This window comes from Prionailurus bengalensis, chromosome D4 (genome assembly GCF_016509475.1).
Source record: "Prionailurus bengalensis isolate Pbe53 chromosome D4, Fcat_Pben_1.1_paternal_pri, whole genome shotgun sequence".
NCBI lineage: Eukaryota > Metazoa > Chordata > Mammalia > Carnivora > Felidae > Prionailurus > Prionailurus bengalensis.
In genome coordinates this window covers 14414592-14558770 of record NC_057359.1, presented here as the reverse complement: position 1 = coordinate 14558770, position 144179 = coordinate 14414592, and the positions used below count along the sequence as shown (strand labels likewise).

General features: G+C 41.9%; 1 protein-coding gene across 4 annotated transcripts; it reads right to left on the bottom strand.

The window, feature by feature from the left end:
* Window positions 1–50760: 50760 nt before the first annotated feature.
* On the bottom strand, window positions 50761–131455 carry GDA (guanine deaminase). 4 transcript variants are annotated; one of them, XM_043565826.1, is made up of 14 exons: window positions 131147–131449; window positions 95483–95571; window positions 88652–88823; window positions 80776–80863; window positions 79183–79288; window positions 77713–77740; window positions 76451–76558; window positions 73819–73926; window positions 70934–71031; window positions 70020–70087; window positions 60228–60374; window positions 57285–57415; window positions 55689–55716; window positions 50761–54796 (listed from the first exon to the last, which is right to left on the bottom strand). In XM_043565826.1, exons 1-14 carry the CDS (start codon window positions 131267–131269, stop codon window positions 54726–54728), a joined length of 1365 nt encoding a protein of 454 aa, XP_043421761.1. In that variant the 5' UTR covers window positions 131270–131449; the 3' UTR covers window positions 50761–54725. The 4 variants fall into 4 exon arrangements, with proteins under 4 accessions (XP_043421761.1, XP_043421762.1, XP_043421763.1 ...); XM_043565827.1 differs by having other exon boundaries at window positions 95483–95567; window positions 131147–131251; XM_043565828.1 differs by lacking the exon at window positions 60228–60374 and having other exon boundaries at window positions 131147–131451.
* Between the last annotated feature and the right edge of the window lie 12724 nt (window positions 131456–144179).

The window sequence follows — 144179 nt, the reverse complement described above, 5'->3', positions numbered from 1 at the left end:
TCCCCGGAAGGAACCAGCCGTGCCAACAACTTGATTGTAGATCCATAGGACTTATTTTGTACTTCTAACTTCCAGAATTGTAAGAGAAGACGTTTGGATAGTTTTAAGGCACTAATTTTCTTGTAATTCGTCACAGCGGCAAGAGGGAACCCATACAGTCCTCCAGGGGACGTGTGGCAACGTCTGGACATGTGACTTTTGTATCTGTCGAAACTCAGCTGCGTGGTAGCTAGTGAGGAGAGGCCAAAGATGCTGCTGAGTGTCCTACAATGCACCAGGCAGCCCCAACAAAGAACTATCCAGCCCAAATGTCCCTAGTGCTGAGGTGGAGAATTTCTGCTCTATAGCACTGGAACTGGCAGACCTGAAGGAGTGCCAAACGCTCCAGATCTTCGGTGTTCCTTCCATCTAGCATAACCCAGGTTGGTGGTTGGCACTTTGTGGATGCGGAAACTGAGCTTGCCGGGTTGGTTGTTAACCCACTCGAATCAGTCGTGGTATCATAGGATATTTGTTACCTATAAGGTGTAATTCAGGCTCCTCCCTCTGGTTGTGAAGGTTCACCACAGCTGACCCCCACCTCCTTTTTCAATATCACTTCTTATCAGTCTCTTTCATCAACCAAACAACCTTGAAAAGGGGGCAACTCCACGTAGCTCGGCGGCAGGAACAAACGAACTATCTCCTTGGTGAAGCAGCTCCAGGCTCTTCCCACCATGGCATTCCATTTCAGATTCAAATTCCACAGGAACAGTCTGCTTGTTCTAATGTGGTCAGGTGCTCTCCCCCAGGCTAATCACCCATGGCCAGGAGTCTTCTTTTCTCACTTGATTTGGAGAGAACTACCGGTGGCTTTGAAGAATTCTCTAAAGCACTCGCTCTAGTGACTTACACACAGCACATACGCAAATATTGGTTAAATGAATGACAGGATAAAACACCAAGTCAATGGGACTTATTCTGTCCTTTATCTCTGGCCCTTATTTTGTAACTATAGCATCTGATTGTGTCACCTCTGTGTCAGATTTAACCTAAGCATTATGTAGCAAAACGTTTTTAAAAAACTAAAGTTCAGGTTCAGAAACATGTTATTACTAAACTAACTTTTGAAGCCTCCTTCTTTATCATAAGAAATGAACAAAATGTGTTGAGGAAAAAAAAGCCAGAAATACATAAGTTACACTCAATACTACATAATTTATTTAATAAATCAAGAAGGAAATTTATACAATTCACAGCTGATCATTCTGGGCCCACTACATACTTTTGTTCAACCTAGTAAATATTTTCCATTTCCTTGAGAAATGGCCCACTGCTTGTTTGGTAAATAAAGTTTTATTGGAACACAACAGTGATTTTTTTTTTTTTTATGTTTTTCTGTGGCTGGTTTGGTGCCACATGACAGAATTGAATATTCAGCAATAATCCTGTGGCCTGCAAAGCTAAAATATTTCCTATCTAGTTTTTACTGAAGTGTTTTATGACTCCTGAGTTAAACTCTATAAACCTCTTACTGGTGATGTATTCTAATCCTAAAAAAAAAAAAAAAACAAAAAACAAAAAACACAGGATTGTACCCTTACCCTCTTTTCCCACTCCAAGAGATTTCTTAAAAAATTTTTTTTTCAACATTTATTTGTTTTTGGGACAGAGAGAGACAGAGCATGAACGGGGGAGGGGCAGAGAGAGAGGGAGACACAGAATCGGAAACAGGCTCCAGGCTCTGAGCCATCAGCCCAGAGCCCGACGCGGGGCTCGAACTCACGGACCGTGAGATCGTGACCTGGCTGAAGTCGGACGCTTAACCGACTGCGCCACCCAGGCGCCCCGAGATTTCTGATCTGGATCAAGGACAGACAAAGGGCACAAAGAAGTCGCAGTGACATTTTATTGGGAGGGGGACATTTTATTCCTGTTGATGATTTATTCTCCCCCTTCTCGTGCTGTCTTTGGAGATAGATTACAGAGGCAAAGTGGAACCACAGTGGGTACTAGGAAAGAGTCATGTCATTGTTTAGAGCAGATTTGGGTTTAGGTTCCCAAAGAGAAAAGTCAGGAAAGAGTCTATGCAGTTTGCATTCGGCTCAGCCCAGCTGATCAGGACAGGCACTGGGGCAGGGCTGGGAAGAAACAGGGAGCCTATAACCAGCATAACCATGGTGTTCATTCTTTAGCTCTATTCCATCATGGAAAATGTTAAGATATTACAAAGCTTCCTTCTCAGAGTGAACAGAAATTCTCTTCATGGGTATTGATTCATTCCTCTAGAGCTTTCTTTTCATGTGGTATGGGCTTAATTATGTCCTCCTGCCAAATTCATATGCTGATGTCCTAATATCCTGTACCTCAGAATGCAGTATCTTTCTTGAAGGTAGTGCCTTTAAAGAGGTAATTAAGTTAAAATGAAGTCATTAGGATGGGCCCTAATCCAAGCCATCTGATGTCCTTAAAAGAAGAGGAAATTAGGACACAGACATGCCCAGAAAAAAATGCCATATGAAGAAGACACAGGAAGAACAGCATCTACAAGTCAAGGAGAGAGCCCTCAGGAAGAACCAACCCTCTAGACACCTTGATCTTGGACATCTGGCCCCTAGAATTACGAGAAAAGAAATTTCTGTTGTTTCAGCTACCTAATCTGTGGTACTTTGCCAGGGCAGCCCCAGGGAACTAGTATCCAATGTATCAGCCTCCACACAGGAGGAGAAAACTACCATGTCGTCTGCTCACCGGGTTATACATCCATTTCCTCCTCCTACGTTTCATTTTAGCTTACTGACTGAGTACTATTTCCGTTATTTTTTAATACATATGTTTTCCAAATGTTTCTACCCATTGATTCAGCAATTCTACCTCCAGGAATTTTCCACACTAAGGAAATCATCCCACAGAAGCACAAAGCTCTATCCACAAATATTTATATCCCAGCGAGGCATAGCATTTCCTCCAACTTAAAAAAAAAAAAAGGTATGTTATATATACTTTATTTCACACACAAAAAATTAACCCCACATACATTTGGGGTGATATTTTCAAATAACATGAAGATTTATAAGTAAACAGTGAAAATCTCCCCTTACAGTTACCCACAAAGGCACTCCTCGGAGATAACTATGGGACTGTATCATCTGCACATATGCTGATGAATAGACACTCGTGTGTATTTTTAAACAGAAATGGGAAGATTATTATACATAGTATTAGAATGTTTTTCCACTTCTGATATCACGGATATCTTCCTACGTTAATTCAATTTCTCATCCTTCGCTCTCTTCACAGTTCGTGCTCAGTTTGGAAGATTCAGGCTGTCATCCTCTTGTCTCTGCCTAACGCTCTGTTGGGTGTCCTTTCTCTGGGTTTTTATAGCACACTGGGCACGCCTTGCCCAGCACGTATGACCATAGTTAAGAATACAGCTCTAGAGTCAAGCTGCCTGGGTTTGAACCCTAGTGTATTGGTTTCCTATGGCTGCTTTAACAAATTATCACAGACTTGGTGGCTTAAAACAACATAAACTTATTATCATACAGTTGCGGAAGATACAAGTCCTAAAATCAAGGTGATGGTATGGCTGTGTTCCTTCTGGAAGTTCCAGGGGGAGAATCTGTCTCATTGTCTTTTCCAGCTTCTGAAGGCCTCCTACCTTCCTTGGATCATGGCCCCTTCCCCCATCTTCAGGGTCCACTCTGTAGCATCTTCTAGTCCCTCCCTCCCGCTCTCTCTCTCTCTCTCCCCCATACATACAGACTCTCACACCTGTGGTTTCATTGTCACATCTCCTCTGACCCTGATATTGCTGTCTCCCTCTTATAAATCTCCCTGTGATGAGAACAGGCCTACCCAGAAAATCCAGGGCAATCTTCCCCTCTCAAAACCCTTAACTTAATCACACCTACAAAGTTCCTTTTCCAATTAAGGTAATGTTACGTTTTACTATTTTACCTTACAGGTAATTTCTATATAGAGTAATATTCACAAATTCTGGGGATAAGGTGGTGGACATCTTCAAGCACCTTCTACCTACTATATCTGGAAACGCTATCTTGCTATCAAGATACGCCTCAGTCTCGACACCTATCAAAAGAGCAGAGTGGCACCCTTGGGGCTCAGTTGGTTGAGGGTCGGACTCTTGATTTCGGCTCAGGTCATGATCTCATGGTTCATGAGATCGAGCCCCAGGTAGGGCTCTGAGCTGACAGTGTGGAGCCTGTTTGGGATTCTCTTTCTCCCCCTCTCTCTCTACCCCTCCCCTGCTCTCTTGCTCTCTCTCTCAAAATAAATAAATAAACATTAAAAATAAATAAAACCTCACTCTGTGCCTATGAGGTAGGTACTATTAAACCTCATAAAAAAGGGGGAAAAAAAAGAGCAGAGATCATCGCAGCTCATAAGGTTGCTGTGAGAATTCAGTGAGTTCATGTGAATGGTGTCTCAAACATGGTATATGTTCAGTAGTGTTCGCTATTATTGCAACTATATAGTTATCTATGTGCCTTATTTGGCCGACATTAGACTAGTTCCTTGAAGAAAAAAAAAACAAACCAGTATTCCTAGGGCCTAGCATAGGGTCTAGGACACATTACATCCTCAATAAGTGTTTGTTAAAGTGAATAGCTCCACCTAGGAGACTATTATTAAGCCAGTAAAAATGAGAGAGAATTTGCAGTGTTATTAAAAACATCAACATGTTGTCACATAAGTGACAAAAGCAAAATAAAATATGCATAGATAATCAGAGCTGTTTTCTTAAATGTGCACAGCTAGAAATTATGCATAAAAATAGAAAAGAAATGAAAAGAAATATGGCCAAATGCGAACAGTTGATAGTCTTGGAACGGTAGAATGATGGGCGATTTTTTTTCTTCTTATTTTTACCTTCAGACTTTATTTATGTTTAAGATGTAAAAATAACACACATCTGATTTACACACACACACACACACACACACACACACACCTTGCTCAAACATGACAGGCGACACTATGCATTGAGTAAGAGCTCAGGCTCTGAGTTACCATCTGGGCTATGGTCTGGTCCGCCACTTACGAGCACTGGGCAAGCGGTGGTTGCTGATGTTTTGGTTATAACTGTTGTGTTTCTGTTTCACTGTTTTCGGCTGAACTGAGGACAGAGACCGCCTGCTTAAAGGGCTGCCGAGGGACCAGTAAACGCCCAGCACATCGCCTGTCACACAATAGAAAAACGTTAGCTGTCCCTCTCACAGCCATTACTGGGAGGACGATGCTGATTCGAACACACATGGAAAGAGTTATAAGGAGGCATCGGTTCGGAGAAGGGAAGCAGAGAACATCAAGAATAAAACCAGCTTGCTGGGTCTCAGGATCTAGAAGACCTATTTCATTTCAGCCCGTCTTGGGTATGGATGTGCCAAATCTGATATTTCAGAAGTGTATTACAAACATTCTATTTTTAACAACAGAACTCCCTCCCCCCAAACCTCTTTCAGATCCCCCAGATATAAAGCGGATCAAAACAGCTGCTCCAGTAAGATGGGGGTCAGGCCATGCCTTCTGAGCTCTCCATCACTCTTACTGACCTGAGGCTTCTGGGCGAATACCTTGGAGAGCACTCTTGTGACACAAACCTAACGGGTTCACAAAGTGTAATTTTGCCCACTTCTGGGAAAGGGGGCACCGTGTCACTGGCGCCCTACTGTAGTTTTAGGGGGCAGCAGGGGCAAAGGGCGTATTAGGAACAGCTGTCCCCAGGCTTCCGGGCACAGGATTTATGCATGTCTCAGGCCTGTTCCTTAGGAGCTGTGCCCTTATTTGAGCCAGAACTACACAAGGGCATTGTCCTCAAACACTGGTCCTCCTCTTTCTTGACTGGCCCTTTGTTTACTCATTCATCAGCAGGTGGCGGCTGACACGTCCCTCTTTGATTTTGTGGTTCGGGAGCAGCAGGCTGAGACCTGAGCCGAATAAACATCGTATCATTTGGCAATGGCAGGATTCCTGGTAGCCTGGGTCAGGCGAGGTTTAAGGAGGATTAGGTTTAGATTAAAAAAGGGGTTGAGTGATTTTTTTACCCCTGTGGTCTCTTTTAAGTGCCTTTGGGTTTTGCAAGAGGAAAGTGGGCTGACAGCCTGGGCTCAGTTGCTCCAGAAATAAAAGTTGGTGAGCTTGGTGTTCTTTTCTGGAAGATCAGAACATATGCTCCTCCTGACTGTGGTTTCTCCCGTGAGGGTCGCGGGCTCTTAGGAATTTGCTGAAAGCTCTAAACCTTTTTCCTAGAAAATTCTGTGCATGTGCGCACACACACACACACACACACACACACAATTGTACTTATTTCCAGGTGTTCCAGGCTGGAGGGATTTTAAGAGCTTACACAATTCACTACTGGGAGGCGGCACTCTTCCCCTGCTGAGCCTCACATGGCTGTCCTTTCCAAAGCCGCTCCTCAGTGACCAGTGGTCGTGCTGAATGGACCTTGTTGTCACAACGCCAGGTTTCCTTGGCAGTCTGGCCCCGGAGAGGCTGGCTGGGGGCTCTGGCAGTCGCTCTTGTTTGTTACACAAAGTCTTGCCCCACTCCCTGGCGACAGCTTGCAAACCAAAACTGTTTCATTTCCCAGAGACAAACAGGTTCGAGGGGAGAAGGCAGGGGGCGGGGGGGGGGGTGGGAACCAAGCCACCGCTCACCCCTTTTGAAGGCATAACCTCTCTTTGGATTCCCTAGAAGATTGTCTTTGCACCCCAGTGTCCGATTTGGCTTCTTGGGCAATTGTAGTTGGTTCTGTCCAACAAAAGAAACGGCTGGCTGAATTTTTCCTCCTTATTCCTCCCTTCCTCTGCGGGTTTATTTCCTCCCCACCACCGTTTCTAAAAAGGGTGAGACTAACAGGGTTTCTTCTCAAATAAATGGATGTTCCCATTTATGGTTAGACGCTGAAGTGCCCCATCTCTTGTTTACTCACTGGATGACAGTGAGAAAGTTATTAACCTCTCTGAGCTTCAATCTTCTCCAGAGATTAAAGCAGTGCCTGCTGCATAGGGTGGTGGTGAGAAATGCATCAGGGGCAACTTGTTAGCAACTCTCTCTCTCCAAGTGAACATTTGGGAATGGTTTATCATACATATTATAAGCAGATTCTTATCTGCCAGTGGCACATGATTTCCCCTCTAGGACTCCTTCCAACACCTTAAATACAAACATAAGCTCTCTCTAATTTTGTACAAGGAAATTCTACATGCCATGTCCAGGGTGAGTAACTACTTAGGTGGCATCATTTTAGGGCCCGATTGAAGGTTCTACACAGATAATTCTCTTAGCATGAAGGTAAGGGAACCCGGTGCGTCCAGCATAGTCTACTGTGCGATAAATACATTTTAAAACATTCAGATGCTGTTCTTCATTTAACACCACTGTCATATAAGGGGAGTAGACCATATAGGTTTCCATAAAAGTTATCTACCATGTGCTGGTGGATATCCTACAAACAATTTACCTAGTTTAATCCTTCCAATAACCCTCCAAACAGGTTCTATTATTAACATAGCCATTTTGTAAATGAAAACAGAGGCTCAGAGAGGTTAGGCAAATGGCCCGGGGTCACAGAGCTTGTAAATATCAGAGTGGGTGTTAAATCTAGAGGCTCCTGTATTGTGCTGCTTTGATCACTCCAAATTTTTATGAGACTGTGTTGCCTCTCTTTACACTCCTGAAAACAATAATTTTCAGTTGAGAAGCTCATCCTTGCTGCCTTTGATGGGCCTGACAGCCTCTCCCTAGCAGAAATCTCAGATGGTTTAACACTGTCCAGAGCAAACTCAGCTTCAGATTTATTTAAAGCAGCCTTCGTGTTGTTTATAATGCTGCTAGACAATTTACTTTTTAACCTCCGTGCAGAAGAAAATTATGTAAGTGTACACATCGTTCATTGCTCATCGGTAAGGGGGCTGGGGTGGGAGTAATAGTTCCATCACCTACATCATCCAAGTGTTTGTTACTAAACATAAGGAATAGTTCTTAAAACTGTGCACAGACTCCCACGGTGATGCTTGTAAGAACTCACGCCATGGGCTCCAGCCTACTTTCTCATTTCTATGGGCCCTGAGCGTGTTTCATCTGAACTAAAACTTCCTTATGGGATGTTTTCTTCTGATTATAAAAGTGATATATGTCCATCGTAGGAAATTCAGAAAATATAGTAGAGTATAAAGAAGCCAATAAAATAGGGCCAAATTTCTCATTGTTTGATCTGGGCCCAGGTTCAAAGCTCGTTTGGGTTTGAATAATAACCTGTGCAGTTATTTTTGTGAAAAGCTACAAAGAAAACCCCTTTGATTCTAGGGCAATTTCAAGGTATTTTACCTTAAGTCATTTTCAAGCAGTCAAATGAGAATAAAGAAAAATTTTCCTACTTCTGGTTGTTACAGATGAATCTCTAGAGAATTGTTGAATGGGGGAACAGTAAGCTTCTGATATTCCCAAATGCTTCGTATTGTATGGCAAATTGGATTCTTGTCTTAATATTTAAAACTCCCAAAATGATCTGGAATACTGAGTTTCCAAAGCTTTTGTTTGAAAAGACTTAGTAACTAGAAATGTGATTTGCCACTCCCCATTTTTCTTCCTATTCATGAAAGATTAAAATATTACACCTAAAAAAAGAAAATACAAAAATTGAGTTTTCAATAATTACATGTGGGCATTTAAAATATCTAATGTTTACATCTCATCTGAATGTGATTCAAAGACTGAGTTACTCCCACATATATTTCTTTCTGACTGTTCTGGCCATCAGATATTTTAAATCTATTTAAAAGCTTTTTGCACGCACTAACTGTATATGACCACAAAAAAGAAAAAGATCATACACATTCCCTTGCCCGTATCCTCAAGTCAACTATATTCAACTAACACATAATGTCTCCAGCAGTATGAAAAAATCAAATAGATTAGAACCTCATTTTCTTCTTTCTGTTTCACTTGATCTGAAAGTCAAATCAGAGAGGGGTTGATTTCACTCTAAACAGCAACCCTTCCCATGTAGTGTGCAGGCCTCAGTCCTGCAAGGCAATTAGTGTTTTCAAATTTACAATCCACAATTTGAGAGGCATTAATTGCTTGTATAATTACTTATTTATGTAATATTTATTTACTTCTTTTCACTTCACCTCGTCTGAGAACCTCAATGTGATTCGTAAGTATTAACACATTGTAATTATGTTTCATCACAAGAAAAACATAATGTATGGTCATTAGTAGTTTTAAACCATTGTTAGCTTTGCAATTGACCAAGAAAGCTGACAGTGAGATTTGTGGTTGTGGCTTATCTCTGATTTAGAGTAAAATCATTCTTCTCTTCATGTCAAGGATATGCTCTTACACATTGAAAAAAGTCTGGATGATGTTTTAGCATTGCTGAGTGATACCAGAAGAATGTGATGTAAGTTTACCCTTCTTACTCTAAGATTTTCAGCATTTTGCCTCCAAGATATTAGGGATGTCTTTAATTAAGCACATGAGATTTTATTCTTAGGGTCCTCTAAGTGACTCTGCACTTCTAGAGTGACTTCCAAGAACCAACAAAAAGTCTAAGAACTAGAGATTTGGCATTTTCCAGAATGAAAAACAATGAGCAAGCCAACAAACATTGTTTTGATACCTAGTTAGTCTGTCTAATCCTGTGACCTGTGCCCTTTGCCCTTTCCTCTGGACCCTTGGAACATTTCTGGGCTTTTCCTTCTAAACTTCAGATTGCTGACCTGCGTTATTTGCGGTCATTGTCTTAGCTGTTGTTGTTACTTTTTAGCCCATTCTCTTAGGATGGTGGTGCTCCGTGTTGTGAATTATGATTTATAATCTCTTGTCTTCTATTTATGACCTTCTGCTTCTTTCCAACATGATTTATTGCTGACCTTGTTTTTGACATTTGGGCATGATGCTTTTGTATTTCAAAGCTGACCTCTGATCTTCGTGTGTTATATTCTGTTAATTTTGAGCAATGGATCTGGGGAATCACAGCTGAGCGGAGCTGAAAAAGGTCCCAGGAATGTAGGGGTAGCTGCTATGATTCACCAGCAGGGCCATGAGAGCTGATGTATAGCGCTGCTTAAATCCGGAACTTGTTTGGACCATAAATCTGAGTCACTCTCTGACCTAGTAATGCTCCAGCAGGGCCTCTGAGTCAAGGAAAAGGATCATCGTTGACTTTGTAGTGAAAAACAATGTCTATTTTTCTGAAAGGATGAACAAACTTGTAAGGCCCTCTTATTTCCTTTTCATCATACATGTTTCCTAGCAATATGCTAACTTCACAAACAAGTATCTGTGTATATCTCAGTGTCTCAGTAATGTTATTCATGTTCACGTTAGTGTGTTTAAATGTTGATAACTGTGTCGTTCTAGCCGTTTGGGTCTGCAAACAGATGTGTCCCCATGAGGACATATTCAGATGGTCTTCTCAAAGCTTTCAATTTGACTACATTTAAATTAATACTAAAGGAAGTAATTACATTATAAAATTATAGTTGTCCCACAGGCTTTTGAGTCAAATCCCTGTTGTCCTTGAATCTGGCCATCATTGATCTTGGGTACACCTTAGACATGATAATTTTCATTAAGGTTAATTCTATTAATTGCTGGGCAGCCCATTCCTACATCTAATAACCCATTTTCTGAGATACCTTCTTTAAAAGTAACAGAACTTTCTACCAAAGCAATGTAAGACCAGTATTTTAAAAATTATTATTATTTTTGAGCTGTCCTCAGTAGAAGCAGAAAAAGGGACCATTTGTCTTCCTTCCTCCCTCCCTTTCATCCTTCTCTTCTTACTTCCTCATTTGCACTCTTTTTCAGAAAAATATTTATTTATTTTTGAGAGAGAAAGAGAATGAGCAGGGGAGGGGCAGAGAGAGAGGGACATAGAATCTGAAGCAGGCTCCAGGCTCCAAGCTGTCAGCCCAGAGCCTGACGTGGGGCTCGAACCCACAAACTGAGATCATGACCTGAGCCAAAGTCAGACATTTAACCGACTGAGCCACCCAGCCGCCCCCTGATTTTACACTCTTATAAAAAGGAAATATATCCCAGACATAAGCCATGTGGCTAGCAAGTCAGTATTCTATTACCAAAGCTTATCTCTTATATTTACCCGGTTGTAGACCCACCAAACTCTACAAGACAAGGACCACTGAAGAATAGTTTTTGGAAGAAGTATTAGCTTTGTATTTTGATACGACTGCATCCAAATAGATCTTTTCCAACTAACCTGCTGTGTGACTTTGTACGCGCTAACCTCAGTCTCAACATTTGTAAAAGTGAGAAAACAACAGCGAACCTGTAGAAAGGTGACAAGGATCAAATTGGATAAGAAATGTAAGAACCTAAAACAATGCCTTCTAAATAGCAGGTACTCCAGATGTGGATCTAAGCTAATCTCTCAAATATTCTAACAACTCTGACTCCCTCTCTCATCACTCTCTCCAGTCGTTTCTGAAAAACAGCAAGCTTTTCCTTATGTGGGAGTAATCCCACCTTTCAGAAAGAAAACTCCACTTTCTCTGTACCATCAGCCATCATTTCTTACTCATCTCACTTATGTAACCGAAGAAGTTTACAGTAATTGAAATTTACTAAAAGAAATCAAGAAACTCTGTCCTTCCCCCCATTGGCCGCAGTTGATAATGAGATTTCAAAGAGGGATAATATTGTAAGCAGAGGGAATTAGAAGATGGAACTGCAGAAGATCCAGAAAGACGGGAAGAAGCTATATACAGATGCGGAAACAGAAAAAAGCAAGATGAAACTCAGGCAAGGTGTCCTGATGTATTGGCCGGATGGAAGGGGCTGCTGAATCAAATCCTGGTAGTCACTTAACCTTAGAAGTAATTACGAAGAAAAAGATCCCTTCAGGAGGGCGCCTAGGAAGATAAGTTCCAAACAGGCACTGAAAAATTAAAAAAAAAAAAAAAAAAGTGCTTAATGCCATTAAAGGAAATAGGAGTGGGGGCCAAAATAATAACGAGACTTCCCCGTTTTCCAAACGCTGCTTGTGTGTGTCATCTATTTCTCAGAGCAGCCCGGAAGGAGGGGGATCTCGCTTATTATCATTCTTTTATAGATGGAGAACCAAAGCTCAGTCACAGTTAAGTGACCTGCCCACAGTCACACAGCTAGTAAAGGACGGGGGCAGAACTCGAGCACAGATCTCCAATCCTAGGCTCATTATAACCCTTCTCGAAAGGAACAGCAAATGTGGTGGTTTTCCCAAAGACTAATGACTCTGATTAGCTTTATTTATGATAGAAGACAAGTTATCTTTCAGAATATGTCTACCTGAATCGTTTGGGGAAAGGTTTAGAAGCCTCGTCTTTCAGGTTATCCTCAGTCTCTAAATGTCTCTTATGTTGACATACGATCTGAGGGATATATTACGTCCCAGAAGAGACTTCAGGCAAATACACCCATATTAATACCAATTAAGACTTGACCCCCCAATTCATATTGGGTTTCCTACCGTCAGGGCCTCAGCCAGGCTACGTCTTCACCTCTGAGTAAATACACTTAGTAGAAAGGCAAATTGAAGATCACAGGTTTGGCTATCACACTAAGGAACACACAGACGTGTATTGGTCATCTTGCAGGATACTAAAAAGATAAAAATTAACTGAAGCGTAATAACACTTATACGAAAATACACACACCTGACGTGTACAGCTTGATGAATTTTTGCATATGTGTACAACCATATAACCACTGCCATCGAGATATGGAACATTCTTGGCCCCTGCAGACCACTTTGGAGTATCTACAAAAATGAACTTCCCCACTCTAAACTGTCAATGATAGAAAGATGGCCTTTGTCTACAGACGTAATTGGGCAGGCACATTTAGGCAATTGTGGGTTATTGTTTTTTAATGTTTATTTATTTATTTTGAGAGAGAGAGAGAGAGAGAGAGAGAGAGAGAGGATGAGTGGGGGAGGGGCAGAGAGCGAGACGGAGACAGAGCATTCCAAGCAGGCTCCGCGCTGGCGCCGTCAGGGCTCCATCTCCTTAACCGTGAGGTCAGGACCAGAGTCAAAATCAAGAGTCGGATGCTTAACCAACTGAGCCACACTGGCCTTCCTCAAGCAATCCTTTTAAGACTTTAGGGAGTCTCAGCCACCTGGGTGGCTCAGTAAATTAAGCGTTGGACTCCTGATTTCGGCTCAGGTCATGATCTCACGGTTAGGGAGACTGAGCCCCACACAGGACTCTGCGCTGACATCACAGAGCCTGCTTGGAATCCTCTGTCTCCCTCTCTCTCTTTGCCCCACCCCTGCTCACTTTCTGTCTCTCCTCAAAATAAAACAACAACAATAAAGACTTCAGGCGGTCCTTAAATACTCAGAGGGAGGTCCTAACGTTAAGTATGAGGCTCAGTTAAGCCTGTTCCAGATACTGCTGGTTTGGGCTACTGCTCTGTGACCCCTCACCCTTGTTCAGCATTCCTAACTAGTTTCCCTCTGAGGAGCTGCTCACACCTCCCCCCCCCCCCCCCCCCCCCGTTTTGAGTCAGACTAATCCCGCCCCCAGCACCTCCAGGGTTGGATGATGGGAATTGGGCCTAAGCCAATGAGCACGCTGCATTCCTTTGCCCACAACGATAGGCTGAGGGACAGGCATGTGACTCACTGGCAGCCAATGCAGTGCAGTCTGACTGTGGAGCCTGGGAGAGGCCAGCCCCCTCTTTCAGCTGGTGTGAAGCACTGGAAGAGGTGTGAAGGATCGTTTTACGACACTGAGCAAAAGGCATCTGAGAGGGAGCCAGTAGCAGAGAGCCAACAGACTGAGAGAAGGAAAGCTGATCTGCTGACACAGCAGAGTCCCTTAGCCACCCATGCCTGAAATAAAGACCTACCCTCCATTTTTAAGTTACAAGACCCATAGAATCTCTTGCATAAACCAGTCTGAGTTAGGTTTTCTTTTGCATGCAGTCAAGATGACTTGACTCATAAGCATCTGAAAGGGCTAAAGTATTTTCTTAAAGAGAATGAGGGGAATTTTTTCTTCTCTTAAAAAACAAAAATGGGCACCTAAGGGAGGAAGGAAGAAAGAGGGAGAGGCCATCAGATTGTTGCAGATAAGGAAGAAAGACTTGTTTTTTTGAGGACAAAGATGATAAATGTTGTAATCATGCTTTTTGCATTCTGTGTTACATAACTTTCACCTTCCCAAAACTCTAGTAAATTTGGCTACCTGTAAGAATGCCTTGTGGGGGACTAGTTAAGTGTCTGACTTCGGCTCAGGTCACAATCTCATGGTTTGTGAGTTCGAGCCCCACCTCGGGCTCTGTGTGGACAGCTGGGAGCCCGGAGCCTGCTTCAATTCTGTGTCTCCCTCTCTCTCTGCCCCTCCCCAACTCTCTCTCTCTCTCTCTCTCAAAAATAAACATTAAAAAAAAAAAAAAAAAAGAATGCCTTGTGTGAATGGTGTGTGTGTGTCCATGTGTCTGTGTACCAAGAGAGAAGGAGGGTGGGTGAAAGACTGGGTTCTACATTGTATTCACAGGGTACAGAATAAAGAAAGCAACAGTTTATGAAAAGACCATACCTAAACTCAACAACTTTAGCAGAATAGGAACTTGAGATCAAAGCTGACCAGGAGAATGTAAGCCCTCCAGAAATTCATAGAATCATTGAGGAATGCCTTAGACTTTCCACAAATCAGGGGCAGGAGGATTGAGGCTATTTCCTGTAGGTCTTAAGGGGGTACAGTGACCTCAACTATGACTCACATTATTTTTTTTTTTTTCAACGTTTATTTATTTTTGGGACAGAGAGAGACAGAGCATGAACGGGGGAGGGGCAGAGAGAGAGGGAGACACAGAATCGGAAACAGGCTCCAGGCTCCGAGCCATCAGCCCAGAGCCCGACGCGGGGCTCGAACTCGCGGACCGCGAGATCGTGACCTGGCTGAAGTCGGACGCTTAACCGACTGCGCCACCCAGGCGCCCCAAAATCTTGATTTATTTTTGAGAGAGAGACAGAGTGCGAGCAAGGGAGGAAAAGAGAGAGAAGGAGACACGGAATCCGAAGCAGCTCAGAGCCTGATGCAGGGCTCAAACTCCCAAACTGCAAGATCGTGACCTGAGCTGAATTTGGACACTCAACCAACTGAGCCACCCAGGCACCCCTCACATTATTTCCAAGTCTATTTGTTTAGGGGCGTATAGGTGACTCAGTCGGTTGAACATCTGACTCCCAATTTCAGTTCAGGTCATGATCGGGTGCATGAGATAGAGCCCAGCGCCCCTCCCCCACCCCCATCTCTCAAAATAAATAAATAAATAAGCCAAAATAATAATAATAATAATAATAATAATAATATAAATGCACTTGTTTGACATTACTTGCTAGTGAGTTTTCTCAACCAATTCAAAATTTGGATCTCTTAAAGAAACAAAAAGGTCAACAAATAAAAATCCACAAGCAGAATTAAAAAAAAAAAAAAAAAACCAGTAATGGCAAGACTTTTTCCAAAAATGTCTTCAAATAAGGAAGCTGACAATTAACCATCTATTTCACTTGACCGCTTTGCAAAAAGTCAGTTTCCCCATCCTCAGATATATCCAGAGGAAAACAAAATGCAGGCACTTTCCACTGTTCAACGTAGCTGCCTGTGCATAACGGTAGCCCAAGTGAACTTAACTCACTTGCTGTCTTCTGAAGTTACTAATTAGCCCCAGATAAAATATTTAGCATTTGTGAGTAATAATACGCACCACCCAGCCCCACCGTGCAGCTTTTTCTGTTCAGTATTTATTATATCCTAACTGTACTAGATGTTCTGTGGGTATAGACTAGAAAGCAGGCACAGTCTATACTATCAGAAATTTCATGTGGAAACAGAATGTATATTCACTATATTCTCCAAAGGCTAGTTCCATTTGCAAGAACGCAATAGTATTTATTTTGAAAGTTTATTTATTTTGAGAGAGAGACAGCGCAAGCGCAGGAGGGGCAGAGAGAGTGGGAGAGAGGATCCCAAGCAGGCTCCACACTCGCAGCGCAGAGCCTGACAGGGGGCTCAAACCCACCAAGTGCAAGACAGTGACCTGAGCTGAAACCAAGAGTCAGACGTTTAACAGGCTGAACCACCCGGGTGCCCCAGAACACAATAGTATTTAAAAGAGAAGAAAAAGGGGAAGCCAGAGATTGTACATTTGGGTTCTCCAGGAAACTGACCCTGAGACGGAACTCGGCATGCACATAGTTTATAGGGAGTGCCCTTGGGATCAAAACCTATGATGGGAAGGGAAGGAGAGCAAGAAAGCAGGATGGGGAGAGGGGAGAAGAAGGGGTGTAAACCAAGGCCTGAGGTGACCCCACGAGGAGCGCTAAAGCTGGGGTGGGCCTTTTGTGTTGCTCTCAGTTGTGAAAGGGAAGCCTGGACCAATAATTGGAAGCTGGCTGCCCCAGGAAGTGCTGTGACATTGAGTAGAATAGCTCTGTGGACTGTCAGCTGAAGTCCTGCCCAGAAACAGCTGGGCGAATAGCTCCTTCGGTCCCGAAAGAGGGACCTGTGCAGAATGGCAAACAGCAGCCACACCCCCGGAAATTATTTAAGGTTTTGGAATTTAATCTAGTGATGCTGTGGACATATTAAACCTCCCCATCCCCGGTCTTTGGGGAGTTCGGAGTGACTTTTCTGGACAGATTCTCCTTAAGCAGGGAACTTCGTTACACTTAGCCACCTTATGAGCCCATCTGACAAGACAGGTTTCCCGGACTGGGAAACGTGTTAGTCAGAAGATAACTACCATCACTTTACTTGGGATAGTAATGAAATTATTGATATTGGAACGAAGTGGTTCCAAATCGGTTCCGGAGTCAGACAGAATACTAGTTCTTTCACTGGAGTGGCCTAGGTGCTTTGTAAACAGATTCACTTAGACCTTCGTGTGTATGGAGAGCACAGATGGTTGACAGTGTCTGTCACGGGAAGGCAGCTGAGATGCTGTTCAATTCCTACTATTTGTAACTTAAACCTCTGCCATCAATAAAGAGAGCAAGTAGCCATGCTGGCGGAGATGCCTTGAGTTCAGAGCTATTAGCTACCCACTGTGACTTCACATTATTGTTAAGCACTTTTCTAGGGCTCGGGGAGGGACACAGGACAATCAAATGAGGTCCTTCTTTGCTCTCAACAAAAAAGAAATAATACAATTATCTTCCAAGAAATTGAGGATCCCGTCCTACCAAGAATGTTCCAAGAGAATCCCAAAGGTAAATTTCTTCTGTACTAAGCACTGTCCTATAATATGGAAGGAAAAGAAATCCAAAATCTTTCTTTCATTTTCCTGATAGGACTATGTGCACACACTCAAGCGACATGGGAATAACACTGCATCTACTTATCTCACAGACGTGGCTGGAACTTGCCCCACTTCAGGGTAACGGGAATGAGTTCAATGCATTATTGTTCGATTAATTAATTAACATAATGGTCCCGACCAGATTGTAAAGCCCAGCACCTTGCAGATGATTGGCTTTGTGTAACAGAAGCAGGTGAAAATAAGACTAGAGACAGTCTGGCCAGGCCCTGTGCTAATTTGATTCATAATCTCCTAAAAAGTAAGACACATAAGATGCTCTTAATTGGAAATTTTCTCTTCATTAGAGAAATATGTCTTGACATGTTTTCATCTGAGAACCACTATGGAGTTTGTACAGAGTTTGGGGATGGCTCCGTGCGAAGTTAATCATAGCCTGCTCAGTTGATTATAGGATGCATTCTGTTGGCTTGTCACGTGAGTAGAGGGAGTGTTAACTGCGTGACATAAAAGGACTGGACGTGCCAGAGAATTATGTATTGTGTTATTGGTTTAACTTTAGAAATGAGCCCAGCGCTTAAGGCTGAAGACCGCTAATCAACCCTGGATTGTTCAGACTCAAGAGTCCTGTTTACAACAATGGCAGATAGTAGGCTGGAGGTATCTTTCATTTGCAAGTAAAATGGGAATGTTGTCATTGAAAGCCCGTTAAAATTGCTACAGATAGAAGTTAGAAATTAATAACTTGATGAGGTTATTGAAAAAAAATGGAAAAATATTTGTTAAAATTATCCAGCTGTTAGAATGTTCCCTGTCCCCAAGGAAACACTGGGATACTGATGCAAAGTGACTCGCCTTAATTTATTATATTCTTCAAAGTAACTGCTACGTAGCACCTGAGAAAAGAAGGTATTATAGCTGCCACACTCCTAACTGTAATAAGCCAAGGTAGAGTGAGACAACACTCGCTTTTTCCCTGCAGTGCTTCATCCAAATGTGGACAGAGTGCTCAGGAATTTTTGCATTTTGTTGTGGTAACAGGAACTACAGTTAAGTGTCGGTTTGAGAATAGTGCTTGAAAATTTAAGGGCATCTCGCTTTGTTTTGTCTTGTTCATAACTGGGGTAGCCGCTTTTCTTAATGGGGAGGGGGGTCTTATTATTTACTTTTTCAGTAGATAATTTTTTTGTAGGCTTCATTTCTTAAAGCATTTTTAGGTTCACAGCAACATTGAGCAGAAAGTACAGAGATTTCCCATATAGCCTCAGCCCCCACACATACATAGCCTCCCCCATTACCACCATCTCCCACCAGATTAGTGCGTTTGTAACAGTTGATGAACCTCCACTGATGCATCATTATCACCTAAAGTTCGTCATCTACGTGAAGGTTCGCCCTTGGTGTTGTCCATTCTGCGGGTTCAGACAAATGTGTAATGTCACGTACCCACCCTCGTAGTATCACACAGAACAGTCTCGCTGCCCTAGAAATCCTCTGTGCTCTGCCTTTAGATAATTATTTTTAGCATAATTAAAAAAACAGACAAGCACGGAAGACAGTTCTTAAAAACCAGCAGCCAAAAAGAAGTCTATTTGGCTCACAAGATTTGGATTTCCGCCTGTATTTACCATTGTTGTTGTATTTCGTCTCCTGAGCTATTGGTGTCTCTGACCGTAGCTCACCATATGTAGACCAAGGGTATCCTCCTGAAACAAATACATTCCCGGCTCACCGGAGGCAGTGGACGGACTTGATTTCCATGATGACGGTAAAGGGTGACAGGATGATACATTTTCATTAATCCTTTTCAAATATTCAGGCAAGAACCCCTGCTTGCTCTGTTTTGGTCTGCGGCTCAATTCTTCAGTTCAGTCTTTACTTCCCCTGGAGTTCCATCTCATTTGTTTAAATGAAACAGAAAGTAAATTAGGCAAAACCCAAAATACTTTGACAAATTTAGGTCAATGAAAAGGCCTAAGGACTTTTTCTCTTCTCATTAGAAGATTGAATTCATTCATTTGCTCAGTTGGCCAATAACCAAGTATACGTCGCCAGCCCACAGATCCCAACCCGGTAAGCCCCCCAGGGGACGTAACAATGCTGAGGACATATCTTCTGACTTTGGGAACTGTAGAGAAGTCCGTGTCTCCTCTCCCCTCCTGTCCCCTCACCCTTTCTTCCCCTGCTTGTCCAATACACGTTTACTCAGGAATAGACCCATCTATCTATCTATTTACTGCCTAAGGCCCTGCTGTACATCATCTTAATAAGATCATTTTAAGGCCTCGAGTAGTGATGGCTTGGAAGTATTTTTTAAATGTTTTTACGAAATCGAATTTTCCTCTGCCGGCACCTATTTCTGGATTTTATGTTACCTCACAGGCGACTGTAGTCAATTCATAAATAAAGAACCCGCTTTCTTTGGATCCGCGTCGCAATATGATATGTGCCCGTCCTATTAATCACTTAGTGATGGTGCGGGAGAAAATGAGCGGTGAAACGTGGAATATGAACCGGGGCATCACAAAGACCTGCGCTTACGTCTGGGCTCCATTACTCAGTTGCTCTGTGATATTGGGCAAGCTATTTACCTTGCCTGACCGTGGTTTCCTACGCTGTAGAAGGAGTGCTACGACCTGCCTTGAACACGTCCGGTAAGAGTTAAAGGGGAGTCTACCCCAAGCTGCCCCAGGCCGCACCAGCCCAGAGACGGGAAATGGATCTTCTCTAGGAACAGTGTTCTGTTTTGCTAGGAATGCCGTAACAAAATACCGCAGGCTGGGTGGCTTAAACAATAAACATTTATTTTCTTACGGTTCTGAGGGCTGGGAGTCCAAGGTCAAGGTGCTGGCAGAGGCCTCTCTCCTCGCCTTGCAGATGGCTGCCCCGTGTGCGTGTGGGCGCCTGGTGTCTCTTCCTCTTCTGGTGAGGCCACCAGTCATGTGGGGTGCACTGTCTTACATTCATTTGCATGGTGCACAGCTCTGTAGGAATCCCAGAAGCTGTCTTGTGGGTGCCGGGGGCTTTCAGGTGCTTCTCCTCTCGCTCTGCCCAGGGAGCCGCCTCGGGGTCCTCCCGTGCCACCGCTCCTGCGTGGGCCCTCGGTGAGAACACGGACGTCTGCCCCCAGGATGCCCTGCCCACCGCTGAGGGTGCCGTGGCACTGCGGCCCTCTTCAGCCTGCACTGCAACACAGGCAGGCCCGGCCAGCGGAGAGAACACCGCTCGCCCCGCTCTGTGTCACAGCCTGTCACTGGGCCCCCGGCAGGCGGCCTAGACCTCTGTGTCTCAGCATCCCTCATGAAAACAGCCGCTTCGTCATCTGTCTGCAGCCCCTGGCCCCAGAGGCCTCAGACAGTATAGAGCCAAATGCCACGCTGTTTCCTACCCTCCCTTCTCTACATCAGGCACCAGGGCACGCCACCCCTCCCACCCAAGATTCAGCCAAACTCACTGACATTGACTTCCGGTGATCTTGCTACCAGGTCGTGCCCAGGCTCAGACACATCAGAATCCCCTTCCATTCGGGCCAAGACTCCTTTACACATAAACCCTTGCACCTACCCAGCATGCTTCTTCAACAGGTGCCTTGAAGAGGACAGTGCCATTAGCTTCGGATACAGCTCTCTTCGACACTTGACGTCTTGCAGTGGTTCAAAGGGTAGGCTGTGCAGCCGGCTTGCCTGAGCTCCAATCCTGTTCCGTGACCTCGGGCCCGATCTTTCTCTTCCTTAAGCTTCAGTTTACCTATCTGCAAAGTAGGTGTAAGAATAGTTCATACTTTGTGGAATTATAATAAGAAAATAAGAGTTAGTGGTAATACATATAAAGAACTTATCCCCTTGCCAAGGACATCGTGGTTTTTGTCATTACCACCCAACTCGCTCCAAACGGGACCTCTTCCGGGTGTTTGTTTCAGGGATTAGCTCCTTTAATTCTCGAAGAATCCCATGAGGGAGGTGCCATCCTGATCTTGATTTTACAGACGAGGAAACGGTTAAGTCAGCGGCCCGAGAGGGCACTGTTAACAGGCCATACTGTCAGGATTCAGTCCAGTTCAGCAGGACTCTGCACAGACTGTGCTCTAAGCACTGTGCCCAGCAAAGGATATTTATGATTATTATAGTCAAGATCAATTAGTCAAGAGATTTTATATAGATGTGAAGTGCACCTGAGTCAGTGGAGTGAGAAACACAGGGCCTTATAAGAAGCAGGGTTTTCTTTCAAGAATGTATAACCTCATTGGGATCTATAACCTCACTGACCTATGTGTGTAAAAACAGAACTGAAACAACAAGGTGCTGTGTGCACATAGAAGTGGGGATAAAATACACTATGAGTTCTAAAAAGGGACAGGGAGCCCACGGCCAACCAGTGTGGTCAGGCAGGGCTTCAGGGAGAAGGTGGGCATGATGCCTGGAACAAAGGAGCTTTGAACCTGTTTGATGATTGAATAAATTCAGCAGGCACTGGAGGATAAGCAGAACTGGAAGAAATTAGGAGGAGGAGGGAAAGGCATTTCAGAAGATTGAGGTGACCAAATACATTGCTACATTAGAAGAAATACCAATATTGTTTAGATTAGTAACTTAGGGTGGTCCTAAATGCATGTATCTCCAGATGCATTCAAAGCAAAATCACTTTTGCCAAGCTCCCCAACCTCTTTAACTCCAGGGCACATCGGCATAAAGGAATGAAGCTTCTAGAAAGTAGCAGCCAGTAGCCACAGAGCAGAGGCGACCCGGGCTCACCAGCTGCCCAAGGACTGAAAGAAATGAGAATCTTAGTTCCAAGAACTGTTCTAAACAGCTTTAAAAAAGCTTGGGGAGCATAGAAGCGTACCAGTGTTTCTCAGTGTGGCTTTATGTAATTATAACGCCAAAGTGTCTAAAAGTGATAAGCTACATGTTACCAAAGCAAACAGAAATCGTGCAATTAATTTTGCATAAACCCAGTGATGAAGCTAGTCTGAAGGCTCAAAAATGAGATGCATGATGAATGAAAACAGATTAAGACTTAGTGGTTCTTGAGTTTAAACATTTGACCAGCAAAAGTCAAGCAATAATGACAACGAAAAGCAGCGTCGTGAGGTGATGTCTGGCCACACAGACATGGGGACTGAGTTTTACTTATGAAATGCTTTATTAGCACAGTCTACCTGAAACAGCAGGACAGCACACGCATGGTCGCACATTTTGGGTGGCAGCACATCAGCTCCTGCCTCCCAGGCTATTTGAAAGAGAACATTCCATGCATTGTGCGTGATAAGAAAATTGGAGTGGGCATCAGGACACAGCAGTCTTACTTTTAGATCCAGGCAGGAGGGGTCCTGTCCCCGGATACATAATTTTGGGGGGTTCTGCTCTGGCCTTCCACAAACAACATCCCTCCTTATGGAGCAAGGAATACATGGGGTCAAAGGGATGCAGAACCCAGCAGTCCCTTCCCCACCTTGACCCAATGTCTCCATTTCTGAAGGCATCTGTAGACCTTGCCCTCAGGTCTGTCCTTTGAAGAGTAGACTGTACCACTGCCGTGATAACCTCCAGCCAGAAAGTGACCAAGGACCTGCTGCCCATGAGGTGTGGACAGAGTTCAACGGGGGCAGTCTGGGGTGTCCATACCCCTTGCATCAAAGCTCCTCATGATTGAGGACAGAGCTGGGGTGGGGAGGGTTGAGCAAATGGCGGCACCCAGCTCTCCCTATGCCACTGTGTTCCAACGTGGTACTTTGGAGATTCTAATTTCAAAAACCTCTAGGTCGTTATCATGGTGCATAAGTCGAGGCATACCACTTATCAGATTGTCCACTTGGTTTATAACCTTTAAATAGTTAGACATAAGGTAGGTGGATCCCCTTGACATTCTTGCCCTGGGTCCCACAAATGTTTGTGGTGGGACCAGAACACAAAGAGTCTGATAGAATGCAAAAAAGGACAAGGACATAGAAATCCCGAGTCTCCTCTTTTCTGAACGCTGGACGAGGGAGTCTGTGGCACAAACAGGGGTCTGTGAGTATTGTGTCCACCACCAACCCCATGTCTTTCTGTTCTCTTTCTTCTTTCTCTTCTTTTGCTTCCTTCCTCATGGCCTTATTTCTCCCTTGCAAATATTGGAAGGGCCAGCCAATGTCCATCTTGGGCATTGCTTAGGCAGTCACCCACAGGTACCTGAAGGTAAAACAAAGTTGTTCAGAATTACAAAAACATAAACTACCTACCCAACAGCACAGCCCCTCAAGGTCACAAGTGCCAAGCCCCACCTCACATTCTAAACCAACTCAGGTGTTCTCCTGGTTCGCTATTCCTAAAGCTGGCCATTTTTAGCCTTTTGGAGTAGAGTTGACTCAATTTCTTTACTTTAGTGGATGACCCGTGCTCTTCCTTGTATTCAGAACATATCTGCTACCTCAGTTAGTATTAACATCTCTGACTTTATTAGTCTTTTTACTTTGAGAGAGAGAGGGAGAGCACAAGCAGGGGAGGGACAGAGAGAGAGGGCGAGAGAGAATCCCAACAAGGCTCCGCACTGCCAGTGCACAGCCCAACACAGGGCTCGAACCCACGAACCATGAGATCATGACCTGAGCCGAATTCAAGAGTTGGATGCTCAACCAACTGAGCCACCCAGATGCTCCAATATTTCTTACTTTAAGTAGATATGAAGCCAGAATCAGTGTTAAAAGTTCTTACACCTAAACATAGCTTTCTTGGTAGAGTGTCTGGAAGCAATTCCCATTCCTACCCTTCTTACGCTGATGCGTTTTGTAGCTTAGGCTAGAAAGGAAGGTGACTCAGGAAGTAGACTTTGGGTGCAATTTGTACCAGTGAGGTCAGTTACTGGTTTCACCAACCGCTAAAAAGGATTCAGGAATTTACACAAACTTAAAGAAGAAAATATTCTACTTTCTAATATTCTAATTTCTATTTAGAAAATATTCTAAAGAAGAAAATAAGCCTACCTCTGCTTAATAACTATAATAAATTTCTTGACAGGCTGACTTTGGTCATGCTTTAGAAGGAACTAAAACACGAAAGGTAGGTGATATTTTTCTTTTCTCAAGCCAAGTGAAAGAGGTGGCCTTTAGGAAAGGTCTTGAGATCTGAATACAGAAAATGTGACTTTGAATCCCAGCAGGGCCTTTCACCAGCTGTGCAACTTTGCATAGGTTCCTTACAGTCTCTGAATCTTAGCTTCCTCAATAAAACAGAAATAACATCTATGGATTGGATTCCCGATGGTCTCAAAAGACATTATGTATTATAAAATGTTTTGTGAACTAAAAAGCGCTATAATTATGTTATTATTAAATGCTCATTACAAGGCCATCTGCTCTCAAGTGTCTGTAAGAAGAGGACAGAGAAGAATTTTCAGGAAAATGGCGAAAAATAAATGGGAAAAATGATAAAGATACACACTAACCCAGAAACCACATATTTAATATCACCCATTAGACTCTCTGTCCACAGTGGGTGCTGAATAAATATTATTGACAATGGGCAAAGCTGAATTCTTAATGAAACCTCCCCTAAGAGTCAGATGGAATTTTAAGTCAATATTTTTATTTCAGGACCCAGAGATTTGCTCATCATGTCTTGGTAAATATGTTAGCCTAGAAAATGCACACTTCCCTGAAGTATTTCTAGATCCTATTAAATGAGCAAACAAAAAAGCCTAGTAACTATCACCTCACACAAAAATGGAAGGTCCAACAGGACAGAGAATTTTGTCTATTTTATTCACCGAAATATCCCCTGTGTGTAAACCCAGTGTCTGGTTGACAGAGCATATGTATTTGTTGAGCAAAAGGAATTGATATGTCTATCCAGATTACCACTGTAATTTGGGGGGCTAGTTTCCACAATCATTTACATTTAGGAGAATCACAAATGAGGCCCAGCGTTTCTGTTCCAAGAAGTCCTTTGTTAGTGTAAGACTCTGTGCATTAATGGCAAAGGTTTCTTACATTTAAATTTTGAGTGAATCTGGCCTCCCTCCATGGAAGGTAAGGCTGTGTAACTCACAGAGACTTTGCCCGTTGAGCACATGGTCTCCTACCAGCTGGAGGAGAGGTGCAAGACCGAGTGTTTCCCATGCTAAAAATAACTTACGTGTATGCAACTTAATTATTTTATAAAGGTTCTTTTATATATGATATCTCACTTGATTAGCTCAACCACACGGGGAAGTAGGTAAGTGATATCGCCTCTCCATCTTGTTAGAAGTTGGGTCCTTGAGTCCTTGTCTGCTGACCTACTTACCACCCCATAATGTAGGCATGTGGTCATAATTAGGAGATTGCTAATTTTGGGGGCGCCTGGGTGGCTCAGTCGGTTAAGCGTCTGACTTTGGCTCAGGTCATGATCTCGCGGTCGGTGGGTTCAAGCCCCGGGCCGGGCTCTGTGCTGACAGCTCAGAGCCTGGAGACTATTTCAGATTCTGTGTCTCCCTCTCTCTCTGACCCTCCCCCATTCATGCTCTGTCTCTCTCAGTCTCAAAAATAAATAAACATTAAAAAAAAAGAGATTGCTAATTTTTTTTATCAATGGAAAGATGCTTAAAATGCAAAAAAAAAAAAAAGCCAATTTAAACAGCTGTTTGGAGTAAGTTAAATCACCTTCAATTGAACATAAATATCCCCAAGATGCTTTCAAACTGCGTTATTTTTGTCTCGGCTTTCGGGGTGGTTCCTCATCTTCACTTTACCTTGTAAGCTTGAACCCAGTTGGTTGTCTAACTTCCTTAAAGTACAGTGCTCTTTACCATTTACTTTCATTGTGTTGAGGAGAATGTTCTCTGACTTCTTGTTGTTTATGATCTAAAATTAAGTTTATTTTAAATCTTTCCTATTTCCTGCACCCTAAGCAAACTACGGAAGAGATAAATGTACAAAAAATAAAATCCATGGACCAAAAGCAAAAAGCATGTGGACTCTTAGCGGTGAAGGAACTTAATTTAAAAAGCATGACCCCCCCTGCTGGGGAAGTGGTGATATGACGTCTGGAAGTGAAAAAAATTAGAAAGGACGGTGCAATCATGTTGAAGGTCAAATCTGACACCCATAAGCCTTTATTATCATGTAAGGACCCCTAAAATTATAAGCCTTGCTGCCTGTTCAGATTAACTTCAATCACATACTCAGTCCAGAAAATTCAGAGTTCAAGGATAAGATAGCACACTATTGAGTTCTCTGAAGATATAAAATTCCATCTTAGACCAAGGGATTTTCTTTCACAAATTATTTATGAGGACACTTCAGAAGAAAATAGAAAATTTACTTCTTGAAAATTTTTAAATATAAATTTAGAAACAAAGCATACTACTTGAGATATTGAAAAATATCATCTTCCTATATCTTTCCCCACAAAGCAACTCCAGAGACATTAAACAAAAGCTATAAAAATATATAAACGTTCTTCTTAAAACTGAATTTCACACCGTATTTTAGAAAATTAAGTATTATTAGAACTAGAAAGTATCTGAGAGTTGATTAATTCAAATATATACCCTCCCCAAGATTTCCCTCCCACCTCCATTATATAGATGAAGAAACACAGTCTATCGAAATAGGATAACCACGCAAGTTCTCATGCCCAGGAATTAGCAAAATAAGGTTATTATCCATGTCTTTTGATTCCAATCAGTGTTCTTACTGCTTTAACATAACCACTTCCTTTCTAATGATCCCACAATAGCATGTCCTGCCAAACTCTTCAGGGGTACCTAATTTCACGTCCTTGAACCTCCTCAAATTATATGCAAAATGTGTATGTGTGTATTTTAATGTCTGCCTATATAAAAGAAGCCCTCACTCTGTAAACATTCATGCATGCATAATTCATGCATTCATTCAACAAATATTTATCAAAGACACTGTGGAATCCTCAACAAAACACAGGCAAACTGAAACCAGCAGCATGTAAAAAGGATTATACATCATGGCTAAGTGTGATTTTTCCTAGGAATGCAAGATTGATTTGATATCTGAAAGTCCATCTTGTAACATACCATATTGATAGAATAAAGGGCAGAAAATAACATGATCCTCTTCTTGTCGACATTGATAAACCGATCTCAAAATTCATATGGATATTCAGGGGAGCCAGTAGTCAAAACAATCTTGCAATAGAAGGACAAAGTTGAAGAACTCGGACTTTGTGGTTTCAAAACCTACCATGAAACTACAGTTACGAAGGCAGTATGGACCTCGCATAAGGGTTGACAAAAAGATAAATGGAGTAGGATTGAGAATCCAGACATAAATGATCACATTTACTGTCAACTGATTTTTGACAAGGGGGCCAAGACAATTCATTGGAGAGAGAATAATCTCTTCAACAAACAGTACTAGGACTATTGGATAACCACATGCAAAAGAATAAATTTGGACCGCTTACTTTACACTGTATACAAAAATTAACTCAAAATGGATCCAAGACTGACATGAAGATGGTAAAACTATAAAACTTAGGGAAGAAGATACAGAAGTAAATCTCTGTGACCTTGGATTAGGCAATGGTTTCTTAGGTACAACACCAAAATCACAAGTAATAAAAGAAAAATAAGTAAACTGGACTTGATATAAATAAAAATTTGTGTGTGTTTCAAAGGACACCATCAAAAACAATCCATAGAATAGGAGAGAATATTTGCAAATCATAAGGGACTTGTATCTAGAATGTATCATAAAGGATTTGGATTTAGACTATATAAATACTTACAATTAAACAATAAGAACATAAATAACCAGACTTAAATGGGCAAGAGGTTTGAATAGGGATTTCTCCCAAAAAGGTATGCAAATGACCAATAAGAACATAAAAAGATATTCAACATCATTAGTTATTAAGGAAATACATATCAAAACCACAATGAGATACCACCTCACACCCCTAGGGTGTCTATACTAATAATAAAAGACAATATCAAGGGTTGGTGAAGATATGAAGAAATAAAGACTCTTGTACATTGCTGGTGGAAATGTAAAATGGTGCAGTTAGTTTGAAAATTAGTGTGGAAGTCAGGCAGGGGTTGAAAGAACTTTTTTCATGGCTCCTCCAGTAAATGGTTTAAACTTACAACTAGTTTGAGGGCTGTGCTGATGGATTGTGAGCTCTTTGAGGTAGGGTCTATGCTTTGGCAGCCTCCAGACTCGGACACAATGCCTGGTACTTAGTGAGTACTCGTTCAGTATTTGGGGAGTTGAATGCTAAGATACTCATTGAATGTGACTTAGCTAGAGCAAAGCTGAATCTCAGAAAAGACAGAGCTACCCCATTCCCCCATCTCTCCCAGGATGTTATGTGTACCTTGGGTTGATAAAGCCTTCTTTAACTCTCAGGGAGTTTGGGGGCACTCCTTAAAATACAGTCCTGCTTTGGGGCACCTGGGTGGCTCAGTTGGTCGGGCGTCTGACTTCGGCTCAGGTCATGATCTCGCAGGTCGTGTGTTGGAGCCCCGCATCAGGCTCTGTGCTGACAGCTCAGAGCCTGAAGCCTGCTTCAGATTCTGTGTCTCCCTCTCTTTCTGCCCCTTCCCCGCTGGTGCTCTGTGTCTCTCTCTAAAAATAAATAAACATTAAAAAAAAATTTTTTTTAAATACAGCCCTACTTCAAGTAAGACCTGTCCTGTCCATTACTCTTCTACTCCTCCTTGCCCATCCAGCCCTCGAGGAGCCTACTTAAATATCCCTATTGGCTGAGGTCCAACTGTCCCATGGGAAGAAAGTGGATTTTCCCACAACTGAAGTTCAGACATGCATATGTAGCGGGAGGTTAAAGTTCAAATTCTGATAGACTTCAAGATGTAATAGCAGTGAACATCCAATGTGAGGTGCCAAATCACCAAGCACAGAATTTTAAATGAAATGAATGAGAACTTCTTCCATGATCCTTATAATTTCATGCCATTTTGAGAATACAAAGGGTATACAAAAGCCTCCAGGATAGTGGGGAAGGGATTAGGTGAAGAGGCTATCTTTGGAGGATGCTGGACCATGAGCCCCATCTCCTTACAAATCTAGATTGGCAATGGATTCTTTAGAGGGAAATCTCAGAAGGTCTGAGATGCTTCTCCCGGGTGTTGAGGGGAGCTCTGGAATTGGGTCTGACACCTGCCTGGGGCATTCAATGGGTGAGAGAAAAGTTGCTTAACTGCTTTGATGGCCATGCTGGGAGAAGTCTGAAGCACTGGTTGGGAATGGCAAAAATTTTCAGTTTCTTGGACCAGTGGATAAATGGGTGCCTCCTGCAGACCAGAGGTGGACCACCCAGCACTCAGAGCTGGCAACGGGTCATCTTGGGCTTCTCTGATTGGATGACCAGGGAAGGTAGAGGGTCCACAGCATCAGGAAGCTGGAGCAAATGCTGGGGGCAGAAGAAGTCATGAGTCATTTATGGAATAAAGCTGCATCTGCCCAGGCTCAGGGAACTCAGGAGAGGGACCCAGCAAAGACCTGGGAACAGCCTACAAACTACCCCCTCAAAGAAAAAGTTATCTGTAGCATTGCCAGGTCTAGAAAACAGTGAGCCAGGTATCTACAGTGCTAGAACTTTCCATTTCCTTTCCTTTTCTGATGTTCTTATCTTCCCAACCCTGAAAGCAACTGAAACTGGCTAGCAAGTTGGTGTGGTGGAACGGGAGAAGGGAGAGAAACTTGCTTTGCCATTTACCATTAGCATCACTCCTGCCCTTTTTCCCTCACTGAGACCCACAGATCTCCTTGCTAGGAGGCCCTGATTTGGGTTCTGCTGAGAGAGGCACAGGCATGGGGACTGGAAGGAGGGAGGGAGCTAATTTTTTCTTCTGCTGGAAGCTCCTTCTGGCAGTGAGTAACTGCAGCCTACAGCATTAAGTGTGAACTCGAGCACATTGGTGGTGACTTCAGCAGCTCCCAGGAGCACAGCTGCTCAGATTTCTACCTAACAGATCCAGTGAAATGCCAACAGCAAGAACACTTCACACGTCTCTAGTGGCTGAGCTGTGTGTTTGGCTCTGGGCTCCAACAGACACCTTCTTCACTCCTTTCCCTCTTCTGCTCCTCAAGCTCTTCCCCTTTGAGAACAAGCTAAATCCCTCTCTGCTTGACATGTCTTGAGCAGTGCCCAATTCTCTGACCAGATGCTAACTGATACACTCTCTTGTCTAAGTTCCAGCCTGAAGCAGGTCCAGACCACATCTGGGGAGAAAACTTGAAGCTAAATCAAGTTCAATGCTTGAATTTCTACTTTGGGCTGGATATTCTAATTTCTGAATTAAGAGTAGGTTTGGTTTCTAAAGGAACCGTAGGCCTTAAAGTGAGCTGTGAAGTCATGAGCCTGCCAAGGTCTGAGGAAGATCACTCCCATGGAATAATTTTACAGGGATGTAGGAGACTAAACTAATGTTGTGTTTTGATTGTGTCATGAGCCAGGCTTGTTCAGCATGTTTGCACATGTAGACCTGTATTGAAGAAGTCTGTCTTAATGACCAAAGGGAAACAGCAGAGTTTAAGGGTGTATGCTTACCAGCCTCCAAGATGGTCCCCAATGGTCCCACCTCTTTGTATTCATGCCCTTGTGTCGTCCCCTCCCACATCAAATAGGACTGACTTGGGTAACCAGTAAGATATTGTAGAAATGGCAGAGTATGATTTCTGAAACTAAGTCATGAAATATGTTGTGGCTTCTGCCTTGCCTCCTCTTGGATCCCTGGCTCTGAGGAAAACCAGCGACCATGTCATGAAGACACTCAAGCCGCCTTATGGAGATGTCCATGTGGTGAGGAACTGAGGTCTCCTGCCAACAGTCATGAGTGTGAGCATCTTGAAAGTGGATCCCCCAGCCCCAGTCAGGACAATGACAGCCCCGGCAGACATTCTGAAGATACCTTGAACTCAAATCACTCAGCTAGGCTGCTCTTGGATTTCCAATTCACAGAAAGTATGTGAGATAACAAATGTTTCTTATTGTTTTAGGTCACTAAATTTTGAGCTAATTTGTTATGCAGAAGTAGCTAACAAGGGTAAGAAAGGACAGCAGTTCTGGGTACAGGAGAGACACCAGACAGCAGAGGGACCAAGTTCTCTCCCTGCCACATGGTGGCTGTTGATCCAGCCCACATCCAGAATGACTTATAAAGCGACCTTACTTGGGGGTGCCCCCGGGCAACGAGCCGTAAGCAGTAATGTTGAGTGGGGACCCTGATGAGCTCAAAGCAAAATAGAGAAGTATGTCGAGTTTGTTTCCAAAACTATGTTGAGAGTCTTCCTACTGCTTTATAATTCCTGTAAGACCCGCCTCCTGACATCTCAGCCTACCCTCCTGCTGCACTGCTGCTTCCCCCTCTTTCTTTATCCAGATTTATAAACCACTTCAAATCAACATATACCGAGAGCTGGCTCTGTGCAAAGCCCTCAAAAATGAACAATCTGCCAGCCCTTTCCTAATAGATACTTCCCTGTATAGACTCTCTTGTGTTAGAAACATATTTGACTGCGTCTAACTTCAATGCCATATGTTAAATTGTGGTCTGATTCATCAGGTCTGAGATGGGGCCCCAGACTCTGCATTTCCGGGAAGCTCCCAGGTAATGTCATTGCTGCTGGTCCAGGAACCACACTCGGAGTCCAAGGCTCTAAAAGATTCTTCAGGTGTAGAGACGGAAGAAGGTGCAGAATGCCCAACAAATGCGTGAACTCTCAGGGGGGCACCCACCACCTGCAAATCAAACCACATGTGCAACTCTGGTACCTTATGAAATGTGCAAGTTGGTCTGGTTTTGTGAATTTCTCCTGTGGTGACAGGAGCCAAAGGATTCTATTTGTTCAGTTCGTCAGTCAAGACTTCTAGGATGGAAAGTCCTCTCCAATCACTCAGCCTGTTGTTGAATCCCCTCCGTGTCATCCCTACCAAATTATGGTCTGAGCTATGTTTAGATACTTCCAGTGGTAGCAAACTCACCACTCCCAAGGCAGTCTACTTCACCTTTAGGCAGCTCTAATTTTAGAAAATTCTTTAGAAGGAACCAAAATATTTTGTCTCCAAGTTTCCAACCAGTCGCTAATCTTACTTACAAAGTCATTTAAAACAAATCTGCGTACATTCAGAGACGTCTCCCTGACCTGTGTCAAATTTTCACTTCTCCACATTAAACACGTTCAGTTTTTTCACTTAGTGCTTTTGGGCCATGCTGCTTGGTTTTACCTGATTCTTGGATGTTCCCCTGAACACGCTCCAGTGTGTTTCCACTGGAAACAATGACAGAGTCCAGTTAAAATAATGAAAGAAGAGATTCTGGAAGAGGGAAGAAAAGCAAGAGTTGAAGACAATTTTCTAGCCATGATGAGTGATATGCTGTTGAACTCCGGATACTGAGTTGCAGAGGGCTGTGGTGACACTGTGTGAAAGCCGTTAGCAGAAACGCGATCACGCACAGAATAAAATGAGCACGGCAATCAGCTGGGGTCTGCACCCTAAACTCTCATGAAAGAAGTTTAGCCTGAGATCTTATTGCTTGGAATACTCAGGCCCAGGTTGCCTCTTCTGTCAGTGACAGAGCAGTGTCCTTATAACACCTGGATTAGAGCGACCTAAGTACCTCTTTAAATGCTGATTCATGAGCCTTATCAAAAATGAAATCAACACTTTTGTGGCAGGAAGCTGCATTTTATTTTATTTTATTTTATTTTATTTTATTTTATTTTATTTTAAGTTTATTTATTTAAGTAAACTCTAAACCCAACATGGGGCTCGAACTCACGATCAAGAGTCACATGCCCTACCAACTGAGCCGGCCAGGTGCCCTGGAAGCTGCATTTTAAACAAACTGTCCAGGTGATTCTGAGGAGCATGAAGGTTGAAAACCATTGTTCTAGGTCCTATCTTGATTGCTCTTTGTTGCACCCACTGACCAGAAGGAAAAAAGGGCAGCTCTACCAAGAGAAATGTCAAACACGGCAGGACTTCTAAGAGAGAGAGAGAGACTGGGAGAGTCTGTAACAGAAGTCAAAACTTTAATTCCTTTTCTTCTTAGAGCCCAAGATCTCCTCGCCCTCAACTTAATGCTTAAACTTGACCCAGTACCAGCGCACCTGTTGGTGTTGGCGTAAAAGGCCGTGGGCTCCCTCTAGAGGCCAACTATAATAAGGGAGAACAGAGGTCATTGAAGGTGAGGAGGAAAGAGGGTGAAATGCTGGAGGGCTTCATAACTAACCCAGTTGGCACTCACCTACTCTATAGCCCCCAGCACAGCAGTGGGGTCCAGGACCCCAAGTGGGTCTACAAAGTCAAAACTCTTTTCATAATAGTACAAAAATGTGCCTCTTTTGTTCTCATTCTTGCGTGAGTGTACAGAGGTTTTGAGAGGCCACATGATATGCTGGAATCACAACAGATTGCACGTAGATGCAGATATAAGAATCCTACTGTCTTTATTAAGTCAGACGTTAAAAGTATTGGTAAATATATGTAAAGCGACTCCACTTTTCTTTCTTTTAAAAAAAATTTTTTTTAATGGTTTATTTATTTTTGAGAGATAGAGAGAGTGCAAGTGGGGGAGGAGCAGAGAGAGAGGGAGACACAGAATCCGAAGCAGGCTCCAGGCTCCAGGCTCCGAGCTGTCAGCACAGAGCCCGATGCGGGGCTTGAACTCATGAACCTCGAGATCATGACCTGAGCCAAAGTCGGATGCTTAACGACTGAACCACCCAGGCACCTCCAATTCCACATTTCTAAGTTTTTTTTTTAAATATAGCTATTTTTCATAAAATTACTTATGTTAATATACAGTGAGCTTATTACCACTATTTTTAAGTGAATTAATAATTGTTTTGTTTTAATATCTAATATACTAAATATCTATAGATATAATCCATGTAAACAGAAACCCTTTGGGGTCCTCAACAATTTTCAAAGAATGATAAGATTCTAAGGTTAAAACACTTGAGAACCATTGCTCTCAACCTTGGCCGCCCACTGGAATCAACCTAGGAAGCTTGAAACAAATATTGATGCCCGGGTTCTGTGCCTGGAGATTTTTATGCAATTAGTCTGGTGTGTAGCCAAGATATTGGGATTTTAAAAGCTCTCAGGCAATTCTAATGAACAGCCAAGGTTAAGAACCGCTGCTCTAGGCTGAAGGCTTTTATTGAAAGTCAAAACAAGCACAGCCATGGCCGGGTAACAGGAAAGCAAATACAATCCTCAAATGCAAGTTGGGGGAGAAAAGCAGCAAACAGTAGAGCTACTGAGATTTTCCCCCAAAAGTGCAACAGGAGAAGGGAGATACTGTAAGCCTCTACCAGTCGAAGAGTTTTTCTTTGGCCGAGGATGTTGGGTTTATTCATACATCACCATGTCACTGGATGGGACAAAGAAGAATAGAGTAAAACATGACCCAGGTGAGGGTTAATATTTTTTTCATTAATATCTTTATTTTGAGAGAGACAGAGACAGCATGAGAGGGGGAGAGGCAGAGAGAGAGAGGGAGAGAGAGAGAATCCCAAGTAGGCTCCAGGCTCCCAGCACAGAGCCCAACCCAGGGCTCCAGCTCACAAAACTGCAAGATCATGACCTGAGCTGAAACCAAGAGTTGGACACTCAACCGATGCCCCAGGTGAGGACTAGAGCAGGTTTTAGGGACATAAGGTAATCAAATCTATCCACAGAGCTGTCCCCAGAAAAAGGAATCAAGCCAAATCAAAGCAAACCAAACCAAATCAACAGGATGCTATTCCAATTCCAAAAAAGCCAGGTTACACCTGGGGGTGTGGGCGTGGGGAAGGGGGTTTAGGCCCATAAGGAAATGCATTCCCCACTGTGATGGACACAGGCAAGTTTTCACAAGCTCCAGCAGGTGATCATTACTTAGCATGACCAGGGCGATGCCAGGAGAAGAAGGTATAGCTAAGCCTTCCGGGGCAAGGAGGGTTTAAACTACATGCAGAACTATGAATGCAGTGATAATCATACTTTACGGCTCTCAAGCTGACAGGGCTCTCAAGCTTTCAGCTAACCTGCTCCTTTTCAAAAACTTGAGCGTTTTGCAATCGGTTATTCAATTCAGACAGCAGCCACAAGCTCTTTTGCTTGAGCTCTGTATGGCCAGTAATAATTATAAATTCATGTACAGCTGCTATGAAGATGGCCTACCACTGAGTAGAAGGAAGAAAAAGGAAGAAAGAAATTCATAATAGTGGTAATAACTAGCATTTATTGAGCATTTACTATATTAGGCAAAATATTAAGAACTTCATATGCATTATCTGGTTTAATATTCTCAACGACCTTATGAGATAGTCCTATAATTATTCCCATTGATAAAGAAAATAAGACTAAGTGGAAGTCAGCCCCCACATGATCCCCAAAAACCCTCTCTTCCTGGAACTCACCTCCTCATGTAGACCTTCCCACTTTGAACCAGGACTGGTCTGTGTACCAACAGCATAAAAAGAAAGAAACTGTGTGGGACATTCAAGGCTACATTACGAAGCATAGTACACATTTAATGTTGGCCTTATGGATCACTTGCTTCGGGGAAGCCAGCTGCCATGCTGTGAGGACATTCAAGCTGCCCTGTGGAGGGGTACATGAAGGGAGCCGAGGCCTAATGCCAAGACCCAGCACTAACTTGCCACCTGGGACTAAGTCACCTTAGAGAAGGATCCTCCAGCCCTAGACAAGCCTTTGGATGACTACACTTGTACGTGACATCTGCTGGCAACCTTACGAAAGACCCCAAGCCAGAACTGCCAGGCCAAGCTCTTCCCAAATTCCTGAGCCACAGAAACTGTGTACTTTTCAGTATTCCCAGCAGGAATGAGCCCTTGGTCATAACCTTGATAGTACACCCTTATATTGGCTTTTCTTCTTTCCCTGTCTCCCACTCCCACTCCTGGTTCCCTCACTCCTGCCTCCAGGGATCACTTCCAATAAACTACCTGCACCCAAGTTCTTTTCTCAGGCTATATTTTTAGCGAGAACCCAAACTAACACAAACATCATGATGATTGGGCTTAGATTCAAATGATGTTCTATTAAAAACATACAAAGAAAGGAGTTTAAATTTAAAGAACAATTTCATCCCACACCCCAAAAGTTCTTTGCTTGTTTGTTTGCTTTTCTGGTTCCTTCCCCCAAAAAAATAGATTTAGGAATTTCACCCAAATTGATGTGCAGGACTCAAAAAGGGCTTTGAGTTTGGTTTCATTAGTGTTAGCAATTTTCAACCAAGAGTCTTTCCCACCTGCAGAGCTGCCCTTGAAATTTCATTGGTGACAAAACGTCCCCCAGGATTTCAAGGGCAGTTACCCATACAACCAGACTCTTGGCCAGTATGGTCTCACCGACCTGTGTGGAGTGCATTTGTACTTGTAACCAAAAATAATCAAATCTTTAATGAAAATTTTCTAAAGAAAGACTCTAGCCATGTCTTGGCTCTTTTCTTGGGCCAGTATAAAATATTTCTTTGACTCAGCCAAGACACGAATATTCTCTTGATATCCTTGGTATCCCAGGTTTAGTCTCTACAGAATACTCCTGAACATTAAGACTTCTGGTGGAAGCTGTCAGAAAATCATATTAGCATACCTATGTCGGCCCTACTTAGAAGCCGATCACATTGACTAGGTGAGTCAAATACTTTCCAGCATGCTGTCTCCAAAGATTGTATTCACTAAGCTGACTAGAAATCAATAGTTTGGAGTGAAGAATATATTTTCCCACAAAGACAGTCATTCCTAAGGTAACCAACTCACCGTGGTTAGTAGGGATTTTTCCAGTTTTAGAACTGATAGTCCAACATCCCAAGAACACCCTCCGGCCTGGTAAACCAACAGTTCTGGCAAACCGGGACACCAGGTCACTCCACTTATCTCAGACGGTTATGTTTCCAGATTAGTTCATAGAAACCTGTTTAACCCTTGGTCTGGCTGAAATGGAGTCCCGATCATGAATAGGTTCTGAATGATGGACAAGAGAAGGCAAGGTCCTGGGGTGTGTTGGAGAATCTCAGGGCTTATATAGGAGACGACAGGACCAGAAGATGGCAGTATTGTACAACATGCTCCCTGGGCAGTGCTGGGCCGGGGTTGCTTGAGAGGGGACATCCCTCCCTGCTGGCGATCTTCCAGATACAGAAGTGAGGACCCACCACCTACAAGGGAAGAGGGCCAGGGAACTCTGGGGGGCGGGGAGGGGACTTGAAGAGGGGACTGTGTGTCTAGGCAATGTTGCCCAGCAGCAAGGAGGGGAGTCTCTGATTCACAGCAGCACGTTGGGGTCTTTTATGACGTGGAGTCTATCTTATGCACGGCTAGCTGTTGCTGGGTGAACTTCCACAAGGTATGCAGAGCCGTCAGGCTCTGGATTGCTAGAAATAGGCTTATTGGGGCTACATTTAAAGCAATTGGATGTGTAAGGATTCAAGGTTGTTGTTGGCGGGCTTTGGGCTAACGGTCCGATATACAGAGCTCATCTTTGCATACAGACTTCTAACCACGGGGATCAGAACACATGTCACTCCTGGTGCAGCCTTGACCATGAGAACAAAAAGTTCCCCTGCAGATGGCCTTCTGCTTCCCCCTCTTCCCACTCTTACACTTCCTACTTCAAACACCAGTGATGAGTGGCTGTCGCGTCCTGGAGAGAAAGGTCCAACAGGAAAGGGAAGGAGAGGGTAGCGGCGGGGGGCAGGGGGGGCGCGAGGTAGAGTTACTGGTGGATTGGGGGTACTGAGCCAAAATAATAGGACAGGTGCGGACAGGATGTGAGGAACACAAATGTTGTTCTGGGACATGAGAGTAACTAATGGGACCTAGAAGTCACATCTGCCTATACTGTAGGGATGAATCTTATAAACCATTTTGATCTTTATCCAGATTGTCCCGCCACCCAGCCCTTTTTTTAATTTGCAGAAACCCCCCACTCTGTGCGTCCGTGGGAAGTGGTACCCCATCCTTCACTGAGGTCACTCGGGGCGAAGTCTCCCTACTTCATGTCCCTGACAAATATAGGGGCACAGGACGCAGGCTGGCCCATCAGGTGGCCAGGCACCAAGAGCGGAAGTGCAGCTAGAACCGTTCGCCACGGTGGTGTTCTCCCATAGCACCGGCAGTGTCCACCAAAGGTGGAGTCAGCAGGGCCTAGAGCACCCTTTTCCTGTAGCCTGATTTTCACGGTGGTTCCAGCCAGTCAGCCTCACGTTGGATCGTGCCTGACTTCTAAGGCTGATTCTCCAGCCTCCATGGTGACTTTGTAAACAGCTCTCCTTAGATTAACTGGGGCCATTTCCATTGTGTACCACAAAGAAACCTGATCAGTACAAATGCCACGGCCCCTTTTTGATCCAAAAGTTGTAAATTTCTATGTCCACCTCTGTCCTCAGAGTCTTAAAACAGATCAAGTATGCTTCCCAACCCCCCCCCCCCCCACTGAAAGACAAATTCTTCCCAAGATTATCAGTCCTCTAAACGTAATGAACAATTTCCATTACAGTAAGTAAATACTACCCGTATCAGACTCATCTCTGAACGGATAGAAAAAAAATCATGAATTAGCAAATGTGAAAACATTTTTATTGACCTGAAGATACAGTAATTTTAGAAAAGCAGAAGAGTCGACATTGTTTTCATTTATTGTCACAGCAAGATGCCTGTAAAATTCATGTAATTGGATTGAGTGGCACTGTTAACGACTCTGGATATGTACAAATCTAGTCATACACTTCAAAATTTGCGGAGGCGAATCAATTTAATATGCTTTATTCACTTTCTGGGGTGGGCATTGGGTCATATCCCATTTGAACAAAACATCAGATGAGCTCTAATTTGCATTTTTGCCCACAACATACTTTCCAATTCTGCCTCATTCACAATATTATTTAGTATTGTGATTGTGCCAGTCATTTGTTAGACGGGACATTAATCACATTCATTATCAGCTGAATGATTCGCTTCAAAGGGCAATAATAAATCACACTCAACTTAGTCGAATACCAAACTCTTCTGTGATCTACTTAGCTTGGCCAAAGGAAGGTTGGTCACAGCTACCCTAATGGCTCCTCCTTTCCAGGGAACACAATATCAGAAGTGCTGTGAAGTGTGGCTCCACACTCTGTCTACTGTTCAATTAGTACATATCCAGGATTATATATCTATCTGATTTGGTAATAGCATATGGATGCTTTGTTCTCCCGGTGAACAGTTTGTATATGATCATAAAAACAAAAATCTACAGAAATGTGTCCCAGTGGCAAAAGCAAAGAGAGGCCTTGAAATTTAGGGTCAATTTAAAGCCCAAATCATAGGGTATTCACTGCTACCCACCAGGAGTTCAAACAATACAGAAGCATATAAAGTATGATTCAGTGACCAACCCGTCTTCCCTGCAACCCTCCTTCCTCGAAGTAAGAAAAGGTTTATATGTATATAACCACCTGGGACTCCTAGCCACACTGGCATTGCCTGAGATGAGAACTGGAGAAAATGCACGGTACCCAAATGTGGAGAAAGCTGTGTCCCACAGGCCTCTAGCAATCATCCAAGCAGTGGAAAGAAGTTGTTTTCCCCAACCTAGTCAAGAGCCCCCAGGAACCCTTCTTATTGGAAGGTCTTTCTAGGGCCCTCTACTGATGAAGCTTAGCATTGTGCCACACAAAGGTAGAAGATTTGAAGGGTCTGGTTACATTTTCATAAGTAAGGTAACGAAGCATGAATTTGAAGTTAAGAGGCAATAAATTGATAACTGCCATAACACTGTGCATACTGCTCTGAGCATTTAAGTCTAACTCTTGGACTTGAAAAAAAAAAACTAAAATAGAGTAGCTTAAAATAACCACTGCATTATTTTCTCTCATTAGTCTGTGGTTAATGGGGCCAGCTGGGCAGTTCTCTTATTCTGTGTGATGACATTTGGGGCTGTGGTCATCGGGAGGCTCAACTGGGCTAGAATAGCTGAGGTTGTTTGCTTACATATATTGCATCATGCAGAAATGACTGGAAGGATGGGCTCAGCTGAGGTGCTGGAAAAGCTGAGTCTCTCTCTCCATGCAATCTTAGGACTTCTTCATCTTTATGTGCCTTCTCTACGTGGTCATTCCACATGGTCTCTTTAATAGGTCTTTTTAGCTAGACTTCTTAAATTGTGGTCCAAGAATGGAAAGAGCTTTGGGACACAGCCTTGACCTCCCTATCACTCCCAGGGCTTAAACAAGCTTAAATATTCCTTGCTGGAGATATTAAAGAAGAGATTCAAACATCAGCCAGCTGGCCAGACTAGATGATATTTAAAATGTTCTTCCAAATCTGAGATTCAAGATTTCTAAGATTTGATTTGTAAGATCCTTCATGGGACTATGACACACCATCTTCCAAATTCCCCTGCTCTTGATTTCATTTGGCTGTCTAATACTGGCAAGGGGATAATGACTGTTAATTGGTAATTGGTTTGGCATAAGCTAGAGCAAGGCTTATCATTTGGATCATGCATGTATGTGTAGTAATTGAAAATAATTGACCAACCTACAAGCAGTGTGGTTGAATTTCATATTTGGTGAATACGTAAAACAATTTGTCTTACATTCTTACTTTTTAAAAAAACTATTTATTTATTTTGAGAGAGAGAGAGAGAGCACTGAGAGGAGGGGAGGGTCAGAAAGAGGGGGAGAGAGAGAGAATCTCAAGCAGGCTCTGCACTGTCAGTGCAAAGCCTGATACAGGGCTCAAATCCATGAACCACGAGATCATGACCTGAGCTGAAATCAAGAGTTGCATTTAACCAACTGAGCCATGCGGCACCCCACATTCTTACTTCTTAAGACAAATTTAACATACCCATGGAAATTCATCATTTTGTGGTATGTCCACATGCAAGATTCCTTTCCAGTGGACACATCTTTGCCTTTTATCTTCAAGGAACTGAGACAACTTGAGCAAGCCATTCGAGATTTCACAATTTTGTTTCATTTTTTTTCCTTGTGAAATTGTCTTCACTAAGGACAGTGAGTAAATGCTATTTGTTTGCATTGAGAATATAGTTGTTTTGTTTTGTTTTTATGTTTTGTCTGTTATAGAGTCTGGGTTTAACCTAAGAAATTATTTGATAGTTTCTTTGCATAGGAAAAGAATATGTCCAGATTCCTGCTAGAAAAATACTTTTCCAAATTTTCTTGTATTGTTTTAGTCTTTTATGAAAATTGTAAGCTTCTGCTCTGCTGGGTGTCAATATAAAATTAATTTGGCTCTTTTCTCCCTCTGCAACTTGGCCGTTTTAGTTGTTCAACGTTGGTTGTTGCACAGAGCAGTCTGTTCAAGCTTTGGCCACTAGGTGGTGCACTCATGAAACATTATCTCCACCTCCCTGGATGCAAGCAATCTTGCTTTGTACTCCCAAAATGCCCATTTTAGATCTTGTACTAAAGAGCCAGTTTCATTTACTTTGAAATAATTATATTTATCTTAGGATTTAGCCCACTTTGAATTATATTTTCTTTCAATCTGATACATCATTTTCTTTTTTTATTTGTTTTGAAAGAGAGAGTGAGTGTGAGATGGGGAGGAGCAGAGAGAGGAAGGGGGAGAGAGAACCTCAAGCAGCCTCTGTGCTAACAGTGCATGGGACTCAATCTCATGAACCATGACATCATGACCTGAGTCAAAATCAACAGTGGGGTATTAACCAACTGCACCACCCAGATGCCCCAACATAATTTTCTTTTTTTTTAATTTTTTTTTTCAACGTTTATTTATTTTTGGGACAGAGAGAGACAGAGCATGAACGGGGGAGGGGCAGAGAGAGAGGGAGACACAGAATCGGAAACAGGCTCCAGGCTCTGAGCCATCAGCCCAGAGCCTGACGCGGGGCTCGAACTCACGGACCGCGAGATCGTGACCTGGCTGAAGTCGGACGCCCAACCGACTGCGCCACCCAGGCGCCCCAATTTTCTAATTCATCTATGTTGTCATAGAATAAAATGAGCTGGTTAAAATGAGTTTCTCGTCAGTGGAGGTATGTAAGCAGAGGCTGGATAGCCGTTTGGTGGAGAGAAGTTGGAAACAGGTTGATACTTTATCTCTAAATACTTTCAGGTGTGGCCACTGTCTGTGGTTGCTCTTGTGCTACAAAGACAGAGTTGAGTAGTCATGACAGAGACTTCTGAGGTATGCTCACTGCTGATCCACAGAGCCCCAAATATATACTCTTTACATAGACAGTTTGCAGACCCCTGATGGAATCTGCAAATGTTATTCAAATCTTGCCAATGATCACACCAGTGTCCTTTATTGGGCTTTGAATCTAACCCTGTTCCTTAATTTCCACATGCCTCAGTCTCCCTCTTTGTGAAATTAAGATGATGGTGGCCCCTTCCTCTTAGTTTCTGTGAAGACTGAGTGGATTCAGTAAATGTCTTGGAACAATGTTTGGCATAAAGTAACAACATACTAAGTATCAACTACTGTTTGTTATTACATCAATCTCAGTTTGGTTTTCATCTTTTATTTTTTTTAATCTTTTCTTAATGTTTTTATTTATTTTTGAGACAGAGAGAGAGAGAGAGACAGGGCATGAGCAGGGGAGGTGAAGAGAGAGAGGGAGACACAGAGTCCAAAGCAGGCTCCAGGCTCTGAGCTGTCAGCACAGAGCCTGACACAGGGCTTGAACTCATGGACTGTGAGATCATGACCTGAGCTGAAGTTGGATGTTTAACCAACTGAGCCACCCAGGCGCCCCCTAGTTTTCATCTTTTAAAGAAAAGTAAGAGAGGAAGTCAGGAAGTTCTGCTACTCTCCAGAATGGGGGGAGGGTACACCAGGTTGGGGTATCATCCCTCTAGGGAACAGGTGCCACCCTACTGAGGACTTCAGAGTCCTGCGTAACTCACGCATCTCCTCCTCTTATAAACTAAGCGCCGTTCAGCTTCTCTCCAGGTGCATCTGAGAAGCTCCCAAGCGGTGGCAGCTATTTTTTTTTAATGTTTATTTATTTTTGAGAGAGAGAGAGAGAGAGAGAGAGAGAGAGAGAGAGAAAGAATGCGAGCAGGGGAGGGTCAGAGAGAGAGAGGGAGACACAGAATCTGGAGGAGGCTCCAGGCTCTGAGCTGTCAGCTCAAGCTAACAGGGCTCCACCGGAGGACAGTAAGATCATGACCTGAGATGAATGCTTAACCGGCTGAGCCACCCAGATGCCCCTAAGTGGAAGCTATTTAACTGCAGAGGATTGTTTCATGGGCATTAAGTGGAAGCTGAAAGAATTTCAATAGGGTGTCAGACCAACTGACTGCGGAAACAGGGGCTTATTTCACCTCACCAACGATGAATCAAAACTCTAACCTGTGCTGTCAAAATGGCAGAAGATACCTCCCCTCCCCCCACTCACACACACACTCGTCCCTCCCCACCTCTGCCTCAAGAAATCAGCTGCTTGCTTGCCGGGGTAATAGCTGCCCCGGAAGGGATGACAGTGCTCCATTTCAATGGCAAGTAGGTAGGTCTTTATTTAACAGTTGTAGGATTACAACAACAACAACAACAACAAAAAGAGGCTATAGAAGATTTAATACAATAAATATTGCAGGACTTGCAACAAGGAAGAACACAGACCTTTTAGGAGTCTTGACTAAAGGAGGCAAAAACAAAAAACAAAGTTACCAAATGTTCCGAATAGCTTCTCGCCTTCCCTGGGACCACATGGTCTCTTCTCTGCTTCTCAGCACAGGCCAACCGTGAGATCAAGACCTGCGTGGAAGTCCGATGCTCAACTGACTAAGCCACCCAGGTGTCCATGTTGTATTCTTTTTGTCTAATCTCAAGTTGCCATCATGTAATGTTTTCTGGAAATCCCAGGCAACCTTACCATCTTTAGCGCAGTTTCAGAAATTTACCCCTTGTTTCATTCTCAAACATATGTTTCTGTTCGTTCAATTCCTGCACAGTCCCTTCTTGGAACTTTCCTAGTAGCTTCTGGCTTTCCTGGAAATGAGTGTTTCAGCCGGAGTGTCCATCATTTCCCTTGGAAGTTGTTCTACATTCTTCTGAGATGCTTGTAAGACGTTTTTGGCATCGGTCACCAGGAGTGATGGGATTTTGATGCATTTCCTAGTGGTTTTGTCTGCCCTTGAAGTCCAGAGATCAGCTTTCCATGAAATGAAAAGTTTAGGGGCTTGCTGTTCTGTCCTTTTGGGACAAGGTCTACCCTGTCCTCACGTGAAGATGTGAGCCTGTTTGGTTATTTACTAACTGCTGCTTAAAGAGTGTTGGCTCTTTTCTAGAACAATGATCAGGGCTGCTTATACCAGAATCTCTCAGAGAGACCCAGGGAGACTTAGGCCTGGCTCAAGCATTCCTAGGCCACCACCAGAGCACTGAGCAGTGCCCCAGGACTGGCTGGGGAGATGTCATACCAACTTTCAGACTCCAAAGCAACTGCTGCTTTGTCTCTGGCTGCCAGCATCTGTTTTTTTTTTTTTTTTTTTTTTTAAGGTTTATTTATTATTAGAGAGAGAGAGAGAAGGAGAGAGAAAATGAGTGGGGGAGGGGCAGAATGAGATGGAAACAGAGGATCTGAAGCAGGCTCTGTGCAGACAGCAGAGACCCCAACACGGGGCTTGAACTCACCAACCGTGAGATCACGACCCGAGCCAAAGTCGGACTCTTAACCAACTGAGACACCCAGGTGCCCCTGGCTGCCAGGATCCTGTGGGCCACAACTGATCATGAGGAACCCCCTGCTAACCCAAACAGGTGCCTGGCAAACAGGAGGGGCCGTCAGTGGGCTGGGGGTCAGGTTCCATTAAACAGCGTTCTCTAATTTGGGTCTGCTCATTGCACAAACAGGAAGTGATATTATTTGTCCAGTCCATTTGCACGAGTGGAAAATGCTGGCTGCAGCCAGAGGAGAGCAGCCATGAGCCCTGGCCGCTCTGGACCTGACCTGGCCCTGTACCCACACCCCTGGGAGAAGAACATTCTCCTGAGTTCAAGTTTCCTTTGGCAGCAGGGAAGCCTGATGCTGCCTGCAGAGGTCACAGGGGTCTCCCCACCTGGCTTTTGTTTTGGTCTATCCAGGTGGGCGGGGACAGAGCCCCGCAAGGCCTCAGCAAAGGGCATAACGAACAGTCCTGGATTTCAATATCAGAACGGCAGTGTTTTAGCCGGTCGTGAATTTGCAGTAGGGCCAGCTGGTCCCCTTTTAATCCATGTATTTCTGGATCAGGGAGACTCTGATGGTGACTTGGTGACCCAGGCTGATTGCATCATGTGACCATCTTCAGCTCACGGCTCCCAAGCTTGTCCTGCAATTTTGCAAGTTTTCTCCACTCCATGAAGTCTCAGAAGTGTGGCTGCCTCTGCAGAGGGAACAGGTGCTTCTTTTAGCTAAACTTGCCACCATTTACTTCCTTAAATAGCGTCGGACTCTCCTCGTATCCCACCTGGAATTCTGCCATGATGATGTGTCGCTAGTACCTTTATTGGATAGAAACTAGGGACCCGTGAGTGGAGGCTGGCCTGGGGTCGTGGAGGACGCCAGGTTCAGCTGCAGGTGCCCCTGTGGATGTGGAGAATAGAGCCTCTGGGCGTGCTTGGGGTGGGGGAGGCAGCCAGATACCTGTGGTTTCTTTATCGTTCATTCATTTATTTACGAAGAAAATGGCTGTTTCACAATTTATAACCTGTTACTGAAGAATTTAGCCCTAGTGGGGTAGGGGAGAGATTAGAGGGATTTTAGGTGGGGATCTTTGATTTGCCAGAAACAAAGCTGGCAGGGGCTTAAGTCACCAGAGGATATTGAGGTAGCTCACGAAGTGGCAGGGCAGTAGGGAGCCACAGCAGCCCTGGGTCTCCAGTTGGATCAGGGCCTCACCTGTGCCGGAGCCCCTGCGTCTCCAGTTCCAGACTCAGGAAAATTCGACCTCTGGGTGTTTACGAGCAGGATTCATCTCTCCGGTTTCTCGTGGTGGCCGGGGCATACGTGGCTGGCAGCTTGTCTTTCCCCAGTAGCCGTGCACACGGTGTGCTAACAACACATTTGCCCCATGAACAGGTAAAGGACCCTGGTTGCACACGAGGCTCACAGTCCTGCGCTCAGTGAATGACACACCTTCTCTCTTCACTATTCATGCCTCCTACCACACCGGTCCTTGTCTTCACCAGGATGGTCCTCTTCGAAACACATCGACCTGACCTCACCGAGGTCACAATACAGTTCATAAGCCCCAGTCCAGACCTGCTGAACCAGAGTCTCTAGGAAGAAGGGCCTGGAAACCCTCATTTTGAATCAACACCCCTGGTGACCATTATGGTCACTGGGTTAGTCCATCTCAATCTTAGCTTACTTTTTTCAGAGGTCATGTTCTTTATGAGGACTGCTGTTGCTCATGCTGAATGCTCCTTTTGGAAGATTCTTTTGAGAACCTTCACATGGAAAAGAAATTCCTATTCTTCTTTACAGCTCAAGAATTGTGACACTTCTGTGTCACCTTTTCTTCTGTGACACTATCACCACTAGCCCTTGCCTCTGTTTTCCCTGCCCACCATGTACCGAACGCACCCCAGCCTTCCCCTGTAAACACTCTATACATGTGTCATGAACTTCATATATTGACTTCTCTGCCTAGTTCTCTCACCAACCATCCTAGATCGAGTTCCTCAAAGAGATGAACATCGCTTTTATTTTTATTTTTTGTTACTTGAAAGAGAAAGAGTGCACAAGCAAAAGAGGGGAAGAGGGAAAGATAAAGGTGGGGGAGAGACACACACACACACACACACAGAGAGAGAGAGAGAGAGAGAGAGAGAGAGAGAGAGAATCCTACGCAGGTTCCATGCTCAGCATGGAGCTTGATGTGGGGCTCAATCCCATAGCCCTTGGATCATGACCTGAGCCAAAATCGAGAATCGGACGCTCAACCAACTGAGCCACCAGGCACCTTGAACGTTATTTTTAAACCCTTGAAACTGGGCCATGCCTGGTATCTCGTGTGCATTTAATAAAATATCACTTGAATGAATATGGTTTAAAACTTACCAACTTTCACAATGAGTAAATAAAACATTACTTACCAGGCTGTAACTTATGCTTCCTGCAGGGATGGGTTTCTATCTACCTTTTTTAAAAGAAGCAATTCATTAATCTTAAGTACTCACTGCTACCAATGAGAAGCATGAGAACAGCCATGTGCATTTCAGTGCAATTTGATCGATTAACTGCGATTTCCTTTGGAAGCAATTGCGCCATGTTAAATGGTCTAGTGTCACAAACCATGTGTAATGAAGACTTTGTATGCATTGATGTTGACTTCTTTCTTATTTTATCTGGGCAGTAATTTTATAAGGAACATGAGGAATTTGTACAAGTCTCTACAGACTGGGTTTTCTCTGCCCATGTGTTACAATAAATAGCCCACTTGCAAGAGATAGCACAGTTGTCCTGGACATCAAAAAAATCTGTCACCGAGCTTCACACGACAACAACCACAAACACCCTAAAGTCCACAATTTCTCTGTTACACCCGCACGACGGAGCCATTGCCATGGGGTTTTACTGGATGCATTGCCTGCCCCTGCATCGTGCCAGGACATGTTTATGATGCCGAAGGGGTCCGTGGCACTTGCATAAATTAATCCAGAAGATGTAATTGGCTAAGTCTGATTCATCTTTCATAGTTCTGCCAGGGGAAAAATGTTCATGGATTAAAAGAAGCGTACACACTGCTTTCTCCTGAGGCTCTTAACTTCTCCTTTGAAATAACAAAAGCCTCTCATTTCCTCATCGGTTTAGAGGCTTCAGTGGAGATTTTCAAAATGCTTGCCAAGCGCAAAGCCATCCTTGCACTGGTTGCCAAGTTCAGGTGACAGTGGACTCAACTTTTGCAGGAAGACAAAAACCAAACAAAAACAAACAAACAAACAAAAAACCCACCAAAGCTGCTTAAAATCTCTCCAGTGCTCCAGGAAGCAAATTTAGAAATTAAAAAACAAGAGTAAAACTCTTCCTAAGATTATTCAATTCAGATTTGTGGCTTTGTTTGAGAGAAGTAAAAACAAAAGTCTGATTTGGAGACCGTCCAAGATTGGGACAGAAATTAACTTCACAGTGGGGCACCTGAGCGGTTCAGTCGGTTAAGTGACTGACTCTCGATTTCAGCTCAAGTCATGATCTCACAGTTTGTGAGATCAAGCCCCACATAAGGCTTTTCACTGACAGCATGGAGCCTGCTTAGGATTCTCTCTCTCCCTTTCTCTCTGCCCCTCCACTGCTGGCTTGCACATGCACTCTCTCTCTCTCAAAATAAATCAACAAACATGTAAAAAAATTAATTTCCCAAGTCTCTTGAAGCTTCAAGTTTTCAAGCAAGTATGAGATCCTTTTGTTATCAGACTGAATGATAATATTTCTAGGGACTTTATTTCTTGTATGTTGGATTTTACAGCTATGACTTTGAGCTCTCTTTCTACAGATGCGGAATGAAGTTTGCTTAATTCTCTATAGGGGTGGGCACAGTCCAGGCGACTGAGGAGGGCTCAAGTGACCTGTGAAACTCCATTTCATCTGTTCATATTTTCTTTGATCACTTTTTATGTATAGGCAAAAGAATGTTTTATTTGGGGGGCACCCGGCCAACTCAGTAGAGCATGTGATTCTTGATCTCGGGGTTGTAAGTTCGAGCTCCACATTGGGTGTAGAGGTCACTTAAAAATAAAATCTTTTTTAAAAAACGTTTTATTTTTTCTGAGTTACCACTGAAAGATTTCCCACTAAAGTCTTTCCCATGGAGAATACTTTTTTTTAGCGATCTTTCTCTCTTCCCACCTCAAAATATAGACTCAACTCATACAGAAGCATGAAAAACCCAAGAAGTATAGCAAATTTAATGTCATTTTACAATGATGGTGTAGGCGGGCTTGATGGTGAATTCTTAAAAAAAAATAATTACACTTTAAAATAATGTTCTATCACTTTAAAGAAGAGACTAACTCCCTTTTTCCATTTCATTTTAATTTTTTCCTCTTATCCCATTCTAAAACAAGATTTAAAAACCCCAAAACTCAAAACCTGTTCCCGTTGGTTAATACTTACAGGTCCTGTTCCTTTAACTGAGTGACCTCCCCGTGGAGTTTTCAAACACCCTACCACAGGTTCGATTTTGCTACTAGCAAGTATTTTTATACCTAAACCTTATTTTATTGAAATCCCTAATTTAGTACCATGCAATAATCTGCACATGTCTGTTAATTAACTATTACAGAACTCTGTGCCCACGGTTGCAAATTAGGCACACGTTATCGCTAGCTTACGTGCCTGAGAATTCTTTTCTGGGTATTTTCACTAAGTTGTTCTTCAGGAGGAAGAAAAGATGCTTCGTGGCTTGCTCAGAAAATTGAGGGTGAATTTATTTATTTTTATTTATTTATTTATTTATTTATTTAAATTTTTGGGACAGAGAGAGACAGAGCATGAACGGGGGAGGGGCAGAGAGAGAGGGAGACACAGAATCGGAAACAGGCTCCAGGCTCCGAGCGATCAGCCCAGAGCCTGACGCGGGGCTCGAGATCGTGACCTGGCTGAAGTCGGACGCTTAACCGACTGCACCACCCAGGCGCCAAGGGTGAATTTAAAGACAAATCTTCTACCACTTTCTTATGCTTCGTGTTATAAAGAAAAAATGAACATCATAGCGCCAGGGGGGAGAAATCAGATTTAATCCTTACAGAATATTTTTATGCACAGAGAGATCCTTAACATCACTTGATTTAGATTCTAAAAAATAAACTGATAAAAATACAGTTCAAATTATTTTTATTTCTGTTCAGTCTGTATTCATTTTAAAAATAATAACTACCACATGGTGAGCCCTCACTTGGTCTCAGATGCTCTCCTGGGAGCTGGCCATGTATTATTCTATTTAATCCTCACTACTCTGAGGCAGGTACTTAGGTCAGGCCCCAATCACAGAATGGGGTCATGGAGACTTAAACAGCTCAAAAGACACTAGAAATTCCGCTTCCACACTGCAGCTGCCAGCCCACCAGGACCAAGAAATCAACCTGCCAAATCACTATCAGCATAAAAAAAACTTAGAAGAAAATATCATAGAACAGAACACAAAAGGATGGAACAGAGTAATAGTGCAGAAAATAGCCCGGGGCATCACAGTTACGGAGAGTATTATTTTGTGAGAGTTTTGTTTTAAATCCACATGCACATATGTTAGGTATGAACTAATTCTTGATGCTCAAGTGCATTTCTGACTCTGGGTTGTGACTTTGGAAAATAGGAAATTTAACTGTGCAGAAACCAAAAGCGATCGCAATCTGATTCTGAAGGGCTGACATTATAGCTTAATTTTTAAAGTTATGTACATTATCTGTCATAAAATGTCATGATACATGTTGGTCCACAGCTAAATATTCTGTTTTTAAAACTTCACGTTAAAAGGAGGAAAGCATTGTAAGATTAATCTCCCTTCTGTCAGAATGATAGAACTCACAACAACAAAAAAATGTAAACACAAAATCTCATTTATTTTTGTCTGAAGCACAAAGGAGTTCACTCAGCACATGAACAGTAAGCAAATCACACAAATATTGAGTAAAAATGTCCCCATGAATACACACATATATATTCTTAAAAGCAGCAATCAGGAGCTTAACAACCATGGAAGGTGGTTTTCGATAGAGAATGCTTTCTGACAGGCTCTTGAGTAGGAAGTGGACAGGTAAGTCAATGCCATGTAATATCTGTGACTCAAGTCACTTGAACCCCGTGGACTCTGAAAGCCATCTTGGAATTTATACTGACTTCCATCACTGGCCTGTTCAACTTTTGCATTTCAGTAAATTCGGATCAGATTTACAAACTAACTCCTCAGCTCTCAATCTCTCGCCTTTGGGGCTGTGGGAGGGAAAGGATGGGTGTGAAAACATGCATGGGGACCAATGCTAGGGCTTGCCAACAGTGTCCCTTCCTTCACCTTTCCACTTGTTTCCACACTTTTCCTTTAGAGACACTGAAAAGGGTTGGGGTCCAAAATCATACCTAAAGGGGCTAGGTAGACCTGAAGTTGCAAATATCTCTTCTAAAATTCATAACAATCCATGTAATCTGAAAATTATTTCAAGATGTTGCCATGACACAATTCTTCGTCTAACTTATAAAATTCCGAACACTCCTTTCAGACATGTGAATGTGTCCAGAAGCATCATCAACTTTAAAAAAATGGACAAAAATGAAAAGATGTCCCGGAGGCTACTTACTACACAAGCCTCCACTTCTGGAGATCTTTTAGGTATAGCACAAGGTAGAACTGATCCAACGTGCCTTCCAGCTTGCCTTGAAAGCCTTCCATATGTCTAGTTCTGAGGTGAAAAGATTAAAAATAGGAAGAGTCTGGAAGGGAGTGAAGATTCAAAATACATTGCTGGATCTCACATCCATTATGTTTCCTCTCTGACATCTCAGCTTTAGTTGCCAACAGGGATTTCAAGGGCACAGTTCAAAATCAGCTGAGCGTAACAGGAGTGTTTCCAACTACTTTCCTCCCTTCGCCATGCAGAATTCTCACGGAAGTGAAAAAGAGATTCAGTGGGGTTCAAGTTTCACAATAATAACTCAGAAAGATCTCCTCCTGCCATGAAGGGAGCTAGTTCAAGATACTCTCTTGGATTCTAGAGCCCTTGACAATTAAATCAGAGAAGGAGCTTATGAAGGGAGCAGGGTCTCAGTCTCAGGTTATGATTATGAGGACAACCTCTCGGGCCTTAGTCCCATGTTTCATTCCCTTTTGGAAATTCAGTGCACCTTAGCTGCTCGGCCTGCTTTTGTGTTCTGTTGTAAAAAGTACCTTTGAAATGTGTGCTAGTCACCACTATTGAATCAGTTTTTACCTGCTAATGTGTATGCCACTAAAACTACCATAAAACCCGAGGCAAACGGTGCCGGGTGAGGTGAGGGGGCTGATAAGAAGTCTCAATTAATTCTTTCTTCTCTGTCAGAGAGCAAAATATTCAAACATAAAGTGACAAACCGTGTTGGGTTGAAATACCGCCTGTCCACAATTCAGAAAGTTAAGCCGCATGAGGCAAAGCCAAGGTTTCAAAGTGTAGAGCATCTGGCCACATGTATGGCCAATGCCTGTAGCGCTGCGAAAAGCATATGCGACGTTCGGAACACGGCACTTGGAGAAACCAAACACGTAAGTTGTAAGTGATGCAGGGAGATCAAACTACATATAAACATGTCAACACATTCTATTTTTACTAGAAAAGATAGTAGGGTCTTAACATCCTACTGGGCTACATTTAATGTTCGACAAATCGGTGGTATAGATCCATTCTACTTGTCGCTGATGCTGCGCTTACTTATATACACCGTGTATGAATCCTTAGTCTAAATGAAAACTGATGTTCAACGTCAAAATGTACATCTTTAAGGAAGGTACAAGTGTAGGATCTTGCAAAAGCTGGGGATAGCCGCTGCCTATTAGTGGATTTTGCGTGTCTCATCCAAATTCTTAAGCCCGCTCCTGTGGGTTAGACACCAGGTAATCATGTTCCTTTGGCAGGGACTAGGAGGCAGAGCAGGAAACACTCAGTCAACACTACAGAGAAATGGGGAGAAAACTGGCGGGGCCTTGTTGACATAGCTCGGGAATTAGGAATTCTGGAAATACAGAGATTGACACCGGAAACTGAATTTACTGAGTTACTTTATATCCCACAACACAAACTCTGTCGTTGTTGTTGTTTTAAAATAAGATCAAATTGTGAGTCGACGGTACTCAAATAAGAAAAGTTCTTAAAAAGAATAAAAATAAGATCAGTAGGTGTTGTGTATACAAAATCAATTATAAAAGTGTTTCCACCGGGAAAACAAAAACAAAAAACAGAAAGTAGGCAAATCAAATTACTGGTGATTTAGCATAACTATGTGAGAACAAAGTATAGTACAAGAGGAATTTGGTCTTAGTTCGGTAAATATGGAGTTAGCTATATGATATTACATAAAGTGCTCTCTCTAAAGTAAATAATAAAGAGTCACACTTAAGCTCTAGGCATGAGTGTTATGATATATTAAGAAAATCTATTCCTTTTCCACATTGGTTTATAGTATTTGGAATTAAACGAGAAAAATGTAGTATTTAAGTGACATTCACATCAATACTTCTTAAGGGTTTATCATAAAGTCAATTTGTTTTTAATTATAGGGTATGGGAAAGCACACTGTAAGAGTTGGGAGGCATGACAATACTTTTTGCTTTGTTTCATGTTCCTAGATGTCTAGTACAGATTAAGTCCTATTAATATAACTATTACGTGGGACATCTACATAGTTTTCATTATCCTAAAATTCTGATGTCCTGAAAATTACTTGAAGTAAAAAGTCAATAGGATAAAATTGAAACACAGAGTACTTTCAATAAGCAGGATTTAAAGATTTGTAACAATATTTTTAGTTGAATTTGTCCTTCATTTCAAAGTTCTAACATTGATATCCGAGTATGAAATTTTCAGCAACTGTGGCATTACTCTTGGAGAGAATACGTCATTGCAATGGAACCCTTCCTTTTAGTACTGACGGATCCTTGACATCCAGCACTTACCCCAGTTTAGGATGACCAGTCTACACAACAGTGTGGAGTATGGAATGTGTTTCTCTTCTAATAACACGGAAGCAATAATAGCATCACATAGTTATACTTTAAGGTGATTCTGAAGTACACAAAAATATCACTATTTATGCCATGAGTTATATGAATAATATTCCTAAGAAACTTTAAATCTTTAATACCCAACCTCTGTCGAACACTTTGAAGCACAGAACTGTATTAAGAAAGCATGTGGCATCCAGTTTCTGACATTTCATGCCCAAAGAAGGCAAAGCAAAACAATAACATCTCTGAAATGCAAATTCCATTAAGTGCAAATTTCTAGAACACAAGGTCAATCTAGAAACACATTTTAAAATTCAACAAGTTCTCTTCTGAAATTAATATGCTCAGCATTTAATTTTCAAACATAATCTGAATTGATTTTCCAATGTTTGCTCATAGTCTAACTTTTTCTCCCTCATAAAAATATATCCACTGTTTCATTCTCCATTTCTGATTTTCACATTTATTAGCTCAAAGTATCTAACCTTATAGGAGTATCTTTTCTCTCCACATTTCCAAATATGGAGTGATTTCATTTAAATCTCATAGTAAGAACACCATCAGGAAGAACATTCCCTTATGTTTGAGCTTAAAGTAAATCCGAACAGCTCAAAAGGGAGAAATTTTGAATCCTCCCAAACAGAGTTGAGAATTAACGCAACTTCCTTCAAATGATTTGTCAAGTGAATACTGTAACTAGACACAGAAAGAGATAGTCATCCCAAGAACAAGATACTATTTTTTGACTTTCTAACTCCGCCCGGGCACAAGGGAGACGCAGAACCACGTGATCCCAGAGCTGGTAGAGGCCAAGGGTCTTACACTGAGCTTGAAAAGGGTACCACCTGCTTTCCGCCCACGTAAACTTCTTCAATATTTCGGTCATCTCCTGAAAGAAAAATGAGAGAATCATTCATCAAGGGCTTTTATGTCTGGAGTATTCTAATTGCCACCGGGCGGGTTTTAGAAACAAATGCCACTTCTATGAGAGAAAACGCACAAAGGTGCCTTTTTTCTCTCAGATTGTTTCTTATTTGGACAAGGGGACATGGCCAAGGGAAGATGTTGCCTCAAATTTGAGGATTAGGGTTGGAATTCTGCACCTAAGGCAGAAATCACAGAAAGTTGGGTCCACTCCCTTTCAGCTGGAGTGGTTTGCATTTCCAGCACCAACTGTAAAGGAAATACTATCTTTACACCTCAGAATCATATTCTGGGTGGTGAGGTGGAAGGCCTGCAGGAAGTGAGCTCAAGAAATAGCACCTGCGTCTCTCCCATCTCAGGTTTATGCAGGACTCAGAGCTCAGTGGACCAAGTGGAGGCAGGGTAGAGCCTTCGGTACTCTCTATTTCTCTCTCTCAGTGAACGGAATGGAATGTGAGTACATTAAAACAAAACAAAACAAAACAAAACACAAAAAACCACACGCAGTGAGACTCCACCACAAACATCACAAATACAACATGGTAGGGTAGCCTTGGTGGGGGGTGGCGGACAGAGCGAGTGTAGGAGGAAGAGACAGGATGGCCCCTCCCCTGGGCCTGCCTGCCATTCCTCAGCTTTGGGTTTATCTCGCAGAGAGGCATGTGCATTTCAAATAGTGCCTTTCAATAGTGTGCCCTAAATGGGCTTGATGCTGAGAAATGTTAAAATAAAATAATAAACCAAAAAAAAATGGTCACGCATAGGGTTTAGCCTGTGGTGCCACAAATGGAGGGAGCCATACCCAAGAAAGAGACAAGCAAAGATTTTATTTCCCACAGAGACATATATCCACCTACCTACATAGAGGAACTTCTGGATAACAGCCTAAAATACAAAATAGAATAATAATAAGAAAAAAAATTCTGTGCATTTAGGAAAGTAAATTCATAGCCAATAGCAGTTGGCAAAGCACAGACATAGAAATGTATTTCTCAATGGCAAAATCTACTCTGTTAGTGAAAAAGAAAAGGTCTTTTGCTTAAAAAATAATCCTGGCTATTAACAAATGTTTATCCATTATGTAAAAGTTCTTGGCATGTGATATTGAAATCTTCAGAGAAAAGTGTTACATAAATTAAAGAAATTAATTTAATAAAATCAAATATTTTAAGAGGTGTATAAGAAAAGTGGGTGAATGGGACTCAGCCCTATTCCCACAAATTTACTTTAATGAAGGAGTAAAAGAATAAATAAGTAATATAAAAATAACAAATGGTACCACCTTCAAGCAATCTGGCATCTTTCTTCTAAAAACCTTGACAAGTTATATATAATGTCCTGTTTACTCTCACCAGTGTATCGATTTATAAGTAGTAGTGATGAGGAGAACAAATGCAAAAGAAATGTAGACAAAGTTAAATTTCCCTAGAACTTGCAGCCCATTGACAAATACTTGAGACAGGCAGAGTAGGACATTCCTCAAGGAACTCAAAACTGCTTTGATGTTAACACTTTGCTAGAGGTAAAATGCAACCTTCCTTGACAATAGCCACGACTTCCAGGATCCTATGAGTCTTCTTTAACATACGAAAATACCTTCTAGAAACTTCCTTTGTCTTTACCACCTTTGCCCACCACCACTACTTAAAAGTATATAATCAATTGTTCCTCACAATTCCAGAGCAGCTCTTCCTGCCCAAGGGTCCTGTCTCCATGCTTAAATAAAAACATCTTTTTGCACCAAAAACATCTCCAGAATTCTTTCCTGATCATTCGCTCCCAGCCCTCATCACATCAGTAGTAGTTAATTACTTTCTAGAAAAACTCAGTTTTATAAAGAGTTGTTAGGAAGAACCAGTTTAGACATAGAAACAATATTTTAAAGTAAGAGGAACAAGGTAATAAAACTCATTTTCTTATAAAGTTAAGAAAATCAAGGTAGCATTGTGGTCAAGAGGCCAGACTCTGGAAGTCAGAAAGTCCTGGGCTGGAATCCAAACTGTATCTACTAACTACTAATTACTAGCCAGGAGTCCTTAGGTAAATCACTTAACTTCCATTAGGCCTCACTGCCCATGTGAGCAACGAGAGATATTAATAGCATTTGCGTGTCATTAAGAGTCATTCTAATGGTTAATCAAAAAGGATGCATGGAAGTACTTAATCCCATACTACCTAGCACATAGCAAGTGATCAATAAGGAATAGGTATATTGTGGCTTCTTGTAGTCAAATACATTCAAATATACAAATATCTTCAAGATACCGATTTCTGTCAGTACCATTATTCACATTGCATTGGCAAATGATAAACAGTTGAAAAGGATCTAGCGTCCCTTTTAAGATCCTCCTGCATTCCATGAAAAGTTTCAGTTTCTATCTTTTTTTCTATAGGGAAGATATTGTGACTACTTCATGAAATCTATGCCTTCTGATGAAATTTATTTTACTTACTTCCGACAGATCACCAAAAAAATCCCCAGAAAACAAGTCAATGGGAGAGTCAGACGCTTTGGGGTTGATCAGGAGGGCATCAAATTCCTTGCCCACTTCAAAGTTTCCAATCTCTTTTTCCAGCCCCAGGGCTACAGGTTGGAATAAATTAATAAACAGTCAGTCTTTGGAGCCATCAGGTGGTGAAAATGTCCTAGTTTGCAAGGACAGAATCTGCCAACATATCACTAGAAAAAGTTAGTATCTTAGTGTGAAGCGGAAAAGCTCTCTCATTCCAAGCGGTCCTAAAACTTTGACATACAGAAAGCAGAATAAGGACAGAGAAAGCAAAATCTAAGAATCAAGACAGTTCCCTTCATCACCACGATCTATGATTCGGATGGCGTCGGTCTATCTCAGCTCTGTCAGTGCATTTCACAGTCCAGCTGGTCTATTTCCATTCATCCCTCAAACAAACATGACAATTGACATAATATCTTTCTTCTTCTTCCCTCTCCTTCTCCCCTCACATTCCAGCTCTTTTCCTTGCCCTTTTTCTTCCATGAAACAGCTGACTGGATCTATTTTCATGGCAGTGAAATGAACCTCGAGTCAATAAAAAAATAAGTATCCTTTTACATATTTGCGAATGCAGGCATATCCATCGTAAGTTCCTTGGTTTACATCCTGTGACTGGAGAAAATTCGCTTCTGAAAGTAAATAGATCCCCATAACTCAAGAGTCCCAACACTTTTGAAAGCAGACTGATTTCTCCGTACCCTCAAGGGCTTTCTGGTTGCCAGGGAAGAATGGTTTTCTAAAATAGGCATGGGTCAATAACATCTATTGACTTGATCCATCTCAAAGCTAGAATTCATGTTCCATGAATATTGGATGTCAAGGAAGAACATCTGTCACTTATGATTTAGTTTCAGAAGATGGGAGTGGTTGGCTTTCCTAGTCAATAAAGGTATTAAGTCTAAAGCTCCTTAAAGGCTGTAATTTAAGTGTGCACTGAGGTGCCAAATGGAAGCATGCATAAAAGGAAGGCCAACTGGAGGGCAGCATTATTTATTTGAATTTTTACATGTGTTGGTTGTATTCTGTCACAGGCAGGATAGAGTCCAATGTGAAAATACTGGATTACGTATCTCTGTCAGACAATATCTGGTACATTATATTTCTACATATGGATATCCAGTAGCCTTTTGGCAATTGTCTAAGTACCGATTTAGAAATCCTACTTGTTCTTAAAAGATTATTTAAAGGGCAATTCCTTTATTCTCAGAAAAGAAAAAGAGTGTGTAGCTAAAGAATTCTTTTAGGAAGACAGAGGTGTAAAAAGAATTAGAAAAGGTTAAAGGCAGTTAGGTGACTTCTACTAATTATGTGGGGAAGGACCAAATGTAATAGAAAATCAGCGGAAATTCTCTCCTCCTTTACCAATTACAATCTACTTCTTTTTGCCTTTGACAAAGAAGTATAACAAATATGAGTTTTTAATGACCGTATTCAACATAAAATGGTTGTGTGTTTAATAGGCCAGAGAACCGGCTTCATTTGCCAGTGTAATGGTATATATAAACTAACTGAGCTAATCATTAGAAGCTGGAAAGTCGGGCATGAACTAACCAAAAAAGACACAATTGCTTTCGTAAATTAGTAAATTGGTCTAAATTCAGATTATTGCAGAGAGGCCCAGCAGGGCTGGTAAGCAATTCAGATACGTTTCAGGAAATGCAGTTTTGCAGCCTTGGAGCAAACGTCTCTGTGAGGGTGATTTATGCACATCCTGATCTTGAGAGTGAATGTAAAGGCTGTGGTAAGCTGGGAAGATGCCACAGTTTAAACAGGGAACTGTTCATCTCATTTCCCTCATAGTGTCGTAGAGGCACAAGCTAAGGAGAAGAAATTTCATCACAGGAAGATCAGTGGCCCAGAAAATAGATTTAAATGCTATACAGCCAAGACAGAAAAGGATTTGGTAAGCACCCCATACCAGCTTGATCACATACAGGATCCTGATGAAGCACCTCACAGAGAGTCTAGAATAAAAAAAGCACCATTTAAGTACAATCCATTCGCACCCCGAAAATAAGATGGTAGGCCAGCTACTCAAACTCAGATGCACAAACGGACTGGGGGTGGGGGTGGGGAGTGTCACACTTGTTTTTAAAAATGGGCGATTTAAAACTTGGAACTTTAGAAAACGAAATCATTAGGAAAATGCCAAGAGCATGACCTCTACTTGTTTTTTGTTTTTTTCAATGTTCTTTATGGCGTTCATCATAGCCCCAAACATTCAAAGAAGAGCCAGGAAGTTCTCTTCCCAGGATACTCTCAGCTACTATCATCCTGCATTTCTAAGACTTATAGAGGAAGGTATCACAGTGCAAGGGTAAGAACCTGCGCTCTGGCATCAGACGATCTGGATTCAAACCATGGCGCTCTGTACCTTGATGGTTGTGTGTGCCTCATTCAGGTATCTCACTGGTAAGGTGGAATTCGTCGCAGTGGTTATAAGGATTGAGGAACAACATACGTAAAGCATGCTGCATACTGCCTGTCATCTGGTGAGAGTTCAGTAGCTCTTGGCTATTATTTTTACTATTATTGTTATCATCACTCAGGCCAACAGAGAGCATGTTACTTGACTCTGGGAAAAAAAACTGATTATTTTAAAGAACTCACATGTGACCATTGCAAATATCCAGCAAAGCAAAATTAATATAATTGTGTGCCGAGCATGTCTTCTGTCAAAGACAGGGGGCTTGCTGAAGAAATGACATCTCCGCCACATATCTGAACCTTAAGTCGCTAAATTTGGGATATGTAATATGAGATACAACAGTCATGAGTATGGGATGCCTGCTGATGCGACCCTCCTGTGCCTTCACGTTGCTTGCAAGGACACAGATCGGCATGGTTGTATACTGTTCAAGAAAGAAAGAAAATGGTCATTACCTTGACTGCCTCCAAGAGTAGCTAGTCTGAAGGCCTCTTTGAGGCTGAGGCTTTTCTCATTTATCTTATTAATTAAAAGTATATTGGAAACCATCACTGCTCTTCTGATTGCATCAAGCATGGAAGATGAATAACCACCGGCCACATCTACGGTAGACAAAATAAAGCCAAAGCAGTCACTTCATGAGATAAATGGAATATGAGGTATATGGAGTATGAGGTATATGAGGTTGGTTTTTTGGTTTTAGTGACTGATATTCAGTCTGCAATATACTTCAAAGAAAAGATCTTATCTAAACACAGAATAGGTATACAGTGACATTTAAAATAATTGAAAACCTGCAATTAGCATCAAATGGATACCTGTATTCCTTTCTTAGGGTTGCCACAACAAATTACCACAAATGTGGTGGCTTAAAGTAGCAGACGTGTATTCTCTCAGAGTTTTGGAGGGCAGAAGTCTTCAATCAAACTGTCGGCGGGGCCACGATCCCTACAAAGGTTCTAGGGGAGAATCTCTCTTTGCTGCTTCAGTTTCTGGTGTCTCCTGCCGTTCCATGGCTTGTGGCAATATAGCTACAATATGTGCCTCTGCCTTCAAATGGCCTACTTCCCTCTGTCTTTACATGTTGCTCATTTTCTCTTATAAGAACATTCATCATTGGATTTGGGGCCCCCCTTAACTCAGAATGACTTCATCTTGGGATCCTTACCTTAATTACATCTGCAAAGACCTTTTTCCAAACAAGGTCACATTTACATGTTCCAGTAGACATCTTTTTTAGGGGGGGCAGAAATGCACAATTCAACCCAGTACAATGCCCAAATGGTTGATAAAGTTAAGGGAAGAAACTCTTATCTCTGAATATTCCCTGAAGCCTCACAGAAGTATGTCTACATAGTTACGAAGGTAATTTGGGTAACATGAGATTTAAAACAAACTCATGCTCTTATGCCCTAAAATCTCATCCTAAGTCTATTCTAATCCAGATGAGAACTTTGGGCATTAAAAAGCTACCTCTTTATAATAATTTTTCAGGGATAGCTTTTAAAATGAACTTAGACATTCTGGAAAATTAGTGTAATAAATGAACAGTGCTGATGTAAACAGCTTTATATGTTGGTTGGCATCATCATCAGATGAGGAATGTGATTTTTAGTGATTTAAATAAAGTCTCTAACCATAATTAAGTTGAAATGCTACGTTTGACAAGAACAAATGTAGAAGTTATTAAATGCATTTGTGTAAATAAATGCCAAGTAAATAAATTAGCATGTTTTATTAAAGGAAAAGTACATCTATAACTAATAAAATACCTTTTATATTTTAAGGGTTCCTTCTGCATTTCCAGGTAGACAAACTTAATTCTCAGTGCCTACATATACTTCAAAAGTGGAAAGTAATAGCCTATTAAGTAATAATCTCTAGTCTGCAGTTCACTTCTATGTGCAACTGTCTTCTATGTCCTTAGATAACATGTATATAATTGTTTTTAGAAATTTTTTTCTTTTAGCAGATGAATACTACCAGAAGATCATCCACTTCTTTGGCAAGTTTTATTACATCTACCTAAGTTATTAGTTCATTTTAATGAATAAAGAAGATATGATATATATGTGTGCATATATATATATGTGTGTGTGTGTGTATATATATATCTGTATATATATACACACACACACACATATATATATGACACAGGCATATTACACAGGAATATTATTCAGCCATAAAAAGGAATGCCATCTTGCCATTTGCAACAACATGGATGGAGCTAGAGAGTATTATGCTAAGTGAAATAAGTCAGTCAGAGAAAGACAAATACCATATGATTTCACTCATATGTAGAATTTAAGAAACAAAACAAGCAAAGTGAAAAAAATAAGAAAAAGAGAGAGAGACAAACCAAGAAACAGACTCTTAATTATACAGAACAAACAGATGGCTGTTAGAGGGGAGAGGGGTGAAGGCATGGGTTAAATAGGTGATGGGGATTAAGGAGTATACTTGTCATGATGAGCACGGGGTGATGTATGGGAGTGTTGAATTATTCTATTGCACGCCTGAAATGAATATAACACTGTTAACTAACTGGAATTAAAATAAAAACTTAAATTTAAGAAAAGTTATTTGTCCATTTTAGTAACAATCCATTAAATCTTCATTTTACCATAGCTTCAAACTAGAAAAATTTCAGATAAGATTCAGAAATAATGTACTTTTAACTTTGAAAAACATTGTCTGCTTACTTTTTATTGCTAGAACCAAGCAAACGTTAAGTGTAAATGCAGAATAAAAATGCTATCACCATAAGGTATGGAAACATGTAAAGACTGAATATGTATTTCAAAATGCAGCTGACCTTTGAACACGTGATATGTAGATTTTTTAAATAGAGTACAGTATCGTAAATACATTTTCTCTTCCTTGTGATTTTCTTAGTAACATTTTCTATTCTCTAGCTTACTTTAGTATAAGAATACAGTATACAATGCATATAACATACAAAATATGTGCCAATTGACTGTTTATGTTTTGGGTAAGGCTTCCAGTCAACAACAGGCTATTAACAGTTAAGTTTTGGGAGAGTCAAGCTATACACGGATTTTCGACTATGCATGGGGTCAGCATCCCCAACCCCCACATTGTTTAAGGGTCAACTGTATGTGGACAAAGACTGAAAGGAACAAAAACAAAAGCAACGCCATTAGGATGGTATTAACAGGGAAGATTTGACTAATGCAGTTAAAAAAAAAACAGGTTTTATGAAATATGACAGAAAGTAGTATTTTCTCCAATATCTAATAAAAGCTAACAATATAGAAAGAATAAGGGCAGATTAGAAAACAATGCTATGCAATTCACTGAGAAAATTTTGAGAGCTGTCTTATTATGTTGCTGAGGATCCTATATTCTTCAGTTGTTATGTTAGTAAAGTACCAATAGGAACCATACCGTGCCGAAGAAAGAATGAATGGACCCTGGTATTTAGTCTGGACTATTGGTGTAAGAGTCAAGCTTTTCTTCTGGGAATTTCTGTCCAGAGTATCTAACTTCCTGATTCCTAAGATACCCAGTGAGCTCAATGGTTTCCCCCTGCCCCCCAACACCTCCCCGCAACACATTTAATGAAGGTAAAATCCCTATTTTATCATATCACAAGAGGCAGCGTGACGGGGTGGAGAGAGAAAGAATGAGCTTTACATTTTACTGACCTGGTTTTAAACTGTGGATCTGGGGCTTTATTGTTTTATAGACCTTTGGTCGGTACCTTCTGAACCTCAGTTTTCTCAGAAAATTAAAATAACATGACCTACCTTAACAGTTGCTGAGAAAATCCAATTAAATAGCATAAGTGCAAAGAAATAAGGACTAAAGGATGGAAACTACATGGGGGAACTGGAGGGGGCAAAAAGAATGCATTTTTGCAGAAAATGGATTCCCAAACCCCCAAGTCCCTCTACCATCACAATGAGGAAGAACGATATCATTTGCCAGTCAACACGAAGGACATTATTGACAAGAAGACAGTGAAGAAACCATACAAGAGTAAAAACTTGAGCCAAAGGGCAATGGGAAGGTAAAAGCACATGATTAGATGTGTGCGTGTGCATTTTGTTTCATTCATTCATTTATTGACCGTCATTTACTGAGCACCTTCTATGTGCTTGATCTATTTAAGCACTCATAAGTAAAAGTTATGGGCTCCACATGAGCCAACTACCTGGCGAAGGAGAAGGAAAAGAGACACATGAACAAACAAATATTAAGTATAGATAACATTCAGCTAGTAATAAAGAAAATGGACAGGGAAAACCCATTTAGCCAGGACGGTCAAGAAAAGACCTCTTTAAGGCAATGATATTTAGACTAGGACAGGAGTGAGAACTCAGCCATATAAAGAGTGAAATAAAGGGCATTCCAGGCAGAGGAACAGAATGCACAAGTTCTTTTGGTAGAAGGGAGTGTGACTTCGTAGAGTGGTTTAAAACATAGCCAGTGTAGGGAACGGGGAGAAGTGAAGGACAAGGCTGGGAGCTGGACGGGTGTCAAACCATGCAGACAGAGCTTTGTGTGCCTTGGCATGAGGTTTCCCTATTCAAAACCCCGCTGAAGGGTGTAAGCAGGAGGAGGTAAAATGGTCTGATTTTCACTGTAATTCTTTTGAAAAGAGAAGACTGAATTAGAAGGGCCCGGGATGAATGGGAGACCAATTAGGAAGCTAGTGCAGGAGTTTAGGCAAGAAACCATGGCAACCTCAGGTGGCCGTGGCTGATTTGGGGAAAGGGGGTGGACTCGGCAGATATTAGAGTCGTGGGTTGGATGAGTACAGTGTAGATTACAGAATACACCTCACTCAGGGTGTGTTTGTTTGGCTGCAGTGAGAGGAAGAAGAGAAAACTCAGACGCAGGAAAGTGTGTACGTGGGGACATTTGGTGTGAGGAAGAGGAGGGAAGGATTTCCGATTGTTTCTATTTTCTCAATGACATGAGAGGAGGGTAAAGAAGTCAGGAGGGTAAGAGTTGGAGTAGAAAGTTTAGGGCAAACAAATAAGAAAAGGCCGTCTTGGAATACGGTGATGCATGCGTATTTAGAGCAACGTGATTGTCTGTTTGGGTAGTGCTGAGGGCCATTTGGAATTTGAGAGCAAAATTTAAAATGAAACCCCACCGGAGAATTTTTTTCCCAGCAACTTCCAGATGCTCAGCTGCAGACGCTGAGAAGGGAATCATTGGGAGAACCAAGGAGGTTCACGTTTTGCTAAGTGAGTACAAAGAAAATGAAAAGGACACGAGAGTTTCCAAGGAAATGATTGTAGCAATGTATTCTGGCATCTAAGCTGGGTAAATTAGGAGTGGAAAATGGATTTGAGAAAGCACGGATTCAGTGGCTTGGCGTTTACAAGTTGGTCAAAGAACTATTGCTTTGGGAGTAATGGAACAACTAAGATAGAAAGTCAGGAGATTGTCATTAGGAGGTGGGACCCTGGGGGCGCCCAGGTGGCTCAGTCGGTTAAGCCTCCGACTTCAGCTCAGGTCATGACCTCACAGTTCACGAATTCAAGCATCATGTCGGGCTCTGTGCTGACAGCTCAGAGCCTGGAGCCTGCTTCACATTCTGGGTCTCTCTCTCTCTCTGCCGCCCCCCACACACACTCTCTCTCTCTCAAAAATAAACATTAAAAAAAAAAAGAAAGTAGGACCCTGGTTCCATGTATGTTGTTTGTTTTAATGAAGTCGTAGGTCTTGTTGACGTAAACCTTGTTCCATATTTTTTTCCCTTCAGATTACCTTTTTTTTTTTTTTTACTATGTCCCTTTATTCTGAGATGAGAAATTTTACATACTTAGAATTTTGTTCCCACTTGCCAAATACATCATTCTGTTAACCTTACACAGAAACCGCAATTTCTTGGTTTCTGTTAACAAAATCAGAAAATAGAAGAAATTTTAGTATTTGGAAAGTTTTTTCTTGCAGAGCATGTACCGCTTTCAAAGTTTGTGACAAAAGATTAAAGATGTTCAAATGACGTAAGGGATATATAATGCCAAACCTCAAGGACCTGGCACTCAGTATCAAAAGTAAAATATTCAGGTCCCAGGAACCTCTTCCCAACCAGACGGAGACTCTTCTTGATTTACTGATTTGCCATTTAAATTTTTTTAATGTTTACATTTGTTGCCGTTGTTTACTGACTTTATTTTTTAGAGCAGTTTAAGGTTCACAGCCTGATAACTTTTTTATAAGATATTACTTTTCACACTGTGCACAATCTATTAAGATACACTTTTGATTTTTGCTTTCATTTTTTAAACTCTTTTACAATTTTTCAAATCTTATTTCTGTTTTAACTGACTTAGCCTTCGCTGATATCCTATTATAATATCACTTCCTTGATCCTGGCCCTTTATTTCGCCTCATAACTCATTTAATGCTGTAGATTTTCAAGTAGTTTTTCCAAAGCGTTCATGGGGAGAATATTTTCCAAAACTTTGTACATCTGAGAATTCTGTTGCCTTCACAGGAGAATCTCGTCCAATATAATATTGAGTAACAACTATTTGGCTCCAAACTCTTTCTTTCTCTTGGTATTTTTCATGCCAAACTGGTTTTTAATTGTTTTAGTGATAACTACTTTTTTTCCCTGTCTCACTGTTTTAAGACTTTTTTGTTTCCTTTTTCTTTGCAACTCCAATATTTTGCCACAATGTGTTCAGTTATGATTTAGCCTGGAATAGGGTAAGTTCTTTGAATATGATACACAGTTCTTTCTTAAGCTTAAGGAAAAGATTTAGCCTTCAAAACTTCTATTATATTTGTTCTGGATCCTGGGCCAGGAGACTCCCCTGTGCTGGTGCAATGCTGTCCTGCGTTCCGCATGGATCATCCTCAAACACCCCCTTTGATCTTTGGCCAACTTTGTTCTTGACATCACTGATTTAATTTTCTGCAACAATAGTTCTACTTCACATAGCTTCCCTACATGGTTAGTTTATTTGCTATTTTTAAACTGAAGTATAATTAAGATATCATAAAATGCACAGAAGGCAGGTGTCCAGTTCGATGAATGCTGACGACTGTACATGGCCATTGAAGTACCTTTCAGAAAAACAAGATATTAAACATTTCCATTGCTCCGGCAAGCTCTCTCGCCACCCTTTCCAGTCAATTTCTGCCTCCGGCCCCAACCCTTGGCAACCGCTTTCTGATTTTTATCAACACCAGGTAAGCTCTATTGGTCCCTAGGTTTCATGCATATGGGGACATGCAGTGTGTGCTCTTCTGTGTCTGGCTTTTCTCATTTAACAAAATATTTTTTTAGATTGACCCTTGTTTTGCATACATCGGTGGGTCGTTCTTTCCTGAGTGCTGAGTAGCACTCCATTGTAGGAATGTGCTTCAGTTGGCTTATCCGTTCTCCTGTCGGCAGGTGTCTGGATTGTTTCCAGTGTGGGGCTGTTATAAACACAGCTGGTATGCACGTCCGTGTACTCCTCTTTCCATAAACACATGTGTTCATTTCTCTAGGGTAAATACCCCAAAATGGAATTACCAGGTCATATGCAGATGCATATTTAACTTTATAAGCAACTGCCAGTTTGCCAGTTTTCCAAAGTGATTGTAAAACTTACTGTCCCTCCAGCCGCAGGCGATTGTCTAGTGCGTCTCATTTTTCCCGCCCTCCCCCCACCTCCGGTTTTCTTCTTTCATTTAAACACGTTCCCTTTCCATCACAACTTGTGGTCTTTTCAAAGCACCATGTCTTCTTGTACTCCAAGAATGACGGCAATTTTCTGAAACTTTCTTCTGGATCCTGCAGTAGGTCATTTTCTGAGATAAGCTCATCTTCTCATCCTTTGGAATACTACTTTCTCTTGGTTTGCAATGTTTTTGTTAAGCTTCATGTGAGTTTCTCCTATCTCATAGGTGAACAAGCCCAGATCTGTCTCCACTGATGATAGACAGGGTGAACAAAGTACTTTTGGACCTGCTGTCTCTCTACAGTATGAGGTTAAATGACGTTCTGGAGCCTCCAGGGGACAGGCAGGTTGTTATATAAAGGGCATATTCAGAAAAGGGTGGAATGTAGAGGGGATATTTTAACAGAAACTATGTAAAATGCAATAGCATTCTCCAAATGCATAAATGAATATATCATATTTAATCAAATCTTTGGTCAATACACCAACATTGATTTTTCCTTTAAACAAGTCTTTGTTGACTGGTACAATGTGCCAAGAAGGTGCTAAGCACTTCGCATGCATTTTTTTTTTAATTTAAGCTTCAAAATAAGCTTATAAGGTACACATAGCTATACTGTTATAGTAATTACGAAATGAAGTCTTAGAAAATTAAGGTAATTTGCTCAAAGTCTTACAGCTAATAAGTGACAGTTTTACCTAAAGGCTTTATGCATTGCTATACAACCCAAAGTCAAGAACTAGAAGTCATGTGATGAATTTTTTAAAGTTTTTATTTATTTATTTTGAGAACGAGAGAGAGAGAGAGCACATGCACAAGTAGGGTATGGGCAGAGAGAGGGAGACAGAATCCCAAGCAGGCTCCACACTGTCAGTGCAGAGTCCGAGAGGGAGCTCAAACACTTGAACTGTGAGATCATGACCTGAGCGGAGATCAAGAGTCGGACACTTAACCAACTGAACCCCCCAGGCACCCCTGAAAGTCATATGACGAATTTAAATCATGGAGACCAAAATCCTAGAAAATTGGAAAGCGACACTTACCTGATTTTTGGCTGTCTACAAAATTTGTCATTAACTGACTAGCGTGTAACAAAAATTCTTGGCCATGTTTTTCTTATTCATTAAAGCTCTTCTGTGAAGGTAAAATCACCACCTTAACACCTGTGACTCTACCCAAGTATTGCCACAGTCTCAGTGATTGAAGCCTTAAATTAGAATAAAAAAAAAATCTTAATTCTTTTGATTCATGTAAAATTGGGGGAGAAAATCTAACATAGCACACATCTTTAAAAATATTGATAATTCATTTTGCACTATTGTATATCTTACCAACATTGCTGGTATGAAATTGACTGAAACAGCGGTGCCTGGTTGGCTCAGTCGGTTAAGCGTCCGACTCTTTTTTCAGCTCAGGTCATGATCTCAAGGTTGGTGGGATCGAGCCCTGCCTCAGGCTCTGTGCTGACAGTGCAGGGCCTGCTTGGGATTCTCCCTCTGTTTCTCCTCTCTCTACCCCTCCCCCACTCACACTCATTCACATGCTCTCTCAAAAATAAATAAATAAGCATTAAAAAAAAAAGGAATGGAAAATAAATCCTTGTGCCCCACACCCATTTAAAATTTTTTTTAGTTTATTCACACACAGTAATAAAAGGTTCACGGCAGATATGCCTAGACATTTGGCCTGTCTCATATTTCCAAAGTGAGAAGCACTGCACCTACTCAGGAAAAACAATTAAAATGTGCTGCGAACAAAAAAAGACATCTCTAATTCCTCAGACACCTGGACTGTCCTTCAACACAGCCAACGACAGACTACCTGCGGGAAGTGGAATCTCATTTTGTGAAACACTGCTTAAAAGCAAAACAAGTTCTCAACATACCACCGAGTTCACAATGCTGGCCTCGATAGAATCTGAGCTTACTATGTGGCAAGGTCAAATAATTTTCTGTTGAGACAGTATTTGCGATGACATAGTTATTAAAAACTGAAACCGTACAAACCCAAACCGTCAAAACCTAGCCAGAAGGACAAAACAAAAGGGGAAGAAAAATCAGGAGCTTAAAAAAAAAACAACAAAAAACCTTTAAAACACCTTAGAAGGACTTACCCTTTATCACCCAATCTCTGAACAGGAAGAAAGGATAATGGCCTTGAGGAGGTTAGTATCATCAAAACCCCTTCTTACTGCTTCCAACCTTACCATTTTATCAGCTCGAGACAGTACTAGCAGATAATAAAACTATTTTTTAATACATTTTTTTAATGTTTATTTTATTTACTTTTGAGACAGAGAGCAAGATGGAGCGTGAGCAGGGGAGGGGCAGGGAGAGAGGGATACACAGAATCCGAAGCAGGCTCCAGGCTCTGAGCTGTCAGCACAGAACCCCACGTGGGGCTCAAACTCATGAACTGGGAGATCATGACCTGAGCAGAAATCAGACGCTTAATTGACTGAGCCACCCAGGCATCCCATAAAACTTTTTTTTTTTTTAACAAAGAACTGTTACCTGAAAATTAGTCACATCAGAAAGTTACGCACTTACTCAACCACTTTGCTTAGGTCCAAATAGCGAACTACTGACCTGTACCGAGCCCTATTTTCACTTTGTGTTTCATGACTTCAAGGACATTGAGAAAGCCGCTGCTGAGCCTGTAGAGAGAGGAGAGAGTCAGGACAAGGAGACCCACATGCTTCCAACAAAGAAAGGACACCAACAGTACTGATGGTGATTTCACTACACTTGGTTCCTGTCACATCGGCTCTCATGTTGGTACAAACTCATTAGCCACATCAGATCACCTGAGTCCCGGAGGAACACACAATCATAAAGGATCTTTAATCCTTGGGTTGAGGTTAATCTCAGGAGGGTACAAAGCAGCAAGAAGCAGAAGGGAAAGCAGGGGAATCATTTGTAAGGAGAAATAAATGAAGCAATTCGACCTTGCAGTTAATGCAAAAGTCTTATTGGTCTTCAGTGTTTTTTGTTTGTTTGTTTTGGTTTGTTTTTAACCAACTCATCCTTCTATGTGAAGACGCACAAATTATAAAGCATCACCTCTCTTCTCTGTCTGGAATAATTTGTTGCCCTGAATGAGTCGGGACTTGCAAGGCCAGAGAAAGGGGATACCACCGGAAGAGGGGGTGCAGGCTGATGCGTCGGGGCCTGGCAGTTCACAGGCTGCCGCTGAGAACTGCAGAAACTAGGAGAGAAGGGTCTAGGATGAATTCCAGACGTGATGCATTGCGCAGACTCAGAAATTTTAAAAGACGCTGTGTTCTTCGCGTGCATACTCCGCACAAAGTGTCCTCTTTCGAGTGCCCTTTCTGTCCCCTAAGGCTCGGGGGAATGTCTGTGTGCCTCCCTGGTCCCTGTCCCAATCAGATAGGCCTCTAGAAGAGGGACACTAAAGACATGACTGAGAAAACGGAGGTCTTCGGGCTGCTAACTCACACCCCAAATGCTCACCAGCTACCGACCGATTACCGCCTACTTACGATAAGTTAGAATTGGGGCAGTGTGAGAGCGCCGCTCCCCGCTCCCTGAACACCTTGAGCTCCTCGGCAGAAAGGTAGCAGCCGTGCGCCATCACTGTCTGGAGAGAAGAGTACCCCGCGTGGAGTTTACCACTTAACAATGTTTGGTGAGTCTTCACTCACAGCGAGACGTTACAGGTACACACAGCTGCTGCGGTGGCCTCGTCCCCACAAGAGCATTTATGATCACTCGTATGGATAAAATCCCTGTGTACCGGGTACCCCCTCAAAAGAGGCCCGTATGAACATGGGATCACACCAGGCTCAGCAAGTTTTGTGGCTCTTACCGTTTTCTCTTTTTCATCTGGAAAATAACGAGGGTCCAGGTTACCGGCAGTATAGGATACCCACCCCGCCCAAAGATACTACGATGGCTTCATCGCCACCCTAAGAAAACAGCCACGTTATTTTATTTCCTAACTCTACGTGGGGAGCAACTGGTGGGGCCGTGCTTGTTCCCATCCTGATCAGAACTTTCTAGAAGTGAGCTTTCCTTTGCCAGCACATGGAAGCTGTGGAGGTAATCCTGGAAACCGTCGTTCTTTATTTCTGCTCCTAGTAAAACATACGCACGACGCTCTTGACACATAAAACCATATAATCTTTGTTCATCTATTTGTCTTTTTTTTTTTAATTTTTTTTTTCAACGTTTATTTATTTTTTGGGGACAGAGAGAGACAGAGCATGAATGGGGGAGGGGCAGAGAGAGAGGGAGACACAGAATCGGAAACAGGCTCCAGGCTCTGAGCCATCAGCCCAGAGCCTGACGCGGGGCTCGAACTCCCTGACCGCGAGATCACGACCTAGCTGAAGTCGGACGCTTAACCGACTGTGCCACCTAGGCACCCCTTCTGTCTTTTTTTTTTAATTGAAGTATAGTTTACACGACCAAATAAGCTTTGTTTTATCACCCATATTCACATTTTCACAAAAATTAGGAAACGTGATGTCTTATAAGCGTTAACGTGGAAGGTAAAATGGATCAAAGAAGGTGGGCGGTGTGCACACACAGGAGAATTTTCTGTTCAGTCCTGGTAATAATTTGTGGGTTTTCCTGAATGAGACTTGCCTCTTTCTTATGGCATATATCCATACAGACACATAGAATGGAATATTACTCAGCTATAACAAAGGATGAGATCATGCCATCTGTGACAACATGGATGGACCTAGAGAGTATTATGCTAAGTGAAATATGCCAGACAGAGAAAGACAAATACCAGAGGATTTCACTCATGTGTGGAATCTAAAACAAAGAAAAATGAATAAGCAAACAAACAGAAGCAGAAGCAGACCTGCAAACACAGGAAACAAATGGAGGGTTGCCGGAGAGGAAGGTAGGCGGGAGGGAGAGAATGGGTGAAGGGGAGTGGGAGACACAGGCTTCCAGTTCTGGAAGAAGTCATGGAAATAAAAGGCACAGCACAGGGCATATAGTCAATATATATAGGTACTATAAGAGCATTGTGTGGTGACAGGGGGTAGCGACACTTGTGAGCACAACACAACATAGAGCAAAGTTGAATCACTACATTGTATGCCTGAAATTAATGTAACATTGGGTGTCGACTATACTCAAATTTTTAAAAATTAAAATTAAAAAAAAAATGGCTTTACTCGTTCAAAATTCTTTTCCCCTCAGTACAAAACCCGTTTTCAAACAGCTTTCTCTTTTGGGAGGCACGGTTCCGTGACCACAGAATTAATAAAATAAAAATTTCCCAAGCTCTATGCAAATAAAATTAACATGCAGCTAGAAGGTTAATTTATTAATCACATGGAAATAGATGTAGAGAAGGATGAAAATTACAGTGTAGCATTTAAAGACCTATGTAAGGGATTAATCTTTCAGATTAGTCACATTCAGCCCTCTGTTCACATAAGTCCAGAAGAACTGATTTGCTGCAGTAGTTAAACTCTCCATGCACTTTGTACAATTCATTGAAGGCCAAGGCTAAAGGGTATACTGTGGAATGAAGTCTCTCCTCACTATATTAATCTAAATTAATGTAAAATTATTTAATTATGAAAGTAATACACACTCATTTTTTTAAAGCAATGGCAGAGTGTTTAAAAACAAAGAGTAAAAAGTCCTTCTGCCTTCTCCCTCAGGAGGATCACTTTTAACATTCAATGTTTGTATTCCAGATAATTTCTTTCTAACTGAGCATGCAACCCACACAACATCAAGCAATACTGTACAAACATTCTTCCTTGTAAGCCTGGATACATCATTCTTGTGAATGTTGGATAAAATTTTAATTATGAATGTTCTATAATCTAAACAATCCCCCACTGATAGATATTTTCTAACTTTCACATTAATTAACATTCCTATTCATATTCCATACAGAATGGATCCTTAAAAACGTATCTGCTAACTCAAGGAAATGCGTATTTATATTCTAATGGATACTGACAAAATGTCCTTAGGCCAAACGACCTACCCTCCCTCTAAGAAGCCTTTAGATTTCTTTACTGGGATGAAACTTCAGGTCATTTTTAACTATCTACCCACATATGTGCATGCTCTAGTTTGGGAAATGCACGTAGGTTGGAGAAGTCTGGAGATTACTATTGAGATTTTATTTTATTATTATTATTTTTATTTGAGAGAGAGAGAGAGAGAGAGAGAGAGAGAGAGAGAGAGACAGAATCTTAAGCAGGCTCCATGCTCAACACAAAGCCCAACATGGGGCTCGATCCCACAACCCCAGGATCATGACCTGAGCCAAAATCAAGAGTCAGAGGCTCAACTGACTGAACCACGTAGGTGCCCCTGAGATCTTAAAATGTAGATAAATATGCCCTGCTGTATACAGGTTATGTCACGATATGCAATGTACCTTATTTGTCAGAAGATTGTTCCTGTCGTACACATCTGTGTAGTTTTTATAATCGGGAAATAAGTTCTTCACAGCTGCTACTTCACTGGAGTTCTCACTTATGTGGCTCTACAAGAAAAGAAATAATAGTTTCAATTTTCTAATGTCAAATACCATCAGAAATGATACTTCTTCCCCAAAAGGATAAGGATGGATTCTACTTGCCTATGTAAGACCACGAAGAATGTACAAGTGTGCTATTGAAAGCAATGATACATATCATATATAACAGCTGCATGAAAAATTAACTATGACTATGTCATTACATGAGCATGTAATGTTCTAACCCTAACCCTAAGCCAATGTTATGTTCTTCCAATGAAGTCTTTTCAAATCCCATACTATGTTAGGAACAAATGAAAGTAAAAAGTAGTTGAAAAGGCTCAAGAGCCTACCTATCGGTGGCAATTTGCTTCTGGGGTTAGCCGTTTAAGATAAGAGTTTAAGGGCCACAAAGGGACAGACAGCATGGTTCCCTCATAAGAAAACTAGAACTTGAACAAGGAGAGCTAAATGTTAGCTCAAGTTCTGAGCCTAATTGTGTGTCTTAGGGTGAGTCAGCTACTTCCTTTGGCCTCCACATTCTCAGCTCTCAAATATGAGGGTTGTGCTAAGTGAGTGATTTTCCAAAAATTCATATAAAAATTCATAGACATCCAATATGTAAAAGGCATCAACAAGTTGCCTTTCAGGAAGAAGCAGGGTTGGGATTTTGGAACCCTGTCATCATTCTGTCCCCTTTGTCACCTTCCAGAATGAGCTCCTGTGCAGAAAACAGTTTGACAATAACTGAGCTAGACAATCTTGAAGTCACCAAAAAAGAGCCCATAAGAATCCACACGCAATCAAAACAAATGAGTCCTGGCCCCCACACCTGCAGAACATCACAAACCCCAAGAGGGCAGAAAGTATTTTTGAGACACAACACTTGGGTGTAACCACCTCACTCCCTAGCCTAAAACAAAAATCACTCCAGACCAACTGGTGATGAGTACATATTATGGGGGAAAAAAAACCTCATGAGCAAGTTGCCATTTTCAAGAATGGCAATACCATTTCCCTTCTCCATGAAGTAGAGTGTCAGTCAAATAAATAGAAGAAAAAAAGATCCATGTTCTAAAAATAGAGTATTGCACCTAGAGGGTGAGCTTTATCCTGTCCTTGAGGAAAGTTAGACCACTGAAGAAATGCCTGGGCATCTGAAGGGAAAAAAGGACAACCAGATGATTCATGTCATTGTAATAAATTTGAGGAGATGTTAAATGCACATGCACACATACATACATCCCCAGCAAGGACACGCTTGATTTGGTTGTGTCTTCATGGAGCTCAGGACAGACTACCCCCAACTATGGCACTGTGGCATACTGTATTATTTTAAGCCGAAGGAAAATAGCTGAAGTGGGAAGGTCACTCTGACCTTCCTCCACCCTTCTTCCCTGAAACAGGGAAATAAAATAAAACTCTTGTGTGAGCGATGCCCACCCTATACTTGGAGGGAAGAAGCATCCTTATCTCTGAAGACAAAAGGATGCCCAGAAGAATCCAAACCAAAGATCATATTCCTCCATGACTGTGCACTCGTCACCCAACCTAGCCTAGAAATGCTCTGGGCTCTTTCTTTGGGTTTTCATTTCCTTATGAAGTCTCCTGTATCATGTAAAGCTGAGATTAAACACCTTTGTATGCTTTTCCCTTTTTAATCTGTCTTTGTCAATTTAGTTTTCAGATGTGGCCAGGGACTGACTCTAAGAAGGTTAAGGAAAACTTTTTCCTCCCCTACAATTATGTGGGATTGAATAAAAAATACAAATATCACAGTCCACAAAAAACGGGGGGTGATGAGAAGAGTTGATAAGCCCTAACAAAATAAATCTTATTAAAACAAAACAGAACACCTTCCACTCTGATATAGAATCAATGTGTCGTCTCTCTCTTCCCTTGCCCATTGTGATAAGATAGTCAACTCTTAAGAGGGAAAACTGGAGTGCAGTACGTGATGAAGCCCGGAGGAAGTGTGAAGGGGAGCTTGCAACCCCCAATTTTAACCTAGCTGGAAGCTTTAGAAGGGTTTTATTCCTAAATTGCGACCATTTAATGACAAAGTAAGATATGCTTTTTTTGTTCCTCATTTCAAATTAAGAAACTCAGAACAAAAGGGCTTTTAAATGCATTTTTGCAAGTAGAAATTAGGTTCTTTTTGCTTTTCGAATAATGGGTGGTTCCTCCAAAAATCAAGGACTAGAACACTGACAAAAAGTATCAAATAAAAGAGAGAAGTAGGAAAGAAATGCCTGAAATGTATCCTACAGAGAACAGGTAACCGGTGTGTCGTAGGTCTGGCTTGGTTACTCATGATGTCCTTGTCTCTCCAAAGCCTGATCAGAGAAGACCAAGGGTAAAAGGAGCTTCAGGTTTCTTGCCTGAGAAATGAAAGGAGTGGATTTAGGTGACGTCTGTAAGAGCCCTTCCTGTGCTGTGATGCTATTTCTCTAGATCTCAGGAGAAGAACTGGAGATTTACTGCAAGAATTTAGGGTGCTGAGAAGTCTTGCCGGTTTGGACAGAGGCAGAACTAGGGGGAAAACACCCACCTGAATGTGCAAATTATGGGTCTTCGCGAGGTTTCCCAGTTTACCCAACAAAGTCTCAGAGCAGGAAAGGGAAAAACGTGGTGTCACTATGGGCTTCACTCTAGAATACTGGAAATAATATAAAGAGCAATTAGTCAGGAAACCATGGATATCATGAATGTGTAGCAGACCCTAACATGCGTATCATACACATATAACTATGTTTTCATTTTGGGGGACAGTCTCCCATTCTAACAGCAGGTGGAAGTTTTGGGTTTCATGGAAATGGCTCATGACTGAGGACAATGGAGACAAGATTCTACAGCACCAAGTTCAATGGAAGAAGATTCTGACCTAAATGACAGACACCCCGAGTCACACATTCACATGAAGGCTCAGACAAGGCTTTGACTGGGTGGCCTTCATGAAGAGAAACGGGAAACAGAAGAACATCCAAAGGAGGCCAGTGGGGAGACTAAACGTGAGCTGGAGGCCTATTCACCACCTACATCTTGGGGAGGTGTGCTGGCCGTGGCCTCCCTCGGGACGTTTAGTGGCAGCATTGGCTCTGATGTGACCCAGGGTAAAGGCTGAACAGGAGAGAAGGGCTCGGAGAGCAGTAGTGAAGATGAGGACCCAGGAGGCTGCAGGTAGGTCTCCCGAGATTAGATTGCAAGTAATGGATTTCTTGGATTTTCAATCAGACCTCAAAAGGTGGTAAAGGAAGGGGCTGACTTGCACAGTGGAGCTAAGAACCAGGCATGGTGGGGTCGGGAAAGGAAACAGCACTGCCTCCAAGGCTCACCAACACTAGGGCATTGCAAAGAGGAGTGTCTGAATGCCTGCAGGCCACGTGATATACCACACATTAGGCACCAAGGCAGCCAACAGCTGGGGCATCAGGGTAGACACAACCTGTGCTTCAGACCAGATCAGGGAGCACAAGAGGCCAGAGCCAACGCTGAGGTAGCCAACTTCCAATTTTTACCAATCTTTCCACATCCGTGAAGCCTCCTCCTACCTCCCCAGGGACCAGTCCTGTGAGATGAAAAGGTTCTAGAGAAAAGGAAGGGAAAACCACAGAGAAGACAAAAAAAGCCTGACCTCACAGAGCTGGGTTGATGGGTCCACTGTAGGAACAATTAAAGGCTCTGGGAAAATATTTCTGCATGCATGGAGTAAGCCATACACACGCAGACTAATCTTTACCAAACGACTTAATAACGCATCCTGCAAACAGCACAAAGGCAATCCAAAAACAAGCTGGGAACAAGCTTACTTACGTTCTTTTGGAGCATTCTCGACACAAATCTGAAATACAGCAACAAATGGGAAAACAGAAAAATTTGGCATTTAAAAATACGTTTTTAAAAAGGGTGAAAACATGATCCTCACAGGTCCTAACTTCCAGACAAACATTTCCAACGCTGTACATGTTTCACCACCAGCAGTTAAAGATTAACAAGTAGTAATTATTCTGCTTTCTCACGTGCGGCCAGGGAGATAAAGTGTGAAATCACAGGGAACTGAAGTTTTATCATCTAACATCAGCTGGGCTGTTCGTAAGTATCCCCACAGCACGGAAGCCATTCTGCTGGCTTAAGCTCTATTTGGGGGAATATTGTAGGGTGTTACGCTCCTTGGATATTAGAATCATGGAATCCTATGCACCTGGAGGTGTTTAGAAGCCATAGGACTCTCTCCTCCTAATTTTCCTTTATAGAGTGAAAGCTACTTTCTCACACAACATCATCATTCATTTCCAAAGGCCAGGTGCTCCTGGGCACAGACGATGGAGTAAGGCAGAAGGAATAGGCCAGAGGTGGCTGTGAATTGGGGGCAGGGGGCACCAGATGGGACCGGGTGACAATCTTACCCATTGTATCTGCAGGGACGGTAGTATCCGTAGGGCCTGTGAAATACCTATTGGTGCCCTGGCCAAATATATTTACTAGCTAGCTTCCTGCCTACTGGTAGACCTTTGTTTTGGAACAAAACGCAGATTAAGGTTTACTACGATCACAAACACAGATCCATAGAAAAATTCAGCAAATGGCCGATGATAAAAGGAGTGTTTCATTCTTTCTGGGAGCAGGTGATGGTTCCTAAGCCACCCTTTTCAGAGGACACATTTAAGGTGAAGGAAGTTTGGAACTGGAGAAAAGTTGGGCTTCTAAAACTTGCATCAGGATAGGTTAGGTCTTGGGGGAGATTTGAATCTAAAGAATGTTCTTCTGGATCTCTTGCATGTTGAGAGTCATACAACACAATTCCTTGTCAAATCAGATCCTAAAGGGACTATGGAAAAGCCATTAAAGAAGTGTAGATAGAGTATTTTGGGGATCCATAGAGTATCCCAAGGTCATCTTAAAAGAACAGAACAAAAACCCGTGATCTCAGGCAAGAGGATGACCCACAACCAAAAGTAATCTAATGAGCACACCACATATATTTAAAGCAAGTTCAATTTACAAAAGCCTCCATCTATACTAAAGGAGAGGGGAGTGGTAAACCATTAACTTTTAAAAAGAATCTTTCATTTCACAAAGGGGTTCACCCTAGGACTCCTATAACGAGTTCACAGAGGCTCCCAAACAGTATTGACATGCAATATTTTCTTTAGGACCAGACCAACCGCATAAAGTGGGGCAAACCCACACGGTGACATATGTGTATATCCGCCTGGTTCACAGAGGTTGCCTCCATCAGTGCTGCAAAGGGACTGCCCACAAGACAAATCAAGATGAATATACCTCTCTGTCTCCTCGATTGACACCTCAGTGGTCTCCTTGTATTCGGGAACAGTAACATTCAAATCCATGCAGACTTTGCCCACAAACGCCCGCTGCCCGAATTTATCTGTGAGGCACACACAAACAGAATCTGAAGTCATTCTTTTTCTCCCAAATGGTGTCTTTGCTAATCTTTCAATTAAAATCATTATGAAAACGTAAGTGAGAATGTATCATAAGCGGGGAATTTGACTTAGTTCTACCAGCAGCTCTCAGCACTAAGGAACCTAGTCCTCATTAGAGGTGTTAGAGAAATTTTATTTTAGCTAGAAAGTTGAAGCTATGTGGGGTAATATTATTTTTTTTTTTTTTACAATGTCGGTGCCTCTGTCATAAGAGTCTTGCAAAAGCCTTTTTGCCTCTTTCCCCTGTAATTCGTTTTAATACCTGGCCATTATATTATTCTTCCCTAAAACCCCACCTTCATCAGATCCCTCATCTGGCTTAAAATCTTGAGTGTCTGATGCACATATGAATCTGTCCATAGTCTGAACTGTCCCATCTCCCCCACCTCCTCCCCCACCCCACCCAGCAATGAATCCTGTCCTCCAGTTTAGCTACTCTGTTCCCCGCTTCCTGGATCTACTACGGATGTTCCTGCTCCCACGCCTCTGTCCATGTCACTTCCCCTGTTGGGAAGACATTTTCCTTTCTCCCCATTTTACGTCCCTTTGAACCCCGTTTAAAAGTCCCTTCCGTGAATTCTTTGCAGATGATCCAATTCTGAGTTTTCTCCGTCTCCTCCCAAAATAGCAATATATATTTTCAGTGGTACCCTTCAGGCCTCTGGCATAAACTACCTTAGCCAGCAAGCAGAAGCATCAGTGCATCAGCCAGAGGAGCTGGAGGTATTTACTGAGCATCTGCCATGTTCTGGGCACTGTGCAAGGTACAAATTTTGGAATCGCTCATCTAAATCCAGTTTCCTTTCTGCTTACTAGCTGTATGACTTGGGCATGTTCCGTCCTCTGAGCATCAGTTTATGCATCTGTAACATGAGGACATTGACGACTACTTCCAAAGGCTGTTTGCAACTGAGCGGCAATAATCCACACCGAGTGCTCCATGTAAAGCCGGGCGTCTAGCAAGAGCACAGCAGCTGTTACTACAGTTATTAATTAATGTGTGTAGCTATTAGTCAGTTAATCCTGTCTGGCTCCTCAAGGGCAGAGACAATTTTCTATTTCATTGTATTCCCAGCACCTCGCACAGTCTCCTAAGTGTAGCCAGCAGCCAACACAACATCTGCAGATCATAATAAACCGTTGCCACAGTGACAATTAGTAAACCTGTCCCAAAATGCTCTAAATTAATACAAAAACCTCAGACCCGTATACACCATTCTGAAACCAAAACCATAGGTAAATAATCACATTACTTAAACAACAAAAAACATCCAAGGGCCATACACAAACACCTAATTACTCGCAAGAAAGGCGGTGCTCAAACTCCAGCAATTAAAAGGCAGGACTGCTCACAAGTAGAACTCATTGCCGGACATGGTCTGACTGTCTTGGATGGATGTGCCCATACATCATGCTTTCATTTCCTCACCTGTAATTTCTGCAAGGAGCAGGGATGAGTCAGTGTGAATTGTTCCAAAGTAACAAGCCGTGGTTGTTCCATTCTTTAGTGTTCTCCTCTAAAAATAAATCACAAAACCATGAATCGCGTGTGCCCAGAAAAGTCACATGGCAGATGAAGACGAAAATAGAATTCTAGTTTTTAATTTTAAAATGTTTTTATTTAAAGGTATGCCATCTTGATGTGAAGTACAGTTAAGGTAAATGGCAAAAGTATTTATATTCCAAAAGTGTGAACTGGAGGAGAAGCTGGTACTTTTGATTTCCTAGATTCACACAGTTGGGTGTTGCAGAATTCACAAAATGCAATACTAATTAATTCCTTGTTTTTTAGGATTATTTAAGGATACCCCAACTTTATTGCACCAAGGGGTGTAAGTGAGATTTTTCTATCTATAAGAGGGCAAAATTATGCAGCCAGATTTCTAGTTCAACCTGGCAGATTGGTCACATGTATTTATCTCCCTTCCTTAGCAAATTTCCACTAAACTAACAGTAAAATTTATTAACACACAAGAAAGAGACATGAGCAGAGGAAACATTTCTATATCTTCTTAGACAAAAAAGAAAAAAAAAACAAGGATGAGAACGTGGAGGTGACTTTGGAAGGAGAGAAAGAAGCATGGAGCTGTTAAGAGAGAATTGGCCAATAGTCTGTATACAAAAGATTAAACCCTGGCAGGACCCTTCTCCCCACTTGTTGAAATCAGCCACCCACCCAACCTGATCCTGCAGGAGATATTTACTCTTGCAGAAACTGTGTAGTATTTGAAGACTAGACATCCAATACTGCAAGGTATGGCCGACTGAAGAGTTTTAAGTGGATAATCTGGCTGACCCAAGGATCATGGGATCCTTGGTCATCACCCCCCAAAACGTCACATATGCAACTCCCATCACTCCTGGCAGGACTGATGACTCTTTCCTAGAGAAGATGAATGGTTCTAGAAAGAAGATATCCTCACAATGGCATTTGGGGCCCACAGTTGGAAGGGCCATTCATTGCCTTCACTGTCCATCCTAGAATAAAGTTCACCACTCAACAAGTGCTACTTCCTATCCAGACTCCCAATCAGCACCTTTGAGTGTCACACTTAAATATGGAATATATGTTTGAGGTTCAATAGATACTTGAGGAAAGCTACTCTAAAAAAAAGAGAAGAAAGAGCAAAGAATCTCGGAAAAAAATCTCAGAGAAAAGAGGCAATTTATAAGATCAGAATAAAGTCTGACTTAAAAAAAAATCTGGGGTGCCTGGATGGCTCAGTCCGTTGAGCATCTGACTCTTGATTTCGGCTCAAGTCATGATCTCACGGTTGGTGATATGGAGCCCCATGTTGGGCTCTGTGCTGACAGCATAAACCCTGCTTGGGATTCTCTCTCTCCCCCTCTCTCTGACCCACCCCCTCCACTCACACACTCCCTCTCTCTCTCAAAATAAATAAATAAACTTTTTTTAAAAAAAAAAGGAGCATCTGGGTGGCTCAGTCAGTTAAGCGTCCAACTTGGCTCAGGTCATGAGTTCAAGCCCTCTGAGGACAGCTCATATCCAGGAGCCTGCTCCAGAGTCTGTCTTCCGCTCTCTCTGCCTCTCCCCTACTCGTGCAGTCTCTCTCTCAAAAAAAAAATTTTTTTTTAATTAAATAAGTAAATAAATAAATATCTATGATTAACATTCTCAATGAAATAAAAGAATATATTGCATCCACAAAACAAGAACAGAATGCTATGAAAATGAGAGAACAAGGGCTCTCCAACACTAAAGATTTTATAAATGAAATTTGAAAGTCAATAAAAGGGTTGTAGGATAAATTAAAAAAGAATATCTCAGGGGGAAAAATATTTTGCACTTAAGATAATAGGGAAGAATATGCCATATTTTAACAGCCTCTACTCAGCTTCAGCCAAATGTTGAAAAAAAACAAGTGAGAGCCCAGTGATATCAGTTAGTCCCAAAAGTTAAGAGAATTGGGAAATACGGATTTTTACATCAATCTTTTCAAATTAAGACACTTTGCATATGAAATAAAATGTGTTTGACTGCCAGAGATGTTTAGAGCCTGTCAGCTACAGATAAGGATTAACTCTCTATCAGATTCACAAATCCAGGAGAAAGGGTAGTATCTTGACAGAGACATTGAATTCAATCTCTAGCAACCAGAAAAGCGCCTGAATTTGAGTGTGTGCTCATTAAATGTTTGTTGAATGAATACCTGAGGTAGCAGAATTACTAAGCAACAAAAGACATAAAGTGAACTAAAATCAGCATCCTTAGACGGATAGGAGAGGACATTTTACCCTTGAAAGAGAAATGGACCATTAGAACGGTAAGAGTGAATTAATGATTTGCAAACTTGGGCCACAGCATTCTCTATGAACATAGCACAAAAGAGACATGAAAGTATATGAAGATATTTCATTATTTTTCTAACAGGGCTCATCACAAGCTAAGTGTAGACTGGAGGGAAGTATATATGGGGGGAAGAGAGGGGAGAGGTGGGGGCGGGGGGGGGGGGAAATTTCCCAGAATGGAAGAGAGACAGGAGTTCTCATATTGAAAGAACTACATATTAAAGAGAATGAACTGAAAAAGAGATCCATAAGTGAGATCTCAGAACATCAAGAATAAAAAGAAAATCTTGAAGGCCAGCAAATTAGCCAGAAAGGAATACATGTCAGATTGACACCAGCCTATTAGATGCTGGTGGGAAAATCATTTTAAATAGAATTTTCTCCACAGCTAAAGTGCATCATTCAAGAGTCATAACAAAGTAAAACCATTTTTAGTAATTCAAGGATTTGGAAGGCTTATCACCCACCTTACTGGAAATGATTATCAGAAGTTAATTCTTCAAGAAAATGAAACACGAATACAAAAGGAAGACAGGGATCCAAGAAGCACAAGAAAAAGCAAGCACACTGTTAAATTAAGTACAGATGTTGAAAAATAAAGTGGAATTAAATTTTAAAATATTAAATTTAAAGGCTGAAGCTTATTTAAAAGTTTTCTTTAATGTTCATTTATTTTTGAGAGAGAGACAGATCATGAGCAGGAGAGGAGCAGAGAGAGGGAGATACAGAATCTGAACCAGGCTTCAGGCTCCGAGCTGTCAGCACAGAGCGCAACACAGGGCTTGAACCCCCGAACTGTGAGATCATGACCTGAGCTGAAGTCAGATGCTTAGCCGACTGAGCCACCCAGCCACCCTGTAAGCTAAAGCTTATTTTTTTTTCAACGTTTATTTATTTTTGGGACAGAGAGAGACAGAGCATGAACGGGGGAGGGGCAGAGAGAGAGGGAGACACAGAATTGGAAACAGGCTCCAGGCTCCGAGCCATCAGCCCAGAGCCTGATACGGGGCTCGAACTCGCAGACAGCGAGATCATGACCTGGCTGAAGTCGGACGCTTAACCGACTGCGCCACCCAGGCGCCCCGCTAAAGCTTATTTTAAATTAAGTGTAGATAGTGGAAAAAAAACTGAAATCAAAACCTCAGATGAAAGAACATAAGATGTGGGGGGAGGGAGGAGACGAAGAAGGGACAGTACATACAATATTCTTGTCTTCTTATATGGAAGAATATATTGAAAAATGATAGAAGACTTATCTAACACTCTTAACTCAATCTTACAGAGACGTTAAAATGTCATATTGACAGAGAGCCCACACTCTTTTAAAAAATGGGCAGGGGGCACCTGGATGGCTCAGTCAGTTAATTGTCTTTGACTTGGGTCATGACCTTGCAGTTTGTGAGTTCAGGCCCTGTGTCAGGCTCCTTGCTGACAGTATGGAGCCTGCTTGGGATTCTCTCTCTCTCTCTCTCTCTCTCTCTCTCTGCCCCTCCTTCACTCTCTCTCTCTCTTTCTCTCCCTCCCTCTCTCTCTCTCTCAGAATAAATAAACTTTAAAAAATAAAATAAAATAAAAAATGGGCAGAATAATCATAAAAAAAATTGACCTTTTGTTGGGTCATAAAATAAAGTGAACTAATTCCTGAGAAAAATAATCACATGAGTTGCACACCCTAACCAGAATAAAATGAAACTCAAAACGAAAACAGAAGTGTAATCTAACATTTTCTAAATTCTCAAAATTTCTCACCCTTTTCTAAAAATTTGGCTTGAAGATGAAATCAAAATTGTTGGCTCATTAGCAAGAAGGACGATGGAAGCACCGCACAGGCGCCGACAAGTCCTTCCTCTGACTCGGGGGTGGGGGTGGGGGGGATGGAGGGAAGCTTTCACTGGGTGAGAAACTGCAGTTTCAAATTGGACTGGATCAAACCGGAATGTTCAAGAATCTGCCCGAATTATAGTTAAGGAACAGGACAGGGAGAGTCCGGAAAGCAAAATAAGAAAAGGCAGGAGGGAAGAGGATGCAAAGACCGCCCACGCTACTACTCCTGCCGGTTCCCACGGAGTCCAGCCCATTGAACAAAGGAGCCACATGGGCGTGGCTTATGTAATTGAAAGAAATAAGAATTCGGCTTTAAAACTTACTGAAGAGGCCCTCTAAAATACAGCTGCTTTCCTTCTTCATTTGTTCTATATTTGGGCATCCCAGACTCCATTCTGCCCTGGTTCCTCATAAGTTTTCAAGGGGGCTCTTCCATGAGTGACGAGTTTGTATTTTTCCCATTTACAAGACTCTATCAAGAATAACATCAGACTGTGGCCTGTGTTTTCAGTCTTTCCTCAGCCTTCAGTTCTTGAGGCTAAGATTTTTGAGCTCAAAACAGACTCCAAACGTAGGATGACTACCAACTTCAAGGCTTGCAGCAATGGCCTCTTAACAGATTAGATGATTTGCATTTCCAGTGTGCTGAAATAGGGGGGGGAAAATGACCCGTTCCCTTTCTTTTCACCTTGTACTTTAATGATTTGATACCACTTTGGAATTGTTTGGATTCATTAGCTGAATCTTGGACAAACCCAAAGAGTCAGCATATTCTTTCTATTATCCACAATATTTGCAACTAGTTTATCGTCGTCCATTTACCAAGGATCTCACCTCCAATCCCTTGACTACAGGCTGTATAATATATAGATTACTGAACTCTTTCTAGTCTTTTTAGTTCATTCCAGTCCAATTTAAAACTGTAATCTTTCACCCAGGTTGCAGTGGTTAAAGGTAGAAAATCTAGGCTTGCTTTACTGGGATTTTTTTTCCATATAATCTCAGGAGAGGCTTGCTAATATATACTTTAAATCATTTGCGGATTGGAGCGCCTGGGTGGCTCAGTCAGTTGAGCATCCAATTTCAGCTCAGGTCACGATCTCATGGTTTGTGAGTTCGAGCAAGCTCTGCGTTGGGCTCTCTGCTGAGCCTGCTTCAGATTCTGTGCCTCCCTCTTTCTGCCCCTCCACTGCTTGGGCTCTGTCTCTCTCTCTCTCAAAAATAAACGTTAAAAATTTTTTTTAAATTATTTGCAGATGAAATGAAATGAAATTTGCACGACTGTCATCTATGGTGCAAAACTCTGGGGTCTGGATTGCCCATTCGCTGATGTATAGATCTAGGTTTTCTGAGGGAGAAAATAACACAAACAAACAAAAATGGCTTCCCTCTATTCGTAAGTACTGCCTTAGCATCCCTTTGCACTGCCATGGGCAGTCTTCAGCCTAGGGACAGGTTCTACTTAACACATCTCAACTTAAACAGATTTCAATCATACCATCAGCTCATCCAACTGTTAAAGTGTGTGGGCCTGCTTGCTCCTAATCAGAAACATATGCAATGCAAATATTTGTCAAGAATAAAATCTATTTTGAAGTCACTGACATCAAATACTTAACTCTCTGATATAAGAAATAATATTTATAGAATACTGTCTGAAGGATATATGGTTCTAGATACTCTGTCTAAAACATAAAACACAGATGTGTCTGGTTTTTTATACTATAGCACCTTAATAATATATATTTTGACAACATAGCATGTATTTATATTAAAGATTATTGGAATTAATTTTTAAGGAAATCAGTATAAGGAATAGACATGCTTTACCTTAAGAAATGTTTTATTTTTTATCCTATACACTGTGTAAATTACATAACTGATTTCCCTCTCTGGATCAGCTGTTAGAAACTTAGAGCATTCAGCTTCAAGTGAAGTCATTGAACTAACTGAGTTAACTCATTCAGCTTTAAGTTAAATTCATTGTGATAAATTCTAAAGAATGCGTGGATCCCCCTCCCCACCCCCTGGCCATGGCATACATTTAACTCTCGGTTTTATTTTTGTTTTTTCTTTCTCCCTCTTTTTCCTTTGCCATGCTCTTGTGACTCATTTGCTTCCATTGTACATTATGTTATTTTAAGATATCTCAAACCCTTTCTAGAACAATGGGAAGTATAAATAAAATTTGAGGATAAAAAGGTTTGGTGTGGTTAACATGATTCATTAACACAATGCAATGGCAACTTCATGCACAATGTTAGTCCTTCTCAGTTTTTCTGGTGTCATGTGGATGCTAGCTGAATATATAAGACCTACAATTACACTGAATTTACAATTAAGCAAGTCAAGTGTATAAAGGATAGCACTTGCTTTTACTCCTCAAGGCTTGAATGACGCAAGACCAAGGAAAATGGCAAAATGGCTGGGTAACCGCATAACGCTTATAATATTGTCGCCATCACATAGTCGTCACTTTAGAGGAAAAACCATCGACGGGTCCGACAAAAATGCAGGAATGTTCAGGCTAAGTGTGTTGAATGATAACAGGTAGTGGTCAGATAAGATGGGATCTGGAGAAGGTATTCTCAACTGCAGAAGCTGTTTCTGGCTGCTGAGTGAATTTGGCATAGGGCTGGAATAAGAAGAAGGGAACTGACTTCTTTGAAAGAGTGGAAGGAAGGACATTTTCAGAGCCTCCAATATATGGCGGGTATACACCACAGGCGCTGCTCAATGACTGAACTAGCTCCATAGTTCCCTCTAGTGGTGTTAATGCTCATCACGTTCCCACATGCCCTGCTATAGGGGGGGCACCCGATTTCTCCCAATTTGGAAGCTACTAAAATAATGTGATATTCTTCTAACTGTAACTTGAAATTTTAATTTTAAACTTCCTTGGGTATTTAAAGCAAACATATAGAGTGTTTACCATGTGTCAGGCACTATCCTAAGAACCTCACGAATACTAACTTACCATAACAATCCTATGAAATAGTTACTATCACTATCTCTACTTTACAGATGGGGAAAATGAGTCACGGAACTTTCCAAAGGTTACACAGCTATTCCATATGGTCCCCAGAACACACTGTGGATTGGCAGGAGTAAGGGAACACACATATGCATTAAACTCAAATTTAGTAATGCAAAAACACAAGAAGTAACAGAGTAAAGAGAGGCCACCCAATCAGGGATTTGGGAATTTGGAGTTCAAGTTGTCTCTCTGCTAGGGGTTAGCTTGTGTAGATGAGGTGGTCACAAACTCCTTGGGCTGTAAAAAACCTTAAAAAGTCTCAACAGTCCATGCTAGCCTTAACTGCTAATTTTATAATTAAAATTTGCCCCCAAGATGGGGCACCTGGATGGCTCAGCCGGTTGAGCATCCAACTTTGGCTCAGGTCATGATCTCACGGTTCGTGAATTCAAGCCCTGCGTTGGACTCTGTGCTGACAGCTCAGAGCCTGGAACCTACTTTGAAATCTGTGTCTCCCTCTCTGCCCCTCCGCCACTTGCATTCTCTTTCTCTCTCTCTCTCTCTCTCTCTCTCTCTCTCTCTCTCTCTCTCTCTCAAAAATGAATACACATTAAAAAAAATTTGCCCCCCAAAACGGACCCTTCTACAGGTGATTCAGTCATAACACACCACTACTCACAAGCAAGATACTTACGACAACTCTGGTATATATTTCTTCCGCAAAATCGAGGTTCTGGAATTTGTGTTCTACAGGAAACGTGTACTTGGTCAGCCAGTCCAAAAGTGGCAGGTCTACATTACTCCCAGCAAAAGAATACTGAGCGGCATGGATGTGCGTATCAACCAGCCCAGGCATGAAAAACTCACTGGAAATTAATACGAGAGGAAAAGAACTTTAACACCATCTTCAGTCATTTTCCATATCTTTAAATCACATCTTCTGTCAACAATGATTTAATTGTTCACCCCACACAGGTTTAGAGCTGATGCAACCAGAGGGCTGTAAATTCCCCTGTTATCTAGAGATCAAGAAACAACAGTAAGGCTCTGCTGGGAGAGACACGGCTCCTCTGTTAAAACGGCTGGTGTGAGGTTAACCAAAGATGACAAAGGGGAAAAAGCACAGCACGGAGTAGAAGCAAAGCAGTCGTGGACCAAGACACCTCACGACTTTGTTCTCACGACTGGAAGGGTATCGACGGCGAGCAAAGATGAGAAAGAAGGTCTTGAAAACATCTAGAGCCCTGCTGAGGAATTACTCCCAAGTCACTAAGGATGACTGATGATGACACACACACAGTGGCCACAATTTTAGACCCAGTGGTCACCTGACCTTGGCTGACTGAAAGAAATCTAGTCTTTTCCCATGTGATGTAGGGACTGAGTTCTGAAATAGAAGCAGCAATGCACACTGAGGCTGGTTAGGGGCAGGCAATCTTAGGAGACGAGACTATCAACCCTTCTCCAGGTGCTGCTGATCTCTCCTGCTGTTACCTTGGCCCTCCAACTGATTTTCATATGTCTACTGATTCTTATAACAGAAACTTCTGGAAAGATGTTTTTTTAAAGAGTTTTCAGAGGCATTCCCCACAAAATCGAGACAAACCAAAACGAACGCCTTTTCTAAAGAACGAATCCAGTTCACTGGTGTCTATTAAGTGTCTAAACATATCCCAACAGATATTTGTTAGAAGACAGTATGTGCCACCACCCTGAGAAAATACTAATTACATTTTAATGTACATAAAGAACTCGAGCTCAAAACTTGACATAACAAAGAATTCCTTATTCTACCAATTCAAATGTATACCACCTAGGTGGAAGATAAAACCAGGGCCGCCTATAAAATGCTTTAGTTTCAGGGGCGCCTGGGTGGCTCAGTGGGTTAAGCATGTGACTTCAGCTCAGGTCATGATCTTGCAGTTCGTGGGTTCAAGCCCCACATCAGGTTCTGTGCTGACAGCTCAGAGCCTCGAACGTGCTTCCGATTCTGGGTCTCCCTCTCTCTCTGCCCCTTCCCTGCTCGCGCTCTGTGTCTCTATCTCTTTCAAAAATAAATAAACATTTTTTAAACGCCTCATTTTTAGAGCAGTGGGAACTAGGAATGGGTAGTGCTACTGCTGACAGTGGTAGCAGCAGGGAATTTTCTTGACAAGGTGCATGTACTGGGCACTGGGCACCGCACCTACATGCATCATCCTACTTGTGGGAGGCGGCTGATTATAGGGATTCAATATATACATTCTTGACTCAGCCTGCTTGATTTTGAATGCAGACCCCGCCATAAATCAGCAGTGGGATAATCGATGTGTTTTGTGACTCAGTTTCCCCTTATGTAAAAGGGAGACAGCAGTAGCACCATAGGGTTGACGTGAGGATTGTTAGCATGTGCTAAAACGGCACCTAGATAATAAAAAGCATTCAAAAAGAAAAAAAGCAGTAGTTGTTATGGTGATGTAATGCTCACAACAAACTTACGAAGTAGTGTTGTTATCTTCATTTACACAAGAGAAAACTGAAGCTCGGGAAACATGAGTAGCTTGGAAAAAAAGCAATCATTCAACTAGTCCAGGAAGTTTGGTCTGCAGACTCACTACTCTTGGTCACTACCCTCCATATGACTGAACTCTTAAGGCACTCTGGCAATGGAGAGCAGTGACCAGCTAGCATGGCAAGAAGGCAGCATGTCTACAATGTGGGGCATGAAGAGAGGGAGGATGAACTAGGGATTCCTCTCAGGCCTGAGTCACTGACCTCTCAGGATAACCCAGTCCTTGGGACCTTTACTGTCTCCACTACCACACAGTGAAATGATGGTATGATTTCTTTATGTAGTTGAATCATTCAATCAAATAATTTTTCCCAAGTATGTGATACGTTTAAAAAAAAAAAAACTCTCCTAAGCCTTCTGGAAAGTCCAAAAAGAAATAAGACATCTTGTCTCCAAAAAGATTATAACCAGGTTGAGCAGATTAGGGGTGAGTGAGGATATCTGTGTGTGTGGTGTGTTGGGGGGGGGGTGTTGTGAGACAGCTAGAGAGAAAAAGAGAAGTAAATCTCGTCATAATATAAAAGATCTTAGTGAGCAATTTCACTCCTAGTGATTTACCCAAGTGAAATAAAACATATGCTTACAAAAACAAAAACAGGGTACAAAAATATTTATAGCAGCATTATGTGTACTAGCCTCAAATTGGAAACAATCCAAATATCACAGGAAAACAAATAAACAAACTGCTGTATATTGACACAATGGAATACTATTTGGCAACGAAAAAGAAAGAACTACTGATATAAACAATAATATGGATGCATCTCAATACATTATGATGGATGGAAGAATCCAGACACAAGACTTCTTGGTTTATTCCATCCATACAACATTCAAAAACAAGCAGAAGTGATCTATGTGATAGAAAAAAAATTAAACAGTGGATGAGGGGGTGGAGAGTGACTGGAAAGGACACAAAGGAACTTTCTAGGCTGATAGGAATGTTTTATATCTTTCTTGGTGTGTTGGTTACATATGTAGATATGCTTATCAAAATTTATCAATTCACATCCCTAAGATCTATGCACTTTACTACATAAAAAATGTTTCAAAAACAACAGTCAAAAAAAGTCTTTAAAACGAGTCTTGAAGAGTCAATTAAGTGAATTAATTGGTATTGGTTATTCTGGGGTGCCTGGGTGGCTCAGTTGGTTAAGCATCTGACTCTTGATGTCAGCTCAGGTCATGATCTCACAGTTCGTGAGTTAGAGCCCCACATCAGGCTCTGCACTAACAGTGCAGAGCCTTCTTGGGATTCTCTCTCTCCCCTCTCTCTCTGACTCTACCCCACGTACTCTCTCTCTCTGAGAATAAATAAACTTAAAAACATTTTGTATTGGTTATTCTGTACCCAAGAGAGAGGGGATTGAGATGGTATTTGTTGCATTTTTTTCCTTCTCTTTTGCAGAACTGTGACATATTGAACCACAGGTTTAGGACAGAAATCAGGTGGTGCCAGGCATGTGTTGGGAGATTCCTTCCATCTCCCAACCGTCACATTTCTAAAGAAAGATTATGGTGATAGGAACAAAAGGAAAAGATGAATACAAAAGAAAAATCTTGACATTTTATCAGGTCTGGGAAGCAAAGGAGAGGAGTGAGTTCAAGAGAGAGTTTTTGAGCATGCGATGCTGAACATATGATACAAAGGGCAGAGAATGTAGAAGGAAACTCCACATTGAGGGAGGGGCAATGTTACGAAGCCTAGGGCCCAAGTGTAACCTCCAAAGCATCAGAAACGTGGGTTAAGAGGTCACAGAAGATGTACAGATGGGATTCAGATTGGAGAGTCTGCCCTGAGCTGCTAACCCTAGAAGCTGGTGGTGCCAGAGACTTCTGTGGAAAAAGAACAAAACTGAATCTTGAGTAGCAGCATCCACTTAAGGAGTAAGAATGAGGAAGAGAAGGCCATGCTCCCTCTGGGCAGATTTGTCAGGAGGACAAAGGGAGACCCAGGAAAGAGGTATGAAGGGCACCAATGAAAGGAAAGGAGTTCAGGACAGGCAATGGTGTTAAAACTGCAAGGGCGAGTGGTTTCAGGAAAGACAGAGTGCTCTCATTTCGACGCAGTGGTTGGGGGAGACGCCCAACTTCACATGGCTTCAGTCCCTCCTTATATCTAGAATGGTTTAGTTACTGTCCTAGGTGCTGAAAAGACACACAGGAACATGGAAGACGAATGTTAGAGAAAGTACTGGGCGGAGGGAGAGCTCTCTTTAAAAATATTTGGTAGTGAAAGAACGGTAGTGTAGGAGGAGAGGGAAAGTCACGTTTTGTTGAGCACGTTTTTAAAGCAGAGACGAAAGAAGCAAAAGAGATAATTTAGGGTACAACAAATTCAGAGGCGACAGAAGAGCAGGGATTTACTGCATCCTACATGTGACTTTCATCCAGAAGAGCTAACGATTCTTTTGGGGAAACAGGAAGCACTTTCTACTAATGCTTATTAGTAGAAATATTGACATGAGCAATATTCACATATTGCTTATATATGTATCGTGTATGTATCACAGTTATTGGTGCATGTGTGAGTGTGGACTGTGAGAGCTGCTCATGAGATCAGAGGTCACTGAGCCCAACTAATCATTTTACAGAGAGAGCAAAAGGAAACTTGGGCACAACACGCTTGTTTTCAGACATGCATCTTGTTAGTGGTGGCCTGGTCGGGATTAGAACTCGGTTCTCCACCAAAGACCTCACTTGCAGCTAAATCATAACTAATGAAAGTCAAGCTGCAGACACAGCAGAGATGAGGCCTGCAGGTGGAAACAGAAAAAGGTGAAACAGCTCTCCTTCCTTCTGCTTTTCAGCTTTCCTCTTTCCAATTTTACTTACTATCTTAATTCCCTTAGAAAAGCTCGGTGTCTCCCCCCTCCCCAAATAAAAACCAATCGACTTCATCTTCCAAACCTGTGGTGCTGGCCAGCCTGTATTAGACTCTGAGGACAAAAAACAAAGTTTGCCCCAATATACACTTGCCAGAACATCCACCCGTGTTCTAACCAAGTGGAAAACGTTAATAAAAGCTCAACAGTCAAAACACATGACTGTCTAGAAGGGTCTGAGTTGCCCAATCTGTTTGTACATCATTGTCAACCTTCATTAACCTGCCCTGCAGGGGGTGTGATGGTCCCATGGGCCTGGGGGAGCCCAGGCCATTTGAAAATGACTGTTTCTTGCACAACAACACAGGCATATAAAACTATCAACAACATTCTGTCTTCATTTAAAATTTTGGTATTTTGTTCATCATGGATTCTTTGCATTAATTTTGATTTTTCAAAATACTGCACCAAACTATTACTTATCTTGATTACTGACTTTTTTTTTGCCCTCCCCACCACCCTTAAATTCCTTGCCCAAGGTGAACACCTCACTTGCCTCACCCTAATCCTGGCCCTGCCAATGTCTCTATGGTCCCATAGCCACAATCTGATCCACTTCTATGAAAGCACCACTCAGAGTGTTCCAGTTAGTATTCGCATTTAAAAAATCCACATCGTGCTGAGGTAGACCTGTAGGCACAGGAAGTCTGATAAACACACTGTCAGAGACATCATCTTCTGTGGCATTTAAATTGCTACTTAAAGAAATTCAACTGCACGTATCTCGTGTGTTTGATATAAGAATTACTTTGTATTTTGGAGCACCTGGGTGGCTCAGTCAGTTAAGCATCTGATTCTTGGTTTCAGGTCAGGTGGTGATTTCACAGTTGGTGGAATTAAGCCCTGCCTTGGGCTCTGCGCTGACAGCAAGGAGCCTGCTTAGGATTCTTGCTCTCCCTCTCCCTCTGCCCCTCCCCTGCTAGCTCTCTCTCTCTCTCTCTCTCTCTCTCTCTCTCTCTCTCAAAATAAATAAACACTTTAAAAATAGAATTACCTTGCATTTTAAATATTATTTTTCTGGGGTGCCTGGGTGGCTCAGTCAGTTGAGTGCCAGACTGGCTCAGGTCATGATGGCACAGTTTGTGAGTTCAAGCCCACATCAGGCTCACTGCTGTCAGCAAATAGCCTGCTTTGGATCCTCTGCTCCCCTCTCTCTCTCTGCCCTCCCCCTTCTCATGCCCTTGCTCATGCTCTCTCTCAAAAATAAACATTTAAAAATAAATAAATAAATAAATAAATAAATAAATAAATATTCTTTTTCTTCAAAGACTTCAGTCTTCCACCAAAGTTTACATTTTGTCTTACCTTACCACTTCTCTGTGTGTGGTGCTTACAGGTCCACCAGAATCTACATTTGTTTGATGGACTTACCTCCAAAAGCAGCCTCATAAAGAGGGACAAAAGAATATAAAAGGCCACAGAAGTATTTGCCCTTCCCCCCACCCTCCCACTGCTGAACCACTTGCTTATGGCCTCCCGACTTCCCTCTCTCCCTCTTGTGCACTCCCACAGTTTCTGACCCCATATCCCAAAGGCACACAGGCGGGAATCTTAATGTCAGTCATTCCTCAACATATATTCTCAAGAAAATCTAGAAAGAGGAAACAGGCAATAACACAGAAGTGGCTGGAATTAGGTCTTCCCCAACCGTGCTGTCAGTTACTGATCCCCAAACCTCCATCCCCTTCCTCCTGGTGGTTTATCTCGCTTCCTCTTTATTTCCTTCACAAAAGGTATCACAACCTATCGCTGGTGTTCTTCTGTGTCTGTGTACCCACTTCATCTCTGAGATCCCCGTGGGCTGTAAACCCCGCAAGGGCAAAGACTTCATAGACCATTTTCTGCTCCAGATCCCAGTTCTTGCACACAGTTAGCTCAACAAAGGGTTGCTCAAGGAATGAATGAATGATGGCAGACTCCTGTTCTCAAAGTTTCCACCCTACAGCTCCCTGTTCTCTAGTCCCCTCTCAACTCACCCCAGAGGGAAAAAAAAAACAAAGCCTCTCTGTCTCCAGGCAGGTGTCTAATCGTCTGAGACTAGTTGACATCACTAGTTGACAGCAAAGGGAAGAAGTTGGCTATGACTTACTGGTTGCTCAGTTCTCTTACTTGGCACGGCCGGAAGCACCACTCTTTGGCCAGCTTTTCCTGTTGAGATGCTTCTTCTAAAAACACTATCTTTAAAAGAAAGAAAGAAAAGAATCACAAATTAATAATCCATTGGCATTTGTTGTTGTTAAATGTCTAAATCTTTTAAAAAGAGACTAAACTGTAGCTGAATTGATTTTTAAAGGTGTTCCATACCAAATGGGATAGCGTTCAGAGACAAAAAGACAGGGTTTTGCCTCCGCTTGTCCAAGGAAGTAAGGAAGTTTTTCCTTTTCTGCCTTTCTGTAGGCATAAGTAAGACTTCAAAATTCTAATTTGAAGATATAGGGTATTAAAAATCGTTCATTGATATCTATTTCTCCCCCACCCCAGAATGATTGAAGGAAACAATTGTTTATAGAAAGTGTACCTCACTGCAGGTGAATAAAAATTTTTTGTTAGGCTTTTATAGGAAACCCGCATCTAGAGTAGGGTAGTAGTGTATCATGCGGAAGGTTATTGACACAATATGATTGCACATAATAATTGCCCAGTAATCAAATCTTAGCATGACTTATGTTGATGCTCTGGTGCTGGACATCAACCATAAAAAGGAAGGTCTGCTATATTTTTCTAGTACTGTGGATGAGATGCTAATAGAGTGATCTCTCACACAGGCTTGGGAGCCCTAGGCAACTGCTGGGGAAGCTTGGATGGGCCTCTTCCTCTCTCTTTGTCTGGTTTCCCCATCGCAAACTGGGGGTAACATCAGAGCATACTTCACAGGGCTACTGTAGAAAGTAAATATGATAATTTTGGAAAAGAAATTAGCACATCTCTAGAACATATTAAATGCTAGACACATTATATCTATTGCTGGTTTTTTTTAATACAGTGTTATTGTCTTCTCTATAAAAATGGATTGCAAAGCAAGAAAAAAGAAGGAACAATGGAATACATATATACAGGAAATATCCTGCATTTCATTTATAAATGTGATATTGTGAGAATACATGTTTCGTGGAATATAAAATACTGAAAAAACACTGGTAGAGAAAATGTACCTAATTAATTAGAAGCAAGGCAATATAGTGTGGGAAAAATAGTTTGTGGAACTGAAAGTAAAGTAAAATATATGTTGACTTCTCTATTCATTGATGATATGCTTTTTTAAAAATTGGGATTTTTATCAGAAGAGGAAAATAAAAATGTAATTCCTACAAACAAGAAAAAGTAATTTGATGAGTCTAAAAAACACATTTGAATTCATAAGTAGATCAAAACAGATCCATAATTAACTTAAAAAACACAAAAACAGTATTTATCTATAAAACTCAGAGCTGACTCACCATTAAAGACATAAATACACACACATACATACAAAAACTATACAAAGCACTATATTCACACATTTGAATATATATTTCAAATAAACGTGTGTTTTTTTAACATTTATTTATTTTGAGAGGGAGAGAGAGCGCATGGGGAAGGGGCAGAGAGAGAGGGAGAGAAGGAATCCCAAGAAGGCTCCGTGCTTTCAGTGGAGAACCAGACGCAGGGCTCAATCTCACGAACCCGTGAGATCATGACCTGAGCTGAAATGAAGAGTTGAAAGCTTAACCGACTGACTCACCCAGGCACCCCTGAAAGAAATCGTTTTTGAAAATATGAACAATCAAAATTTATTCTGGGAAACTGAAGAACTAGTAACTCTAGAAGAAACTGAGGAAGTTTTTCTAACCCATTAGGGAAGCTCGCGGTTCAGAACCATGATACCTGTCACAAACACAAGTTTCTCCCTCCTAATAACTGGGGCTCTACCCTGAGGACACGATTGTCTCTGTGTTTCTCATGCATCCCGGTCAGGCAATGAGTTTGGTTTCTTCCATACCAACCATGGCCATCTCTAAACCATTTTTCCTTCAGCTCCTTGTAAACTAAATTCCTTTAAGACTCACCCCTTCCAGCTTTCAAGAGCACCTTTCCTCTCTTTGTTCTTCTCCTTTACCAACCTTTCTCTCATTGTCTACATTTGTCAATGCCTGCTTCACATTCTTTCTCTCCACTCCAAGCCCTGCCTTCATTCCTTAAAAAATCATCATGGATCCTTTCAACACCATGACCACCTATTTCCACGAACCCATCTTCAGTGATTTGTTCGTAAACGAGTGAACAAATGAAGCTCATGAACTTCACATCGTGGTCACACCTTGGACATGTTCATGACCCATAACTGTTCCACCTCCAAAACTCCTGAGTCATACATCTGACAAAAATTACCTCTCTTTCCTGTTTGCCATTTCGACTCCTCCAACCAGTCTTCCACCTGAATTTCCCTTTATCTTCTCCTCTCTACTTTTCCCCAGTCCTTCAGTGCTCTTCTTCCACACTGTCCTTGTCTAGCTTAGATTCTACCACCTATTATTTCATATTTCTTACATCTTAGTCAATACATACCAGGTAGAAGTTTAGCCTTAGCTGAATCCAACTCTCTCCTTCTCTGGGCCGCAGCACATGACATGGTTGGTGGAATATCCATAATCTTCAAGGTCCAAAGTGTTCCTACCAACTCCTATCAACTCCTGGCACCCTAAGACATTTCTCTAGCACCGTGGTCTTTACTTTTAGTAAAACTTACAGAAAACGTAATTGCATATCCACCAACAGATCATTAAAAGTGCTTTTTCAGTGATATATTAATAGTAATTTTTATCAAATAACTCAGAAGGAATTGAAAAAATTGAGAGATACTGCTATAACAAAGCCCCTCCCAATCCCACCCACTTGATTCATGTGAAAATATTTCTCAGCACTTATATGCATAAAAATGGAAAATAAGGGGCCGCCTGGGTGGTTCAGTTGATTAAGCATCTGACTCTTGATTTCAGCTCAGGTCATGATCTCATGATTTGCAGGATCAGGCTCTGCACTGATGGCTCGACCCTGCTTGGGATTCTCGCTTTCTCCCCCTCTCTCTGCCCCTCTTCAGCCCGTGTGCACGCTCTCTCTCTCTCTCTCTCTCTCTCTCTCTCACTTTCTCTCTCTCAAAATAAATAAATATTTTTTAAAAAGGAAAATTAAAAAAAATTGATGCTACTCCTATTTCATTCGACCGACAAGTTAACACTCATCCAGAGATATATTATCTAGTTGGAGGGAAAAAACAGCTTTTTTATTTTACATCTAACAAATTATCTTATGGTCCCAGGGAATTTTAAATACTTTTATGCACAAAAATCTAACTGCAGTGGTTGATCAATAAAAGACTTTCAAATGTAAAATTATATTGCATTAGCATAGACTCTGTAAGGAAAGTAGAATAGAGTTAGTAATTCAAGAAGAAAAGGGAACTATACAGCATTTCAGATCATTAAGAAGAAGTGAGCTCATGATTTTTTTTAAAAAGTAGATTAAGATAGATATCAAATCACTGTATTTTTATTCTGTTAGATACATTTTAAAAGTAATGTCACAGTTCAATTTTAACACATATATGTTTACAATCTGCAAAAAATTATGGGCTTTTTATGTATTTAAATTACTTTTGAGAGAAAGGGAGCAAGCACATGCACACATGTGCAGGAGTGGGGGAGGGGCAGAAGGAGAGAGAGAGAGAATCTTAAGCAGGCTCCACACCGAGCGTGGAGACCAACACGGGGCTGGAGCCCACGACCCTGGGGTCATGACCTGAGCCAAAATCAAGAGTCAGAGGCTCAACCGACTGAGCCACTCAGATGCCCCTGTTCTTTAAATACCATTGGAGGGGTGCCTGGGTGACTCAGTTGGTTGAGTGTCCTCAGGTCATGATCTTGTGGTTTGTGAGTTTCAAACCTGCATCAGGCTCACTGCTCTCAATGCAGAGCCCTCTTCAGATCCTCTGTCCCTCTCTCTCTCTCTCTGCCTCTCCCTGCTTGTACTCTCTAAATAAAAAAAAAAATAAATAAATAAATAGGACATTTAAATACCATTGGAAACCTGGTTTGGAGACAGCTTTAATTCACAAATCAAGTACTTAATTAATAGATTGCTTTCTTGTTCTTATTCATGTATTCACTCAACAATTATCACCTGCATGTAAATAAATAGATAGGTGAATATCAGATATATTGCATAGATTAGTGAGTGCTGTGATGAAAAATAAATCAAGGTAAATGGGTGAGATAAAAAGTGGGGTGTGATGGATGTCTCTGAGAAATGATGTTTGGGCACACATTTACATGAAGGGAGGGAGTAAAACACTTGATATTCTGGGAGGAGCATTCCAGGCAGAGGGAACAAATCAGCACAAAGGCTCTGATATGTTATTCAAATTTAATTTAAATTGGATGCTTGGCAAGTTTTGAAACATCAGGGATACCAGTGGGGATACACGACAAGGACCAGAAGAGTAGAGATGGTAGCCGGGGCTTTGTAGATCATGGTACAGCCTTGAGATTTATTTTTAAGAAGCATCTAAAAGTATTTTGGAAAATGAATGTGGCAAAGTTATAAAATATCACTGAGATTCTCTTTATGGGACAATGCTCTTTCATCCTGAGTTTTTCTGGGCTTATGTGGCCATTCAACCACGTCTTCAATCTTTCACCATTTAATGAGTGCCTGTTATAACCCACGCACTTCCTCTACAAGCCACGGATTAGGTGAAAAATAAATCAAGGTAAATGGGTGAGATAAAAAGTGGGGTGTGATGGATGTCTCTGAGAAATGATGTTTGGGCACACATTTACATGAAGGGAGGGAGTAAAACACTTGATATTCTGGGAGGAGCATTCCAGGCAGAGGGAACAAATCAGCACAAAGGCTCTGATATGTTATTCAAATTTAATTTAAATTGGATGCTTGGCAAGTTTTGAAACATCAGGGATACCAGTGGGGATACACGACAAGGACCAGAAGAGTAGAGATGGTAGCCGGGGCTTTGTAGATCATGGTACAGCCTTGAGATTTATTTTTAAGAAGCATCTAAAAGTATTTTGGAAAATGAATGTGGCAAAGTTATAAAATATCACTGAGATTCTCTTTATGGGACAATGCTCTTTCATCCTGAGTTTTTCTGGGCTTATGTGGCCATTCAACCACGTCTTCAATCTTTCACCATTTAATGAGTGCCTGTTATAACCCACGCACTTCCTCTACAAGCCACGGATTAGGTGGGCTGTCTGGCACATACAGAAATCAATAAAAACCAAGTTTCATAAAATCATAGATGGTGCCAGCTCACTGGAACCTTCTCATCTGACCTCCTTGTTTTCCAGATGAGGAAATCGAGTCCCTTCTGTTAAGCAATCAATTCCAAATACTCTCTTATTTGAATGTGACTATTTAGGATGGGCAATAACAAGAATGTCAGCAATACTAAAGCCAAAAGTAGATGAGTAATGGCTGTTAGCTAGTGAAAAAAATCTTTGCAAGATAGAGGCTTCAAGCACCAGATGGTAAATTTGGGCAAGATGTTTGTTGCTATGAACAGAGTAAACTGCTCTTCAGGCCATTGTGAAATAGCTTGCCCATCCAACTAAATAAGGTAACATATATTGCAACCCATTACATAAAATCCACCCTTAGGCCCTGTAATGGGAAATAAGATCAGATCAAAAACATGAGGTTTCAAAGATTTCTGAATCTTTTGGACGGAGATGAAAATCACCATATTAGCTCAATTCACCACGAACAGATTAATGGAAAAGAAAGACAAAGTGTGATTGCCTTAAAAAGGCAAAACAGGGGCGCCTGGGTGGTGCAGTCAGTTAAGCGTCCGACTTCAGCCAGGTCACGATCTCGCGGTCCGTGAGTTCGAGCCCCGCGTCAGGCTCTGGGCTGATGGCTCAGAGCCTGGAGCCTGTTTCCGATTCTGTGTCTCCCTCTCTCTCTGCCCCTCCCCCGTTCATGCTCTGTCTCTCTCTGTCCCAAAAATAAATAAACGTTGAAAAAAAATTTAAAAAAAAAGGCAAAACAAACAAAAACTTGTCAGCTTATAGAGGTAGAACTGAACAAACTCATGTTACAAAGGCACCAAATGGCGGCGTGGGGAACTCACACATTCAGATCTGATATTCTCATGTCACAGGTGAGGAAATGGACCAGGCTATATAACTTGTTGAAGGTCACGAGGCAAGCCAGGAGTATCTGCTTGACTCGACCCGTCTTATGGATTCTCCCAGACCTTTTATGATTGCTTCTGCAATAGTATTAACTAAGGGTCAGCAAACGTTCTATGAAGGGCCATATAGTAAATATGGACCGCATTGTCTTTGTGGTAAGTATGCGGCTCTGTCATGTAGCACAAAAGCAGTCCTGGATAATAGATAGGCCTGGCTATTTTGCAATGAAACCTTATGTATAGAAAAAAAATTGCAGTTGATATAATTTTTACTTGTCATGAAAATTTCTTCTTTTCCAATCATTTAAAATGTAAAAATTATATTAGCTCACTGGCCATATATAATCAGTCAGTGGGCTGTATTTGACCTGCGGGCCGCAGTTTGCCAAGCTTTGCTGCAGACTCCTAAAAAGACTCATGGATGTTATAATCATATAATTTGAAAACCATCTCAGTGGCTTACACTAACATTTTCAAAAAAAGCTTTATCTCAATTTATGATTGGTTTTTCAATTGACAATAACTTTTACCAATTATTCCTTTAACTTCAGCGTTTGATAAAATACTCTTGGAAAAGTATACATTCTGGCTACCTTACAAAACCTGATTTTGCTATAGAAATAGATATTTTTCAATAGATTAAAAAAGTAACTTCAGTAATTCTTGTGATCTAATGGCATTGTAAATGATTCGTTGGCACTTAGTAACTTTTTAGTACAAAAATAAAACATTCTAAAATTATGGGACATCTGATAATAAAAATATTCTTATTAGGGGCGCCTGGGTGGCGCAGTCGGTTGAGCGTCCGACTTCAGCCACGTCACGATCTCGCGGTCCGTGAGTTCGAGCCCTGCGTCGGGCTCTGGGCTGATGGCTCAGAGCCTGGAGCCTGTTTCCGATTCTGTGTCTCCCTCTCTCTCTGCTCCTCCCCCGTTCATGCTCTGTCTCTCTCTGTCCCAAAAATAAATAAACGTTGAAAAAAAAATTAAAAAAAATAAAAATAAAAAAAATAAATGTGCTTACCGTGTACGACACTGTCCTACACACTTTACCTGTGTTAACTCATTTTAACTTCACAAGAACCCTATGAGGTAGGTACTATTATTAACCTCATTTCACAGATGAGAAAAGTCAGGCATAGGTATGTTAACTATTTTACCCAAGATTACACAGCTGGTAGGTATCTAAAATTTGAACTATAGTCCCTGTCCAGGCTGACGGCTATTAAGCACCATGCTATACATTTTTAAAATTGTCTTTCACACAAAATTTTGTTAAAACCCCTCCCCTTTAATTTCTCTCTCTCTCTTTTTGTTTTGTTGTTTTGTTTTGTTTTTTACAAAATATTTCTTTGTGCTTTTCCATTTCCTTCCCTTCCCTTAATACGTCCCAGACTGTGGGCCTGGTGGGACCAGGAACACAAAGGCAGTCAGGGCTAAAGGTGTCATCAAGGCTAAGAAGGCTAACAGGGCCAGAAGAGCTGGGGATGAAGAAGTATAGAGTCAATAAGGCAGGTTAAGAGGACAGGGATGGCTGAGGAGACAGCTACCAGGATCAAGAGATTGATTACACACAGGTAACCAGCAAGTAGGTAAACATACTGTGGTTAATGATAGTATTCTCAGAGGGGAGTTACAAATATAGAAAGGGAAGGCTAGCATATGGTGGTACTGGATTTGAATTGGAGGTACTGGTGTCAACCATGGTTTTTCATTTAGACAGGTCAATAATAAATAAATGGATACATACATACATACATACATACATATACATACATACATAAGTCCTTCCTAAGTCTGTGTGCTGACAGGACTTAGGAACAATGATACTCTGTAGCAATCAGCACCCATAATGCTCAGATCTTGGTTTCTATATACCATTCTCCATTAGAAAGAATCAGATTGACTGCAGCAACGGCTGCAGCAGAGAAAGTACATGACAAATCTGGAATGTAATTTTGTACCAAAAAGGAAGCACTAAAAATATAGTTGAAGAGTGTTAAAAAGTCCACAGGAGCCACTTTGAGGAAGCTCCAGCTAGCCAAATATGGGCCAGTTTTAGCATCTAATAATAGTAATAATAAATTAAATCCCAATGAATAAAATAGGAATCCCTGAGTCCACACAAATGAAGGAAGGAAGGAAAGGAGGGAGGGAGGGAGGGAGGAAGGGGAGTTTTTTCTTACAGTAGAACACCAACTAACCCATGTGGAAAGAATAATAGAATTAGAAAATGAGCATTTGGCAGCCATCATTGTAATAAATGACTCATGCAAAAGTCATCAATGAATGTTAAAACTAGTGGGTGAAAATTTTGTTGCAGAACAAGATATTTATATAAATCCAAAATATCTCCCCACAAAATTTATTTTACAGAGAAAAATAGTAACTATATGGTAGAAAAGCTTGGTAAATACTACTTTAACTGAACAAAGTTAACATCAAGAATAATGGGATAAATCAACATTGTGTGCCTCCTGCTATGATGCACCAAGAAGAACACAGCTCCATTTCTGTGGTATTCCTGCCAAAAAGTGCATAATCTTACTCTAATTATAAGGAAACATCAGGTAAACCTAAGCAGGAAGACATTCTAAAATAAAACAAATTGTCCTGTATTCTTGAAACTTATCCAGGACAAGAAAGACTTGAAGACCTGTTTCAAGTGGAAGACAACTGAAAAATCATGACAAGAACATGCAACCTGTGATTCTAGTGGGGATCCTGACCCAGAAGAGAGAGAAAGCTATCAAGGACATTGCTGGGTCAATGGACAAGGTTTGAATGGATCTGTGGATAACAGGGCAGAATTAGATCTATGTTAATTTTCTGATCTAGATGATTGTACATGATTATGTAAGATAGCATCCTTGTTTTTTTCTTTTTAGGAAATAGATGATGAAGTATTTAGACTAGAACAGCATGTCTGTAACTTACTCTCAATTAGTTAAAAAAAAATTTGTGTGTGTGTGTGTGTGTGTGTGTGTGTGTGTGTGTTTGCATATGTATACCTACATATATCTAGAGAAAGTGGGAAAGAACCATGAAGCAAATATGGTTAACATTATAATGTTAACAGTGGGGGACCTGGGTGAAGGCTATATGAGAGTTGTTCATAGTGTTCTTGTAACTTTTTAAAACAATTTGTAGTAACTTAAATATTTAAAAAATCTTAACTACCAAACAAACAGTATATTTCTTAGAATTACATATATTTAAGGGCGCCTAGGTGGCTTAGTCAGTTGAGCTTCCAACTCTTGATTTCAGGTCAGGTCATGATGCCAGGGTCATGGAGTCAAGCCCCACATTGGGCCCTGCACTGAACATGGAGCCTGCTTGGGAGTCTTTCCCTCTGCCCTTCTCCCCAGCTCTCATGCTCTCTCTCTAAACTAAATTAAACCAAATAAAATAAAATAAAATAAAATAAAATAAAATAAAATAAAATAAAATAAGAAATACAAATATTCAAATGAAAGTATAAGGACAAGTAAGGACATGATAAACATAAAATTCAGGATAATGGCTCCCTCAGAGGAGGAAGGGAAGGAAAGGGGATGGAAGGGGCATCTGGGAGGCTTTGATTAAAAACAACAGTTCATCATGTCTTCATCTATTACAGCCACACAGGCATTATAGCTGTTCTTTTTTATGTGAGCAAATATATGAACAAAAACAAATTATATGCTCATAATAAATGTTAGTTTTTAACTTCAAAATCATATTATGTAAAATGCTTACACTGATAATCTGTGGAACACCCAAATGACCAACAAGAAAAACTAATAGTGGGGTGTAAGCAGCGGGAAAACAGAATGACACGGATCTAACGTTGACAGCACCCAACACCAGCAATCTAAAGTGAGGTCATATATGTTCCTTCTTTTCATAATGTGCCCAACGACCTCTACATGCACCTGAGTTTGCAAAAGGCTTTGGGATACAAATTATTATGCCCTAATGTTTTTTATTTCTTAAATTCAAAATCCCCTGATGCCTTAACCAATTTGTGAAATAGGGAAACTGCTAAAATGGTTACAATTATCACAAAACATTGAATCAACTTCAATCCAAATCTCAAAACCAAGGTTAAATGACACATTTGAATCATGAAATCATTAAACAAGCTAACAATTTCAGCTGCTGTCTCACAAAAGACATCTTCAGAAACTAAATTCAGCAAGTGGACAACTGAGTATGAATTTAGGAAAAACACTCATTCTTCTTTTGAGAACCGAAAGGTGATGTCAACTGTCCCCAAAGTTTATCTCAACAGACTGCGGCAGATACATAGCTACTGATAAGAAAATGCAGGTATACACAAAAGTACTGGCTACACAAGTCTATTCCTTTGGGTTTTTTTAAACATGAAATCTGCCTTAGAGACCTGTTACAGGTTGAACTGAGGATCCCTCAAATCCATACACTGAAGTCCTAAACCCCCAGCACCTCAGAATGCGACTGTATTTGAAAATATGGTCTTTACAGACATGATCAAGTTAAAGTGAGGTCAATAGGATGGGCCCTAATCCAATAGGACTGCTGTCCTCATGAAAAGGGGAAATGTGGGAAGTTGATATGACAAAACACAGGGAGAAGATGCCATCCACAAGCCATAGGAAAAGGCCTAGAACAGATGCTTCCCTCACAGCCCTCAGAAAGAACCAACTCTGCTGATACTTTGATCTCAGACTTGCGGCCTCCAGAACTGAGAGACAATAAATTTCTGTTGTTCAAACCACCTGGCTTGTGGTACTTCGTTCTAGTACTCCTAGAAAACTAATAGAAGTCTCTGTAGGAGGAAAGATTGGAAGACTATTCTAGCAAATAAGCAAAGGAAAAACACTGCAGAAACTCTCTTCCTTTGTTTTCTGTAGGCACCTCGTCTGAGAAGCTTGAAGTGGTTAAAGAAAACCAAAACACTAAACTCACTGAAGAACCAAGATTCTGCTATTTAGCAGTTCTGTGAACACAGGCTAATCCTGTACTTTTTCTGACTTATGGTTCTTAAAAACGTGCTGATAATATGTGCCACACTTTTCAATCTTATAAAGGCAAACTATTTTCAAATGGAGATATGTAAAAACAGTCCATGAAGTGTAAAAGCTCTCTGTAAACATAGGTATTATCAGTAGTGTTAATATTTGATATGGTAGGAGACGACTGCCGTTGCAGTGTGCTTTGATTTCGGAATGGCATCGGGTGGCCCCAGAGAGTTAACTTTGTTGGATAAGCTCGAGAAAGGCAAGGTGGGTGACAAAAGAGTTGGAGAATTCATATTAGTTTATATATTCCTACTCAAAGGGTTGATGAATACAATGAGGGACGCATGTCTGGAGATGGAGAGAAACATCAGTAAGCTCCATCCCAGCCTCTTCTTATTAACAGCTTTTAGATATGAAAAAGGTAACAATTTGGAAGGGATAGTTTATTCCCTAGAGAGCAACATCAAGTTTTAAAAAGACATCCATGGGCTAAGACTACCAGAGAAAGCTTAACGAGAATATAAGTAAAACCTGACATTTTCTATTTAAGAAAAATCAAATGCACAAGGTAAAGATGTGTGAGACTTAATAACCACAAGGACCATGAGCTCAAACAAGCCGTGTGGAATAATTGCCCATAAAAACAGATCTAACTAAGGCCAAATGTGTAGAAACACAGGCAACACCTGTTTTGCATGGTTCTGATACTTATCAATTTCAGATACCACGGTTTAGTTGAACAACAACAGCGCCCCAATGGCATGGTTCAAGGTTACCATGTCTACCAGTTACCATGGTGTACTATCTGTTACTGAGTTCACACACCAACAGCAAAGCATGTAGTTGTGTTACCTCCTTGTCTCCCAGAAATAAACTCACGTGGCATATTACAAAAATAGATCATAGAATGAATTGCTTAACAACGATGAAAGTACAGCAGAGAAGTGAAAAGCCATAGCACAAGAAGTGCTTAGCATAGAACAAGAATCTAACATAAAGGGAGTTATACAAGAAATAGCTGACCATGGGAACATTGACATTGCCACCATTGGAGAAATTCTAGATCTACAGCCAGAGGAACTTAGCAGAGGTAGACTTATCAACATAAATGAGGATAGTGATTAAAGATGTCTCAGAAGGCATGGCACCAGCAGTAGCTTCCCATTGAAGGAACTCTCAGAGAAGTATCTCAAGAGAGATTTCACTACATCGAGAGTTCAAGACATAAAATCTTAGAAGTTGATCCAGAAGGCAATTTGCCAAGGCGAACAAAAGATGTCTGCTCTGTATAATTATTATATAATGAGAAGAGAAAGGCAAGCACTGTCCAAACTACTCTTGCTGTGTTTTTTAATAAAGAAACAAAACACTGTGATTCTCTGTTTCTAATGTTTTAAGGTATCCTAAATGAACACTATTTTTACAGTTTCTTTTCATCTTCCCATGCATTCAGATCAGAAGGAAAATTTTTAATATTTTAACAAAAGTGTTTAATGATCTCAATAATCATAATTTTCTCATTGATTATTTTTTCTTAGGTTTATTTATTTATTCTGAGTGGGGGAGGGGAAGAGAGAGAGGGAGAGAGGGAATCCCAAACAGGCTCTGCACTGTCAGTGTAGAGCCCAACTCGGGGCTTGAAATCTTGAACCAGGAGATTATGACTTAGGCCCATCAAGAGTTGGATGCTTAAACCAACTGAGCTACCCAGGCACCCCTCTCATTGATTCTTAAGATTACTTTGCATGATTTCAGTTTTCACAGTGTTTTTTTTCAGTCTTTCTCTATTGTGCCAAGTGAGGACTGCCTTGTCCTGTCCTTCTAAATTTAGCTTAGGGTACAGAACTAGTTGTTGGTTTGCAGTTGTGGAGGGATGAACTGAATTGAGATGTTTTCAGGAAGGTGACCAGAAGGTGAAAAAACCCTGAAATCAAAGCGTGAGGGGAAATTCTGAGTGGAGCTGACAGTATTTTCTCTGAAGAAGAAAGAAATCAAGATTACCCTGGTTGCAGATAATGGACACACCATCACATAAATGTGCCACTCTAGAGCAGCAGAAGTAGTTTCAATATTGGAATATTCAGCAGAAGAGTTGTCAATTTCATGAATAGAATAAACTTCTAACGATTGAAAGTGGGTATAAATGGAATTCACTGACTCATAACATAGTGAACTTCTCATAGCTGGAAGTGCTAAGCAGAGGCTGACTGACCATCTGTTAGGTTTGTTGTAACAGAAATTAATTTCTACACAGGGTGAGAGGGGGAGCTCCCTCCACAACTCAGATTCCGAACATCCATGTGGTGGCTCTAAAACATGTCCACAGATTCTTCAGTGCTCCTCTCTGTCAAAAGGTGGAGTCTAGTTCCCTTCCCCAATCTTGTAGTGGACCAAACTTAGTGATGTGCTTGGAATGAAGCACTCATGATGCTATGTGACTTCTAACGCTAGCTCAGAAAAGAATAGCTTCCACCTGGCTCTCTCATCTTGCGTTATTACTCTGGGGGAAGCCTCCCATCATGCCTTGAGGATACTCAAGCAGTCCTGGGAAAAGCACTTGTGGGGAAATACCACAGGTTGCTGCCAACCACTGTAAGCACCAGCTTATAGTAATGCAAATAAACTTGAAACTTGGAAGTGGATCCTTCAGCCCCAGTCAAGCCTTCAGTCATGGCCAACATCTTCACTGAAGCTCCATGAGAGATGCTTAGCCTGAGCCTCTCAGCTAAACTTCTCCTGAACCCCTGAGGCAAAGGAACTGCGAGGATAGTAAGTTGTTTTAAGCCTCTACATTTGAGGTAATTTGTTACACAGCAATAGTCACCCAATACAATCCATTTTGATCTGAACACTAAGGGTACAAAGCAGTCTTGAGAAGCCTACTCACACAGCCTTTTTTTTTTAATGCCACTTTTCTTTTAATAGATCCAAACCACAATTTCCAAAAATTAGCTCCTATCATTGAAAGATAAGTGATTATACAATGGTAATCTGTTGTAAAAGTACACAGCAGAGAAAGATTCTAAAATGAATTCCTCCCACTCTCCCTGATTATTACCCTACATTCAAATCTGCTGCAAAAGACTAATGCAGACCTCACCAATAGGCCTTAAAGTTCTCTTTAATAGGCATGAAGTCCTTCAACAAGTTCATCTCTCGGTTGCAAATGGTCAGTGAAACAAGTCCTGAGCCTTTCAACTTTTCATATATAAAGGGACCATCTCTTTTAATATGGCACCATCTGCTCAACCAAACTTAAAGTTCCAACCCAGACTTCTACAAACTCCAGACCCATATATTGGACATTTCCCTTGATATCTCATGAGTATTTCTCACAAAGCACTTCAAAGTCAACATGTTCAAACTGGAATCCATAATCTTATTCCCAAACTTCATTAGTCCCTTTCCAGGATTCCTGTTCTGGAGAACAAGACCTCATCAATTCACGGTACATTGTAGAAAGTTTTGCCACATCTCTCTCTTATCCTTTGCTTAAAACCTCAATGGCTTCCCACTGCATTTAAGATTGAGAAAAATTTATAATGTGATCTACAGGGCCCTGAGTGGTTTGCACCTGTGTGCCTTCCTAGCCTAATCCAATTTCAGCTTAATCCCATGTCTTGCTCCTCACTTCCCTTGCCCTCTCTGCTCCACCATATTGATCCCATTTAGATCCTGTAGGCACCCTACTCTCACCACCATGGGGCCTTTACACATGACCTTCCTTCTGCATAAACACCTTACTCTATTTTGGCCCAATTAACCCTACTCATATTTCCTATTTAAGTTTAGCTGTCTTTCCTTAGGATGCCTTTCCAGACTACCTCAAATTCCTCATCCCCATCCCCAGTGAATGATTCTCAAAGCACCAGGCACCTTCTCTTTGTGGAAAAACATTGTGGTTAAATGTACAAAATCTAGAACCAGGCTGCCTGACCTAGATCCTTTGCTGTCGTGTGAATTTCAACAATTTAGTTAAACTCTCTGTGCCTCTTTTCTCATCTATAAAGTGGGGATAATAGGGGCACCTGGGTGGCTCAGTCGGTTGGGTGTCCAACTCTCAATTTTAGCTCAGGTCGGGATTTCGAGGTTTATGAGATGGAGCCTTGTGTTGGGCTCTGCACTGACGGTGTGGGGCCTGCTTGGGATGCTCTCTCTCCCCCTCTCTCTCTACCTCTATCCATGCTGGTGTGTGCTCTCTCTCTCTCTCTCTCTCTCTCTCTCTTTCTCAGAATAAATAAATAAACATTAAAAAAATAAAGTGGGGGGGGCACTTGGGTGGCTCAGTCAGTTAAGTGTCCGCCTTCAGTTCAGGTCATGATCTCGCAGTTTGTGAGTTCGAGCCCCGCATCAGGCTCTGTGCTGACAGCTTGGAGCCTGGAGCCTGCTTCGGATTCTGTGTCTCCTTCTCTCTCTGCCCATCCCCTACTTGTGCTCTGTCTCTCTCTATCAAAAATAAATAAATGTAAAAAAAAATTTAAAAAAATAAAGTGGGGATAATAGTTGTAAACACTTTGTGACAACTAAATAAGACAATATACATAAATGGTCAGTATGGTGGCTGACACATCACAGACATTATATAAGTCTGAGCTACTATTTGATTACAGTTGCAATTTCACAATCTCACATGTATTCATAACTAATGTTTTATGTATATCTATCTTTATCATTAAATGGCAATCTCACAAGGGTGGAGATGTTCATTTTTACTCATTGTCATACTTCCATTTCTGGCCACAGTCTTAGTACATCAGAGGTGTTTAATGGACACTGGATGAATAAATACATGCCCTAGACTCCGGAGAACCTTAAAATGTCATATTAAAGAGTTTAGACTTTAACCTCTGGAAGTTTTTTTTTTAACAAGAGTCAGGTGAAAATTAATGGAACAATGATTGTAAGGTAAGTTGGGAGGACAGTTTAGTGACAGGAAGAAGCTTTCGTCACCCATTTGAATGGTTCATTTTGGTGAAGGCAATGGCCAGTGCAGAGAGTAGCAGAATGTGGGCAGAATGTTAAGGAAGGACCCTCACAACTTGGTAGTATACTGGATGTGGAAGGAATGGTTGAGGATATGTATACATATATATGTGTGTGTGTATGTGTGTGTGTGTGTATACACATACATATACGTATACACATACACACACATACACACACATCTCTGAATGAGAGAATGAGGAAAGAAGGATAGAACTATGGAAGGCCATGAGGAGATAAGAGTTTGTGGGTGGAAAGGAGAGATGGGGTGGGGGGGCAGGACTTGTAGACAGAGCTGTCCAACAGCAGGTGTGGACACAGGACTGAAGTTCTGGAGGTGGCCAGGTCTGGAGACAGGGACCAGAGTCATCTGTGCGGAGGTGAGTGTGAACTCCACACAAGAGGATGACATATCTAGGAAAGAGCCATATCTGGGTGAAAAGGCTGATGGAGGAAGCCTAGGGTTTGCAGCTGATTTGATGAGTCCAGAAGGGTGAGAGGAGCCAGGAAAACAATTGTAAGCGGTAAAGCCAGAGAGACAGAACTGGGGAGTAATGACATGGAAGCTCATTCCCACCCACTCTTGAAGAATTCAGCTGAAGGGCCAACCACTGACTCGGTGACCTATGCCCTCAGGTTAAACAGGGCATTCCTTTGGCACTGGTTGCATGCGTCTGCTGACAGCACTGTGGTAGGCTCAATGAAGAGCTCAAGGATTCCAGGTGAGGCCATGCTGGTGGCTGCAGCAGATGGCTGGGGTTGGACAGGTGGAAGATGTAGGAGATCACGTTGCCCACATCCCCTGACCCCAGGAGGGGAGAGGGGCTGGAGGTGAAAAAAAAAACACACTGGTGGTTGATGATTTAAGTAACCCTGCCTACATAATGGAGCCTCCACAAAACCTCACAAGGATGAGGTTCAGAAAACTGTAAGACTGGGGAACAGGTGGACACGTGGGGAAAGCTCCATGACATTTCCCATGCCTTGTCCTATATATCTCTTCCTTCTGGCTGTTCCTGAGTTGTATCCTCTTATAATAAACCAGTTATCTAGTAAGTGAATAAGTAAGTAAGTAAGTAAGTAAGTTTCCATTTCCTTCCTCGTTTCCAGAACAGAGAAACACCTCAGCAGAAAGCAAAAGAGAAGGTTGGCAAGAAGTAGGCAATCGGGAGTCACACGCCCTGAGTTCACACCCCAGCAAAACAGATAAAATCGTTTACATGCTCATCTACATAGAATGCTTAAGAACATCCTGGCCCATCTCTACAATGCAAAATTATGGACGACTAAGATGTGCTAGTTTATGTGCTAATAGGAAAGGACCGTCCAAGACAAAGCGTTAAACAGTACATTTAGTTACTACCATTTGCCAGGGAAAAACGACTACATGTAAATATTTTCAAGTGTAAGCTATGTACATTTGTTTGTATGTGTTCTACACTATCTCCAGAAAAGTATGTAAGACATTGGTAACAGACATTGGTTGCCTGTTGGAAGGGGTGATACCATGTCTAGGCTACAGGAACAAGGAAGGGAACTTGCATCTCCTTTTGTGCACTGAGAACTTCCTATCATGTGCATCTACAACTACATCTCCTTTTGTGCACTGAGAACTTCCTATCATGTGCATGGATTTATTTTAGGTAGATATTTTTTTAATCCCAGTTCCAACATTCATCAGCTGTGCGACGCTGGCAACTCATTACTTAATCCCACTAGACCTCTGTTTCCTCACTCATAAAATGAGAATAAAACGACTACCTTCCTCATAAAGTGGCTGTAGGCATTAGCTGAGATAGCACATGTGCAAATGCTCGAAAGAATGCCTGAGGGCGCCTGGGTGGCTGAGTCGGTTCGGCGCCTGACTTCAGCTCAGGTCATGATCTCACAGTTCGTGGGTTTGAGCCCTATGTCAGGCTCGGTGTGAACAGCTCGAGTCTGGAGCCTGCTTTGGATGCTGTGTCTCCCTTTCTTTCTGCCCCTCCCTTGCTCACGCTCTGTCTCTCTCTCTCTCTCTCTCAAAAATAAAATAAACATTTAAAAAATTTTTTTAAAGAATGCCTGGCATAAAGTTAGCATTCAGTAACATCTACGATACCTGTTTCCATAAATATGGCGGGCAAGATACTGTAAAGAGCCTTCAGTTACAAAATAATGATATGCTGCACAAGACTTCTTAGGTAGAACTTTCAGGACACAGGGAAAGCATCAACGCTTTTCAAAAGGAGGCTCTAGGCAGAAAGAGGAGCAGTGAGCAGTGAGCATTGAGCTCAGACGAAATGCACGGTAGTCCCTGTAGTCCCTAGCTCGCAAAAGAAGAAAATAAAAATCCTTTCTGGAAGACCACATCCTGGAACCATTTCACAGAAAAGGAAGAAAGACCCACAACGAGTGCTGACTAGCCCATGATCACACGATCCTTTGAATAACAGAATCCCTTCTCTAGTTCAGGTATGCCAACTTCCAGACTAATACATTTTCCCAGAAGATTTACTTTATAAAATCCCTTTTACACACAGCTCCACAATGATACAGTTATTAAGGTCTGGAAAAGATCTGCACTGGATGAAGGCAATGATGAGCTTTATTTTTCTCTCAGTATTTATATATATTCCTCGCCGCTTGCTGCATACGTTTAGTTCTAGGAGAGTCACTTTTTGCCAACTAGAATTCTGTCTTTACAATTATTATGTGTAAATCCCCTCCCCCACTCCTGAGCTCCTGCAACCAGTTCGCTCCAAGAGCTCAGGGAAAATTGTGTGTTTTCATGAACACCGCATCATTAGTCAAACCTGTGGGTCTAATCCAAGTTTCCTGTTGTATTTTTATGGCAGCCATAGAATGGTATTTGATGCCATATTCCTTAAGTTTAAAGGGGCAAAGGCTTTATGCTTGATTTACAATTCTCTCCTCATCCCATTTGGTCACTGGATGGGACACAGGTGTAAGAAATACCAGAGAGCGCCCCCTCCTGGAGGCTCAGATGTAGGGCACCATCACCTGCTCTTAGAGCCGGAGGATATGTTTTTTTAAACGACTCTTTTTTTCTACCCAAAATGGCAAAATTGATAACGTATTTTTGTTGGTTTTCCATTTGTCATGTTAATTACAAAGCCTTTCCCAGTTCCCCTGGAAAACCAAATGTTTTTCAATTTCTAGCCTTTTTGGTTGTTGTTGTTTACTGTTGGTTTGTTAATCAGATTGACTGCATATTGAAACTTGGATGAGAACAGAAAGGCAAAATTTTGGTTGGTTGTTTCTGCCAAGACTTCCTACAGCTATTCCAAGGTTTGATTTATAAAGCCCACTTACAAAGTCTATATAAATGTGTAACAAAATCATGGTGGCCATCCAGGCAGCATGCATTCACAGCTGCTAACTTAAAGTCAAATCAGGGCTCTATTTCCAAAAGAGTAGATTTAAAAAGATAAAATCTGAGTCTGACAAGAAGCATTTCATGTGACTTAATATTCTCTCCCTCCCTGCTTGTCTGTGTTCTCTTCATAGTATCTCTAAATGCACTTGACATTAGATTTCACACAACCAACATGGGAACTGCCTGCTTAACTCCACAAACTTAACTCCTGAAACTGATAAAAGAAACTCAGAACAGGCCCAGCTATTGGTTTTACAAATTCGTCTCCTGTGTGAAGATGTATGCCAGCCATGAACTGTTACTAGGTTACTTTTCACCACTGCCAAGGCCAACCTAGGAGGTCCTAAAGCTCTAACATGTAACAACATAATAGTGTTATTGAAAACCTGATTAAGAATTAGCAAATTGTTGATCTTGGAAAGGACACATAATTGCTTCAGGTTTACTGACAAATTGTCAGAATGCCTTAGGAGTTTTGTGTTGCAAGACAAAAAGACAAAAGCAAACAAAAATTTTATAACAGTAACTGATGACTATATCCTAAGGCTTCCATATACCCCCAAACATCTGAGTAACAATAAAGCGTTTAACTTCTCCCATGCCAGAGCTGCTAAAGGTATAGACTTTAGAACTAGACCATGTGGCTTTATATCCTGACTCCACTAGTTAGTTACCAGCTATGTGACCTTGAACAAAGCACTTAAATTGTTGATGACTCAAGTTTCCTCATCTGCAAAATGGAGACACAATGGTACTTAATTCACAGTGTTGTTGCAATGATTGAGTTAGTATACATAAAAGACTTAGACCAGTGGCTGAAACATAAGATGTGCTATACAGGGGCTCCTGGGTGGCTTAGTTGGTTAAGTGTCTGACTCTTGATCTCAGCTCAGGTCTTGATCTCAGGGTCTTGAGTTCAAGCCCTGCATTGGGCTCCCTGCTGGTCTACTTAAAAAACAAAAAAAGTGCTATGCAATCTTTTGCCTGTATTAGAAATAATCACTTTCTTATTTATTCATTCCTCAAATATTTGCTGAGAACTACTTTGATAGCACATCTTCATTTGCCCATCCACATTCTCAAGAACATTATACCATTTTATTAAAAATGCCAAGTTTGGGTTGTTTTTCAACTACTTCTTGAGAGTTACCGCATATATAACAAGGATGAGAAATCTCGCTGAGGCACCAGTGCGGGCGAACCGGTTGGGCTTGTGGGCTTACCAAGTGATACTGACCAACATGCTGACATCAGCTTCTGGGATTCGGTCCTAAACCCCAACAAAATGAGAAGCAGCCATCTGTGAAAGTCACACCTGTGTATGTCAAGAGCTTGTGACGGGGTACATGCCAATCAAATCATGGAACACAGAGGTTGGGGGAAGCTGCTTAAAATATTTTTCTTGGCCTACCTTTTGTCGTGTTCGGTAATGCATTTCAACTGATAACAATTCAAGGCAGCACATACTGTTGAAATGTACCTCATATGCCCATCAAACTGCTAAGGATATATACATCAGATATATACATATCAGATATACGTAGAAGAAATAATCCTCACCTTTCAAGAGTTCATATTCTAGGGGCACCTAGTTGGTTAAGTGTCCCACTCTTGGTTTCAGGTCAGGTCATGAACTCACGGCTTGTGAGTTCGAGCCCCACATCCAGCTCTGTGCTGACAGCTCAGAGCCTGAAGCCTGCTTTGGATTCTCTCTCTCTCTCTCTCTCTCTCTCTCTCTCTCTCTGCCCCTCCCCTGCTCATGCTCTCTCTCTCTCAAAAAGTAAGTTAACATCAAAAGAACGAAAAAAAAAAAGTTTATATTCTAGCTGGGGAAATAAAATTTAAGTGCATATAGGAAACTGAAAACCATGCACGGTGGCATATTTGTAAAGTCCAAACTGGCATTACAGACTGAGCTGAGAAAACTCAAGAGAAGGGAGAAATCAGTGAGGACTAGAGACATGAGTTTGCTTTTTGGAGGAGGTGATGGATAAGGTATACACACATATGGGAGAATGAGAGGTAAGGGTATTTGGGGTGTGGACAAAACGATGGTGAAACCCAAAGGCATGACTAAATGTAAACTGATGTGGGTTTATATTACTATTTGTCACTTCATTTTAGTTCCATATCCTTTCATCTTACTGTCTTCTTACTCTACCTGCCCAATGGTTTGGCATTTTGGAAGCGTCCAATCCTTTCTAGGTTACAGGTGTATTTCTCCTTATTCTAATTTCAATTGACATAAATCTAGCATAAGCCTTCTTGTTTTTCTCCTGCTTCCTGCTTGATTATCTGGACAGAGAAAGAAAAAAAAAAACAGAACGATTATACAAGCTTGTGTTCAAACATGTATGGGTTGCAATTCTCCTTAATATGAGTCATTCAGGAGTTGTTTTTCTCAGCTGGATTAAATCTCCTTTTCAAAGTCATCCACCAGGAGGGATGGAAGGGGAGAGGTTTTTCTCGGTTCCCTTAGAGAAAGTCCAAAAATGCTTTCCTGCAAACTGACTGCATTTTTAAATAAAGGAAACATCTGGCTTTATGGTCTCTTCTAGTTTTATTTATTTATTTTTGTTTTAATTTCAAAAAAAAAAAAATCTCAAACTCAAGGAAAAATTATGCCTTTCCTGTTAGATCTTAATAAAATGAAAACAGTTTCGCTGCTGGCATCCTGTACTATAAAACAAAAATACTGACCGAATACCAGGAATTCTGGTGACGCCGAGACGCTAAGTTACATTTCTGAGATAAGAGTGTAAAATGATTATTAAGAAGGCTGCAACCACGTCTAAGCGCTGGCACATACATGTTTGCAAATGTCTTGATATCCACTCAAACACTGGCAAGCGGGAGATACCAACATGCTTATATAATGTTACAAGTGGCGCATTTGTATAAAAAGTCCTCAGGTAACCTAAGAATTGGGAGAATAAAACATATATAGTTTATTTGTATTTTATTACTATTAAAGGCACTACCTTATTTTTCTCAGAGGATAAACAAAAGTATTGCACGTTTATCATCTCAAAAGAGTGGTCTATGACCACTGTCTTCATTTTCTTATCTTCCACCCATTCCAAAACCCAAATGAAGCTGACTGTCATCTTCTCTATAGCCAAATAAGTTTTCTTTCTTTCTTTTTTCTTTTTTGTTTATTTATTTATTTTGAGAGACACAGAGACCGCCCAAGTCGGGGAGGAGCAGAGAGAGAGAGAACCCCAAGCAGGCTCTGAGCTGCCAGCACAGAGCCAGATGCGGGGCTCAAACTCATGAAACCGCAAGATCATGACCTGAGCTGAAACCAAGAGTCAGATGCTTGACTGACCGAGTCACCCAGGCGCCCCCCTCCCCAAATAAGTCTTCTTAAGGTCGCCAATAACCTCAGGTTGCTAAATCCATTGGACATGTTCCCAGTATTATTCCTCTTCCTCCTACCATTCAATGACATGTACCATCTGTTCTATTCCCTCCTTCTTTTTTTTTTTTAATGTTTATTTGTTTTTGAGAGAGAGACAGACAGACAGACAGACCATAGGCAGGGGAGGGGCAGAGAGAGAGGGAGTCACAGAATCTGAAGCAGGCTCCAGACTCAGAGCTGTCAGCACAGAGCCTGACATGGGACTCGAACCCACGAACCGTGAGATCGTGACCTGAGCCCAAGTCCAACGCTTAACCAACTGAGCCACCCAGGCACCCCCCTCCTTCTTGAAGTTGTCCCCCATCCTTTGTTTCCTATTACACCACATTCCCGGGGTTATCCTCTGACCTTTGGGTTGCCCTTCTCATCTCACTCAGTCTCTTTTACTCCAAACTCAACCACCAGGGTTAATATAGTTCCTGTTCTTCTCTCAAACTTTATTCCACATTTTATATCTCCCACTCAGATCTCTCCTCTGATATTCAGACCTGCCAGCCACCCCCTACTTGGCATCTCCACATGGATATCACAAGGGGGCCTCAACTCAGCATGACCAGAAAAGACCTCTGAATCTGCCCTCCCCAGGTGGATCTCTTCTTCTGTTCCCTCAACCAGTGATGGCCAACACATCCATTCAGTTGTAGAACCCTGAAATACAGGGGAAGCTTGTTCCTAGCCCTCTTTAGCCAAACGGTCACCAAATCTCATTGATTTCTGCCTCCCTATTGTCTCACACATCTGCTCATTTCTCTCCAACTCTATCACCACCTACGTGTCTGTTTCCAGGTCCACTGCCATTATCTTCCAAGTCATCTCCTCTAGCGACTAACTATTCTTGCCCTGTTCCACAGTCCAGTCTGTTTTCCTATAATTATTACTCTGCAATTATTGTTTATATATTTTTTTAAATGCAAATCTGATCTGCCTTCCTCTCTGTAACATTCTTCACTGGTTTCCCATTGTACTGCCTTTGGGATAAACAAAAAAGCCTATTATTGCCTGACACGTATCTCCCTGGCTTCATCTATTTCCACCAACCCCTCCCCCCCACCTCCACCCTCCACGACATCAGTTTCTAATGGTTTCCCCCTACTGGGTCTTTGCATAGGCCTTTCCTCTTTCTCTGACGAATTACCTCCCATGCAACCTTCAAACTCAACTCAAATGTTGCTTCCTTAGGGATGCATTCTTGAAGCCTCTCTTCACAATAAGCCAAGTCCTCTGGTTTCACACCTCCTTAGTGCTCTGCGTTTTTCTTTCTTAGAAATTATATACTTTTCCATGCTCATGTGGTTATTGACTCTGAACGCAAATAAGGCAGAACCTGCATCTGTTTTGCTCATTGTTTTGTCCCTAACCCCTTGAAGCCTTTGTTCTTTCTTCTTCAGCTACCAATTCTTATGAGCTCCAAGCATCCTAGCTACACAGGACTGTGAGTCCACACCAGCCTGGATCTTGAGGAGATTCATGTGCTCACACTGACCCGAGGACCTAGAGTGGCTTCTCTCTGTGTTTTATACTTAAAACAAAAACAAAAACAAACAAACAAAAACAACAGGTTAAGGCATATATGAGACCCTTCTACACATGGCAGGGGAAAAACAACCTCTAGGTTAAATAGTATGGAGGAGGGGCGCCTGGGTGCCTCAGTTGGTTAAGTATCCTACTTCGGCTCAGGTCGTGATCTCACGGTTTATGGGTTCAAGCCCCGTGATGGGCTCTGTGCTAACAGCTTGGAGCCTGAAGCCTGCTTCAGATTCTGTGTGTCCCTCTCTCTCTCTGCCCCTCACCCCCTCTCAAAACAAAACAAAACAAAACAAAACAAAACATTAAAATAAATAAATAAACAGTATGGATGAAAAACTTTGCCCCATCTATGCATCCCCCCAAAATAGCGTAGAGAGCATAGCAGACCATTCTGTCCTTTCACTCAGAAGCATTTACTGAATGGCGATTTTGTGCTAAAGCAGTAAGTACTATGAGGGCAGAAGACGGATAATAAGTTATTATTCATGGAGGGCCTAGCATGTTCCAGGACTGTAAATTGTAAGTGGCAATTTAAAAGCAATATTTCCAGTAAATTACCATTTTATGAAGACGTGAACACTTAACAAACCATAATATAAAACCAAAGGGAATAAACAGTCCTATATAATCTACGTTATTCCAAATCCTTCACATGGTTCAAGCTAAAGGCATTTGAGAATTTTATGAGGTCTCAGAGTTCCAATTAAACTCTACTTTTCCAGGTTCTTAATTATTCTCTAGGACATGAAAGTAATTACAACCCCCAGTGGCCAAATATGTTGTATCAAGCATCTAGCTTAGAAAAACCCAGAGTTCTTGTTCAAACAATTGGTTGTTTGGAAGATATTTTTAGCTAGCTGTACATTTTGCTGACTCCTCAAGTGAACTTTTCCATCCTGGTTATCATGTGGTGAAAAAATCCAAACACCATTTATTTATCCAACAAATAGTCATCTGAGTGCTTACCATATGCTAACAGCTGTGGATACAAAAGTGAAAAAGTTGAAAAAAAGAAAGAAAGAAAGAAAGAAAGAAAGAAAGAAAGAAAGAAAGAAAGAGAAATGGGAAGGGAAGGGAAGGGGAGGGAAGGGAAGGGAAGGGAAGGGAAGGGAAGGGAAGGGAAGGGAAGGAAAAGAAAGGGAAGGGAAGGGAAGGGAAGGGAAGGGAAGGGAAGGGAAGGGAAGGGGAGGGAAGGGAAGGAAAAGAAAGGGAAGGGAAGGGAAGGGAAGGGAAGGGAAGAGAAGGAAAGGGAAGGAAAAGAAAGGGAAGAGAAGGAAAAGAAAGGGAAGGGAAGGGAAGGGAAGGGAAGGGAAGGGAAGGGAAGGGGAGGGAAGGGAAGGAAAAGAAAGGGAAGGGAAGGGAAGGGAAGGGAAGGGAAGGGAAGGAAAGGGAAGGAAAAGAAAGGGAAGGGAAGGAAAAGAAAGGGAAGGGAAGGGAAGGAAAGAGAAGGGAAGGAAAGGAAAGGAAAGGAGGAAGAAAGAAAGAAAGACAGTCATAGTCCCTGCCTTCAAGGTGAGGTTATAGGGGAGATTCAAGAAAAAAAGTAAGAGATGTAAGGAGGTGCCAAACAAAAAGGGGACAAAATGGGCTTAGCTATTCCTGAGAACAGGAGGACTAGAGTGATAACCAACAAAATGGGTAAACTTTGGAAACATTAAGCTAAGTGAAAAAAGTCGGGCACAAAAGGTCACATACTGTATGTGTGCATTTATTTGAAGCATCCGGGCTATGCAAATCTAGAGAGAGAAAGCAAATTAGTGGTTGCTGAGGCGGGGAGGGGAAGAATAGGGGGTGGCTGCTACATGGTTCATGCTCCAAACATATTCTGGAACTAGGTAATGGTAATGGTTGTACTGTGACTGTAATAAAGGACACTGAAGTGCACACGTTAAAATGGTAAATATTATATTAAACTATAAAAGGAAAACGAAAACGAAAAACTAACACTGTGAAAAGCTAGAATGTGCAACATAAAAATTCTCCTCCACGTCCCTAACTCTCCGCTCCTACTCTACAAAAGTAAATATTATTTTTGGTTCTCAATTTTATATATTTTTAACGTTTATTGATTTATTTTTAAGAGAGAGAGAGTGCGTGTGTGCTTGTGGATGAGGGGAGGAGAGAAAAGGAGACAGGAAACTCCAAGCGGGCTCCGCGTCCCCAATGCGGGGCTCGATCCTGCAAACTGTGAGATCGCGATCTGAGCTGAAATCAAGAGTTGGATACTTGGGGCGCCTGGGTGGCTCAGTCAGTTAAGCGTCCAACTTCGGCTCAGGTCTTGATCTCACAGTTTGTGAGTTTGAGCCCCACATCGGGCTCTGAGCTGACAACTCGAGGCCTGGGGCCTGCTTCAGATCCTGCGTCTGCCTCTCTCTTTTTCTCTCTTTCATTTGAAAATAAATAAACATTAAAAAAAAAAAAAAGAGTCGGTCACTTAACAGATGGAGCCACCCAGGTGCCCCATTTTGGTTCTTAATTTTAATATTGCCTTCCAGAAATGTGTTTTATAAGTGTGTTTATAAGGGTATAGGTGCATGGAGAGGTTGTACGATCACGTGATACACTTTTTCTGCCCACGTAAGCCTTTGGGGAACAGCAGGCCTTTAAAATTCCTAGGAAGCCTAGAAGAACTTACTTGTAATTAGAACTACAGTATCATTGCTTTAGCCTTCAAAGATTTTTTTTAACTCGTGAACCAATAGCTTGTCGATAAACTGAGATCCGCACAATCGAGTTTTCAAGTGGGGTTTTAACTGAGAAAGGTTCATTCAGTCAAAATAATTCTTCAAAACCCAGTAATAGGCTGGGAAGAGCAAGAGGTCTGTGGCTATAGGAACCGGTGTTCTGCGGGTGCCAACCTGAGCGGGGACAATAGGGAAAGAAAAGATGTAAAGGGTATTTGTTGTGAAATGGTCTCAGGTAACAGTGCATGAATAACTTATTCATGGGAGGAAAAAAATCTGCATTTCACAAGCAGAAGCACTGAACACAACGGTCAAAAGATTTTGAAAACTGGATCTCAATTAGAAGTTAAATTTGAAGGTAATGTAGCTTATCTTTTAGAATTAATAAAGTAGTATAATAAAGTCAACTAAAAAAAAGTCTTCACAAAGGAAGAGTATGGCTTTTTAGACAGTAGGAAACAATGTCAGTCAGAATCATGCATGAGGTAAGTAGATGATCAACCTTGGAAAATGATTGCAGAGAAATTCCATGAACAGAAAACACTACAGAACCAGAGAGTGGCGAACTCCAGTCACACCCAGCAGCGTTGCTTCAAAGCCTCAAAGAAGAAGTCCAATTGTGCTTTCAAAAAATCTCTCCAGGGCCACATCAGTTAAGCATCCGACTTCGGCTCAGGTCAGGTCATGATCTCACGGCTCGTGAGTTTGAGCTCCGTGTTGGGCTCTGTGCTGACAGCTCAGAGACTGGAGCCTACTTTGGATTCTGTGTCTCCCTCTCTCTCTGCCCCTTCCCTGCTCACACTCTGTCTCTCTCTCTCGAAAATAAATAAACATTAAAAAAAAATCTCTCTGGGATATAGTCTTACAGTTGTTAGAATGGCTGGAGACAAAAAGACAAGAAATAATAAGTGTTGGCAAGGATATGGAGAAAAAGGAAGCTCATGCACTGTTGGTAGGAATGTAAACCGATGCAGCCACTGTGAAAAACAGTATGGAGGTTCTTCAAAAAATTAAAAAATAGAACTATCATATGACCCAGTAATTCTACTACTGGGTATTTACCCAAAGAAAAGAAAAGCACTCATTTGAAAAAGATGTCTGCACCCCTATGTTTACTGCAGCATTATTCACAATAGCCAAGATAGGGAAGCAACCCACGTATCCATCGATAGATGAATGGATAAACACACACAAAAAGGAATATTACTCAGCCATAAAAAGAGAATGAGATGTTGCTGTTTGTGACAACATGGATGGACCTAGAGGGTATTATGTTAAGTGAAATGAGTCAGAAAAAGACAAATGCCATATGATTTCACTTGTACATGGAACCTAAAAAAACCAAAATGAATGAATTAAAAAAAAAAGCAGAAATGGGCACATAAATACAGAGAACAAATTGATGGTCGCCAGAGGGCAGGAGGTAGGGGAATGCACAAAATGGGTGAAGGGGGGTGGGAGATGCAGGCTTCTAGTTATGGAATGAGTAAGTCATGGAGATAGAAGGTACAGTATAGGGAACAGAGTCAATGGTATTATAATAGCATCGTATGGTGAGTGTTGGTGAGCATAGCACAAAGTATAGGGTCACGGAATCACTATGCTGTACATCTGAAATTAATGTAACACTGAGTATCAATTATACTTCAATTTGAAAAAAAATCTCTCTGGAACTATGAATGTCTTTTTCATTCATCACACATGACTGTCTTTGTATTACACACCACATTCAACACATTTTACACACACACTACACAACACATTCAACAGACCTAATTTGCATTCAAACGATAAGTCAATGTTGAGGGGCCCTAAGGACAATAGGGTTTCAGCCCTTCTCGTGACAGGAGGCAGGAGGGACTCCTTGAAAGAGCACAGACCTTGGAATCAGTCATGGGTGTGAATCTTGGCTTTGCCACTAACTTGCTGTGGCCGCAGCTGAGACAGACAACTCTCTGAGCCTCCCTTCTTCATTTGTAAAGCAGGGATGATGAAGCAAAAAAAGGACGATGATGATGCGGTCTCATCTCAGAATTGCTAACGTACAAAGAATCTGCCAGAGTCTGACAAAGAGTATGACTTAATAAATGTTACCTTCTCTCCAGTTCACCTCCCATTTGTAAAAGAAGTTCACACTAGCCCAGTGAGTGAGGACGTTCTATAAAGCTAAGCATAATGAAAGGCAAAAATGAAATAACTACTTTACCGAAAGAAAAGATAAGAACAGTGGCCAATATTTATTGTGCAATTGCTATGTGCCAAGTGCTTTACACACTCTGTCTTATCTGCCTCACCACTCCTTCAGGGTGCTATTATTGTCCACAATTTATACATGAGGTGCCAAGGCTTAGATATGTTAGAAAATTCATCCAGGTAAGAGGCAGAGTTGGGGTCTGAATCCACACAGTCTGACTCTAGAAGCCATGCTCCTCACCACCAGAAAAACACTGGTGTCAGTATATATGCCAACTTTTGTGGGAGAACAAAGGGTAATTTATTGCAACTGAAGGAGGATGGCCAAGGCAACTTTGGCGAAGAAGAAGAAGACATCAGAACTGGGCCTTGAAGGAAGAGCAAGATTTTATTTTGACAGAGGTGGAGTGAAGAGGGGGATATAAAAAGGAGGACTATTCCGGGCTGTGAGATTGGCACCCACAAAGGAGGCATAAGAGAACACGATGTGCTGGGGAACAGCGAGAAGTTGGCAGGGATAGACATCCCTGAGCTCATGGACACCTCGTGGTGTAAACGAGTCACGCAAATCCCCCTCCCATTTGCCAGAGAGAAACACGGAGCAGGAGGAAGTATTTGTTAGAACAGCAGGGTGGGGTCAAACAACGTCATCCCTAGAATGTCGATCAGGAACGTTGGGATCTCAGAGACAACACAGAGCCGACGGTAGTGGTATGAGAGGCGATGCGTGATGCTAGCCATGCTCCAAGGAAGTAGCCTTCGGGGATGTGGAGAGCATTGATGAGAGAAACGGGCAAACCTTGCCCTGCCCTTGTGAAATTAATAACCTGGTGGGTACACTGACATGACCCATCAGAACTTGAACTAATCAGGGGGTGGAGGGAAGGTTTCCCTTAGTGTCAAGTGACATTTAAATTGTGATCTAAAGGAGGAGTCGGCATTAAATAGACATCGGAATGCAGAAGGGCAAACAGCTAGGAGGCTCCTGTATTAGTTTCGCAAGAGAAAGTGAAAGGCTGGACAAGGTCAATGATAATGGACAGGGGCGCATACAAAGATTCCCCAGAGGAAAACAAGGTGGTCTGGACTAACGATCTGGGTGCCTGGAAAGACACTGACATTTTGAGCCAACAAGGAGAAGACAGAAATGGGGAAAAGGAAAAGGCAGTGAGCAGTCCTTTGAAATAATATGATTTTTTGAAAAAAAAAAAAAAAAAAAAGCAGTGCTGTAGTTAGAGGTGCCCTGGGCTGCAATTAACAGATGTGTACACACACAAAAAAGCCATTTCATTATCCCGCAGAAGTCTGAGGGCAGTAGGCGGAGGGCAGTTCCCGGGACAGTTAACTATCCAATGATGTTATTCATGTATGTATCCGATGATGTTCAAAGACAGACCAGGTAAGTGTCTCTGAAATCCTCTAAAGCTCTTCCTCATCGTCTCAAACAAGGGCAGCAGGTCCACTCTTCACATGAGAACATCCAAAAAAGGAAGAACTCTTCCCACATTTACGAGGGAGAAAAATATTTCCCAGAAGCCTCTTAGCCAATTTCTTGCATGTCAGAATGTCAACACTGGCCACCCTTCAACACCAGGAAACTGAAAAAGTAAGTATCGCACCATACCTTTTAATAGAGTCACACATATCTCTCTAACCGTATCATCAAATCCATTTGACCTGACCTAAGTTGACACCAATCCTGTCCACCTCTCTCCACCTCCACTGCTGATAACCGCTGATGTTTACTGGGCATGTGCTACGTCCAAGGCGGTATTCTATGCACTTGACAATTAGTAATTCACGTAAGCCCTCCAACAACCGTATGAGGGGGGGTTACGCGAGTTATTTTATACATGAGGAAACTGGAAAGTAGAAATGTTCAGTAACTTCATCAGATGCACATAGTTAGGTACTCTTAACAGTTCATCTCTTACCAGAAACTAATGTAACATTGTGTATCAACTATACTCATATCTTTTTTTTTTAATTTTTTTAATGTTTATTTATTTTTTTGAGAGAGAGATTGGCAGAGCATGAGCATGGGAGGGGCAGAGAGAGAGAGAGGAAGACACAGAATCTGAAGCAGGCTCCAGGCGTTCATATCTTAATTGACACAACACTGCCTCTCTCTTCTGAACCACATCCATTTCACCTAAACTACTTCAACAGGCTCCTATCTGATCCCCTTGCCTGCACTTGACTCCTCTCCAATGCATTCTCTTTTTTTTATATTTATTTATTTTGAAAAAAGTGAAAGAGAGTGAGCTGGGGAGGGTCAGAGAGAGAGAGAGAACCCCAAGCAGGCTTTGCTCTGTCAGCACAGAGCCCGACATGGGGCTCGAACCCACAAACCGTGAGATCATGACCTGCGTTGAAATCAAGAGTCAGACACTTAACCGACTGAGCCACCCAGGTGCCCCTCTCTAATGCATTCTTTAACTTGAAGCTAAAATGACCTTTAAAAAGTGCACAGTTTGGGGTGCCTGGGTGGCTCAGTCAGTTGAGCGTCCGACTTCGGCTCAGGTCATGATCTCTCAGTTTGTGAGTTCGAGCCCCATGTCGGGCTCTGTGCTTGACAGCTCAGAGCCTGGAGCCTGCTTCAGATTCTGTGTCGCCTCCTCTCTCTGGCCCTCCCATGCTCATGCTCTGTCCCTCTCTGTCTCTGAATAATAAATAAATGTTAAGAAGAAAAAAATAATAAAAAGTGTACAATTTGATGATGGCAAATCTGTGTCCCTGCCCTCCAACTCCCTATGCACTCCGAGACCTTGCCCTGCCTATCTCTCCTGCCTTATCTTGAGTTATCCTTCTCCTAGAACTTTGGACTCTAACCACATCGATGCATTCATTCTTTTCTACCCCAGGGTCTTTGCACAGGCTGCTCCCTCCCTATCTCCAATGCCTCCCGCCCTACCTATTTAATTTCTACTCATCCTTTAGATCACAATTTAAATGTCACTTGACACTAAGGAAAGCCTTCTCTCCACTCCCTGATTAGTTCAAGTTCTGATAGGTCATAGCAGTCTGTTAATGTATCACTATGTTATCAATTTCACAAGGGCAGGGCAAGGTTTGCATGTTTCTCTCATCAACGTGTCGTCAGCAACGAGTCCAGTCTTTGGTTTAGGAGTCAGTCCACTTTTATTACAGGTACACGTCTAAGCTTTCTTGCTTAAAAGTGCAAGTCCTTTGAGGCTAAGGACTATGCCTCACAGAGGCGGCTTGCTCTAGTGAAGAGAATATGGCTTTGGCCCTGCTAATTCAAAATCCAGCTACGCCACCATCTCTGAAAGCATGATTTCTCAAGTCTCAACTTCCCCATCTGTAATGGGAATAATGACACAGTGAGATACTAAATACAATGTGCTAGCACACCTGGCGACAAATGCCATGTAGATCTTTCTTCCCAGGTGCAACTTTGTGTCCCAGTGGGCCAAGGACATGAGCTGGGATGCTGCACAGTGGAAATGTGGTGACCTCCCCACGTCCCACATAGTGCATCACAGGCCATGGCTTTCTTCTCCACCTGCTGGTCTGCACGATGCCATCAAGTGGAAATATGCAAAAATGCTACAGTGAACCAGAGGTTAAGGGTTTGCTAGGAGCAGAGGGAAAGAAGGTAACAGAATGAACATGGCGTGTGTTAAGTATCCACTAAGCACCAGGCATTTTCATATATTATCTCATTTAATACTCAGTAAAAGAATCCCTGAGTCTACAAGTGAGGAAATTGAGGCTCAGACAGATTAAGTGTCTCCTTCATGGTCTCAGAGCAAGTAAGTGGTGGAGACCGAACTTGAACCCAAGTCTGGTTTCTCCATAGGACTTGTTCCCAGGGTAGTACCTGCAAAATGATTCTCTTCCTCGCTCTTGCTTCCAGGTAAGTGTGCATTAAAAAGGCCCCGGGCATCTTTTCGCTACGTTTAAAGTCAACCCGCCCCTGTTCTATGTGGGAAGAATCAGATAATTTGGTACAACTGGAGCACACAGCATCTCAAGATTAATTGAATATCTGCAAATAAATTATACATGCAGGAGTCTTTCTTTTAAAAAGCTACATGTCACTTGAGTTAACTCTGAATTCAAAATGCCCAATACTAAGATGTTGACGAGAGATTTTTTTTAATTAATGTAATTTCAATGAGCTTTACTTAATGAATTAAAAGTAGTTAGTCATTACCATGCTCTAAGTCCTAAATGAATTACAGGAAATGAGAGATGAGGTCTAGAAGGGAGAAAGAGAAGGAGAGGAAGTCATGTCCCCTCTCTCTGACAAGCTACCCCAGACCTGGGCTTGACATGGAGAACTAGGTCCCCAGACCCTATACAACTGGTCCCATCACACACCCTATACCCTTGTTTACCCCAAATCCACCCACAACCTGCATCCGAATGCCCTGGGACCTTTGCTGGAATGCCATTTCCTGGGGACCCCTCCGGATTCACCTTCTCTGGAGTGAGAATGACCCCCAGGAACCAGCACTTAAACACCCCTACATGTTTCCGATCATCCCCAGGTTTGTGAACAGCTTTAGGAGCTCAGTAAAAATGTAAACATCACAACGACACCACATATTTATTTTATGGGGAGATAATCTTGTGGAAGAACCTTGACATTTTTTCAATGAACATTATCCCAGCAGCTACAAAGGCAAAGCAGCCCCATTTTCAAAATGGAGGAAGTCAAATCTTGGAATATATATGGCACATTCTTCCCTTACACGCAGTCTGCAGTCAACTGCCTTACAGCTAGAAGAGCAATCAACAGTTACCAGTTCGGACATTGCATAAGGCACTCGATTAACTCACCTTTGTATTCAATTCCTAGCTATTTTATTTTGTGGAGGAATGGCATTTTTCTAAATTTATAACTTCAGTATGCTCTCACTGAGGAATAGACTTCCTGACTGAACTGCTAATTGCATGTTCGGGACACTCTTTTCTTCTTCTTCTCTACAACCCCCAGAAAAGGTAATTTTTTTTTTTTAGGTGAATTACTTCCTTTTCTTACTACGCGCTACCCGGTGAAGGCAGTCTTCAAACCCACCCTCTTGTCTGCTATCTTCCCAAGTAAAATTCTAGATATGGGAAGTTGATTTTTAAATAGAAACCCAAGAGATGAACAGCTCCTGGTGATTAGGGAAACACCTCTGATCTCTCCCCAGAGTAGTGGTCACTGTTGCTTTACTTCTTGGGACTAGCCCCAAGTCTAAGGGTTCCCTGAAACTTGAGGGTCAAATACACCAGGCAATAATGTATCACTCTTGGTGGGGGGGGGGGGGGAACATTATTAAAGCCTCCCCATTTGGGGGAGCTCTGCGAGTTCCATCACCTTGGAAACACAACAGCAGTCTCCCTGAATACACACAGAGAGAATATTTTTTAAGCATCATAAGAAAACAGGGTTCAGTTATCCCCAAACGTAAGAGTCACGATTCAAAACTGTCACTGACTCGGAAGCGTCTTGAGTCCAGGAATGGTATCTTCAAGCTGACAAGTCACAAATAGGTGTACTTTTGCTAACCAGACTGGTAGTTGAGGAAAAGCCCACCCTCGTCTTTATTTTTTTTCTGCCAAAAATGGAATGGCTTCCACTTACCAAACTAGCCAAGCCACTGCTGATGCAGTCACCACCCCCAGCCCGGTGCGTCCAGCCCGGTGCGTATGAACAGTAAATATCAGACATCAAAGTTACCTAGGTCGTTTGTAGAAATCCCGATTTGGGGAAAAGAAGTACAGAAGACACACTCATAGAGGACATTTTGAGCCTTAAAACGCAACTGCTTGCTTTGATGCAAATGGCTATGGGGTGGGGGGCAGGGTAGGGAGGACGTGGTTAATTTCGCTCTGACTACCTTTCTAGCATTATAAGTCATCTCGCTGGCATGGTTGGTATATTGTCTGTTGAGCAATCAAGTGAATGAAATCAGTTGTTTGCTTATTCTATGCACTGAAAGGGCTAAACAACACTAACCAAGTGACTCCCTCGTCTGTTATTTCTTTCACAATAAATTCAATGAAATGTACGGAGCGCCTAGCCTGTGCGAGGCAGTATGCCAGGCGCCAAAGACACAAAGATGAATGAAGCAAGGTTCAGGTTTATTAGTGATTTCTTAATACTTGCGAGGGCACAGCCTCGCTCCCCCTTCCACCGCAGCCTGGACGGCTGTCTAACCAATCGTGGGTGTGAGTACTCCACAGCTCCCAGCTTCTGGGAACGTGTTACTCCCAGGCCAGCCCACGAACCTAGCCCCAGGGCTCTTGTGGCGTTCCCCAAGAGTCAAACAGTCAAGTTCAACTCTGGAGCCGAGGCTCTCGCTCCGCAGAGCAAGGCGCCAGACTCTTTCCACCTGTCCGCGCGCGCGCCCGTCGGGGTTCGCCAGACCCCGCGCCCGCTTACTTTGCCGCTGTCGCTCACGCCGAGGAGGTGGTCCCGTAGCACCTCCATGGGGTTAGTCCAGGTGGAGTGGATGAATGTCCCTCGGAAGATGTGCGCCAGGGGCGGCATCGGGGCGGCGCACATGTCAGCGGCAGAGCGCAGCGCGGGGTTCGCGAGCCGAGGAGGGCGCACCGGGCGGAGGTGCCAGGAGGGGTCCCTGCAACTGCGGGTGGCTGCCGAGTGCACCTGCTTGGGCCTCCTCCTGCCCCCGCTTTCCTGGGCGATCGCCTGCCCCCTGCAGGCCGCGCCCAGGGGCGGGCTCCGTGCCTCCTCGATGCCAATAGGATTTTCCTCCTGTGACTTGGCTCCGCGCTCCCTTGGGGTGTGGTCTTTCTCTCCTCCCCTGTGTTAGTTTTTGATCTGTTAACTCTTTGAGTTTCCAAATTCACAGCCTACAACGCAGTTCTTTCAACCTGGGGTGGCTGAGTCACCAACCCAGGTGGGGAGGGAAAGAAAGGAAGGGGCAGAAGGAGCGGACGTTTCCAGCCTTGCACCTCCGTCGGTCGCTAAATTCGCCCCTGCTCCGCGTCCCCCAGCCTCCTCCACCTGTCTTTTTTGGCACACTTCGCGTTGCGCCTGCCTGCTCTCTCTGCCCTTTAAACTTCGGGCTGCTTGTGACCAAACCCTGTACCTCTTCAACCTGTAGCACTTTCAAAGTCTGAACAGTCCCAAGTTCAGGAACAGGTGGAAAGGTCCGCTAGAACTGCCTGCCTTACGGATCAGTTTTGTTTTCAGTTTCTGCGGGCTGCAGTATTTGTCCTAACCTGGTGCTCCGGAAGCATCCCTCAACAGAATTGCTGGGGGCCCCGCCAACAAAGGTTGATCTGTATCCCCAAATCCCTCTCTTTTTCCTTGAGTCCAGTGTTTTGGCGCTTGTGACCATCCACAAACAATTCCAGTTCCAGTCTTTCTCACACCTAAAACAAATGCATTTCTTTGATTTAATTCCAGTCCGTCCGGTGGGGGGCGGGGCTTGGGATTCAGTTCTCAGGCCAAGTGGCTAGGAATGGCACTGTGGCATAGCTTGATGGAAAGAGCACTGGACGAGGAATCAAGAGACGATGGTCAAGGCAGTGAGCCTCGGCCTCTTTATCTTCATTTGTGAAAACTGAACTCGGTAGGGGTGCTTGCTAAGACCGCCTCCGGGTCAGCATTCCTTCCTTGCAATGCGTTCACAAAATCATTTACTCAATTCCTCCAGGGAGACCAACTGGTTTCCACTCAGGGCCACACACACTCTGCTCCTTCAGCCCTTAAGGCCGCCTGCGGATCTTCACCGTGACCGACCCTTCTCATCAGTGGTTTGCCTCAAATGTAGCTCCAGAGTAATCTTCCCAGCCGGCGAACGAGCAGCGGCGCCCCACCCCCGAAGTTTCTATTCCATTCACCTTATTTCTGCCATTGCATTGATCATATCCATCCTCATTTATTGCCTGTTTTTCACTGATTTCTGCTCCTCTCCCTGCAAAACACACACAGAGTAATGGAAGCACCACAGGACCAAGGCTCACTCTCTTTTTTTTTTAAATGTTTATTTATTTATTTGGGGGGTGGGGAGGAGCAGAGAGAGAGAGAATCCTAAGCAGGCTCCACACTGCCAGTGCACAGCTCATCATAGAGCTCATTCCCACCAGCCCGTGAGATCATGACCTGAGCTGAAATCAAGGGTCCCACACCTAACCGACTGAGCCACCCAGGCCAACCAGAGACCAGGGCTCTTATGCCTAGAACGGTGCCTGGGGTTTCTTACATGTTTACTGAATAACTATATGCATGTTTTTTGGGGGAGCAGAGCAATAACCTGAGATAAATATCTATTGTGGCTCTTACCTAAAGGATAAGGGTTTCTCATTTCAGCGTACGAGCAAGCTTTCTCTGAGTTGCTGCTATTATGATGCGGGGCCAGTTTACATAAATGATTCGTTCCCCTCTCAGGTCCTTCACCCTGAGGAAACTGCGGTCACGGGAACACTGAGGTGGCTGGTCACCCTACCAGGGACTCAGAATTAGGAAGCCCTGAAGCTGAGAGCATCGCGCTTGCCTCTTAAGGTTGCCACGTTAGCCCTTTGTCCCTGTCATTTTGTCCTGATTCTGCAGACTCGCACACCTTCCCTGTAGGTCCAACAGCCAGCACAGTGAAAACATCCTCTTGACTCAGGCTTGGATACATATGAACCTCAGAAGGAAAAGTGAAGAAAATGTCTGGATTTTCGTGTAAAAAAGGAGTCCATTCAATGTTTCCAGAAGAGGTACTGGATCCCTAAAACAGATACGGCTAATATATTATTTGTAATGAAAGCAACCTGAGTGACCAACAGTAGAGACAAGTTTAGTGGAATATTATGCAGTTATTAAAAAGCAAGGAAATATTTAAAACAGCCACATGGCAATTACATAGAAGATGGTAAGTTTTTTTAAAATATCATTTATGGGGTGCCTGGGTGGCTCTGTCATTTGAGCGTCTGACTCTTGACTTCAGCTCAAGTCATGATTGTCAGGGTCATGAGATGGAGCCCCGAGAGTAGCTCGGTGCTGGGCATGAAGCCTACTTAAGACTCTTTCTCTCCCTTTCCTTCAGCTCTTCCCCCACTTGATCTCTCCTCTCTCTCAAAACAAAATAAAATAAAAACGTCATTCATGCTATGGTTACAGTCATGAAAAGCCTATAGGCGTATATGCTAGAATTTAAAAGGTATACCAAAACAATGGATATCATTCTGTGGAGGTAATGGAATTGCTAGGGAATTTTGTTTTGATGTTTGTTGACATTGTTATGTGTGGCTTCTGGAATGAGTAATGATTGTGTAGCTTTAAATACAGTTAATCTTAAATAGAAGGAATGGGGGGGGGCACCTGGGTGGCTCAGTGAGTTAAACTGCTGACTTTGGCTAAGTCATGATCTCATGGTTTGTGAGTTCGAGCCCCGCATCGAGCTCTGTGCTCACAGCTCAGAGCCTGGATCCTGCTTCAGATTCTTTGTCTCCCTCTCTCTCTGCCCCTCCCCTGCTCGCACTCTGTCTCTCTGTCTCTCTCTAAAAAATAAATACACGGGGCGCCTGGGTGGCGCAGTCGGTTAAGCGTCCGACTTCAGCCAGGTCACGATCTTGCAGTCCGTGAGTTCGAGCCCCGCGTCGGGCTCTGGGCTGATGGCTCGGAGCCTGGAGCCTGTTTCCGATTCTGTGTCTCCCTCTCTCTCTGCCCCTCCCCCATTCATGCTCTGTCTGTCTCTGTCCCAAAAATAAATAAACGTTGAAAAAAAAATTAAAAAATAAATACACATTTAAGAACATTTTTTTAAATAGAAGGAGTGGACCTAACACCAGCACTCCTCAGGGATTAGGTCTTCCAAGCAGTACGGACTTCTGCTCCAACTCCCAGCCAAGCTGTAGGCCCTGTGCTTGGGATCCAGTACCCTCAGCTCAGCCAGGTTCGGGAAGTTTTGGCTTCCCAACTAATCTCATCTGTTCTCCATCCTCATCTTTTACGCTGCTGGTCCCCCTGCAGTTTTGACTCTCATCTTGGCGTCCCCATGAAAATGTTCTCAAGGCCACTGAAGTTTGAAGGAAGAAAGGAGCACAGAACTTTCATATTCACCTTTGAAACGTAGACTAAGCCCATCACAAGACAGCTTCTGGTTAATATGACTATTGCCTGGCCAGGCAAAGCATGTGACCGATGGTATTTATTGTGCTTCCAAAGTCTCAAGGAAATAGCAGGTTTTTTCTTCAGTTCTTTCGATAGCCCACATTCATATTCATGCAGTATTAGAACTGAAGTTATTATTCATGTACATTTCACTGCTATTTTCTAGTATCACTATTCAGTTTCTCAAAAAGAAATCCAACAATGGTGTGCACTTTCAGAGTCCTACCCTCACATATCATTTCTTTCCAAAGAAAGGAGATGCTCCTTGGTATGGAGGCTTCCTGAAGCCCTCGCTGCTTCTTTGGGCTCTTCTCCTTCCGTATCCCACATACTCTGCGTCTACTTTGCTCACGATCTCTGCCTGAAGTGCCCTTAATGCCACATTACACCGCACTTGCCTTATTCCACTGCCCACTCTCCCCTGGCTAAATCCTTCAGCTTAATTGCCCCTTCCCAACTCCCTCTAGAAAGCCTTTACACCTCCTCTCTGTCTCAAGTACTAAGTGCTCCTTCTCTGAGTTCGCAGGGTGTTATCGTTATTCTTTTATTAGTCTATCTTCAGTAGAAGATTGTGTTCTCCTTAAGGACCGTATCTTCTTCCTTTCTTTCTCTGTATCCCCTTAACACAGTGTGTGGCCAGTAGGAAGTACTCAATAGCCTTATATAAATGTTGAATTTCAAGTGATGGCTCTATTGCTTACATTTTAGTGATTAAAAAATCTATAGAGGGCGTGTGCTAATGGCAATCAGTTCATTGGGAGTAAAGGTTAAGAAAGAGCTTTATTTTACTTCTTTAGTTTTCCAACATTTCATATGAAAATTTTCAAACACACAGAAAAGTTGAACAGCTTCCTTTCTTAAGATCACACTTCTTCTATCTCAGATGGAGCCAAGTGGTCTCAAAACTCCACAATCACTGAGAGGGACCAGTATATTCTAAACCTCTAACTGCCTGAGGCAAAGGATGGGACCATAGCACAATCAGTTTTACATTTTAGTCACTTTATTAGTATCATCATACCCGCAGCTACTCAATCTCTCCTGCTAGATAGAACTTGACTGCTGAAAAAGGCTTTCTCTTCTACTTGCTTATTCTGAGCCTCACAACAAATCTATAGAGTAGGAAGTCTAAGCATTTAGGTATGGAGAAACCGAGGTTGGTGTGCCTGTCTAGTTAGTATAGGATGGACGTGGGTCTCCACACCAGTTGTTCTCATACATTGCCTCCATACAGTAAACTGCAAAGAATTTTCAATTTTGTCGTGACGATGTCACTGCATTGTGGGTTGTCATTTACAACTGTCACATTGTACATGATTTCCCAACAGTTGCCAGTGACACACAGATCTACCCTGAAGTGAAGCCAATGGACCTTGAGAAGAACAGTCCAATCATCACAGGTCAGTAAAAACGATGCAGTGCGAATAACTCATGTTTTCATGAGGCGCAGTGAAGGATAGGCGGGTTAAATGAGAAGTCACTTTCCTCTTCCAGGCAGAAGAGAAGTTGTCATTGCACAGTGAAATAGATGCCTGCCTATTTTATTTATTCTTCTTTTGTAGCTAAATCTATCAGTTTCCATGGTGCCCCATGTTCACCATGGAAACTCTGACAAGCTTGTTATGCTTCAGAGAAGAAAAAAAAAAAAAAAGCACACCAAAAATCCGAGATGGGATAAATGCAGTCCTTTTAAAATTGTGTTCTTCTGAGTAGGAAGACTTGAAAGATAGCAAATCATAATGATCTCGATTTTCCAGTTCTTAAGTCAGAAGGCAGGTTTGCATTCCCATCAAAGGAGCATCCTTGGCCCCCCAACTATTTTATCTGTGTAGCAGTAGTTATGTCTGTGACTGTCTCACTTCTGCCTTTCCTGGCAACAGAGAGGTGGTTCAGTCCTCATTTCACTGATTTTTAGGAGAATATTGCGCTAGTCCCCAATATTTGTCCCGTTTGTCCATTCAGCATTTTTTGGAAATCTGTATTAGGACAGATGCTATGCTAAGCACCGTTGATAGGACAATATGTGAAACAGATCTTGTCCTGACTATATGCAACCTACACAATTCTTTCTTGAATAAGGTTTTAGGCCAGGCTCATGCAGGAAGATTTTTTTTTCCTGGATAGAAGGCTTTCAGTATCATGTAAGTGGTTATCTCCATCACCTACTCATACTGTTGATTGATCCTCAAAATCAGGTAGTACCTTAGCAGAGTTTAGTTTATGCACTTTCCCTCCATGACAGCAAGCTCAAAGCAAATACTAATGACCTGCTGTTACTCTGTCTACATTTCTGCCCCAACATGGATTATATTATCCAACATTTAATATCAAGGGATAAGTGCTAGATAGAATCACTATCTCTAGGTTCCTATCCAGCACAGCCACTAGCCAATGATGTCTTGGAAAGTCATTCCACCTCTTCTGGCCTTGGTTTCTTCTTGTGCAATATAGATAGAAGGTCACATCATACCACTGGTTCCATATTTCTTTATTCTCAAGGGCTCATTTTTTTTTTTATTTCTCCTACTCAAACCTGAAGTTTTAAAACTTTCATCAACACGAGATAGACACTTGATACAAGTAACTATTGAATGAATTATTTCCCCATTTTTCATGAATTAAAGACCAAATTGATTACCAATCAGAACTTGTCATCAATATGAACTGTCTAGTATCATCACGTTGATAATTAATTTAAACCCAATGCAGATGTAACATTTTATTTAGCTCATGCAACCTATCTCAAGTTGGACGAATTCTGTTAGGCTTTGTGAATTGTTAACAATAGCTTAAGGAACACAGTTTTGAATTTGTAGAATAATCCACCTGAGTATCCTGGCCCTGCAGGTTGATAAAAACCCAAGTATGGCAGAGACTCATTGACATGATTACACATGTATTTTGGGAACTAGTCGTCCATTTTTCTGCCTTAAACTAGAGGAGTTTACACACATCTAATGTGCTGCACGAACAGCTAAGACCCAGAGGATGAAATGAATCCTATTTAGGTGTTAATTCTTGAGACCAAAGAGGAGGGTTGGTTCTCCTCAAAGATATCGATGAGCAGCTCAAGTGGTGCAAGCTGGCATGGGTTCCAGAGTTGGGAAGACACTGGCTGCCACTAGTAACATGATAGTGGATGTACTGAGCACTGCTGAATGCATGGGGAGGCCATGGGAGCCATGCCAAATGTGAGCTCTACTCTAGCAGAAAGCCAAATATTATCATCCTTAGAGGAGCTACACAATTAGTGCCCTCAATCTCATCTGGAAATGAAAGACTAACTGAAACCCAACTTAAATGACAAAGAAATGGTGTTTTTAAAGAAAAAAATAAGTTCTGAGGTATTCTTTTTTTTTATTTAAAAAATTTTTAATGTTTATGTATTTTTGAGAGAGAGAGAGAGAGAGAGAGAGCAGGGGAGGGGCAGAGAGAGAGACACACACACACAGAATCCGAAGCAGGCTCCAGGCTCCGAGCTGTCAGCACAGAGCCCGATGCGGGGCTCAAACTCACGAACCGTGAGGTCATGACCTAGCCGAAGCTGGACGCTCAACTGACTGAGCCACCCAGGCACCCCTGAGGAATTCTTATGGTGTTATTTAAATACGTAAAATTAAACATATTTCAGAAACTATAACAGCCAAAAATTCCTTTCTCTATGCTTATTTCTAAAGGGATGATTTTTAATATCACGCATAAATGAAAGAATTTGTCATTTATGGAATATTCTTCCATATGACATGCAAAAGCCACTAATTATATTTGTGACAAAAAGCTAGCCCTCATGGGAGGGGGAGAAGCAATTTTTGCTGTTGCTTTTATAAGTTTGGTTTGTGTTTTCAGAATCCTTTGTGCAATGGAACATAATGACTCAGTAAATATTAAAGGAATTAATGTTACATTATATACATTAACGCCCCCCCCCCCATGCAGACCCATTCAGTTTTCCCTCTGGAGCATTAAAATTGCTGTAGTGTACATAATACTAGAATATTCCATGAAATGAAGAAAATGAAAAAATGTATGAGACTATGGGCTGAAAGTGGTAGAAGATGAAGTCAAATGGATTAAGCCAAGAGAGAATATACAGCCTCACACAATCAAAAAAATCCATGGTCACACTACCTTGTGGCACAGCTTGGTTGCAGGTTAATCAATGCCAAATCACCCAGTCACCCCTCCTGTCCCTCTCTCTCTCTCTCTCTCTCTCTGTATGTGTCTCCATCTCTCTTTCGCTCGTTCTCCCTCCTTCCATTCGCTGGCATCTTTCTCCTCGTGGCTTCAAGATGGCAGCAACCACTGTAGACTTTATACTCTCTCAAATTCAAGTAAGGGCAAAACCAAGCAACATGTTTCCCAAATTCCAGAAAAACCCAACACAAAAACTCATTTTTTTCCTTATTTACCCCAATTAAGCCAATGTCTTTTCCTCAAACCATCAGTGGAACAGACCAACATAAAATGCTATGTCATGACCTGAGTCAGAAGCTCCATCAAGCACAGGAGCTGAATGTGGGGAAGGGGGTAGTTATTTAGACAAATTGAGATAAAGTGTCCTAAAGAAGGCGAATGGATTCTGGGTGGCAAAAACAGCAGATTTTATTAAGGTGTGATGAGTACTAGTTCCTCTACTCAAAGTTATTAATTTAACTCAATGAAATGATAAGTGCGGACATAATTAGCAATATAACAGGCATATGGTGCATCTGGGTGGCTCAGTTGGTTAAGCATCCGACTTCAACTCAGGTCATGATCTCAGGGTTCATGATTTCAAGTCTTGCGTCAGGCTCTGTGCCGACAGCTCAGAGCCTGGAGCCTGCTTCAGATTCTGTGTCTCCCTCTCTCTGCCCCCTCCCTTCTCTCTCTCTCAAAAATAAATAAAAACACTAAAAAAAGAAAAAAAGAAATATAAGAGGCATAAATATTGCAAAAGCGTAATGGAATACATGATGCACCTGAAATAATTATAACATGTTTTATCTTCCCTGAACAAACTTTGTGCTTACCACAGGGAAGATAATGTGCCATGTGTTGTACAGGATATAAAAATAAGTATGGTATGGTCCCTGTCCTCACACTAAGAATGACAAGTGTAAGGGACCTTTTAAAAGTAAAGTGCATAAGCAGGCACCTGGCTGACTCCGTTGGAAAAGCACGCAATTCTTGATCTTGGAGTTGTAAGTTCAAGCCCCATGCTGGGTGTGGAGATTACATAAAAATAAAATCTCAGAAAACAATTTAAATTAAATTCAAGTACATAGTAGAACTACTCTTAATTTTTATTTACGGACTGCCCTTACCTTAGAAGGACATGAAGACACAGATCTGAGTCACAGTTCAGCTCCCATGACTTAGAAAAAAAGCCATTTATGATTTGTGATACCAATAGGAATTTCTCCATTTGCCATGTACTTTACATTATGGAAATTATAGTCATTTCTAGATATGGAATATATTGATATAGTTATTTCAGTGGCCTAAAATACATAGCATGACAATGTCAATCTGATCATTAATCTTCACTGTCTTTACCTATCCTTCATGCCAACCTGAAGTTGGTAATAAAATCTAGTAAACCTGCAAAATTTTGGTTCAAATGAGCCACCACAAGAAGCCCTGCTTTGATCATTTCCGAGGGTCAAATTTTTACTTCTTAATCTTTTTCTAATTAAAAAAAAATTTTTAATGCTTTATTTATTTATTTATTTACTTTGAGAGACAGGGCATGCACACATGTGCTAGCTGGGGAGGAACAGAGGGAGAGGGAGGGAGAGGATCCCAAGCAGGCTCTGATGCAGGGCTTAGTCCCACAAACTGTGAGATCACGATCTGAGCTGAAATCATGAGTCAGATGCTTATCCGATTGAGCCTCCCAGGCAATCCTTTACTTATTAATCTTAAGATAAAGTGCTAGGAAGAGGAATGGCAGGCTATGCGTTGTTTGCATTTTTTTTTCATATACCTCGGGGTATTAGGATAGGGGGCTATGCTCATAAAAACAACATATGATGAAACTCATGGAAAGGTGCCGTGATATCAGTGTTTCATAAGACCTAACAAAGACTTAACTCTATAAATTATCCTCCTTCCTCAGTAATTAAATATGGTTGATTTTGCTGTTGTTGTTGTTCAATGAGCTGGGTAAGTTGTCACTTCCCACCCTTAGCCAATGCCCTACGCTCTCATTCATTTAGTCAGCAAACATTTGTTGAGCCCCTACTATATTCTAGGCCTTCAGTTGGGCCCTGGGAATCAAAAGAGTAAAAAGACATGGTTCTCATCCTTAAGAAGTTCACAAGATAGTGGTGTAAATAGGCAGATGTGCTAGCACTGCTAAACCATACATAGGGCTGCCTCTTCTCCCCTCAACCCCTGCAACCCCATCCACCTACCACAGAGCTCTGAGGACTGGGTCTGTCTCCTTTACCACTGTGGCTACAGGGCTTAACACAGCATCTGGCATATTGTAGATACTCAATAGATGTTTGTTAGATGCATCCAGTACACTGGTAAAAATACACATGAGATATAAATATTTTCAAAACTTCTTATTGATTCCTGTCTCAGAAGAGTAGATATACATGGAGAGAAGTGGGTCTGGCGCAGTGATCCTCAACCAAGAGTAGTCTGCTCCCTAGGGGGCATTTGGCAGTGTCTCATGACATTTTTGGCTGTCACAGCAAGAGGTTCTGCAAACATCTAGTGGGTAGAGACCTGGGAGGCTGCTAAACACCCTACAATGCACAGGACAGCCCCCACCACAAAGAGTTATCCATCCAAAGTGTCACTAGGTCTGAGGTTGGAAATCTTTGTCTAGAATAAAATCTTCAGCCATAGGATCTTAAATGTCTAGTGATCTTTAAGCTACTGGAAGTTACATTTCAAAGTAAACTTTGAGCTGGAGGCTGCATTTCAAAATGTCACATAATTTGTCGTAGTTTGACTTTCTTGATTAAGAAAAAAGAAATCACTTCTATCCCACATGTCAGCCCTCCAGGATTTGAAAATGGTGGTTATTGTCCTAGCCTTTTTTCCCTACCATGTTCATCATTCCACTATTCCTCAAGGCAATTAAGAATTGTAAATAAAGAGTATATTAAAAAATACAGGATATTAGCAATGGGTGGAACATAAGATGTGTTTAGATGATGGGTCATGAGATGATTTTAGCTATCTCACAGACACTGCATAAACAGCATTGAATTATATGTAATTATAGTGAGAAAATTACTTCTATTTGAATTTTTCAATCCTTCCTAAGTCAAGAAGACCTTCTCAGGATGGTACTAAAAGGCTTAGTAACCCCCCAGGTTTCCTCTTTTTAACAAAGAGAGAGACTGCAGAGTTAGAACCTTCTAAAGGCAACAGTATCTAGGTAGAATCCAACATTATTTTGTTTATAATGTATTTATGTTTATGGTTTCTTCTTGTTTATGGCAAGGGGTGCTGGTTTTTCTTTTATAGATTTGGCTGGTTTCTCACTTATGGTTTTGTACACAGTTCTCTAGTTAAAGTTTTAAAAAGTGAGACTTCCTGAAAATTTAAGTAAATTACAAAACAGATACACAAATTGGGCAAAATCAATATAGATGCCATGTGTAGTATCTAAAGTTGGGGAAATTATGGCAAACTACAGTCCTTGAATCAAACAAATGAGTAGCCTGATCTTGACTCTACTACTTCTGCATTAGATGCTCTTGAGTGAGATATTTAGCCCTCTGAACCTCAGTTTTCTCACATTGAAATGGAGATGTGATAATCCCTAGTTCATTGAGTTATTGTATTAATTGAGTCAATGGATGTAAAATGTCTAGATAATAGTAGATGCCTAATAAATGTTAATTTACTTCTCTACTCTTACCCATATCAGCTCATTCCCAACCACACATTGTTTCCTTCTGTAAGTAGTGCCCTCTAAGAGCCTGATGTAGTAGTGTGGATATGAGCTTTGGAATTACATCAATCTGAGATCAAATCTCAGCTTTACTGCAAACAACTTATGAAACTCTCTGACGTTCATTTGCTGCCGTTTTCTTTAAAAGGGCTTCACTGGGATATTGTGGGTTTGGATGACACCTAGCATCTTATCTGGTGTGGGGGATAAGCTTAGGAATCCCCCAGGCTTGCACCAATGGGTTAACAAGGCATAAAAAAATACAAAGTCATAAAATGCTCACACCCGAGTTTGGGTAAACCAGATTGGCACTCCAAGAATAGGGGTGTCCAAAGGCACCTCAAGAATAGGGAGGTGAGAAGGTGCCAGGAATAGGGAGGTGCAAAGGCACCCCAAAACAGAGAGGGGGTGCAGAGCTCCCCAGAATAGAGAGAGGCCAAGGCCTAAAATAGGAATGGCACAAAGGTGCCCAATACACAGGTGTATGAAATAAACAAGATTAGATATTCAGGGTGGAAGCACCCCCAATTTCGTACAGTTTAGCAGAAAAGCTGCTTTCACAGGAGGATAGGGCCAGGTTAGGTAAATTGGTGAATTGGACTATGACCACTGGGCTGCAGGGAAAGCAGCCCAGAGGGGAGATGGTTAACAAAAGAAAAGGTGCCTTGTCAACCCTGAGGTTACTCCCCTACCTGTCTCATCCCCTAGGCTAGCTAAGATAGACAAAGGTGCTGCCTCACTTCTGCCATTAACCACCATCTGCCCATCTGCCCGGTGCCAGGATTTTGTTTTATGTTGACCCAAACCCCAAACACTGTATATCTTCAAAACCCCCTTTTTCACTCACGTCCCCAAGTTACTGTTAGCAGTTTCTTTGTCTCCTTGTACATGCCCATCATGTTTGTAAGCCTTCTGATCTGAATAAATATGGGGCAAGGACCCTTATTTGGGGCTCTTGTCTTTTCCTGGACACCAGTCATCTCTTGCTTTAATCCTGCGTCTGCTCTTTTGCTGGCCAAAAGAGAACTTTAGACTTAGGGTCTACAACAGATGGTGATCCCAACGTGACTGAAGGGAAGGGGACTATAGGCCAATGTGGGCAGACAGCCGATGTTGCTAGGAGGTGCGACAACTCGACTGCAGGACACCGCGTAACAGTAAAGGAGCTCCAAGAAAAAAAAAAAAAAAGAAAGAAAAACGCACTGGGTACAGTCTCTACCTGACGAGGTAAGGGATAAAGGGAAATTATATTAGGATTCGCTACCGTGGAACTTTTTGAGAGATCTCCCATGGGAAACTCCCTGGCTGACTCCCTACAAAAGTGCTATATTCTAATTCTTCAGTCCCTAGGAAAGACAGCAGGGGCTATTCTAAATTATAAGGCTCTCCTTAGATTATTGGCTGTCCAACAAAATTGCCCTTGGTTCCCAGAACAAGGAACTTATGATCTTG

What these genes read in the sequence shown, in the direction of transcription:
- GDA (XM_043565826.1), bottom strand. Translation starts at nt 131,269, where the DNA reads ATGTGCGCCGCCCCGATGCCGCCCCTGGCGCACATCTTCCGAGGGACA. An exon ending in AAATATATACCAGAGTTGTC is followed by an intron (nt 80,864 to 88,651) that starts GTAAGTATCTTG and finishes ATTTATTTTTAG; the next exon opens with AGGAGAACACTAAAGAATGG. An exon ending in CCCATAATTTGCACATTCAG is followed by an intron (nt 73,927 to 76,450) that starts GTGGGTGTTTTC and finishes CTTTTCTTGTAG; the next exon opens with AGCCACATAAGTGAGAACTC.